The sequence below is a fragment of the Ptychodera flava genome, chromosome 13 (assembly GCF_041260155.1).
Source record: "Ptychodera flava strain L36383 chromosome 13, AS_Pfla_20210202, whole genome shotgun sequence".
NCBI lineage: Eukaryota > Metazoa > Hemichordata > Enteropneusta > Ptychoderidae > Ptychodera > Ptychodera flava.
Window position 1 is genome coordinate 8,963,353 of NC_091940.1, and position 144,179 is coordinate 9,107,531.

At 37.1% G+C, this 144,179-nt stretch overlaps 4 protein-coding genes and 1 long non-coding RNA gene across 5 annotated transcripts; 1 reads left to right on the forward strand and 4 right to left on the reverse strand.

Moving 5' to 3' along the window:
- Positions 1-2,989: 2,989 nt before the first annotated feature.
- Positions 2,990-9,897, reverse strand: LOC139146973 (fibroblast growth factor receptor 3-like). The gene is made up of 9 exons (XM_070717827.1): positions 9,880-9,897; positions 9,385-9,547; positions 6,181-6,291; positions 5,583-5,863; positions 5,061-5,143; positions 4,670-4,710; positions 4,442-4,538; positions 3,969-4,080; positions 2,990-3,774 (listed from the first exon to the last, which is right to left on the reverse strand). The coding sequence occupies exons 1-9, from the start codon at positions 9,895-9,897 to the stop codon at positions 3,709-3,711; spliced, it is 972 nt and encodes a 323-aa protein (XP_070573928.1). The 3' UTR covers positions 2,990-3,708.
- A 155-nt stretch (positions 9,898-10,052) lies between these two features.
- On the reverse strand, positions 10,053-17,458 carry LOC139147335 (uncharacterized). Its single transcript, XR_011555706.1, has 3 exons — positions 17,341-17,458; positions 16,888-17,148; positions 10,053-10,198 (listed from the first exon to the last, which is right to left on the reverse strand). It is a non-coding gene; the product is annotated as an uncharacterized lncRNA (long non-coding RNA).
- A 3,442-nt stretch (positions 17,459-20,900) lies between these two features.
- Positions 20,901-53,636, reverse strand: LOC139146975 (uncharacterized). Its single transcript, XM_070717828.1, has 8 exons — positions 53,474-53,636; positions 45,194-45,292; positions 42,743-42,862; positions 42,234-42,339; positions 41,555-41,679; positions 27,165-27,327; positions 25,435-25,563; positions 20,901-21,133 (listed from the first exon to the last, which is right to left on the reverse strand). Exons 1-8 carry the CDS (start codon positions 53,591-53,593, stop codon positions 20,901-20,903), a joined length of 1,095 nt encoding a protein of 364 aa, XP_070573929.1. The 5' UTR covers positions 53,594-53,636.
- A 9,988-nt stretch (positions 53,637-63,624) lies between these two features.
- LOC139147336 (uncharacterized) lies at positions 63,625-105,641 on the forward strand. Its single transcript, XM_070718395.1, has 23 exons — positions 63,625-63,697; positions 64,119-64,299; positions 64,680-64,738; positions 70,487-70,573; positions 72,517-72,615; positions 74,992-75,111; positions 75,484-75,589; positions 76,164-76,288; positions 76,823-76,991; positions 77,897-78,025; positions 79,529-79,706; positions 97,518-97,627; positions 98,275-98,400; positions 98,502-98,762; positions 99,412-99,560; positions 100,079-100,241; positions 100,844-100,954; positions 101,253-101,533; positions 102,196-102,278; positions 102,630-102,670; positions 102,805-102,901; positions 104,410-104,521; positions 104,668-105,641. The coding sequence occupies exons 2-23, from the start codon at positions 64,218-64,220 to the stop codon at positions 104,722-104,724; spliced, it is 2,745 nt and encodes a 914-aa protein (XP_070574496.1). The 5' UTR covers positions 63,625-63,697; positions 64,119-64,217; the 3' UTR covers positions 104,725-105,641.
- An 11,920-nt stretch (positions 105,642-117,561) lies between these two features.
- LOC139147337 (fibroblast growth factor receptor 3-like) lies at positions 117,562-120,712 on the reverse strand. The gene is made up of 6 exons (XM_070718396.1): positions 120,436-120,712; positions 119,891-119,973; positions 119,534-119,574; positions 119,302-119,398; positions 118,470-118,581; positions 117,562-118,275 (listed from the first exon to the last, which is right to left on the reverse strand). Exons 1-6 carry the CDS (start codon positions 120,577-120,579, stop codon positions 118,219-118,221), a joined length of 534 nt encoding a protein of 177 aa, XP_070574497.1. The 5' UTR covers positions 120,580-120,712; the 3' UTR covers positions 117,562-118,218.
- Between the last annotated feature and the right edge of the window lie 23,467 nt (positions 120,713-144,179).

Sequence of the window (144,179 nt, forward strand, 5' to 3'; positions counted from 1 at the left end):
AACTTGACCAAAAAAATACCATGGAAAAACATTTCAAGACTCAATGTAACATTTCCGTATTTTGCAACCAGAAATACCCGTGTTCCTCGAAGCCCTTCAAGTTTTTACGTCGGCGACATCGCTTCGTAGGCGGGGAGCGGCAGCCATTTTGTTGTTTACGTTGTTTACCAACAAACTGCTAATGTAGTTCGTTGTAACTGTTATATATTTTTCGTTTTTGTATTATATTTTTATTTTCAAACGAACCTGTTATTGGGGCAACCTGTTGGTTCGAGATTAATAAAAAAAAAAAAAAAAAAAAAAAAAAATAAAATAAAATAAAATAAAAACTCTAAAACTGATGACGTTCATCGTGCATATCTCGACGTTTACCGTAAAATATCACGGCTGATATATAAAGTTTACGTTGAACGTCACTAGGATCATAGAGAAACATAGATAGAGTGGCAACGGGTATTGTTTAAGGTGTGAAGCGGTTACGTAACCCATCCATGTTCGCCTCGCCTCAGGTTGCTCTCGCCTCTCTTTTCCGAAGAGTGCCGACCATGAATCCTTCGGTAATTTTCGGATTTTCGCCAATTGTTAAGCGAAAGTATGTTCGGCAAAGTTTGTGTTGTTGTTGTCGTGTGGTGCTCAGAAGAATTGACGTGCTGGCGAAAACGGGAGTGTTTTGAGCTTCAGGAAAATGAGTTTTACCGTTTTAAAAATTCCTCTCATATTTTTATGAATATATAATGAGTGTGTTTGAACCAAATTTGAAAGTCTTTTATCAATACTGTCTGGTTTTACTCAATGGTTTACGGTCAGTCATACCCTCTTTTAGACGTGCGTCGAGGAAGGACATGTTTATGAAACTGCTGGCGTGTTATGTTTTGATTGGCGTGAAGCAGTGTTTCTGGCCTGAGAGCTCACAAAGTAACTATGGTTGCTACGCGACTGGCAGTACGATGCCATCTCGTCGTATTTTTCGCATAATCTAGTGTAATTATCAACCACAAACAAAGCCTGAAAAAAGTTTAACACCTTTGGAGCTCATATTAATATGAAAAGCCAATAGTCTACCGAGACAACCATGGAACAAAAAAGGCATGCAAGCGTTGCGACTCTGTCTATGTTACTCTGTGCTAGGATGTAGCAATATGGGCATGGGTATATGATAAAGATGCATATCATGTGTACAAGAAATCTAATTTTGGAATTTCACTGAAAATGTACATCAACTATACATGGGAGTCTACCAGGAAACTATGAATAATTTGTTTCCAATACAAAAAAACAGGAACCTGTGTATTTATATACTCCCAATTATTAATATTAATGTACTTGATTAGACTAGGGTGATTACAAATGGATATGTGTGCAACAATTTGGATTTTAGAATTTCACTGAAATGTTCATTCACTGTACATGCAGTCTGTTGCGGAGACTATGAATAATGTTTTTCCAATACAAAACTATCTAAATCTCTGTATTTATAGACGTTTGATAATCCATTTTGAAGTACTTAGTCAGACTAGGATAGTTAGTGTTTGATATGTGTGCAAGAAATTGGATTTTGGAATTTCACTGAAATGTTGATTCACTATACATCGGAGTATATGAGAAAACTATGAATAATATTTTTACAGTGCTAAACTAAATTTGTGCTCTTAAAGGTGTTTGATAATTGATACAAATGTACTTGATTCAAATAGGGTATTTTAAAGTTCAGTTGTTAACAACAATTGTGATATTGGAATTTCACCTAAAAGTATTATTTAATTTTTCATGGTATACTAGTAGTCTACTGGTAACTGTTAAATAATTTCCCTGATAAAACTTGCCATATCCCCAATATGTAAGTAAAAGGAATTGTTCTTTACCCTCAGTGAGCTCGATTTACAATAAGACAAGCCTCAGAGTTGCCAAGTCAAGATATTTATGTGACAGATAATTATACTTTTGTTCAGATTTACAAGCAAATGACATCAGAGAATGAAATCATGCAGCGAATCATTTTTATCTCCCAGAATATTTCTGAACCGTGAAACTGCCTTTTGACGGGACGGATACTTATGAAAACAAAATGATCCCCCTCTCAGCTGTTTGAAAAATACATGACTCTCTTTGCAGTTTTCAAATTTGGGTGACCCCTTAGATTTTACCGGCAGACCCCCGGTCGTAATAGCTGAACACTCCCTTATGTCAAAGTTAGCTCTCATAGGTCTGTGCTACAGTGACACTTTAGGTTCTTTACAAAGGAAATAATGTTTGAATGACGTTTGTGTGTTCTGACTTTACTTATGGATCTATTTGGAGTTCTACTGAAACTGCTTGATGACATGGTATATGTTTGTATAGCAATGCTGCCATAGAATTTTAACATTTTTTAACGAAAATAATAAGACCTACTAAACAGGACTGCTATAGGTTCATGCAGTTATCACGTTCACAAAAGCTTTGCCATGCACTTACTGCAATGACGTTCATCTAGATTTGAAAACGTTTCAGAGACATTATTTGTTAATACTGCAGCAAGTTGTTGCAACAACACGCCGATTCGCGTTCCATCATTTTCGTTGCTGATAGCTGCTAAGCTGGTGATCTTGCAATGCACCATTACAATTGAATATGTTTTATTTCAATTTGTTATTGCGGGTGGGTTCTGTTGCCGGAATATTTCACCTGTGCATTTGCTTGTCAACACGTTTTAGCACTAATTTGGGAGAATTGGATCTTCATATTGTTCAAATTTCTCAAAAGTGTTAGGTGCCGTATAAGTGAATGTTGCAATATTACAAATTACTCATAAAACAAGTGTGTAACTTAAAAAGAAAAGCAGATTTAGCTTACATTTGCAGATTAAAAGACATTAATTCACTATCCTATTATCCACTTAGTTCCAATCGTGTTTGTCACACCCATGGTACTTTGTGACCCTCGGGTCACAAAATCAATTTCTCACATATCCAAATATCGTTGATAATGACGATATGTCTGTTTCTGTCGAATGTTTTACAGTACATGCCGATGTGCCGCCAATATTGCACGAACAAGCACACATCACCTTTAGTTGCGAATTGCGAATTGTTAAGCGGGCAGTGAAATAATGTTTTGTGACTCAATCAAATGCCGAACATGTACTGCGTATTGTTGAAAGCAACAATTTTTATTTGAAATTTAAGAACCGAGATAAAATGAAAATATTCACATCTATCATATGGGCTACTAATACAGGTCAGTTTTGAATTCGGTAAACATCTTACTTAAAATGACTTCGCCACAAATAGCAAACAGAAAACTATCAGATACATGGGATAGATATTTAGTCGTTTGTTGTTTTCATTTATATAATTCTAGAGATGTAATCAAAATGCAAGCCATGTATACCATTACGTGGTATTCCAACCAATAATGGTAGAGTATAATGCTATCCCATGAAAAAGTCTAACCCCTAATTCCAGACAATGTGTTTGACAGTTACGTAGCATAGACAAGGCATTTTATACACGGTCGGCAAAACTGATAACACTGAAAATACGAAATTATATATCCGTCGAACGACAGTTTCTTATTATGCTCGACATTTCAAGATCGTTGTAATCTTAATGTAACGGAAGTCCTCAGTAAACTGAGCGCTACTAGGTTGCACACCAACGCCTTCAGCCTTGGCACTATAGGGAACTGGTCTTAAATATTCGACTCGCTCACTCATTTGAGTATTTCAGTTCATTCACGAGATTGATCATCGGTTGTCTTGTTGTTTAGTTCTTTGAATTCTGCGGTAAAGAATCTCTGCAAAAAATGAAATTACTGAAGTTGTAATGTTATGGATATCCGGAAGTAATGTATTAAAAGATAAACAGAAATCAGTCAATACAAATAATAACAATACTACATGTTGTATTCCTATAAATTTGTACTGGAGATGTTACAAATGAAAGAAGAATGCAAAGGACAACAGGCGATGTGACATTGGGAGAACGTACTTGAGAACTATTCGCTGGTGTCCTAAACATACGATCGAAGTCAGTCATGAGTTGGTCTGGTGTTGGGCGCTCGTATCTCTCTTCATGCCAACAGCGCTGCATAATCTGGTATCTACGAGAAATGAAACATAACAGTCTGCGATAATAAAAATTCTTATGCCGTGTGTAGGCACAATGGTATAGTATTAGTGCTCTTAAATCCTTATAGGTGCTGAGAGTAGTGTTGGTGGCGGCATGGAGCTAGAGTGTGGGTGGTTGGCTTATGCTAACTACGTATTTAATGTATATTTCTATTGGTAGAAGAACTACTTTCCCCTGAGGAACAATAGTGCAGTTGTATTAGATAAAAGACAAAACCTGTCATGTTGATTACGATAAAAACCCTATCAATTGATTGACTATCAGTCTAACGACGTTGGCATCTTGGACATACCAGGCTAGAAAATCAAAGATTAGAAGCCAAGATCACTCACGCTGTAGTTGTACATCCCTCTGGTTTCACAGGTCTACCGCCTTTTTGTAAATACTCAAGTAAATCTCCTACTGGAACATTCATCAATGGAGAACCACCTTAAGACCAAAATGGAACATAAGACATTGAATCAGATGGAACTACCACACACTTGGTGCGATTGACAGTTTTAGCTTTTTCACGTACGAGGGACTACTTTCATTTGTGTATGATGAGTCTGGGAACTTACCTAGTGAACCTATTTCCCACAGTAGTATTCCATATGACCACCTGTGATATGAATAACCAGGTACAAAATTACTATGCAACAGGACATTATAGAGTGTGAGGAACGGCACCTATACAGCAATAGGAGAACACGTGATTCATATTTCAGATGAGAAGTAATACTGGAAAGTAATAATTACAGAACATTCCAATTGTGTAACAAACATTATTGGTAATTTGAAGGCAAAACCAAAAATGTTTCGGGAAGGCTCATCGATACAGACGGATGTTCATGTAATGCTATCATCTTTAGCACACTGATGTATTCAGATTCATTGTTATTGATCACAGATTATTGAACCGACATGGATGAAGCCTCATTCATGAGTTCATTATTCGGACCTTCATCTTACCTGTCTCCTTCAAGTGTAAAGGTTCCATCAACGAGAAACTCTACAGGCATCCATCGCAATGGAAATCGACAGTGTTGATTTGCCTGAGAATATATATAAATGTTACGACAGTTACTGTGGATAAAAAGTAAATGTGATGCATGTCATCCCGGGACAACCCTCTTGCCATTAGAAGGCCCCTCTAATAGTGGAATACCTTTTACAAGGCGGACAACGTTTCAATTCCTAGGTCAAAACGTGAATAAATAAAAGCAAGCATAGAAACAAGAAAGGACAATTTAAATGGCAAAAATTTCAAATCCCATCAGCAAGAGTGAAAGATTCACTTCGAAGTCTTTCATAAACGAAAGTCACAAATAATAACAAACGTTCCTGTTACACGGCTACAGGTATACATGGGGTTTTTGTCATTGCAGTCGAACATCCACATGTTAGTGCCTTTTCGAAGGACAACAACATTTTCGTTGTTAAAAGGAAGATGCACAGATGCTTTTCACGAAGCGAAATCTATCAAAAACCCACCGACAAGAGTGAATGATAGTCACTCCTAAGTCTTTCGTAAACATCTCGTCCAAGTCCAAAATCTCCGATCTTGGCTGTGAAATCGCTAGTCAGGAACACATTGCGAGCAGCGATGTCTTTGTGCATCACACCTTTCATCGACATGAATGACAGAGCATTGGCGATGTCTCTGGCAACTTTTATCAATCGTGTTTCTGTTTCTGTGCTGAGAAATGTCAGTGATTTAAGGTAGGTCTTCAGATCACCTTCGGATGCATATTCTGTCAGTATGTATTTCGAATCTTGAAGAAAGAAAGCATTTACATAACTAAATGAATTTGCTTTTATGGTAAATAACGTTGGAAATTTTTTTGTAAACCCATGTAAAATGAACAAAAGTATGAGAACTTTGAAAACAATTCCACATATAGTTATTAAGATTATAGATCTTTTCATCGGTCAAGAACGTCTCTAGAATTCAAGACAAGCTTGACTACATAACTTAGGTAGCTGTTCTATTACATCTTGTATCTTTGTCAAATTGTTAGTGTTACAAATAGTCCAAAGCTTTTATCAATACAAATACGCTATTAATTTAGCAAGAATATTATAGTCCTACCTCCACTTATTTCAATGCCAAGAAAAGAAATAATATTAGGATGGTTTGCCAATTGCACAAGACACCGTACTTCGTTGACGAAATTTTTCCGGCTTATAGCATCTGAACGAGCTGAATAGAAACAAGAATATACAGTTCAGTAGGCGTAATATACAGTTCAGTAGGCGTAAACCCTGGCTGATTAGATACTGTAGAAGAGTCAAAAAGAGGACAAGTCAAAGTGTGGGTTACGTCTGTATATTTTTCAAAGCAGGATAGGATTTGGCCGAGGGGTTTTGACTGTGATGCCGTCGCTATGTGATTGGATGCCGTACATTGTGAGTGCGAATCCGATCGGAAATCTACACTATTAGAATCCTTTCGCCTGTTATCAAAGGAAGGTTTAGTATTGCAATAACTGGTCTTCTTCATCCTTCAATGATGATACCATGTATAGTTTTATTTGAGTTCGAGATTCCTGTACCGTGTATTCTTAGTTTAGAATATTGAATTTTGTACACGCTGTTGATAAAAAAACAATCATATGATCGTGCATGAGACCATGTCTTTACTATAACAGCTCGCAAGGTTTTCTCCTGACTTGAAACACTTTTGTCCAATAGTCGACGGAAAGGGTAAGCTTACAGGAAACATCGTGGCATGAAAAAAGCTAAAACTTAATATCACCCTGAAAATTGTTAATATATTAACTACATTTACTTGTATTGTTAGGCAGAAAATGTTCTTGTAATCAGAAACTTTAATGGAGCAGAGCGAATACAAACCATTGTGTTTAATTGTAGCAAAATACAATATACCAGAATACAATCTCTCTTCACTGGATTTCTCTATTCCCCATGGAGATGCACTGAGACAACTTAACTCAACATGAGAAATCCTATTTAAGAAGTCTAATTATTTCTGACTGTGTCTTCTTGGTTGTGACTCAATAAAATCTTTATTCATTATCTATTCTGAGACCTCATGCAGGTATTCTTATTGCATATACCCTCTTCATCGAAGTCAAACCCGTCGAAGTCGATATCGTCATCAAGTCTTTTTGAAAGATTTTACGATACCAATGATATTTGTATTTTCACTGGTTGCTTACACGGTAAAGTTGAACGTAAGAGAAAACTTGCCGCTATTCACAATGATCACAAGAGATACCTTACCTGATAGAAAACTGTTGAAAAAATCTTTATAAGCATACCATTTAAAGAACAACTTTTCATGTGCCGTAGTCTTTTGCCTTAGTAGTATGAAAACAAAAGTGTAAAAGTTGAGCGAAGGAAGTTCAAAGCTCGTGTCATTCACACGTCCCAAATTTTCTATTGATAACGGCGGCAAAAGAATTTCCCGACATCGTCACAAGATCCTATAAAAATGCGTCGGTTTATCGTATACTTTATTTTCTGACAAGTCATAAGACAGTGCACGATCATCATGGTCAAGAAAAAAAGTAATTATTAAAAACATTCTCGCTGTCGGCATGACTAACTACCGTCGCAGTCAGCTAGAACTTGGTTTGCTGTATGAACTTCGCCGAGATGCAGACAACATACACGATCGAAATGCTGTAGCCGTTGTTCAAGATGGTTGCAAAGTTGAAAGTTTGAAGGTAGCACGGATACCGGGCACGGTTAATTTCGAATATCATCGATCGTGACATGTCAGTCAACAAAAACTACTACTTGAAGACAAAGAAGAAAGCATTCATCCATTCTCCAAGAGTTGGCATGGCACAGAAATGTCACGTCGGGTTTTATTTGGCAAATAATGCAGCTGTACCTCTGCCGAATCAATCAGTCCGAGGTACTTTTTTCACCGTACATATTCACTAAAACAGACCAAATCATGCCGCTGACAAAAAAAGAAACGGCCCTTTTAATGGCCACAACAGTCTCCAAAAAGAGAACTACTCATACCCAAACTTTTTTGTGTTTGTATGAGTGTAAATTGTGTTTGTTTGATCGTGATGAAATGAGCGAATCGTACTTGATCGACAAATCCAAAAACCCGACTATCCTAAATGTTCATTTCATGGTAGCCAAATCGCATCGAAATGTTTGATTCGTACTTAATCAGATGTTGAAAAATCTGCTTATTTTGACGGTAGCAAAATGACAGTAATGAAAAGACGACATTGTACTAGATCGAGACGCTAAAATATCCGACTCTTTTAATGTTCATTTAGGTAGTGAAATCCAAGTGTAGTTTTATCGCCAGGAAATGATAGAACTGTTCCCACTTTACATGTTTCAAACCCCAACAATAGTGTGCGTATGTGTGAGGTTTGATACTTCACTTTGACACTTGTTGGTGACTTTGATAAGCTGCGTAAGATTTGTGGATATCCTTGTCTCATTAAATGACAAAGACTCTATTGTTCCAGTCAAAATTCGGGTGTACCCCTGGGGGGTCTTATAAACGAACTAACAGATAATTACGTATTGATAAAATAATCCTGGGGTCTTATAAATATCGGAGGAATATATATATATATATATATATATATATATATATATATATATATATATATATATATATATATATATATATATATATATATATATATATATATATATGTAGTTGTGTAGTTTCGACTTTAAATTTCCACGCTATACAACACTGGGGAACCTGTTATATTACAAAACACGATTCTAGTTACATATTTGCGGTTCCTTAAAACAACTCCTTCGAGAGAATAACCAGTGTAAATCTGAGGACTGTTTCTGGGAAGAAAAAAGGCCAACAGGACGGCGCACGTAAAACAAAATTCAACTGATCCGTTACCTCAGTTGGTAGAGCATCCGAACTGAATTCGGGGGACGTGGGTTGAAGTCCTACATAGGCCATTTTTTCAACCCCAAAATATTTGCAGTGTAGAGACACTCAGATGTAGTTGTGTGATTTTTCTCATTAGTTTCGAATTTAAATTTCCATACTACAGAAAAACGTGGAATTTGTCATATTACAAAACACGTTTCTAGTTATATATATATATATATATATATATATATATATATATATATATATATATATATATATATATATATATATATATATATATCGATTTATCTCCACGCGTAGCTATATGACGGATATCATAAAATTTGCTCACTCCCACTCACTTTAATATCATTTACGTCTTAGGTAAGACGAAGTGCAATCCGTCTCGATGTTGTTACTGTACAACCTTCAGTAAGAGAGATATTGACTCACTTTCACAGAGAGTTTTAGCAGCAACTACTTGTTCCCTTCCATCGATGGTCAATCGAGCTTTGTAGACTCGTCCGTACTCTCCGACGCCAATCGGCTCTTCCTTTAATATCTTCAAAGCTTTCCTCTCAACATTCCACGCTGATACTGCCTTTGGTAAATGTGCCTAGTCCGGAAAGATATAGCAAACTTTGGATAAAATAGGCGTAACAAAAATAAAGTTTAAAAAATAAAACTCTAGGGAAATAAATTTACCTGTACCTTTCATAACCTATTATCTATTGTTATTGTTGCCTACTTGAAGAATAAGTAAGGCTGAAAATTGTAACAGTTTTATCATTGTTAATAGTCACCATCTACAGGAATTTGGTTAAGGATCTTTCTCGAACATGAAGAGGCTTGGAACTGTAATTCTATATACATTATATTCTTAATATGATGTGAGCCACCAAAAAAAATCGTAATCCAGAGATTTCTCTTTGAGAGCTATTGTCTTACGACAACACCCTCCAACATTTGTGCTAAATGTTAACTATTATATCACATGTAACAGAAACTAAACTGTACACGCTTTCATTCTCATGCGCGGACATTATCAAACATCACTTAATATTCACATAAAATATGCATCTACATTGATATATCATGAATTATAGTGAGCAGCTTGCCTTTAGATAATCGTCAAACTCTTGATCGTTTCCATCTACAGGTACGTAAAGTCGTTTCTTTTTTGCAACACACGCAATCAGGATTATAAGAATGACCACTGCACTCGCTAGTATGATCCATAAATAAACAGGTAAAAATATGGTTCCAGCTGTTGGTGATAAGTTTTTAAAATGAGATTAGAATATTTAGCCGATCGAACATGTCATGTTTTTTTATAAGTTGTGCAGTTGTTATTTATTACACTTAAGGATACTTTCTTCATTCGTGAATTCGTTTGCGTTTTGGCTATGATCGGGGTGCAGTGTCATAAACGTTGGCACATTGCTAGCATGTGTGGTGAATTTCTGTATAAAACCAATTGCCATGATGGAGTGAGATAATAATAATAATAATAACTTATTTTTCTAAAGCGATTTCCATCAATAAAATATCAAACCGCTTTACAATAAAATACAAGATGAAAATACAATAATAATAAAAGTACCATAAAAATGCTCTGGTTAAAATACAACAAGTACATTAAAATACTCCATTAAAAATACAAACTCTACAATGCAACATGATACGAACATCAAAACGATGACTTAATCATTATAGTACTTTCTGAAGAGATATGTTTTCAGAGATGTTTTAAAAGAGGCAACAGATGGTGACAATCTAATTTCTTTTGGTAAGGAATTCCATAAAGTGGGAGCAGCATTAGAAAAAGAACGGTAACCAAAATGTTTCTGTTCCCAGTTCACCGGCTCCAAAATTGGTGTGAACGCTGAGCGTGTAAACCGTTTAGGAACGTGAAAACTGTGATAAGATCAGAAAGATAAGCAGGTTCTTGATCATGCAAAATTTTATACACAAAAAGAAGAATTTTGAAATTAATTCTAGCATGGATAGGCAACCAGTGAAGCTCACGTCTCACTGGTGTGATGTGTTCATGTATTTTTGTGCGTGTAACTAGACGAGCAGCAGAATTTTGAAGTAACTGAAGTTTACAGAGGTATTTGTCTTCGATACCGAACAGCAAGCTGTTGCAGTAATCGAGACGTGATGTTACAAAAGCATGCACAAGTCTTTCAGTGTTTGTGCGATCTAAAACATTTCTAATACGACCAATTCTTTGTAGAGCAAACGATGCACACTGACATAATTTCAAAATTTGAGTACTCATATCTGCACAGCAATTTAAATAAACACCAAGATCACGAACATATTTAGACGTAGTAACATCAGTGGTCCCTACTTGAAGAGATGACAGATCAACTGATTTCTTAAACTTTGAACAGAAGTGGATCACTTCTGTCTTAGCATCATTCAAAACCAACCGATTTTCAGTCATCCATTGACGAATATCATCAATACAATGTTCAACTATGAATGCTGAGTCGACAGCACACTCACATATCAGATACAACTGAGTATCATCTGCAAATAACATCAAATCCAGTGCATGTTTGATTATTATGTGTTCTAATGGTGCCGCGTATAGCGTGAAAAGTATTGGGCCCAGCCCACTTCCCTGAGGGACACCACAATCAAGATCACTTGGGGTTGACAGTATACCATCAATACACACAGTCTGAGTTCTATCACATAGGTAGGACTGAAACCAAGCAAGTGCCTTGCCCTTAATGCCAAACCTGTGCTCTAAGCGATACAACAATACCTTGTGATTGATAGTGTCGAACGCAGCGGTCAAATTAAGTAGTGAAAGAATAACTTCTTTATGACTGTCAAGTGCACGTAAAATGTCATTTTGAACTCTCAGTAAGGCACTTTCTGTGCTATGATTATGTCTGTAGGCCGACTGGTATTTAGAATACAAAGAAAACTGACTAAAATACACATCAAGTTGGATTAAAACAACTCTCTCCAGAAATTTATGCTCAAATAACAGATTAGAAACAGGCCTATAATTGGATAAAACATTTGAGTCAAGGCTGGGCTTTTTCAATAAAGGGTGAACTAGAGCTTGCTTGTACATTTTAGAAACTGTACTCGAATGAAATGAGGCATTCACTATTTTGACTAAATCATGTATTACATTAGGGAGACACAGTTTCAACAGTTTAGTCGGAATAGGGTCTAGTGCACAAGACTTAGAATTCATGGCATCAATAATTTTAATAAGACTGGCTTTGTAACAGGAGTGAACTCGTTAAAAGAATACGGTAGTGACTCATTAACCTTTTCTAAGGCCAAGGACTTTGGAAATTGGTCCCTAAGCTTAGAAATTTTGTTTGAAAAGAAGTCTGAAAAGGACTGAGCCAATTGAGTTTTATCATCATGAATTGGTAAAACTGAAGCAGAGGATTTCTTTTCACCTATTAAATGGTCAACGATGCTAAATAGTTTAGTCTGTATCAGCTGTTTCAATGCGATTCCTGTGATAAGATGCAAGTGCTTCAGTACAGAGTCTGTTATAGTTCGCACGTTTTGCCGTAAAGATCAATCTGTTTACTTCAAGCGGATTTTTCCTCCATTGCCTTTCAACTTGCCGAAGATCACATTTGGCTTCACGCAAGGTCGAGATATAAGTGAGAGAAATTTTTCGTGTAAATTTTCATCTATTTTAATAGCGCCAAAACGTGCGTGGAGGGACTGTGGAACAATGTGTCCCATACCGAAATGTAATTTTTCGGATCGGCCTTCAGAGAGACAGGATGTCCATTTTTTCTAAAAAATTTCACAATATAGTATTTGGGTTTTGCGCATCTTAAAATCCATAAACTTTCGAATATTTTACAAAACATTCTACGGAATTATTTTGCGATCAATTGAATAGGTGCAACACGTCCACACTGCGCTCCACAAGTACTTACATTTTTCGCCAAAAGCAGCTTCGTATCGCGGCTCAGCACTCCATATAATCGTTATATTCCATTGACTTGTACTGAGCGTGACTTCTAATGCCAAGTAAGAAGCCCAGGAAAAATAAATTGAGCTCAAATACTGACAGTGAGACCAACCCACTGAACTCAGAACCGAAGCTTAGCTGCAAGATGGCCGCTCAAGCTGAAGCTGTGCAGGTTCCACCAATCGACGACCGCCTGACGGAAATTCTCAACACGCTTGCCGTATTTTGTAAGAAAATTGATAAAATTACATCCGTCGAAAACCGGTTAACTGAACTACAAAAGTGTGTAGAATTTATAAGTAGCAGTTTTGACACTTTCAAGAAAGAAATCGACGACATCAACGCACAGGCAGCGCAGTTAAAAACAGAAAACGAACACCTGCAAGGGCGACTAGAAGCAACTCAACGACAACTAAGCACCACGCAAGATGAATTGCATGAACTGCAATAATACACCAGACGAAACATATTAGAAATAAGTGGTATACCTCAATATGCTGGCGAAGACACCGATGACATTGTAATCAAGTTAGCACAGGCAGTCGGTGTAACTTTATCAGCAAGTGACATTGACATTGGTCATCGTCTGCCTCGCCGGCACCAGGAAACGACGACTGAGAGAATACAACCAATGCCAATTATCGTGAAGTTCATAAGAAGAACAGTGAGAAATAACATTTACCACTCCAGGAAAAACTTAAAAGATAGGTCACCAAAACAGTTGAATCTTGATAGACATGCAACAAACAGAATATACATTAATGAAAGTCTGTCCCCAGTTATGAAGCGCTTATTTCATCAAGCAAACGAACGACGCAAACTGCTCAACTGGATGTTCGTCTGGACAAACAACGGAAAGATATACACCAGAAAAGACGAAGACTCTCAACCCATCATGATCACTACAAGCAAGGCCGTTAACAGCATAGCCTGAACTGAAAATTTATCGACAATTTAATTACGAAATCACCATGGACATAATTTCTCAGCCTTCAATTCTCAAGTGTTGTTGTGATTCACTTTCCATTGAGGATTTTAATTCAGGTAATTCACTGATGTCAGCGACCATTACTGTACTTTTGCAATAGTGAAAAACTTGAAGTATGTCTTTAAACAGAAAACGTCTTCCGTCAACTTTGATTTCTCAGGGTACAATAAAGAAAGCTTTCTGACGGATTTAAGCAACACTTCCTGGCAACCGGTCTATGATAGTACTGATCCAAACAGTGTGTACAAAGTATTTTATGACATTTATTTTAATATCGTATCAAAGCATGTACCCATTAATAAGAAGTCAAAACGAAAATACACAAGAATTCATAGACCGTGGTTGTCTAGGGGACTGCTTGCATCGATCTGGACTAAACAGAAATTGTACTCGAACATGCAAAAATTTCCAAACAATGTTGACCTTAGACGTCACTATAACACGTATAGAAATGTCCTTACAAAACTCATCAGATCAGCCAAACGAAACCATTACAAAAACAAGCTTTCTTCTGTCAGTGAAAACACAAACAAAACTTGGAAAGTTATTAACGAGATTATTAACTAAAATTCTACCAAAGGAGATGTGTCTAGGAAAATTAAAGTGGATAACGATGAGCTAGTGACTGTTAGTTCTCAGATTGCCAACATTTTCTGTGAATATTTTACAAACATTGGTCCAAACCTTGCATCTAAAATACACACAACCACAAATTTCAGTCAGTATTTGCAAGGAAATCATGCTGATTCATTCTTCTTGAGACCTGTTGTCGAAGATGATATTGCCAATGAAATCAAAGGGATGGATTCAAAGAAAGCTGTCGGGTATGACATCATTCACCCTCTTTTGGTCCAACATGCTGTTGATTATATTTCCCGTCCACTTGCACATATTATTAATTTATCTTTTGTACATGGACTTTTTCCCAGTGCTCTAAAATCTGCCAGAATTACTCCTGTTTTTAAAAAGGGTTCCCCATTGAATGTCGGCAACTATAGACCTATTTCCATTCTCCCTATTTTCAGCAAGATTTTTGAAAATTTTGTCAACCAGTTGGTCTCATTCCTTGATAAATATGACATTTTGCTGAAACTCAATACGGATTCAGGAAAAAACATAACGCAAAACTTGCTTTGGCCGATCTTGTCTCGGATATAGCTGACAAACTTGATGATGGTCACACAACTCTTGGTATTTTCATTGACCTTAAAAAGGCTTTTGATACCATAGACCATAGCATCCTTTTGCAAAAACTTGAGCATTATGGGGTCAGAGGACTTCCGCTCTCATGGTTCAAGAGCTACCTTCAAAATCGTCAACATTCCGTTGTCATAGATGGGGAAACTTCACATCCTAGACAAGTACAATATGGTGTCCCGCAAGGTTCAATACTTGGCCCAACTCTTTTTCTGATCTACATTGATGACATTGACAAATCATCTAACTTCTTCAACTTCAGACTGTTTGCTGATGATACTAACTTATATAAATTCACTAAATCACAATATACTAATCTCAACTCCATTAATGCTGAATTAAACCTGGTCAATGATTGGTGCAAGAGTAATAAACTAACCATTAATGTCGACAAGACAAACTACATGATAATTAAAACGCCTCAAAGGAGAGTTACTATAGATGGACATCTGTCAATTGATAACACTCGGATAAAGGGCGTGACATGTGCAAGGTATCTTGGAATATTAATTGACTCTAATCTCTCTTGGAAATCCCATATTAGTAATGTTATAAAAATCATCACACCTAAAATTGGAATATTATCTCGCATTCGTCATTATGTCCCTAGATCCACACTAATTCTTCTCTATAATACCTTAATTCTACCTCATCTTAGCTACTGTATAGAGATCTGGGGCAATACCTACTCTTCTCACCTTGAACCTATCCATAGGTTACAAAAGAGAATTGTTCGCCTTATTGCCTTCTCCGATTTCTGCGCCCACTCTAATCCACTTTTCCATCAACTTAAAATTCTTGACAATAAGCAATCTCTGTAAATTTTTAACTTGTACTTTCGTCTTTGATCTGAAACATAATCGTTATTCCCATGACATCACTAAATTTTTTCGACCACTTGTGCATGATTATTCTACTCGTCAAGTCCTTGCTGGAAATGTTTGTATCCCAAAACATAATCTCACACTCACACAAAATCAAAATAAGTTCGCTGCTTCAAAACATTGGAACTCACTTCCCTCCTCAATTAAACAGACAACGTCAAGACAAAAATTTAAAAAGGAGTTGAAACAAAACCTCCTCGATTCTATGGTTGATTGATTTAGTTTTTCTTCCTTCGTAATTGGTCAGACTTGATTTCTTTTCAACAAGTATTTTTCAGCTATAAATGTTGTTGTACTGTTCTTTTTATTTCCTGATTTCATCCCTTTTCCTAAATTGTGATATTCTTTGTTGCTCTGTTTCCCCACCAATTCCGATATAATATTTTTTGAAGTTATTTCTGAATATATATTTAGTATCAGAGTATGCACCGATTTTGTTTTACATGTATAATATTTTTGCAACTCTAAATACCTTCATTATATAAAATTATTTATTTCATATATTTTGTTGGGGCCATGAAGGAAGATTAGTTCTGCTGAACTATATTTCATGGTCCCCACCGATTGTACATACAGTCATTTTCATGAAATGTTAAACATTTCTTATGGTGAAATAAATTATTATTATTATTATTATTATTATTATTATTATTATTATTATTATTATTATCGCATTTCGAGAGTCATGAGTCTAAAACGTTAACACATCAGGCTTCTATGCAGTAAGAATGTGAAATCGTTACCATATATGTAATTACGACTTGGAATGAGTATAAATGCTTCTTCAATGAAATGAATATGCAAATTACAGTCAAGCCGAGGAGAGAAAATTATCATATTTAAGTACGTTATAAGTTAAATGTAAGGTCGTTCGATCGGTAAAAAGTGTTCATTATAGAGCATTGTACGCAGCTTACCAGTTTCTTCCAGTCTAGCAACAACTACTGAAAAATTGCAAAAAGCTGTGTTATTTGATTGATCCGAAGCCCACATGATGATTTTATGCTTTCCAAAACTGAATCTTTCCCCCGATTCCCGATTTGATTCCAAAACAATTGGCTGACCCGAGTTGTCACTTGATGACGGGTTAATCCATTGGAATATTGTCGAGTTGTCATCAACTTTTGCTAACACTGTTTGGTCAGTTGGACAGCCAGTGAGATTTGGAGCCTGGACGTCTGTCGAGTAAAAAAACTGGATTAATAACGCCTGCCCTTTATTTCAACGTACCCAAAAATTTCATACAATCATAGAAACATGAAGAATAAGGCCTAAAAATAATGATTATAAATTCAACAATTTAGTAAACCAATTCAAAATGTGCATAAAGGAGCAATTATTTCAAATACGTTGAAACTCAAACCTCTCACCCAAGTCGCAGATGTTTCCGGTCCATCCATCTAGACAAATACAGCCTAATGATCGATCACATCTCACGGCATGCGTACAATTGCATGTGTTGTTGCAGAAATCACCAAACAGGTTTTCTGCACAGTCTATGTAGAAAATTTATGAACATAAAGTTGTTAAAATGTACAATCTCTTGTATTAATACAACATGATTAGCAGAAGATATAAATACCTAGCATAGTATAGATTTCAGTCATATTGATAAACACATATTTCAGACTCGAAGCCACATCAGCAGTACGGTTTGATATGTTTTCATGTATACTTATATATAATCTCCCGGTATTTCGAACGAGTGATGTACAATCTCTTGTATTAATACAATATGATCAGCAGAAGATATAAATACCTAGCATAGTATAGATTTCAGTCATATTGATAAACACATATTTCAGACTCGAAGCCACATATCGCAGACGAGGGTTCCCCCAACATAGCGGCAGCTACGTTGAGGGAAACGTCAGTGTTCGATGACGTCATATGAGTGAGAAATACTAGGAGATTATATATTTATCACATGCATAGACCCACTTTTTTATTCGAATAAAATTCACTTTCCCGTGCGATGTAATTTGAGCCTTTATTATGTCAGCGTGGCGGGTGAAGTAGTACGGCTCCAGCTGATTCCGTTTCACATTCGAACGCACGTTCCTCTCGATGCGTCAGAGTAGTCTCTCGCTGTCGGATTTTCCGAGCAAAACTTGAATGGATATAGCCGTTATCATCGAGCACAAGGGAAAGGAGATTGATATAGTATCTTCAGATACATTATTTTGTTTAAAGGTAAAGTAATAATGTTTGTTTAAAGGTAAAGTAATAATGTACACACAGTGCAATGCTGCAGTCGTCATTTTTACTGCTATCTAAAAATCGTGTCAGTTCCTGACTTTGGTCATAATAAATGAATAAAACCACCATTGAACTGTATCACATCGTTCTTGTTGGTCATTTATGTAACCATACTGCACCTAGGAAAATTATATTGCTCGAAACTGGCGAGGACTGGAGGAGTACGATGCCTTATGAAGATCGTACGTTCGCATATATTCTCAGCGCCTTGGACGCTATTTGAAAGTGAGAGGAAAAGTGTATCATCATTCATCGTAATTATGAATGAAACTAAAATCATAAACAACCACAGTAAGGCCAAAGTAATTAAATTCTTTGTTTTGCGTCCACTCTAAATGGAAAAAGGTACGCGTCTAAGCGGCTGAAAAACACACACAAGAAAATTAACACAATGTAATTTGCTTGCAACAAATAAAAAATTGTAACAAAATTTTAGTTCAGAAAAGCTAAGCGGTCATGTCCTAAAATTTCCTATTCAAATACACTGTGTGTGTTTTTCATGAAAACCTTAAAAACCTAGGCGGGGGGGGGGACGCAAAACAAAGAATTTAATTACTTTGGCCTAAAAAAGCGCAACAAGAAACTTTTAACATTTGTCATGTAACGTTTATTCGATCTCGATTTTACTCGTGTCTTATGAAAACACTCCATTGTGGCCGCGTCTCCTATCGAACTGTCGACGAAGTGGCGCAAGCTTCTGAAAACCGCGTTTGCCGTACGTTACTACAGTAAACATTCTCGCTTTAATACAGCCTACCGCAGAAGTTCAACAGCAATACAACACTTTGCCGATGCTAAGAATTTAACCTATCATCTGACAAGATGATGTGTTGATTTGAAACATCATATTCTTAATATATGTGTTGGATTCATGTTCGGTGATAAATTTGTCGATTTTGAGCGAAGACTCGGCTGTTTACGGCTCGTGACGAGATAGCACAGTACAGTGGTTGTAGAAAACGTAGGGAGCAGACGACAATGAACGCTCTCGTTTTCCCCAGTTGAAAAAACCAGACAAACTTTCAAAATTTTCGCTACCAAAAGCTTTGAAGTTTTTGCCTTTACCTTTACCGCATTTTTCAGTAAACTCCTTGTGCCCACTCAATTTTCATCTGATCGAGAATGCTTACAAACAGTTTCAGTAGAAGAAAAAGTGCCGACCGTATACCCCTACTTCTGATGTTAGAAGTAGGGGTATACGGAAATCCTGTAAACCGTATACCTATAGTGTGACGTCATACTATAGGGATAACTGGGTCTATGTGTGTGATAATTATAGATATTCCTTGATAACAGTTTTAAAATCTGCCAAATCATATAAGAATGGGCATTGTTCAACTTATTAACACAGTTTGTTTCTCTGAAATGATGACAATAGAAACTAAGTCTTGAGAAGAAAAAACTTGATTCATAAAACTTTCACGGAAAACTTGATTGCATAACTATACACTGTGTTGTGTTTGAAAGGTTCTTAACTTCACATTTCATCTTAGTTTCGCAGTAAGAAGAACATCGTTGTGATTTTAGACCAAACATAATCAAAATAGATACAAACATTAAACCTAAAATAATCGTATTGTCCCTTTAGAATACAAACAAAATACAAACGGATTTTAGAGAGGGAAATTAGTATTATTCAAATTAGTTTGAGTTATCAGCTAAAATGATACAAAGTAGCTAACTGCATAAGTAACAGTAGCTTCAGCAGTGTTTTCTACTCCATCTTGATTGGTAACTGAACATTGGTAAGTACCAACTCTTTCTTCATCGAAGTAAGAGATAGTCAGCTGACTAAAACATAAGAAGACGCATTTTTGACAAGTCATTGGTTGACCTCATATTATTCAAATAGTATAAAATATCTACATATGATTAGACCGGGTGATCTAAACTTGTTGAGATTATTTTAGGTAGGCTGGGAGGCCATAAGGTTGAGAATTTTTAAAATGATTTTGCTTACGTAAGTAGACGAAGATTAGATGAAACGAGACCTATAGTTCATCAAATATCAGTAAACTACAGTTATTAAAATAAACGCATGGTCTTTGTCTGGAAAAAAGCTGTGGGTTTCAAAGTGCTATGCAGAAGTATTCTTGTCCACAGGAAATGTCTCGACGATCATGCAAGTGATAACGAAAAAATGTCGTTCGTTTTATTAAATCACAAACTCTACTTCAAAATCTGCACTTTTAATTTGTTTTTCCCCGATCTTTAGGGTTAGGAAATGGTTTTCCTCCGCAAAGCATTACATGCCGAACAACAAAACTTCACATCGTTATAATTATTCGGTGCTATGGTAATATTAATGGCGAAGAGAGTGTGAACGCTGTGTTCTCGAGGTATTTACGCACCGATAGACGATAGTGCTTTGAAGAACAAGAATAGATAAGTGTTTATTTCTGTAATAGTTATCGTCTTTAAAATATTCGACACCAAAATCTCATAATTTCTTGCTAAGTCGCATTACTTACAGACATCAATTTTTGGTTTGCTTGAATTAAAAAGTAATTCTGGTTATAAAGTACCCTTAAACTTAAAGTTATGTCTTTTTAATTGTTTGCGTAGCAGTGCAAATATACCATTGATACACGCGAGTGCTGATGTAAGTGAACTAAGTGCCATAGGTAATACCGAAAAAACCATAACGTTATCCCATTCATAGGAACTCTGTTTAAAGCTGTTGTGGCTCATGCCAGAGAGTATCGTGTGCGTTAGAAAGTACTGACCTGCTATACAGTTCATAAGAGATCTGCTCCCTTCCACCGTGTAGTATTCTACTCGACGATCCGTCGAACAATGTCCAGATTGTACCGTTGGTTTTAAACGTGTAGTGGCAGGAAAGATAGAACATTTGGCCGTAGATCGGTTCAGCGCCCATAGCTGTTATCCAAATCTCTTTTAAAGCTGCAATGAAATACATGCACACTATATTATCGAGAAAGTATACATGTATTCCTCTGCTAAATTGCACTGTGGTCATTCAGTTATTATGACTAAAATATTGTTGTGAATTTATTCTCGGCTACTCTTATATTAGTACGTAACATTTGGCGATATGAACCTTTTTAAAAATGATCCAGCACTGATTACGGTATCACTGTTGTGGTGGCATTTTATTGTCTTTTCATTTCTACCGTATTTACAAAGGATATCTATGAGTGAATGTGCGTGTGTGTGTGTGTGTATTTGTGTATGTGTGTGTAAGTGTGTGTGTGTGTGTGTCTGAGAGAGAGAGACAGATAGACAGACAGAGACAGACAGAGAGTGGCAGAGAGAGAGAGTCCGTCCGTCTGTCAACTTTTTGTGCCTGTCATAACTTGAAATTTTTTCCCTGAATGAAGTACAATTTTGTATTCAACATAATCATGGAAAGATCTACGTCTGATTAGATTTTAATAATAATGTGATTCTGTATAATTGACGATCATTTGCATAATAAAGGAATATGTGCAATGGGCTATATCGCAAGAATTATTGAACCAAGTTTAATGCAGCCGTTTAGGCACTCCGATCGTTCTGTGGTCTTAGTATGTTAACATGTTGGTAACTGTTGATTACCAGATATGAACTGAAAATGCTCACGTGTTTCATACAGTTATGTGTAAATTTGAACCTTTGCCACATGTTTGCAACTTCATTGAAAGTATTATGATCAACATAATGAACAATAATCACCGCTGATTAATTCTCAAAGGTCATGAAGTATACAAATATGTAATTAGCTGAAATAAAAATATTAAAGTTCTTTGACTGCTGTCATTTATATAGCAAGTGTAATTACCGTTGGCCAAGTCCTTCAAGCCATATATGCCGAGCTGTGAAAGCTCATTAGATATGCAAATTGTAAATTAGCTGACGTGAAAATGTGAAATGACTTTCGATATTGTTTTAACCAGGTATAATCATCAATGTTGTCATGTTTTGCCAACTTTGATCAGTAAATCCCAGTATATATCCCTAATAAGCAAAGTTCATTAAATATGTAATTAGGAATTGACTTAAGTAAAAATGCTTAATGATTGTCAATAATGTTGTATCATGGTATCTGCAATATATGTAGCAAGTTTTGTCAACTTTGGTCAAGTCAATTCAGATATATATCTCTAATTAGGAAAGTTCATTAAACATGCAAATTAGGAATTTGCTGAAGAGAAAATGATTAATGACTTTCAATGATATTGTATTACAGTGTCTGAAATGTACATAGCAAGTTACATCAATTTTGATCAAGTCAATTCAGATGAATACCCTAAGTATGAAAATTCATTTAATATGCAAATTAGGAATTGGCTGAAGTAAAAATAGCGTCAATGACACTGTAGCTCCCATCCTGGACTATTTAGTGTTTGTTCTCTGGTCAGATATTTGAACATGTGTGAAAGGGATAAAGTGCATGAAGTGAAAATACTGAAATGAAATGTACTGGAGACAGTGAAATATGTTTAATGTAATTATTCAGAATATAAAATGGAAAAAATACAGAATTAGATATCGAATACTGTGATACAACCATTAACTCAACAAGTCATTTACAATGACATAGTCCCCACTTGTAATAGGAGTACTAGTCTTGATGGGGCAGGAAAATGTGGTCATTAAGAAGTATCATTTGAGTGTATATGTTGAGATCTATGGGCACATAGGTCTATGGCATTGTTCCCAATTTGAAACACATGAGGCATGTCTAAGTTACGGTTCTAAATCGGGAAAAAAGATCAGACCTCTGGCAGTATTGGCCAGCCAAGAAATACATATGCGCATTATAAATGAGGTACAAGATGTGACATCTTAAGGTCTAATATCCTATTTAAATTGGAGGGTATAGAACTTGTGGTTACTGAAATATGCATATATATGTATAATCAAGGTCAAAGGTCATCAAGGTCACATGACATTTTCAAAAAAAATTATATTCCTAATTAATCCCTATATGCCAAAAAATCAGATCTCTAGCTCTATTCGCTTGCCCAGAATTAGATGTGTACATAATTAATGAGGTAAAGCGTGTGCTGTCATAAGGTCTCCCATCCTACTAAATACAAAGGACATAGCACTTGTGGTTACTTATTTATTGACATAAACATATATTTTAGGTAAAAGGTCATCGGGGTCACATGACATTTGGTCAAAAAATTTCTCTCCTATAGTTATCCCTATATACCAAAAATCAGACATCCAGCTCTATTGGCTCGCTCAGAATGAGATATGCGCATAATTATTGAGGTACAGTATGTGGCGTCATAACGTGTCCCATCATACCAAACATGAAGGGTGTAGCACTTGTGGTTACCGAGTTATGGAAAAATATGTATATTTGAGGTCAAAGGTCACCGAGGTCACGTGACATTTTGTCAAAAAATTTGTATTGCTAAGTTATCCCTATATACCAAAAATCAGACCTCTAGCTCTATTGGCTCGCTCAAAATTAGATATGCGCATAATTAATGAGGTACAATATGTGGCGTCATAAGGTGTTTCATCATACCACACATGAAGGCTGTAGCACTTGTTGTTACTGAGTTATGGACAAATATGTATATTTGAGGTCAAAGGTCACCGAGGTCACGTGACATTTTGTCAAAAAAATTGTATTGCTAAGTTATCCCTATATACCAAAAATCAGACCTCTAGCTCTATTGGCTCGCTCAGAATGAGATATGCGCATAATTAATGAGGTACAATATGTGGCGTCATAAGCTGTCCCATCATACCATACATGAAGGCTGTAGCACTTGTGGTTACTGAGTTATGGACAAATATGTATGTTTGAGGTCAAAGGTCACCGAGGTCACGTGACATTTTGTCAAAAAAATTGTATTGCTAAGTTATCCCTATATACCAAAAATCAGACCTCTAGCTCTATAGGCTCGCTCAGAATGAGATATGCGCATAATTAATGAGGTACAATATGTGGCGTCATAAGGTGTTTCATCATACCATACATGAAGGCTGTAGCACTTGTTTTTACTGAGTTATGGACAAATATGTATATTTAAGGTCAAAGGTCACCGAGGTCACGTGACATTTTGTCAAAAAAATTGTATTGCTAAGTTATCCCTATATACCAAAAATCAGACCTCTAGCTCTATTGGCGCGCTCAAAATGAGATATGCGCATAATTAATGAGGTGCAATATGTGGCGTCATAAGCTGTCCCATCATACCATACACGAAGGCTGTAGCACTTGTGGTTACTGAGTTATGGACAAATATGTATATTTGAGGTCAAAGGTCACCGAGGTCACGTGACATTTTGTCAAAAAAATTGTATTGCTAAGTTATCACTTTGTTTAGTGTGATTAGATATTATTTTAGCTGAAAAAAGGGTCCAGGGAAAGTAAGGAAAATCCAGTATTCCACAGTGTAACAATTGGCTGAAAATATGAAATTTCTTTCAGTCTCTAGAATCCGAAACCGAATCCGAAACCGAATCCGAAACCGAGTCTAATTTCAGCATCGTCTAGCCAGAGTGTAACGTGGGGATAGCGCCCTCAAACCACAGATACCGGCTTCCCATAGACTACCATGTATCAGAAAAATTAAAACTGTGATAACTTCATTAATATGCAAGCCACGCCCACCAAAACCTTTTCAGTTCTAGCCATTTGAATTCTGAAGATGTCTACCAAATTTGACTGAAATACGTTCAGCCGTTTTTGAGAAAATGGACCAACAGACAGACAGACAGACAGACAGACAGACAGACATCGCTGCGACATATGCCCACGTGTATGAACACGTGAGCAAAAAATTAGAAGCTCAAATGCCCATTTAAGGAATTATTGTACAATAGACTATTTATCAAATTCAGTGCAAGGAATTCTGTGAGACCTGTAAGGTACGTTGGCACTAAGGTGGCTTATGCTAAGATGTGGATTGGCGTGACATACTGATTGTTTGCTTATTCGTCTATAATTGACCTTTTCTGTAATTAGGATGAACATATATCAATAATGCATGCATCGATATTGAGCGGACATCTGCGAATCATCGACTATACTTAATTTTATTATTGATGAAATTTTGATGATCATTACATTTTGATTTTAGCTAATTTCAATATTATCTGACGTTCTGCATTGTAATGATCATAACCAAGCCAAATAGGTCTGTTGTTATTATGTTTGAGTTGGCCTATGCAGCAATCCATACAGTAAAACATAAAGGTAAGGTTTTCACGGCCTTTTAGTGATCAAATGTGATTACCTATATCGCAGACAGGTCCAGTCCATCCTTTGGAGCATTTACACGCACCATTGAACCCATGGCAAGTAGCACCGTTCTGGCATATGCAGTCTTTATCACAGAAAAAACCATATTTACCCTCTGGGCAGCCTATTGGACACAATGGTCGAAAATGCAAGAGATATAGAATCTAAAAGTTACCGAATAAAAAGCATTCTTCAAAGTGGGAATATAGACTCATTCTGCCAATTTTTCATGCTCAGTGGTAGGCTGCACAACCCAAGGATAAGCTCCGTCCTGCTGCCTCTCGGTACACTGACTGGCATTATGGAGGTGTATATTTCAAAGTTTACATTTTTATCATTTCTTGTCATACAACTATTTACATACACAGTGTAGCCAATTTCAACCGTTTGGTAAGTTTCTATAATATTACGATTTTATTAACCTCATTACGTTATATGAACATTTAACTTTATCGTCATGTTGTACTTTACCATGGAGAGCGATAAATAGATAAATGTATGGTGACGTAATGTAAACATAATAAAAAGTCTTAAATTTCATCAACTACAAAGTCGATTTCGATCGTCTTTCCTCCTAGGGCAATTATTTGTACTCTAACTTTTATAAAAGCTCCTATTTATCATATGTATTGATAGCAGCTATAGCTTTCAGAATAATTGTTCCTTTGAATCTTAAAATTCTGAATTTGAACCGATGAAGATTTCGTACGGTTGCCCGCCAAGTATCTCAAGCATATCGAATATCTATGATGAAAAGAATGCATATTTAAGATCAGTAAATATACATCTATGTTCGCGAGTCACAGAGGAATTTGGCCTCAGTGTTATTAACTTGATTTCCATTTTCTTTACATAGAATTAGCTAGCTCCGCTTGAGACCGTCTATACTCGATAGAATGGCTTTGTGTGTAAAGTGATCTAAGGAAGTTATGTACAATAGGCAGACTAATTGACATGAATTAGACCGTTATAAAAGTATAGGTTAAGCCATTTCTCTAAATCACAGAGTAATATCATAGACAGAGTGGCAACACTTGCATGCCTTTTGTTCCATGGTCGTCTCTGTAGACTATTGGCTTTTCATATTAAAATGAGCTTAAAAGGTGTTAAACTTTTTGGAGGCTTGGTTTGTGGTTGATAATTACACGAGATTATGCGAAACATACGACGAGATGGCATCGTACTGCCAGTCGCATAGCAACCATAGTTACTTTGTGAGCTCTCAGGCCAGAAACACTGCCTCACGCCAATCAAAACATAACACGCCAGCAGTTTCATAAACATGTCCTTTCTTGGCGCACGTGTAAAAGACGGTATGACTGACCGTAAACCATTGAGTAAAACCAGACAGTATCGATAAAAGACTTTCAAATTTGGTTCAAACACACTCATTATATATTCATAAAAATATGAGAGGAATTTTTAAAACGGTAAAACCCACTTTCCTGAAGCTCAAAACACTTCCGTTTTTGCCAGCACATCAATTCCGATCAGCACCACACGACAACAACAACACAAGCTTTGTCGAACATACTTTCGCTGAACAATTGGTGAAAATCCGAAAATTACCGAAGGGTGCATGGTCGGCACTCTTCGGAAAAGAGAGCCAAGAGCTTCGTGAGGCGAGGCAAACATGGATTGCTTACGTAACCGCTTCACGCCTTAAACAATAGCTGTTGCCACTCTGTCTGATATTACTCTGTGTCTAAATGTTATCTAGCTCACCTCGACGAAGAGTTCTCATCTTAACTGAATTAAATAACACTTTAGGAGTAGTAACAATAAGGAACAATATAGGTGCGCTGGTTGAGTACTCCTCAATTATTAATTCCCCGATACAATTAGAGCGTACAGCCGGATTCTGGGCGAAGTGCCTTGGAAACGTGTCCTGGATAAAAATGAACATGAGTAAGCGATACAGGTTAATTTTTCTGAACACCACCGGCCGTAATGACGAAAAGTAATCTCTCACTTGTTTGTCATTTGCTTTGAGGTATGTCCCCTTCTTCTCTGATATGTTAAGTATATGGTTCTATAGTAACATACCATGGCAACTCAAATACTGTCACCAAGACTACTGGAAGAGGGATGGCGCAGGTGCTATTCAGTAAAGGCTGAATGGCCCTACTACTTCAACGTTGAGACGAACACCAGTGTCTGGACAATGCCAACAGTCTCTTACCAAGATGAGAGGTATGCTGATGTTCCAGGAAGGAAGAGCTCTGACTTGCCAGAGCCTTATCAGGAAGTGCCCCTGCTTGATCAGACTCCATCCAGTCAGCCATCAGCAGCTGCTTTGGTCCCTCAGCTTTCCAAGCCTGGCACAACCAGTGAAGCAGGTGAGAGACAATTAAGATTTCTTCTGCATGACACAGAGACGTCAGCTCGGATTGTGATTGTGCAGATGTACAAGGGAAATGTGAACGTTGGAATACGTGAATTCTTCAAGAAACCCGGCACTGGAGAACTGATACCGACAAAGAAGGGAATCAATTTGAATTTGGATCAGTGGAATCGACTGAAAAGTATTGTGCAGAGTATTGATGATGCTGCCAAGCAACTGACGTACAATTGACCTGGTACTCACAGACCCATCTTTCATCCTTTTTCAGAGCCTTCCTTCAGCGATATGCCAAATGATTTGGACAGGAAAGTGGCAAGGAGAGTGGCCAAATATGTCTACGCCAAGTTCATCCTGGACCAAGTCAATGCCATCATCAATCAAAACTGTGAGGGATGCAGGGAAGATCACCCATTTCAGAGAGACCATGAGTGCCTGTACTATTGTGATGCCCCCACAGGTCAACGGGATGCGATCATCAAATACTTTACAGATGCTGCCAAATGAGTCAACATGCTGGCTGTGCAGAAGTCTATTCTCGCCATGGCTGAACTGTGTTACATCACCCTGGATCATAATGTTCCCCTTGGATTACTCGATCTTGATGATCTCGTGGAGTTGCTGTACTATCGCTACAGTGAAGACCCTGAAGGATGTTTTGAAGATTTATTGGACACTCTGTCTATTTACGGAATGGTTTTGTGCAACGACATGTTCAAAATTTGGTTCTGCAAGCAATTAATCACTTCGATTTCCTTCACTTTATAAATGTTTTTTTTCCTTCCGACATACAAGTTTGCAAAGGACATTGAGAGACACTTGCAATAAAAAAAGGTGTTGTGTTTCATGTTTTTTGCCTTGTTAAATTTTGTTAACTTTGAGAAAATAAAATTTACTGTTATTGTTTAAAATGAAAACCGATAACTTGTCTGTCTATACTCTTTCATGTCTGTTTTTTTCTGGCGATAATCGATAAAGTAGTTGGAGCCGACAAACAACCAACAAACACGTGTATTGGCAATTTAAGTCTCATTAAGTCTCATTAATCCTGCGAGAAGAAAACGTGATTTTCATTCCAGAACATTCTGTGTTCCATCTTTCTGTTGAAAATGTTCCATATTCTAGAATAACCCGAAATTCAGTAGGTTTCGTCGTCATTTCCGCATTTATTTGGCAATATTTTGTGGCCGCCACTTTGTTGAGAATTCCATGGTTTTTTGAATAATGGGCGATGTTTGCAAATATACGTGCATTCATTTTGCTTCAACAAGCAACCTGTAAAGAATATTTTGCGATCAGGGTCACAGCGGAAATTCTATGATAATGTATTTGAAATAAATTTTCCCATGGTTGAACAGAATTTTAATTTAATCTATAGGTAACATTTTGTATTTGTGATAGGTGTTCGTAATGGGGCAACCTCTTGATTTTCGGGGCACTCGATTTATAGCGACCGGTGTGTTTATTACTTTGAGACAGAAATCGGTGCTATATATTTGAAATTGTGCCCGGCGCGCAATCGACATTGGCATTGGCAAAATAGACCTCAAAGCGTAACCGTACAAAACCAAACTTAAGTTTAAGATGTCAAATGTTCTTGAAAATTACATCCGTAAAGTCGAATTCTGTTGTTAGGATTGTAATATCAAGCCATACTCTCTACATATTTACAATCGTGGCAACAGTACGTAGCTGTTGACTTTATTTGATCGTTATGCGATCGGGTAGGCTACAACAAGCTTTTTTGAGTCAAGTCCCGGTGAGTACCGGCGAATTCTACGGGGGACCACTGCAGTATGAAGCAAAACCAAAGACTAAATGTCAAAGATTATTGAAAATAAAATAAGCAATTTCTGTCCCTCTTGTTTCAATTCCAATAAAAACTGCATTTGAAAGTTATATAAGATCACGGCGACTACCACCGTTACTTTCCTTACCTGGCCATATTCGAAATACGACGACAGTGTACAACCCCTAACTAAGCGTATGGCATCGGCAAGCTCTTTGTTGCAGCATGAATGTACAAAATTTAAAAGCGAATCGAAAGCAGAGACATTAAAAACTAATGAATATTACACAAGTGAAGTCGAACTCTAGCTTTTTTCAAGTTGATATCATTGGTATTTGTAGGAAATTTACAATCGCGGCGACTATATCAGCTGTGGCCTTGTGTCACCCACGGGCGCCATCTTTGAAATTAGATGGCTACCAAAACAGACAGCGAGGGCAAATTCTGTGCCGTACCATGATCACGAAACATAATATTTGAGATCAAAATGTCAAAAACTAATGCTTACAACATCTTTAAAACTCAACACACTTGCTCAATTTGTTGTAGGAAATTACGTTTTTGAACAATTTACGATTACGGCAACCGGCTATGTGCTTGCATTGATCATGCACCGTTTGCCCTGTAAGTGACATTTGCGAACTGCCGGCTCGCCCGTTCACTCAATCCGACTTAGACTTTTTATATAAACGGAATGCTATTATGATTTTAGAAAAAAAAGAGCTATACTTATAAGGATTTTTTCTGTGAATGTAGTGAGTATGGTGGAATCAAATTTATAGCATTACAGTAAGGTCTACAAATAAATGTTTCCATCTCGCTGACCACGGGTACGTGTGGCCGTGTTCAACGGGAGAGATGACACAATGTACTGGTTGGCCAGCCAGCTTCCCGTATGCTGACAGATTTTCCGTTGTCGGCCAAGAATTTTAAAATGTGCAGTAGTATGATTTTTACTGTCTGTTATGCAAGAGTACATATTTCTAATGCTAAAAAATGATAAATAGTATATTTTCAATAATATATTTACGGAACTTTGCTCTGTCTCAAAGTTTGACGAGCCTCGTGCATTGTCTATGGGCTGAAAAGCAGCCATACGGGAGGTTTGATAGGTAGTTTGTATTTCGTTCCTTCAATAATGTTACCACTCTGTAACACACATGCTTTGTGAGCTAGCGAAGTATGATTGTTTTATGAATGAGTATGATTGAATGCCCCTCCCGTCCCCTCCCATCCCCCCTTATGCCCATCATCCTTGAGAAAAAAAACACAAAGACGCACATGCTTTGTATTTTCAATTGAACAAGTTTGAAAATTTATTGAACACCAACAGGAAAGCCAACACAAGAACTAGCTACAATTTAATGAATATGATTTCTAGGTCAAACGAGTCTGTAAAAAGTTAACATTCTAAACGTCAAAATCAATACGGTCAATTTTTCAATGAAATCATTCACGAGAAAGTCATTCAAAGTCAAGTCCTTGGTAAACTGCTTCACAATGTTCGACATGGACCATACCCGGCAACGATGTAGCAGATAGTAAAGGACGTATTGTCCACACACTGAAGAAAGAGGTCCCTGGAGCCTTTGTCTGTTATGTATCCAGTCGAGAGTGTTTCTGTTCAGGAATGCCTTAAAAGGTGTCGTGTTGGGTGGACGTCCGTACGAATCAAAATATTCACTGTGGTTGCTATCGGCAAAGTAGAAAGCCACCCAGTGTTTCCCTGGTTGGGTACTTGGGTCCATATTGGCCACAAAGGCAGCAGGATAGGACTTTAGTCTGGTCTTAGGCAATCAGTCTGATGGTTTCACCCCGCCAAAAGATGATGCAGTGTATTGGTCTGTACTCAAGTTCTCTTTCAAATTTAACATGTCCATCTTTCACTGGAGTCGAGGAATCAACTTCAGTAATCAAAGAGGACATTGCGGTCTCTGTTGATTACAATGATGTTATCCAGTTCGCATACACGAGAAAACTCACAGTATTTTGCAGGGCTTGTCTGAACTGCAGTTCGATGCCCAGGTTGCCTTCTTTGACCAGGTTCAAATGTCCTCCGTCGGCAGACAAGTCCAGTGTGAGATCAAGCGATTGATGTTGATTCCTTCATCCCTGCCTATTTTATTAGTCCCAGTAAACAGAGAATAGTAGGCCATGATGAATTCATTGACCACCAGCTTTGGTGAAGTCCAGTTTCAGGGGTTTGCTCGGAACTTGTTTTCCACTGACATTAAGGACCAGCGACATCATGCCGTAATGTTTGAAGTTGGAAGGATTCTTTACTGTTGGAAGTGGTGGCCGACTGGTTTTGTGTGAGGTCTAGCAGCTAGGCGATGTTGCCGTGAGTGTGTGGGGGTTCGAATCTTGTTTGGGTTATAGTAAAAATTTATGTTTCTTGTATGAACCGTTGAAGGCACCGTTGTCCACCAGACTCAAGACCACACGTTTAGGTAGCTGTCCCAGAAAGATGTCGTCTTTGTTGAAAGACATGGTGCCTCCAGGAATAGACAGAACCTTCATCACACAACGATGAATGGGATACTTGGACGGTCCCTACTTTAAAGCTTCTGAATGGCCCAGCTGTACCGATGGACTGAGTTTTATTTTCCTGACCAGTAGTGTGGCTTCGGTGACTACAGCTTTGAAGCCTGGATTTTCTGCAGAGCTCACAAGGGAGAAGGCATTCTTGCTTCTATTGAGTTTCAGATGTAATTCGACACCATTCATTAGATACTTCGGCTGAAAAAAGAGATCCGAATGGATTGGTCCTACCATATCGAAAACTTGACTGCCACATGTGAAGGAATATCGGTTTTTCAGTCCCTTGTTCACTTCTCCACCTTCTTTAGTGGGGTCCACTTCACCCATTTTCAAGTGATAGTCCTTGAAGAATAGGGCTGAACCGATATGGGTGTCTTTGGCCTCTTCACCATAATTCAACAAGGTCTCCAACATCGCTCGGTAGGGGTAAGTAGGGAAAGGGTTGATATCATTTTGCCATTGAGGTGCACATCCACCTGGCTGAACAGTGAATGGAGCCACAAGTTGACGGGACCCACTGCTGCATCTGCACTGAGGTTAGTAGCATCAACTTTTGTAATCTTGGCCTTGATCGGAAGGAGTGTTGAGGACAGATCGATGAAGTCTTCCCCTGGACCTGAAATCACGAATTCGATGAGTCTCAATTCCATAATGTGGGTCAGGGGATGCACTTCTTCCCATTGTCCCTCTTCGACACTGGTCTGTGTTGGAGGAACTGTGAACAAGTCAAGTTCACTCTTGGTACACTTGCAGGAGTGTTCATGAAGAAATGCTGTGTTAGTCAAAAATGTAAGGAGATCTTCTCTTTCGCTTGGCTTTGGAGGAAATGACTCTTTGTTTCGGAGCTTTACATTTTATACCACTGCCAGGGGGAACTGAGTATCTGGAACCCCTGCCTGTCATCAACTGTTTCCCAGCTTCCACCAACCATCGTTTTGTTGAGTGCTTGATGTTACGTCCACTTAGTGCATCACCTGCAATGTTGAGTCCCGTTTTCAACATCTGTCTCCCTAAGACTTTGGAACCTTGTTTGAGCAGTGGTGTGGCTGCACGGAAGAGACCTCCCAAAATACCGCCCAAGCCATATCTTTTCTGCATGGCTGCCACCTGGAACGATGCTCCATTTCCCACCTGATCCGAATAAAACTTCTTGTATGTGGCTGGGTTGCTTTCATAGAGTTTACGTCTATACAGCATGGTTCAAGCTACAATAGTGTAGAGCGTTGTTTTCTGAAGGCTAGTGTCACGATCACCTTGAAATGTCAGTTTCTGACCCACGTCATCTCTTATGTAGACTTCTACCGTATCAAATCCGTGGTTTCTCAGGGGAAGAAAGTATGGAGTGTGGAAGGTGCGTTTGATCATCTGTCCATGGATGTCTTCTACATTTTCTATTCTCAACAGGGGTGCAAAGGTATCTCCCACCAACTGGTCGTCCACTAGGTCGCAATACACATAAAAAGAAGAGAGGTTTCAAACACTGAACATGAAAGGTGCATCGTTCTTCTGCCTCAAGATGGTATTGGGATAAAATCCCATGATTTCAGCCAGACCTAGTAGAAAGTAGAGGCTGGTACCCTCATTCACATCAGCGGTTACTTTCTTAGACACCGGGTCGAAAGTCAACTGGATGTTGTCGGGTAAACCTTGCTCTCTCAGAGTGGTTAGTATACTTCCGAAATCATCGAAGTAACCTGCAGCTATTTTGACAAGTGTTCTTCTATGGTCTTGAATTTTGTACACCAGCACGTTTCTGCCCTCCACCATGTTTTACAAAGAGAAAGGGTAATGTTTGTTCATCAATGCCATTTCCCAGTTGCCCTGCAGAGAAATATGTTTGGGTAATTTGGCAGTGTAGCCTGTCACTGCATTTTCTTGTAAAACGTCCATATATCCATTGCTTGGTAGCGTCATGAAAAATGAATGTTCAGCCATGATGGAAGTGGGGTCAGACTGTGACTCTCCGAACAGAGTCATCCCTCTTATAGCTTTGTCAGATCCCTGACCCAACTATTGAATTTGGATGGCCAACCATACCAATTGACCAGATATTCAGTCTTGCCCTTTCTCTTCCTTGTTTTGAGTATTTTTTCCACTCTGAAGACGTCATCCTCTTTCTTGATGACATTTTGAAATTCTTGTTCATAGAAAGTACCTTCTAATTCCTCATCATCAAAATCGTTCAGCTTGTAAAGAGGTGGTCGATTGGATATCCTTTTCGACACAGTGAAGATTTCTTCTGTCCAATTTGGCAGGTAACCCTTCTTGAGTATACGTTTAGTTTTGCTGATTCTCACTTGTTCTCCCAGTGTGTGTTGTTGCAAGATTGCATTAGCTGAGGAAGAACCGATAGGTAGCTTAGTGTGTTGTTTCTGGTAAAGTACTTCCACATTTTAGTTTTCAGGTACGATTGAAACACTCAACCACAGAAGCTTTCATTTCATTTCCGGCGGTGAAAAATTGACTGTCTTCACTCTCCAGAATTTCCTGAAATAGGTGCTTCACGAATTCTTTCCCTTGATCCATTTACAGTTTTTTTCTGGTTTTCGTCAAGTCTTTAGAATGTGTTGAAACGCTGCCACCAAAGCGGCCCCTCGTTTGTCTGTCAAGGGAATGGCCCAGGCATACTTGAATAAAATGTCAATGAAAGTGAGGATGTATCCGAACCCTGAATTATATTTTGCTAGTGAACTGAAGTCAGCAAGATCGGCTTGCCACTGTTGATCCATTCCACCGACAATTACTCTAGCCCTTGGAAACTTCCACCTCACTGGTTTGTGTAATGTGTAAGTGTTCTGATGTTGCATACATTCTCTCACTTTCTGATGGGTGGTCCTAAATCCCTTCTCTTTTGCAGCACTGTAAACAGCATCGATTCCTCCAAAACTTGCGGAATGACTTGGATCGTAATACACCTGGCTGAGGTGCTGATCCAAGTCCATCAATTTGGTCACAGGTTTCATGTTTGATGACTTTGGATCCAGAACAGCAAGCACAGAGGCACACTACGGCCCAAAAGTATGCCTCAGTGTACGGTATTCCTCGAAGCATAATTTCTTTGGAACAGCGCTTTCAGCCGGTCGCTGTTGACAACGGCGAATATTGTATCAATTTATTTTCAATAGATTATCGATCGAAAATCTACCGCTCGTGCCGGGCGCTCGTGTATTGAGGTCACGTCATAAACATTTCCACAATAACCCGTATATTGACTTATACACTTAAACATCAAGGTATCCGTTGGCTTCCTGTACTGAAAGTAAATCGACAACACTTCTTTTAGTTTTGGTGATACTTTTATGTACATTTAAGCACATTTTGGCGCACTTTGGCAAAGTTAGGCGCCATTGTGAACGGGGAACTACACGTGAGTGAGCGAGACAACAATGTATCAATTTCGGACAAAAGAATATCAATCAATAACGTTCACTGCACGATTACAGTGGAGACCCTGCGTTCGTTTGCCTCCGTTCTGTGTTATTTTTTCAGTTTACTGGAATTTTCATAGTTGATATTTGCCAAAAATTTGGTATAAATTACAACAACCTGACTGGTATTTGGTCTGTACAATTTAAGAGAAGCTAACCGATTAAAATGCGTCAATACAAGACCCTGATTCTGCACATGCAAACGCCGTAAGATCGCCATTTTGTTGAGGGCAGGAGCAAGAATTCAGCGATCGGAAAAATAAAATGCATCTAAAACAAATATAAATCAAAGACACACCGTGCCACTTTTCACTATCATTGGTTCAGAATTGAGAAATTTGAACGAGCGAGATTTGTACGGTCTGTTCAGTACATTAAACGCCATTGTTGTCTATGGGAAATCGAGCTGATTAGACACATCGTAAAATGAAAAATACTTTTGAAATAACCGTTCGTTTAACTTTTCATTTCGCTATTATTTTTTATAATATTTGGTATGACACATATCATGAAGGGTAACTAAAACTCTATGGTTTTATATTTTGAGTTTCCCTCTTATTTTTATGAAATAACAAAAGTTGAAGATCGTTTTGCTGTTGACTGTATTTTTACTTAATTTCGCATATGGCTGTTATCGCTTACGTATTTTGGAATTCCCATGTGAAATCCTTCCAAAAATATTATAATTGTAAGGGCAGCATATACGGGAAATAGGACCTGGTACTCTTTCATTAATATTTGGCTGTGCAGCAAGGAAATACGGCGAAATTTTCAACATGACGCGGGAGGTGAAATTCACTCTCTGAACGCGCACTCCACGTATGTGTGGCGAATATTCAGGACGGTATTAGCATACAAAATGGAGCGCCTTTGGGCCGTAGTGGCACCTCATCCGTTTGAGGACATCGCCAAGGGATAGAGAAGGTGGACAACACTCCGTGACAGAGGTCTTATTTGGAATGAATATCATCAAATTGTAGAGTGACACTGCATGAAAACCCAATAATTTAGATAAATTCACATTAATGAGTTGCCTGTATTATAGTATAATACACGTGAATTCACATGAATCCACATGAATACAGGCTTGCTGAATACAAAAAAAGGATTCTTGACTGTATTCATCTGTATATGCACTCTTCAGCTAAAATACAGGCAATAATCCATGTTAATACAGTAAGTATTATAGGGTTTTTATGCAGTGTGATGTTTTAAAAGTTGAGCCAATTCCCTGTTATGGATCGTCGATGCCGTGGTCTTGCAGCAGTTGAAATGAGAGGATATATCTCCCTCCTTATCTTTATCTTTTTAGCAGATGATTGTCCAGAAAATACTCTATGATCACCTTCTCAATCATCACCTCTTGGATGAAACAATCCTTTTGATTTTCGCTGAGACTGAATCCAGTTCCATCTTTCCTTATTGCAAATCAGATCTTGTGGTACATTCATGTCAGACAGCACTTGGGAAAATTGTTGCCACCCTCTTGGAGTGAAAGTTTTCCTCCGACGTAAGGTGTCCTTGATGAGGTCTACCATATGAGTTCCAGGTAAGGGATTGCCATCGTACATTAATTTCCCTTTCTCATTCCAATCCACGGAGTCATGCTGTTTGTGCTTTTCGTCGGAGGGACTTTGGCACACTTTCCGTAACATCCTGCTCCACACTATCCGACGGCTTTGGCTTGTCAGTGACTTCCTCTTCTCTGCCCTTATCTAAAGGAGACCCTGAAGAAGACACAGCTGTAGTGGTACCCGTTGAAGTTTCAGAGGGGACGATGCTGATTTTAACAGGTTCCTTCCTTTTATCAATGTAAGCCCTGTACTGCTAAAGAGTCTGTTGGTACACTTTTGCCTTTTCATCATCGGTGATGTCTGTTCTTTCCAAGATTTTTGCATCTCCCTATCCAGAGAGGACACCATCTTCGTCATGGGGTTTGTTGTTTGATTCTGCTGTAGTTGTATAGTAATTCCTGTGGCACAATGCCATCTTCTTTGCATGTTCCATGAGCATAGTGACAATTCACTTAAAAAGGAGACTTCCAAACACAGACAGCACAGGCCCTAGGACGGCTGAGAGAAATCCACCCTTTTGCACAAGTATCTTCTTCTTCTTTGATGTTGAAACCTTTTTATTTGACAGTGTGCGAAGATGATGTTTGCATTTTGCTCAATTTCTTCTTTTGAGCAGATGACAGTGGAACACTCCCCCGAAGACTGTTCAGACAACATTCACAGAGGTAATGGATTAAGTTGTTACTTGCTCCCTAAATGATCCCCCTCTGTTGCTTTCAATTACCCTTGGCTAACACAGAGAGAAAATGAGCAGGTTTTCTCATCCACTGAGACATAATGAAATGATGGCATTTCATCTCATCATGTCTATTTTATGTTTTCCTGACACAAACAAAGGCAGTCTCTCCTGGAAAGATGTTCGTGCGCAGGCGAAGGACTTCTGGCGTGTTGGGTTTCAGGTCAATGAGGAGATAACCATAGGGTTCACGGGAGGTATCGGTGAAAGCTTCTTGGATGAAACAGGTGTGTCCTGGGTACATCTGTTTGGCTACGTGAGTGATTTGTGATCCATCTCTTGGATTTTTAAACAAGACTACCGGTAGATAATGTGAATTCAGACTCATGGTTTGAGTCTCTCTGCCTTGATGAAACAGATTTTGTAAGATAAGCATGACAGAGAGATTACTATGATGAGAACCTTTGATGAACAGATTGGTAATTCTCTTGTCATTTCCAATTTCTGTCATCAGGTCATCAATAATCAATAAGTTAGATTGGTGAGGGGAAACATACTGTCCAACTCTTCGGGAATGCCTTCAACAAAAATGAATGCTAGGGATAAGGGCAGCCAGTTCTGTATAGGCAGGTTAGTATTCTCCATAGCACCAGACAATACGCTCAGGAGATGGAAAAATCATAGTTTCCCATTCCTTCAGCAGTCGTTTGACGAATTCGGTTTTACCTGACTGTGTGGGTCCACATATGAGAGCAGTAAATGGATGTTGTAGTCTTGCATCCATGATTGACTTGATTGATGTTGTTCAGACAGTAGACGAACGATTCGAATCAACTGGCACATCAATTGATGAGTGTCAGATTGTCTGGCCAGTTTCAAAAATCTCTGTCTTTCAACTTTGTCTTCAATATTATGCACTTGTGTGAGATGATTTGCTAGTCTTACAAGTTGTTTTTCATGACAACCAGGGTAAGGACAGTTATTTCTTACGAGTGGCATGGTATACCAAGTTGGCCAACTTAATCTTCACCGTGATGGGACTTTTTGGTTGATTTCCTTTCAGTCAATCTCTCCACTAAGATCAATGCTTTCCTTTTGAAAAACTTATCATAGATGATGTATGGCAGCACACACAAATACAGGAAGAACATAGGATTGGAGAAATGTCGATTAGTGATGATCAGCTTCAAGAGTGTTTGCAGAATGAGACCCATCACGTCAAATGAGCCTTACTCTAAAATGGTACTAGCTTGTACAAGAAAGGATGTTCTATTTCTTGACAGAGGGAGGAAAAAATAAGGCCCGAGGGGCTTAGGGGCCTTCAAAGGGTCAAGAGGGGTGGAGGGAGTCCATAAACAGGGAAAGTGTGATCTCATTCATCGACAAGTTTATCAATATAAACATTCTCATCTAGGGTGAATTCTTCATAGGACTGTAGTACACGTTCAATTTCGCCCAACACTCTGTCAACAGTCAGTTCTTGAACAGGGGAAAAAGGTAACCAGATTTGATAGGGACGGACTTTCAAGTGTAATGCGTACTCTGTCCCTGGGAGAGATGCCATGGGTGAGTTGGCTAATAATACTCTCAAACACATCTTGTAGTACTAACATTACTTGTATGAAACCACTCACCGGTTGGATATCATTGAATCGTATCTCGTAGTCATGAGCTGTAGCAATGAATTTCTTCCCTTGTCGTTCCACGTGTGTTACGGGTGGTAACATAATTGAAGGAACGAAATACAAACCAACAATCAAATCTCCCGTATGGCTGCTTTTGAGCCCATAGACAATGCACGAGGCTCATCAAACTTTGAGACAGGGCAAAGCTCCGTAAATATATTATTGGAAATATACTTTTTTTCCTTTTTTGGCATAACAGACCATAAAAATCATACTAATGCACGTTTTAAAATTCTTGGCCGACAACGGAAAATTTGTCAGCATACAGGAAGCTGGCTGGCTAACCGGTACATCGTGTCACCTCTCCCGTTGAACATGGCCACACGTACCCATCAGCGAGATGGAAACATTTATTTGTAGACCTTACTGTACTGCTTTAAATTTGATTTTACCGTACTCACACAATTCACAGAAAAAATCCTTATAAGTATTGCTGTTTTTTTTTTCTAAAATCATAATAGCATTCAGTTTATATAAAGGTTTAAGTCGGATCGAGTGAACAGGCGAGCGGGCAGTTTGCTATATGTCACTTACAAAGCGGTGTGCATGATGAATGCAAGCACATAGCCGGTTGCCGTAATCGTAAATTGTTCAAAAACATAATTTACTACAACAAATTGAGCAAGCGTGGTGAGTTGTAAAGATGTTGTAAGCATTAGTTTTTGACATTTTGATCTCAAATATTATGTTTCATGATCGTGGTACAGCATATAATTTGCCCTCGCTGTCTGTTTTGGTAGCCACCTAATTTCAAAGATGGCGCCCGTAGATGACACATGACAAATTATGCTCAACCATGGGAAAATTTATTTCAAATACATTATCATAGAATTTCCGCTGTGACCCTGATGGCAAAATATTCCTTACAGGTTGCTTGTTGAAGCAAAATTAATTCACGTATGTTTGCAAACACCGCCCATTATTCAAAAATTATGGAGTTCTCAACAAAATGGTGGCCGCAAAATATTGCCAAATAAATACGGAAATGACGACGAAACCTACTGAATTTCAGGTTATTCTAGAATATGGAACATTTTCAACAGAAAGATAGAACACAGAATGTTCTGGAATTAAAATCACGTTTTCTTCTCGCAGGATTAATGAGACTTAATGAGACTTAAATTGCCAATACGCATGTTTGTTCCTTGTTTGTCGGCTCCAACTATTTTATCGATTATCGCCAGAAAAAACAGACGTGGTTCACGGACTCGTATGATTCTGTAATACTTTGGCCCACTGTCTTCATCTGATGGCAAATCTTCTGACGACTGGTCATCAGTTGACCCCCCTCCAATCTGACATGTTGGATGTGATGAGGGTGAAGAACTTTGTGTGGAAGGCTAATGGTTATTTGAAAGGAAGGCCTGTTATTTAGTATTAAATTCTTGGGTATTCATGGGGACAGAAGAATTTGATGAACGCTGAGTATCATGAATATTTGATGGGAAATGAGGAATGTAGGAGTGTAGAAGGTCTTTTCTTCCAGTAGTCTTGGTGGCAGTATTGGAGTTGCCATTGTTATGAATGGTTGGGTTGTTGTTGTTGTTTTTATTGTTGAGGTTGGGACTTCTAGAGCAAGACTGGCCCTTAGATGGCCCTTTCAGAACTTATATACCCTCATTTTTGTATATATTAATCAACTGACCAATCAGGAAAGCACATTGCTATCCCAGTATCCCTTGTGGCATTTAAATGGACCAATGGGAGAGGCTGGTTAATTTCATTTCACATGCTAGGGGGGGGGTTCAGGGTCACTACCTCATTATGTCTATTTTCACTTAGTTACAGGGTCCTTTAGGGGTCATGACCCTAAAGTGGTCTATAACGTCCCCTTTACTACTCACAAACTGGCGACGATTGGCGAACTCATTATTATGTTTAGATCCATATAGCAAAGTATTATTACACAGTATTTCAAAATCATATCCAATCAATACTTTTGTAAGAGTTTTGCAAAGAACAAAACTTACTTTTGGTCATGCAAAGAATAATTTTCGCATAAACAGACGCAAAATATCATGAGATCAAAAGGATAAAAAGTCTCTTTTGAGGTTGCAAAATCAACTCAAAATGTTGCATACCCTTCCTTTGTAGAAATTGATTTTGGGTTTAGGAATTGGGGGTCCGTCTAGTTGGTCGAATGTGAATGGTACATCACAAAAGGTTGCGAAGGGATCAAATAAATCCATGAAGATGACAATGCCACCTATACAATGAAAAGGTATGTGAAAAGGATTATTTGTGAAGAAACATTACAGTTATTGGCAATCGAGGTAGCGGAAGGGATATCACCAAAGGAGAAACTTTGAAGGCTGATTTACAGCGAGATAGCAGCTACAAAAGGTTTACGGAGGAAATACATATTCTGACTCTACTGTCTCTGCCATCACCAGTAGTGCAATCCCAAAAGCGGAAATGTTCATTAATAAACCACACCTGTCAGTAAACTTCATTGATTTTACTGGCGACATTGTACTAGGATGAAAATTGCATCACTGACAATACAGAAGCAACTGGTGCAAATAACGATTACACCGTAATACATCCTCTAAATTTAATAGAATAGACGAGACCACTTATATTTCATGTCCTGTTGGAAGTTGGTAGCCAGGAATATATTTCGATTAATGTTTGGTTGTCTCGATTAGCATAAACTATCCAAAGAAACTAAAAAACCCTGAAAGCCTCGTATTTTTATTATTGATGTAAGATCGCAGCCAATGATATAAGTATTCGATATTATATTTAACAGTAACTTACACCGGCCGTTGTCAGTATCTATTTCCAGGATACAAGTGAGATATTCAAAATCGGATGTTGACATTTCGTGTTTGCCAAAAAACATATCGATCAAGAGATAATTGTACTGCAAAAAAGTATTGAAAGTCATAATAATATACATTATTTACTATCTTTCCATCTGATTCATATCATGTTTCTCTCGAGTATAAGAATTAATCAAAGCATTTTTAGTATGTTTATACCTTTTACACGTTACAACTTATAATTTTAGTTCATTTTTTATTGTACAGCGGGTAATGATACATACTGTTATACTTATGAAAATAAGGCATGGTTGCGTCGAAGAGCATTACTTTATTTGCTACTGCTGAAATGAATTCAATGTAGTCAAGCAAACACGGGGATATTGTGTTCCATGGATGATTAAGTAAATTTATCTTAATATAAATGGAACATAGTTTTTGTGTAAGAAAGTAATATAATTCTTCTCTTTGGTTACAGACATGTATTTCCAAACAACCACTTACCCCGTAAATGTTTCGACCCTTGTAAACTGGAGTTTCACACGTTAAGTTGTAAAATGGTGGCCAATCTATTTCGTCTTGTAGAGTCACTGTCAAAGTCGCCTCGTATTCTAGTAAACGTTCCTATTACAGACATTGCCATAATGACAAGATTAGATGAGGAATTTTCATTATACCTTTGGTGCTTGGTGTCCTCTAGGTCATTGGAAACGTTAGACCAGGAGGTGTAACATTAAATTAAAGTGCTTGTATAAGGGCCTATATTAGGAGAACAACATGACTCTGTTTATATAGTTGCTGAAAGTGGTAGCTCAGATTCGCTTGTTTTCAATTAACACTGCTACGTATTGATTCTCACATCCAATACGTGTTTCATCTTTCATTAAAGAAATCAAACACCGTTTTTAGTTCAAAAAGTGCGCATACTTTTGTTCTATTCAAAACTGCGTACTTTCAGTTTTTCACTTAAACGAAAGCATGCAAAATAATGACACTGGGTGTAGCTAATTTTCATTCTTATGAATCTTTCAATCATTTACCAGAACTATATGACCGAATACTTTTCCCAAACACTAAGACGTTGCAGGTAATTAAAATTGGAAAAAAACCCCGCTAAAATCGAATCATAAACCCGAGACTTTCTATATACGTATGTGTAGACAAAGTGTATATACTGCACTCATGTATCCACCAACCCACACAGTCACATACATGTAGTACACAGGGAAGTGCGTCAACTGCTCACATCGACTGAAAGTACTGTGTGCGTTTCAAGCTTGTAAACTGCAAGCTAGGTATTTGGAAGCAAGCGAAGAAGTCTTTTGGTAAATTTGGATATTTTTCGCGAAATTATTAACGATAGAAGCAAATTTATTATTTGACAAAATACGCTTTTCTCAGAGAGGTCATGTATCAAGCAATAAATATCAAAGCGTGGCGTTTAGTATAGTTCTGTGTATGCGTCAAATCTGCGGCATATGAATATTCCTTGATACGCTAAGTCGTCACCACATTGTCGTTGCAATGATGCTGCCCACCATCATTGCAACCATTCGTGAAAGAAGCAACTACCTTGCAAGAAATGGTTTAGGGCATTTTATTTTTGATGGATAATATTCGCTGCCTCTCGTAATGCTTATTTGTCTTGAGCTTGGACTGAAGCATTTTTTTGCAAATCAGTGTCTAGTTGATTGAAAATGCACATTGGCGCGGAAAATGGTTGATGCAATCTAATCCTAAACCTAGCCTAACTCAACCTGATCACTTAAATAATGGCAATGGACATTATTTTCCACAATACCACTTTTGTCATTATTTTCAAAACAAACTCTTTATTTTCATTGACTCGCCCACACTTCATTTCATAAGCATTCAGACAGACAAGTATTTAATAACAGCAAAGAGAATTTGTATCAATAAATATTTTAAGACAGGTAAATTAATTAGAGTTTCTTATCGGACTAAATAATGTCTTGTTGCAATAACATGCATTGCCCAGGCTTCAGTATTTTAGTTCTTTCATAGAGAGTAGAGAAAAACCTTTTTTCGAAGGTCTATGGTTCTTTGAATAAATACAATGTCTGGCAATGTATCATCAAAATTTCAACATCATAAAAAAGTTCTATACTTGCACCAAGATAAAAAAACGCAACATTTGTTTGAAGCAATCACGATGATTTGTGCCAAGGGTTACCCTACTTTTACAAAATACCCTGCAGTGATGTTAAAGACATGCTGCTCTCAGTGCAAGTGTAAAGAAGCGCAATATTTAAGTTGTAAAAAGGTGTATCATAATAAATCATGAAAACGTAGCATCGAAATTTTAGTTCTGATACCCGTTTAAACCTCGGACAAAGTTTATTACAGCCGTAAATGTATACATGTACAGGACCAGTTAGCGAATTCGTATACAAGATCGATATTTTTAATTCCTCACCGAATACGATTAAAAGAAACTGCTTGCAGGTACCAGTTCACAAACGCTTTGAGAGACTACATTTTACAAGAGCAACTTACTCAGTCGTAATCCTAAAAAATTATCTTATGCTTTGATAATCAAATTATATACATCAGAGACAATTTCGTGACTGGTAAAACCTTGTTACGTGAGCACTTCACTCTAAAGTAACTCAATTCTCAAATTTCTCTTGTATGTGGTGTGCATATTTTTAGCGCATACTTTGCTGATTCCTACACAAGAAAACAAGGCTGGGTTGGACCGACTTGCATCACCTTTTTTTGCCTTCGTCATGACACAAATTTGCAGATAAAAGTACATATGGAGGTGATAGAGTGAGTGTGATTTGAGAAACAACGGCGCCAACGGTTACTGCGACCACTATATGCAAATTGATCGTTCAATACAAATCAACGATTGCTCATACTTTCAAGTATATGTGTGTCATTTCGTATGTGCGAAAAGTGCATCAGCTGACATATCATTCAGCTACTTACCGTAAATGAAATGTACAGGTTGTAATAAGCGTCGATATCATAATCCAAAAAGCCACGTGTAACCACAACGCCATTAGGCGTTATACTGAACCTGTCATCCTAAGGAAAAACATTAATTACATTAAGGTTGAAAGATTGAAAGATGTTGTCGATGATGAAGTTCAAAATTTTAATGATTTCGGAAAAGAATTGCATTAGAGGGAATACTATTGGACGATAGTGTGTTAGCAGAGCTGATACCTATAAACCCAAGAAGGAGCTTGTAATAAAGCCGTGATCTAAACTAGCCAACCATTTCATTATTTTGTTTCTTTGTATATGGCCTTCATATTAACTGAGAAGGAATGTTGGAAAAATGGTTTACAAGCATGCATGTTCATCTTTGACAGTTATGTTACTATTCGTTTGATTTGAGAGCTAAAAAGAACGGCAACCAAGCCAATTATACCATAGAAGACTCAGGCTCCTTGTTAGTTTGTTTGTTTATGCGTGTTTGTTTATTTGTTACGTATGATTATTTCCATATACACTAAAGAACCAATAAAGAGTTGTATTTGTGTTCATATTTCTCAATAAAAGAACTTTTTCTGATTCTGTAAGGCCCGCAACCAACAAAGACAAAATAAAAAAAACAATATGTTTTATTCCTGGGACCGTGCAGCTGTTACTGTTCTTCCATACTTTATTGTTTTATTTCATATTAAAATTTTGGACAATTCTAGAGTGCACGACCTAACTTATTTGTCCTTCTGTACTGCGGCATTTTGTAATATGACGCATTTGTAACAACTTACGCAAAATGTAATAAGGCTATCAGCATTTTGTAATAAAATATTGTTTTGTAACATTAGTTAACGCATTTTGTAATAATTATAAACATCCGCTGATATTGAGAAAACAAACTGAGAAAGTTTTAGTAGGTTTTACATACAGTACTGCACATACAGTACTGCACTTTGAAAAGACAATATACTGCAGAACGTTCTGCATTTTTTCTCTTCAATGTTACTGTTGGTGGATGAAAAGAGGATTTCTTGGAGATGACATGCTGACATGCAGAGCTCAGATCATGACAAAAGACAGCGACATCATTAACATTGACAGTGTTGTGTTCTAAGACCTATTTTATTATACTAATGATGTACATGCCACAAAACCAACCTTATCCAGAAATGGTTCCCTATTGATATTTTGAGGGTTTTGGTCTGATTTTTAGGGCGTTGCTACATTATTTTTACTGTTTTTAGTAAAGAAAAACAATAAATATTGCTTTTGGTTACAATAAAATTGTGTATTCTTATGTTTTTGTATGTATATTGGATGAAGTTTGCAAAACTCTAATAATCAAATTCTGAGTTTTGCAAAATGATTGTAATGTTAATGTACACTGTGATTTGAACGAAGCTTTTATAGGGTTCATAAAAATGATGTTACAAACATTTTCCTGGAACCATCAGTTGTAGACAACAGAATCTAATATACATTTAGACATAAATGAGATGGGAAGTGAAAAATTCTTTAGAATGTCGTCAGAAAGAGAAGCAATATGTGAACATCATTGTAAATTTAGAATACTGGTGGCCATTTTGAATATTTAATGAGGTCATGTGACCAGTATTTGCATATTTTGGGGGCAATTGTAATACTACAGTTCCAGAAATATCTCGTAATTGTGGACAAAGTTTGAAAAATTCAATAGTTAGATGTTATAAAATAGGATACCTTGACCTGTCTGACCCCTATTCAAGGGCGTTGTGTGTAATTCTTCACTTATGAGTGAAGACAAGAAAATCTGTGCAAAGTTTATCATAATATATAAAGTTTACATCAAAGTCCATGGTCATGGGACTATAAAATGTGATTAAGCATTGGGATATGATACAACATCGATTATCTTTTACTGGAAAATTGGAAAACATGTAAAAATAATGATAAATTTATATTGTTGGCGGCCATTTTGAATACCTCATTGGGTCACATGACCAGTATTAGCATATTTTAGGGACAAGTGTGTTATTGTCATTCAAAATATACATACTTACTGTGGGAAAAAATTCATAATAATAACGTACGAAAGGTTGCAGTATTCTTAGCAACTTCTATACGTATGATATGTGTTTCTTTAAAGTTGATTGCCGATAATTTACGGTAATAAGATGGGAGGGGCACGTTAATATGTCACTGCTAACAGCTGATATTTATCAAAATATACTGAAATAAACACTGACGTGAAGCAGTCAATTGAAATACTGAATGATAATTTATTTTAATCATCCCATAGACAAGGACAAAATAAAGTTCTATCGACAGACCAGCCACTTTTCCTTGTATGTAAAAGGTGACAATTCTTATATACTGAGCCATGGTTTTGTTTTCTCAGATCTATTTCTTTCCCGTTGTGTTCCTCCTTTGAATCTACGCTATCGCGCAATGGTAAAATTTGTCTACCCAACGAGCTAGGATAAGCTGCCCTGCAATACTATGATTAAGCTAAATTTGATTCGCTATCCTACTGGTTATACCTGCCAAATATCTGCCATTATCATTAAATGATAACAGCCATAGAATGATAGACAGACAGACAGATAGATAGATAGATAGATAGATAGACAGGCATACTCAGGCACTCTTTCCTCCCTCCCTCCCCCCTCCCTTCCTTCCTCCCTACCCACATAGATGCATGTATCCATACATCCATACATCCATCCATACATCCATCCATCCATACATACATACATACATACATACATACATACATACATACATACATACACACATACATACATACATAGATTGTAAAGCGCCTTGATCACATGTACTTGTCGATATGTGCGCTATATAAGTACCCAATATTATTGTACTTGGGCCTCAGCCCAAGTACATTTGTTTTCATTCCGTGGGAAAAAACTCTGTAAGGTATAACCATTTCTGGCTGAGACCGGGGAGGGCAAAATGTCTTGGCTTCATCTTTCTTGGCATAATAAATGGCGTTATGATGTTAACTGAATGGAAGTGCTGCTCTCAGCCAGTCTTGAATAAGTGAGATGTGAATATTAATGCTTCTCTATCTGAGTTTTTGCCGCAAAATCGTCTGAATATAATCAAAATGGGCATCGAAATGCAACAATTAACGCACCCTCCGTTTCCTAGGCGATGGCACGACCCTTGCTACACCCACTGGACGAGCCAAAGTGGGAGGGGTAATTTCAGTTTGGTCGAACAAGAGGGCTCGAGACCAGAATTTAACATTAAACTTGAAACATGTTTAATCGCTGATAAGACGTGGACTAGAGTTAATCAAAGTAAAAGTTTGAAAAGGAAAGGTTTTATATCCCGGACACAATGAAAAACATTACGACTGGAAACTGTACCCCTAGTTGAGAATAGTAATGCCCACAGCGATGGAGAACACTTATCCTTGAGCTGAGAAAACCAGACCATCATTTCGAAATAGAGCTGCAGATTCGAGAAGCTCGTTCAAAATAGCTAGGTACACCCCATAAAGGGGTGGTTTTGAGTTTTGAGGGCAAATTTCGCCTCCTTCATATAGAAATCGTACGTTTGTTTTTCCAGGAGAACACACCATTTGACACAAAATTTGCATGTAAAGGGGTCGCCAGTAAGCACGTGGTCAAATCTGGCATAAGAAACAATGTGAAATATTGGGTAAAGCCAGTCCAAAATAAACTGATTTGAACTTTTGCGTTTTGTAATTTATACCACTGCAGTAACATTACCTTTTTTTGACAACATCACACAATGTAATACGTTTTGAAACTGAATACTCCGACGTATTCTGTGTCTCCTTTGCTAAAAAATACGGTATGCCGATTACCATGTAAAGAGATGATGACGTCAAGACAGATTTGTAGTGCGTTTGGTCCTGGATGGTGCACGAAGTTTTGTCAAGGTAGCTTGTGTATTTATTTCCTAAATGGGAGAGATTAGGGTCAATCTAAACGCAGGCCGAAGAATGTTATGATACTCTAAGCGAGCTCTAACGCGAATGGTTGGATAATTTGGAGGATGTCTAGAATGATATCGTCTCATTAAGATTATTTGGCGGTCAGTATTGAATTTCAACTGCGTCACAAGTTTGCGAAATGAGTATTCCGTCGAACGGTCAACGAACGATATTTTAGAAATCTGGAGACATGGCACATCGCATTTTTATTTTAGTATTTTATATTTTACAAAAGATTTAAGAATCAATGATTTTGTCGAAAATTCTGAAAAAAATATAGGAAGATTTGATCGCGAACACATTTTCACTTGGGGTCAACTAGCCCTGCGTACGATGCTGTGTGTTCTGCTACAGCTAATCGCCCCGCTCACCACAGCCCTGCAAAGACCCGTACGTAGGGTCGGTGACTTCAAATCCATTTTGGGACTTGACGTAAAAAGCCAAATTACTGCCGAAATTCAGCGTTCTTGGGCCCAAGTCGTATCCCAGCCTACCTCAGCTATTCGATCGCTTCCAAAAATGACAGTCTTTTATTCACTTCTCGTAAATAACCGTCGATGTCGGCAACTCTCTCGCTAGCCCTGCGTACAATGCTGTGTGTTAGCTGACTCAAAACTCAAAAATGTCGGATATGAACCTGAGAATCGATGCAATTTTGTCAAACTTCGGCGAAATTTCAGCCTATAGACAAAATTTCATCTAGGTAAGGTAAATATTTACTGAAATTTGATCGACAAATAATCCTGAGCTTGAACGTGACAGCTCGACGCCTTCTCCAGGAAGTCAAGCATCCAGCGGCCTATACACAGTTGCCCATATGGCCAGGTTTATGAGATTGTTTTCAAGCGACGGCGGCAGACCGTACGGGGCTCTGGATATGAACCTACCGCCGGTGTAGCTGTAATAACTGTTGCGTTGTTTTTAGTGCCCACGGACAAAGTCCTGGGGGAGTTATAGGTTTGGTCATGTCAGTCCGTCCGTCCGTCCGTTCACGCAGATATCTCAGACATGCCCTGGTCAATTTCTTTCAAACTTTGCACAAAAATAGCACCCAACCCCATACAGATGCACGTCGATTTGTTTTACAATGCGATCGAATTTGGCCGTGTTAGAGGACTTTTTAGTTTACACCTCCATAGACTCCCATGTATAAGGCAGTTCTCCATAGACTCCCATGTATAAGGCCAAGAAAAATAAAAATTTAGTTTCTCATCGTATTCATATTGCCTAAAGGATGCAGTGACACAGTTTTTTGTCCCCACGGATAAAGTCCAGGGGGCTTATAGATTGGGTCATATCCGTCCGTGAGTCCATCAGTGAGTCCATCGGTTCACGCAGATATCTCAGACATTTTGACAAAATATCATGTGACCTTGGTGACCTTTGACCTCAATATACATTATTGTCCATATCTCAGTAACCACAAGTGCTAAACCTTTCATATTTGGTATGATGGGACGCCTTATGACGCCACATATTGTACGCCATTAATTATGCGCATATCTTATTTTGAGCGAGCCAATAGAGCTAGAGGTCTGATTTTTGGTATATAGGGATAAGTTAACAATATATTTTGTTTGACAAAACGTCACGTGACCTCAATGACCTTTGACCTCAAATATACATATTTGTCCACAACTCTGTAACCACAAGTGCTACACCCTTCATATTTGGTATGATAGGACACCTTATGACACCATATATTGTACCTCATTAATTATGCGCATATCTTATTTTGAGCGAGCCAATAGAGCTAGAGGTCTGATTTTTGGTATATAGGAATAACTTAGCAATACAATTATTATGACAAAACGTTACATGACCTCAATGACCTTTGACGTCAAATATATATATTTGTCCACAACTCAGTAACCACAAGTGCTACATCCTTCATATTTGGTATGATAAGACACCTTATGACACCACATATTGTACCTCATTAATTATGCGCATAATTAATTTTGAGCGAGCCAATAGAGCTAGAGGTCTGATTTTTGGTATATATGAATAACTTAGCAATACAATTATTTTGACAAAATGTCACGTGACCTCAATGACCTTTGACCTCAAATATATATATTTGTCCACAACTCAGTAACCACAAGTGCTACACCCTTCATATTTGGTATGATGGGACACCTTATGACACCACATATTGTACCTCATTAATTATGCGCATATCTAATTCTGAGCAAGCCAGTAGAGCTAGAGGTCTGATTTTTGGTATATATGAATAACTTAGCAATACAATTATTTTGACAAAATGTCACGTGACCTCAATGACCTTTGACCTCAAATATATATATTTGTCCACAACTCAGTAACCACAAGTGCTACAACCTTCATATTTGGTATGATGGGACACCTTATGACACCACATATTGTACCTCATTAATTATGCGCATATCTAATTCTGAGCAAGCCAATAGAGCTGGATGTCCGATTTTTGGTATGTAGGGATAACTATAGGGTAGAAATCTAAATATGCCCATCTAAATATTAGACATCTACCATCGAGAACAAAAGAAATTTGCTGTAATTTGAATACTTAAGGAGTTTAAGCAATTTCCACTTAAATAAAGAACCCCTGCCTCAAACTCCACAAAAGTTGCTAGACATATTTTGCCGTTGTCATACCATTGCTTCATTTAATAACCAGTTAATCAAATGCCTAATTGACAGTAGGAAATTCAAGACCATATTTGAATAGTAGTATATATTGTCCTCAAAATTACTATATCACGGCCCAAGTACTCATTGCCTTCAGCAATACTGCCTTGTTATTATTATTATTACATACATACATATATACATACTCAACAGGTCAGATATACTTCCGCTTTAGTAGCTAAACAAGTCAAATCATTAAATCATCAGATTATTCTCACAATTTAGTTTAGGTTAGTTTAGTTTAGTTTAGTTAAGTTTAGTTTAGTTTAGTTTAGTTTAGTTTAGTTTAGTTTAGTTTAGTTAAGTTTTAGTTTTGTTCACTTTAGATAACTTCAGTATACTTAAGGTTATTTCGAAAATAACGCAATGTATAGCGTATAACGTATAATGTATAACGACACATACATGTAGTCATTAGGGCGCGTTCAGCGCGTCGGGCGATGCGTTGCACTAATGTCTGAGTGCTTACTTTGCGGTATTTTCGTAATAATTACTATCATACATCTCCTTTTTATCAAGAATATATGCACCCGTCGTTTCGGATGCATTATTCCATACACTTTAGAGGCATATTCTGCATCGCTTTCTTAACTGCGAGCGGGTTTAGGGTAAGCGCCATCTATGTTTACATCGCGCGTTCATCCAACATTCGATGTACGAGCCGAGCAGCGATGTCGAGCCATATTTGAACAGTGCCGTCTTTGTGAACTTTCGTTATTACCTCATAATATTTTTCAACTTCAAACAGTCGTAATACATTTACTTCTGTTTCTATTACATAAGGTATTTTCAAAGTACAGTATGGAGTTTCAGTATGGAGCCATTCAATGATGGAATGTTTATCATCAAATATGAAAGTAAAGTGGTTATTGCATGCCCGTTACGTGCCCGTTTTTACGGAAGCTCGATTCTCTTGTTTGCGAAGGCAGATGTATAATAATTTATTTTATGTTATTATATTTTATTTTATCTGAGTATCTACCTGTTGATTGCTGGTTGTCTGCAATACATCAGAAATAATGTCGTTATCCTCTATTTAATAAATCAACTGACTCTGTATACCAATGATTCTCTCAAATATATGATAATAAACTAGTCAAAATCTAGTAGTTACCTGCCTCAGATGATCAGTTGGTAAAAACACTGATTGACAGCTATCTAAAATTAAGTCTTTCTAATTTGAAATGGAAGTCAGTGAGCGATCAATTTTTGTAATACTTTGTAATACCATTCCAAAGTAAATAAAATATCTGTTAATACTTTAAAACAGGAATTTTTCTGTAAATTGTTACAAAATGTGTTAATTGTTATTACAAAGTGCGAATTATTACAAAATGCTGATACCCTTGCTACAAAACGCGTAGACTGGTTTATTACAAAATACTGCAGACGTTATTACAAAATGCGTCAGTTATTACAAAATGCTGATACCCCTTATTACATTTTGCGGAAGTTATTACAAAACACGTCAGTATTACAAAATGCCGCAGAACAGCTTCACTTATTCTTTAAGTCTGTCCACATATACTAAAACATGTTATGTTTCTTATTCCGTATATCTGTCATGGTAACTCTGATGTCAACATTGGCGGCATTCAAAACGCCTTACGCATTGCCCAGACACTAATTCATTTTCGTATGCTTACCTTGTTCCCTGACAAAATCTGGAACGAATGTAAGTTGCTTCCCAAAGTCTCTTGAAAATTGAACACTTCCACGTCACGCCTTGAGTTCTGTGAGAAAGACGGAAACCGTCGGTAACCCATCGCTCATTCAATTATCTGCCTATTGTGAACAACTTTTGTCCTTGCCACTTGATAACAGGCATAAATTTAAGTTAACAAGTGCAACCTCTTCATGGTCGAACGATTGACGGTATAGTAATATGCAAATGATATATACTGTGTATTAACGTTTGAGATAAACCACGTACTATATAGCCTTCGTGACCTTTCGTGTCAAATTCAACAAAGGCGATGATTAAACACCACAACAACATTAACTCATCAAGTTAAGCAGCAAATATATCAATAGGGAAGTATGCTGCCAACCAGTCATTGATATAGTCTCACTTCCTGTGTTGTTTCATAGCTCAAATACAATGTAATATCCTACATCAACTGAAAATCTTCGTCATGTCACATACGTTAATTTCTGATAGTTATATCTACTTACCTTTCCTCCGATTCTAAGACCCCCTTTTCAGAACCAAAGATGACGAAAAAGATATGGGGGTCTAATAAACGGATGTCACCGCGAAATCGAACGTCGAAGTTAATTTATACTAATTTATGCAATGTTATGCAAATTTTTATGCCAATGATTTTTTGATTCACGCTACAGACAACTCATACTTTGTGATATCGACTCATGGCCATGCTGTGTAGATACTGGCAGTCGAATCTGTACAAGTATAAATTAATGGAGATCCATAAGTCTTGAAATATAACGTATTTGCCATACCTTCTTTTACTAAACAATACGATAGCAATAAATCTTTGTATTTCGTGAATAGATAATCACCACGAAACTTTGTACGACAATACGTTCCTCAGCAGCAGCTAGCTCCCCCCATAGCATGCATAGCATGGCCACAAAGGTCAGACAATGAGTGAAGGGAAAGTCCCTGAAGTTCCGCTGGCTGTGATTGGTCAATTTACGCAATAGGTCAAAGGTGTCAGTGCATGAGGTCAAGGTAAAATTCTGTTCAGTGGGATGGTGTCCGTCCGCCCGATGTTTTCTATGTACGATTTTCATTTACTGTACTCCTTAAAATAAACAATCAATTACACGTCGTGAGTTTTATTATTTTGCTCCTAGTTTCAAAAAGTCTAACCGTATCTCGAAACGAAATGTGATCTTACGAACAGGCAGGCTCGAACAGGTAAAGTGTTGAGGCATCGGCTGGCCGAGACGAAAGATTGCTGCGCCAATGTGCTTTATATTTGATGTGTTGAATTTTTGGCAATACACCCTGAAGTTTTTTTATTACTTGTATCGATGACCGAAATGTCTCCTGATGTGGAATTCAATCATCTATGATCAACAGTTCGGAATATGGTACGATCATGCACGTTTTTGATCTAACTTATGAAGTTGGGTACTTTTCCCTCGCAAAACTTCGAAAGCGTGCATAATCTTGAAAATCTGTTACACTATCGTTCTACTCATTGCTGGGACTAGTTCAGGAAAGGACACACACAAATGCCGTTCAAACAATAAATACCTTCATTACATGAGAAAAACTACAAAATTGATGAAACATAAACGGAAGAAATTCAAAGAATTTTCAGTTCATGCGCGGAAGAAACTTTGGATATCGCGTTTCGTTTGTCAACACAATAATTGCCCTCTTCATCTAAGTCAAACCAGTCGAAGTCGATATCGTCGTCATTAAGTCTTTTTGAAAGATTTTACGATGCCAATGATAGGCCTATTTCTATTTTCACTGGTTGCTTATACGGTAAAGTTGAACGTAAGAGAAAACTTGCAGCGCTTCACAATGATCACAAAAGAAAGCTTACGTGATAGAAATCTGTTGAAAAAATCTTTTTATACTTTAATGCTAAATTTGAACGTAAGAGAAAACGTGCAGCTATTCACAATGATCACAAAAGATACCTTACCTGATAGAAAACTGTTGAAAAAATCTTTATAAGCACACCATTTAAAGAGCAACTTTTTCATGTGCCGTAGTCTTTTGCCTCAGTAGTATGAAAACAAAAGTGTAAAAGTTGAGCGAAGCAAGTTCAAAGCTCGTGTCATTCACACGTCCCAAATTTTCTATTGATAACGGCAACAAAAGGGTTTCCCGACATCGTCACAAGATCCTCTAAAAATGCGTCGATTTATCGTAGACTTTATGAGCCGGAAAGTCATAAGACAGTGCACGGTCGTAATGGGCAAGAAAAAAAGTAATTATTAAAATCATTCTCGCTGTCGGCATGCCTAACTACCGTCGCAATCAGCTAGAACTTGGTTTGCCGTATGAACTTCGCCGAGATGCAGACAACATACATGATCGAAATGCTGTAGCCGTTGTTCAAGATGGTTGCAAAGTTGAAAGTTTGAAGCGAGATGCAGCACTCATACCGGGCACGGTTACTTTCGAATATCATCGATCGTGACGTGTCAGTCAACAAAAAATACTACTTGAAGGCAAAGAAGAAAGCATTCATCCATTCTCCAAGAGTTGGTATGGCAGAGAAATGTCACGTCGGTGTTTTGGCAAATAATGCGGCTGTACCTCTGCTAAAGCAACCAGTCCGAGGTACTGTTTTCACCGTACATATTCACTAAAACAGATCAAATCATGCCGCTGAACAAAAAAATGAAACGGCCCTTTTAAGGGCCACAACAGTCTCAAAAAGAGAACTACTGATACCCAAACTTTTTGTGTTTGTATGAGTGTAAATTGTGTTTATTTGATCGTGATGAAATGAGCGAATCGTACTTGATCGACAAAGTCCGAAAACCTACTATCCTAAATGTTCATTTCATGGTAGCCAAATTGCATCGAAATGTTCGATTCGTACATAATCAGATGTTGAAAAATCTGCTTATTTTGATGGTAGCAAAATGACAGTAACGAAAAGACGACATTGTACTAGATCGAGACGCTAAAAATCCAACTCTTTTATATTGTTCATTTACGGTAGGTAGTGAAATCCAAGTGTAGTTTTATCGCCAGGAAATGATAGCACTGTTCCCGATTGACATGTTCCAAATCCTAACAATAGTGTGCGTGTGTGTGTGTGAGGTTTGATACTTCACTTTGACACTTGTTTGTGACTTTGATAAGCAGGGTAGGTGTTGTGGATATCCTGGTCTCGTTACATGACAGTGGCTCTATTGTTCCAGTCAAAATTCGGGTGTACCCCCCTGGGGGGTCTTATAAACGAACTAACAGCTAATTACTAATTGATAAAATAATCCTGGGGGGTCTTATAAACGGGCGGGGTCTTAGAATCGGAGGAATACGGTAAATAAAGAGATCGAACTAAGCCTTCAGCTGAATAATAGAAAGATTGATAACAGGCGTAAATTTAAGTTAACAAGTTAGATGTGACGACAAAAGTGCAACCTCTTCACTGTCGAAAGGTTTACTGTATAGTAATATGCAAATGATAGATACTGTGTATTAACGTTTGAGATAAACCATGTACTATATAGCCTTCGTGACCTTTCGTGTCAAAATCAACAAAGGCGATGATTAAACATCACAACAACATTAACTCGTCAAGTTAAGCAGCAAATATATCAATAGGGAAGTGTGCTGCCAACCAGTCATTGATATAGTCTCACTTCCTGTGTTGTTCCATAGCTCAAATACAGTGTAATATCGTACATCAACTGAAAATCTTCGTCATGTCACCTACGTTTATTTCTGATAGATATTTCTACTTACACAAAGAGATCAAATTTAGCTTTCAGCTGAATAATGAATAGAATGATACAACGGTTTTTGAAATAATATATTGAAAACCAAACCATAAAGCCCTCTGAAAATTAGAGTTATAGATACAGGATGTATCAATTAAAGTTTTTGTCACCTAAAAATGACAATGTTTCCATACTAACAATAGATAGAAATCTGCAGTTGCGTTCTCAAAGGCATTACGAAATAGTGAATTATGATTCTATTCACAGAAACTGTGCCTAACTTGATTAAGCTATTTCTGTTATCGCTTTCAAATACAATCTGACATTTCGCAACCCAATTTCACCATTGTTAGCATGGATACAAACACATTCATTTCCACGCCACTTCCATCCTTTTCTGTGGTTGAAGAGACATGAATAGCTCTGGCATTACTTACTTCTGATATGCTGACTGTGTAGTTAAGATTAGCATCGTGTTCCACTGGCATTGACGAGGCTTTCATTGTGAAACATACACGAATAAGACAATTAACATAAGAGAGAGAGAGAGAGAGAGAGAGAGAGAGAGAGAGAGAGAGAGAGAGAGAGAGAGATGGTTATTTCTTTGCCAGTCTATCGAGAATTACACATTTGGACAACAATGTGATAGGACACTTTGTTAAGCAGCTGGGCTTCAAAATTGCCCATGTGATCGTGTCACAAGGAGGTTTTAAAAGCTTTTCTCTGAACACCAAATATCGTACGTGCAAAGCCGAGCCTTGCGCTACTTGAGGTTCAGTGGAATCGCTTGTGGTAACCATATATCTGTGAGCAAAAAGACCAACTTTCGGCTTCACATATATTTTTTACCCAAACAGAATATACTGTTAAGACCGAGTAAGCACAACAATAGTCTGTCTTTGTAACACTCTTCTTGTCTGACGGTCTTCATAGCGGACTTTCAATAAACGCAAATACTTCGAATGGACTTCTTTCGAATCTTAAATACGGATAGGAAAGCATACCATCCCCTTGTCACCACGAGACACACTGTCCAGTTTCAAACAGAAGAAAAAAAATGTTTGCTCTATTGGACTTCCTCCAACTTTAAAATGAGAACCAGAATCGCATGCTATCCACATTGTACAACACGACACTCTGAAATAAGTGCATAGTATGTGACCAGGATCAAACTGATTAAAGAATTCCAGTAATATCTAACCTTAGTTTGTGCATGATAAATATATGATAGAGAGACATGGCCATCTCTCTTACAAACTGTTAAATCAAGGTTACACCAAAGCAAGACTTGTCTCTACATTCAAACGCTTTTTGGCAGGTATCGCAAGCTGGTAGACAAATACAATATCTCTCTTCGACAAATGATCACTGATGGCATCGGTGACATTGGGCCTTAGTTAGTGACCACTACCTATCTGACTTATAGATTGATATATGGCGGGTACCATATGTGGGGCAGGATGCGCTTATTATTTTCGAATCACCTGACATCACTTTTTGGTCTTCTGGCCAGAGGTCCATATATCTTTCTTTCATGAATATGACTTTGTTTGTGAACCGTCTATTTACTGTCTGTTCTATGCTGTTTTGTGTCTATGTTTACAACTATTGTCTTACGAATTCTGACCTACTGTCATTGGATTATGGATTGGTATGATTGCGATTATTATGCAAGGGCCAACATAATGGCTGAATGGAATTGATATTTGTTCATTCTTTTCAATGGTGCCTTTTCTGCGCTTACATATTTGAAGTCACTTTACGCCGCTGATATAAATATGTACTGCAACCGGATAGGCTAAATGAATGAAATTAGTAAAATGAGCATTTAAATTCGAGTGATATTGGCTAGTCATATTGGGACTTGTATGTATGGTGTGTTTGAAATGTTGCCAAGTGCGAAAAGAAAGTATCATGACCCCCAACATGTTCTCATACACACAGAATCCAACAACGGGAAGTCATGCCGATATTGATTACTCGACAAAATGTGTGCACATGTTTATACATGATTGCACCATTTCTATTTGTGAATATGTAGTTCCATTTAGAGTAATAATTACCTCAAAATTAGTCTTCTAACCTCTACTTGATATGGACCAACAGAACTTATGTCCTTTTCCGTTTTACCATGCATTCTTTACCATGTTACCGTACATTATTATTGTTTTTTTAACTGACTTATCGAATATTATTCATAAAAGACAAGCCAGCAGGGTGATAGAAGGCTCTGCGAAGATGTCGAAAATATCCATTCCCCATAACCTAAGTTCACTAAAATACGCAATGGATTTTTTTAGACTTCATATGGCCTAGACTGATGCACCAAATCGAGTTAATGTAAGATGTAGCACCGTTAAATGTTCGCAAAGTCAGAATTTGAATTAACAGAGTCGACGTATTTGCAAGTTACAGTGTGAAAACGAACGTAAGTTTTTTAAAATATCCGTCGCTTTCAAATTTTATGAGTAACCTGGCGTAACCTGGAACCCTAATGTAATATTTGCGTTAGTACTTACTGCATATATTAAGTATATGTAACTTTTTCACTTGCTACCCTCGAGAACGAACTGATGGCAAATACAGCACCAATCCCATACAGATACCGCAAATATAGCACTGACGTTTTCATTTGTTAGGGTTCTGTTCTTCCAGAAATACTTCTTTCTTTCACTTAAGTATATGCATGCAATCTCAACAATGTGACACTTTATTGCACCAATTGAATTGAGTGAAACGGACGATGAAAGTTTTGCATTATAAGTGAATCTTAAATCTATGAGCATATTGATATTTCAGAAAGCATTTGCATCAACGAAATCATAATAGGTAAGGTAACAAGACAGGCCTACTTGTTTACTGTAAGCCCAATTAGAATTACAGATAGATTTGAATTCCTTGATATTAGAATAGCCTCTATAGATATTGCTGAGGAAACCAACGGCTCTTTCCGCTTTCGTCTGTTGACGATGTACAATTGTTAAGGGTATTTCATTTGGGAATTTTACCTCAAAGTGACTTACACCGGCCATTGTCTGTGTCTACTTCCTAGATTAGATCTAGCAATGCAGAAGCAGGTACACTCTGTTGTCTAGTGTCACCATTTAATATAGATATCGACTGAAAACCGCCCTGGGAAAGAAAACAATGAAAGTCAGTAATATTGGTCATCAGCCTACTTTCCTTCGTCAGATTACTTGCGTTAAAAATGAACATCAGAAACATGTTTTAAAAAAATGAAATTTCATGAATATTAAATACTTTTATATTTATGTACGTAAAACAGTAAAATATACTTGGTGTTCAAAGTTTCAATAAAAACAATAGATTCAAATATATTTACATCATTTACAAGTTTTCCCTATTGACTTTTTAAAAACTACCACTAATTAATTACTTGGCATTATATGCAATTTTATTTGGGCAAAAGGTACCTATGGTTTGACCCATCATTGAAAACTATCGGTGGGAAGGGTTGATAAAAGAATATGACAAAATTAAGGGTGGAAAATCACAGTTGCAAAAAGCCACACTTATAACGATTACACCGACATTTGTATTTTCCATGTACTATTTTCGTCACATCGCCGCGTAAAAATAGCTAGCAGCCGGAGACAGCCTCATTCGGTTCATTTATACGCATGCGCCACTGCAGTGCGACGCGGAAAAAATGACCTCGCATTTGTTGTCATTGCAATCCAACCATGCGTCATGGTAAGTCACGGCCCTGTTTCAATATTTTCTTTGCAAACGCAAAACTTTCAAAATTACAAAGAATGATTTTATAATTTCGCCTTATCAAGGGCCAGCGAGGCCTGTGACAAAGAAGGGTAAGAGAATTTTCCTAAAAATACTTTTATCACAAAAATGCAACTACTATGAACAGTGGACTCTCACTTTCAATCGAAATCATAGTTTCAAACCTACTTGTGGGCTCAACCCTATTTTAATATTATCATTGAGCAAGTATGAACAATTCACCCAGTTACTATTATACTTAAGAACAAGAGGCGCCATTATATTCAAAGGTAAATAATCTATTATTATCATTATCATCATCATTATCATGATAATTCTTATTATTACCGAAATGATATGACAATTTCCCTAGGTATATCAAAATTTCATCAACTCTATCTTTCCTATTTACACGTCTTTGGCAAGCTTATCCATTTTAGCTAAGATTTTATTGCAAAATAGATGGGACTTGAACAAGGATCTGATATTTTAAGGCATCAGAGTTATTCGCTTTGACTGGTATATATTTCTAGGTGGTCCAGGGAGCTTTTGACCGTTCCATATGAACGATTGGGTAAATTTGTTTCTCTGTACTAATAGGAACACAATTTTGGTTTTAAGAAGTAATCAGCAAATAACAAAAAAAATACTCACAGTATTGTCCCTGGGACTAGCTTCATAAACTGGAGTTTCACATCTTGAGTTGTAAAATGGTGGCCAACTGATCTCGTCCAGAACAGTCACTGCCAGCGTCGTCTCATTTTCCCATGACTTTACCTGTTACAGACATTGACAAAACAAGGTAACAACATTCAGAATTCTTGCTTGTATACCTTTTGGTATTTGGGGTCATAAAGTTTGGTATACCCTTTGAAATAGGAAACAAATTGCTTTCATAAGTTTGTATATACATGTGAGCCCTTTGTAGCAAAATTACAAAAATCAGGAACATCATTGTGATCTCTCTTAACAGGAAGCAATGTATGTATGTATGTATGTATGTATGTATGTATGTTTGTATGTATGTATGTATGTATGTATAGATGGATGGATGGATGGATGTATGTATGTATGTATGTATGTATGTATGTATGTATGTATGTATGTATGTATGTATGTATGTATGTATGTATGCATTCATACATGTATGCATGCATGAATGTTTGTATGTATGCATGTATGCATGCATGCATGTGTTCATGCATGTATGTGCAAATGTATGTACGAACGTGTGTACGTATGATGTATGTGCGTATATATAAGTTATACATAGATGAATGAATGAATACACTATGTGTGTGCGTGTAGTTTATGTGTATGTATTGGTATCGTACATGAGTGTGGCCAATGTAAGTGTGTGTATATATATATATATATATATATATATATATATATATATATATATATATATATATATATATATATATATATATATATATATATATATATATATATATATATATATATATATATATATATATATTTATTATAAAACAAATTACTTCAAGTACAAAGTAATGGTATCTGTTTTCTAAGTTTTCATGCATTCTGCAAGTATCAGACAGATGAAATGAAAGTAATACTAGCTCAACACTCTTATATATGTATGATCGGGACGTGCCATTCTATTTGTAGGTGGTGTTTAAATCTTTTCTAATAATCTCTACCTTCAAGAACAGTGCTTTTTATATCATTGGTATCGAAAAACAAAGTTATAAAGCGAGAATAGCATTTTTGCATCAACGATGCCTGAGACCTTTCAATGGATTTGTTGATTCCCAACAGTGCTGGCCACCACTTGACTTGGTCACAGCTTGGCATGGTATTATACCGTGACATCTCTATGGTACCTATATGCAACAGTAGTTTCTGCTGGGTGTTGGAAACCTTGGCTGAAATTCTGGTTTATTGACTTTGCGAAAATTGAACGGTGCTACATCTTACTCTAAATCGATTTGGTGCATCAGTCGAGGCCATATGTCACGTGAAAAACATCCATTGCGTATTTTAGTGAATTTAGGTTATGGGGTATGGACACTTTCGACATCTTTGCAGAGCCTTCTATCACCCTGCTGGCTTGCCTTTGATGAAATGGCAAAATTTCCTCCATCTTCGTCTATTATTATAATGAGCATTCAATATCACCCATATATTCAACAAATAACCTAATCGCTTCCTGGCCGCTTTGTCAGGTATGACCCAAAGATATGCGGTTTTCCATTGTAGTTTGCTTTTTCATAAATATAATGCAATGGGTTAAACCCTGAATTCGAATAGAACACAGTACGAACAAAACCACATGCACAAACGCGCATGGAAATACGTATATTTCCAGTAGTGTTGGTACACATTAGTTTGCAGCCATTTGATATCTTAGGTGGCATGAGCGTAGCAAGTGTGTGGAACACCGCCGCACGCCCTCTTTTATTCAAAAATAGAATCATTACACTGCAAGACAACAACATGCCACGATAAGTCGGTTACAACAAAAAATATTGTACGGTAACATATTAAAGAATGCATGGTAAAATGGACAAGGACGTAAACACTGTTTGGTCCATATCAAGTAGAGGTTAGAAGACTAATTTTGAGTTAATTATTACTCTAAATGGAACTACTTGTTCACAAATAGAAGTGGTGCCACAATGTATACGCATGTGCACACACATTTTGCCTCAATTATGACCGAGTAATCATAATCGGCATGACTTCCCGTTGTTGGATTCTGTGTTTCTGAGAACATGTTCGGGGTAATTATACTTTCATTTCGCATGTTACAATATTCCAACAAACACCATACATACGAATTTAAAAGCTCCTTTTACTAAATTCATTGATCGAGCCTTTCCGGTTGCGGTACATATTTATGTTAGCGGCGTAAAGCGCTCTCAAATATTTAAGTGAGAGGCACTATTGAAAAGAATGAAAAAAATATCAATTACATTCAGCCATTATAGTGACACTTGCATATTTATCATGCATAAAGGTTTTATATTACTGGAATTCATTATTTCTGTTTGCTCCTGGTCATAAATATGCACTTATTTAAGTGTGTTGTGTTATACAATGCGGATAGCATGTTATTTTGGCTTTCATTTTTAAGTGGGAGGAAGTCCTACAAAGCTAACAGTTTTTACTGAAACTGGTCATAGAGTATGCCATTGTTTTCAGTGTGTCACGTGGTGACAAGGGGATGGTATGCTGTTCCTATCCGTATTTAAAATTCGCAAGAAGTCCATTTGAAGCATTCACGTTTATTGAAAGTGCGCTATGAAGACCATCAGTCAAGAAGAGTGTTACAAGGACAGGCGATTTTTGTGTTTACTCAGTCTTATCAGAATATTCTGTTTAGGTAAGTTTGTGTAAAGCCGAAAGCTGATCTTTGCTCATAGCTGTATGATATTCAGGAGAGATTTCTCTGAAAGTCAAGTAGCGCAAGGCTCTGCTTTGCTCGTATGATATTGTGGTGTTCAGAGAAAAGCTTTCAAAACCTCCTTGTGACACGATCACACTTGCAAATTTGCAGCGCAGCTGCTTAACACATTGTGCTGACACTTTGTTGTCCAAATTTGTAATTCTTGATAGACTGGCAAAGGAATAACCAATATCTCTCTGTCTGTCTGTCTGTCTGTCTGTCTGTCTGTCTGTCTGTCTGTCTGTCCTTCCCTCTCTGTCTCTCTCTGTCTCTCTGTGATGTTAATTGTTTGATTTGTGCGTATTTTACAATGAAAGCCTCGTCAATGCCAGTGGAACACGATGCTAATCTTAACTTCACTGTCAGCATATCAGAAGTAAGTAATGACAGAGCTATTCATGTCTCTTCAACCACATAAAATTGTGGAAGTAGCGTTCAAATAAATGTGTTTGTATCGATGGTCCTAACTGGTGAAATTTGATCGCGCAATGTCGGATGGAAGCGACAGTAGAAATATTTTGATCAAGTCAGGCACAATTTCTGTGTATAGAATCATAGTTCATTATTTCGAAATGTCTTTAAGAACGCAACTGCAGATTTCTAATATATATATATATATATATATATATATATATATATATATATATATATATTATATATATATATATGTAATGTCTTTTCTTCAGTAGTTCTTGAGCTCTAGGCCATCGGCCCAGCATACTTACTTAACATAGGAAGCAGAAATATACAATAATTGACAGGAAATGATATTTACAAATAATAATAATAATAATAATTATATTTAATTCTTAAAAACGCACTCCTTAAACGTCTCAGAGCGCTGAACACAAGTGTCTTAAAGATCTAAAAAAACAGCTAAAAAACTAAAAAAAACTACAATTACGAGTAAAACTTAGTAAAAAGGTGTGTCTTCAAAAAACGTTTAAAAGAAGTTACATTTCTGGCACAACGAATTTCTGAAGGCAGTGCATTCAACAGCAAAGGAGCACGTACCGAAAATGCTCTCTGACCGTAGGAATTATAAAGGAGAAGGAGTTACACGCAATTTCTCAGAAGACCTCAGATTTCTTGTCGGTATATACAGATCAATCAAATCGGTCATATAAAGCGTTGCATCACTCTAACAAGTTTAAAAGTAGTCAATAAAATTTTGAAATGTATACGAGCTTTCACAGGTAACCAGTGTAAATCAATGAAAACAGGAGTGATGTGGTCATATTTGCGTGTACAGTGACGAGACGTGCTGCTGCATTCTGTACAGACTGCAGACGGGTCAGTTGGTTAGTAAAGGAAATACCACGAGTTGGATGACCGAAACTGTACGGTTTCCATTGTAAACCCACAACAACGAGTGGTATTTCCGACTTATACCACGAAATATAACGAATTTGATATAAAATTGATCCTTATCAATGCTAGTACTGAACGGCCATGAAGTAAACGATGATCGATACCTATTTACATATAATTCAGCAGTGGTTTGACGAAAAACCATCTGCGTTGCACGCAATGTTTTACAGTGATGCAAAGTGACGCGGTTTTCTTTTTTCCTTTTTTTCTTTAACAATGCAGGTCTGGCACTATTGATGCAACAGTTATTGTCTTTTATCACTAGCTGCATAATACTTCGTTTTCTGTTTAGCATTTTTGGACATGCAAACAGGGATATCAAGGATAGCTGTACATATTACTATGTAACTCAATAAAAATGCCATGACGCGCAGGTTGTGAAATGACGCACGCGGTGACCAAAAACGGTATTTTTTAGCGTAATGGACAACAGTGATACTAAAAAGTTTAGTGATCTATTGGAAACTTGTTTCATCCTCAGACAACGACCACGACCTTCGAAGCACTCGAGACTTGGCATACTGTAGCAGTGCTAAAAATAGGCCATTGACTTTCTGTAGGGAGGCGGCATATTGCCCGATACATTATGATCAAAATGCAATGAAAATGCGTTTTCATTGACCATCACTTCCAATGCCTGTCATTCAATTACGTCAGTTCAGATATTGGACATTGCACGCCAAATACTTACTGAATTTTATGTCCCGGTCTTTGGTAGTCCGTGTGGGCTACCATTTCATTGATTTTGGTAGCCCCAGGGAAAAGATGGTAGTCTGTGGACGCGGGACTACCGCTAATTTCGAGCCCTGTCAATACAGAAAGGTTCAAAAACAGTGACCATGACAATGTGATAGCTTGAATGTTACATTATATAAAAGTGCAATTGCCCAACTTTTTGGTGTATTGTATGAGTTATTTGGGTGTGTGATGATATATATGCAAATTAGTAAACAGCCACACTTTTATTCATATGTAAATTAGTAAACCAACACTTCTATTCAGAAAAGTGTTGGGTTTACTATTTACATATGAATAAAAGTGTGGCTGTTTACTGATTTGCATGAGAACAAAAGGACTGCAGTTGGTTTTCTCAATTATATGCACGTCCAGGACAAAGAGTCACATGGCCATTCGTGGTATAATTTGAAATGCCATAGAACAGACCTTACAATAGTCGAGTTTAGAGGTAACCAATGTATAGATGAGTTTTTCAGTAGTGGGTTGTCGAGTAATTTACGAATTTTACCGATTCTTGATAAAGAGAAATATGCATTCCTACAAAGCTGACTGATATGTTCACACATGAAACCATCCCTGTTGAGAATAACACCAAGACTCCGTACGAAAGGAGAGGGAGTGATATTAAGTTCACCAATCCTGAGGCTATTCAGTTCTGCCATGTCGTGTTTCAAGCATGATGAAAAATGAATAACTTCAATCTTATTATCGTTCAGCACCAGTATGTTACTACAGACACTCAGAATAATATACAAAATTGACAGGAAAGTATTTACAAACACTCAGAATAATTGGTTATGATTTATCTCCATTCTAATTTTCATAGGGCGAAAAGTGAAAGCTGCTAGACGTTGCATTATATTTGACTCATCAGATGTCATCAAAGAAATAAATTTTCTTTCTGTTTGTGGAGTGAAATAACGAGGAATATACTTCATCCTCAAATTATCAAAAAAAGTACAAAGTAAAACAAAATAATATTCATTTTCGACTTCATTTCTATCACATAGAAAACATACTCTTTCATTTGCATCATTTTTCAATTTTCTGTCAGTCTCAATACGTATATAGTGTGAATTTATAGAAATTATAATACACTAGAAGAACATCTCAATCAAGCTAACATAGACATGTGTACATTAATTTTCACGACGTAAGGATACTTTTCTGGTGTATGTGAACACATAAGTTCTCGATAACAAGGTTTATCAAGGCTAGAAATTTCACTATAACTCTTCAAATTCTCTACAAAAGTACACATGAAGCTGTTCTTATCGGGAACTTCTTGTTGCTCCGACACTTCTTGCAAATTACAGATATACAGTAAATTTTTGACTCGGTGTATCGACGTGGGTATCGACCTTACATCGGATTTATCAATGTCTTAGATCATTTCGTAACACTTCCTTGGATAACGATTTTCTGGCATTTTTAAACGTTTACACCGATATTTTACACATTTTGGCTGTATGCAAGTAAACTGGAAATCTGCCACACTCGCCCACACTGCAACATTTGGGGTATTACTTGAAACACCCAGAAACCCGTACATGCCAAATACTGGATTCTTTCAAGATAATCATATTTTGTATATCCCCATACTTGTGAGCCGTAGATCAGTATTCACCGTTAAATCAAAATCTTGAAAAAAGTATCAAATGCAAAACGACCTGTCCTTTCTTGCCTGTTGTGCAAGAGTTTTTGTAGACATTGGCCACTGCAACCTACAGGAAAACAGAACACCCAAATACTATTAATTCGATACGTCAACGTTTTCTCCGTAAAGAACGTTTTTTTCTGTTTTTGCAAGATATCCTCTAGCTTTAAATACAACTACTTTGTTAGTTTACCGTTATTTTGAATTTTATACAACAGAAATGCAAACAATTCAAAAGGTGCTGCTAGCCAATTACAGTGTCAGAAAAAGTACACTGCGGTCTGCGAATAATGAGCATAATATTTCAGTTAAAGCAGGGTAAAGCTGTAAACCACGCTTACCACTATTCTGTACATCATGTGTCAATTCATTTCTGAAAAAGGAAAACAGAAATGGGCCGAGCATACATCCCTGTCTAACTCCGACACGGAAGTTGAAATACTCCGTAAAATAAAAATTGATTCTCACTCAAGATTTAACATTATTATACATGGAATTCAAAATTTTAAACATTTTCCCATTGATACCACCTTTCATAAGTATGAACCAAAGTCTTTGACGTTCAACAGTGTCAAATGCTTTTGCAAAATCAACAAAGGAACAATAAAAACTACCATATTTCCTGTAGATAAATAGTTTTGAATGATTGACTACAGAAAAAAATGTTACCTGCTGTTAAATACCAATGTCGAAAACCTACTCGCGTTTCGTCGATTTTATCAAGTGCATCAGGGCAAAATGTACGACGATTATTCAAAATCGAGTTGAAAATCTTGCTAAAAACACTCAATAAAGGAATCCCTCTGTAATTGTCGGTAGAGTTAAATGAACCACTTTATGAAGAGGTACAATTATTGTCTTAGGCTATATTTTTGGGAATATACCAACATCAAATGGTCTGTTGAAAAGGATATTCAAATCTGGTGTCAGAATGATTTGTGGATTTAAAAAATTCTCCCAACCACAAATCAGGATCAGCTGATTCGCAATTTTTCAATTTTTGAAAGGGAAAAGTCATCGCTAAAGGGACAAAGACACTACTTATATTGTTTGATATGTTGAAAGATACTGGATGAATTGTTGACCATGCATATATTCGACCCCGGTTTTAGACACGATAAATGAAACCATCGTGAGAATGAATTAATGGTCATGACCAGTATCTCGTATCTTTGTCCCTTTTACAGATACATTACTTTGAAAATAATTTTTGAAATAATCATAAAACACATCAGGGTGGATGTCGTTTTTAACTCGACGCACAGCCATAGAGCGCCTTACGGAAGTCCAAAACTGTTTCGAATCTGTGAAAGCAAGAGCGGACAATTTTGCCTTTTGTTCATTTAAAAATTAACGTCTTTTGTTTCGACAGACATTTCTACATTCATTTCTGGCATCTTTGTATAATTTCAACCCTGTTTCGCCTCTGCTATTTTTAAATTTTCTCAAAAAACAATATTTCATTTTCTTTAACGAAATACACTCTTTGTTTGCCAAACCAAATAGGCTGCTTGCTATGATTTGGCCTGGTCAGCGAAATTTTCTTTACCATGTTACAGTGTTCAGCAGCGTACATAAAGGCACTGCCAAGTCAATCAATAAAATTCGCTGCACTAAAATCAGGCACTGGAATAACATCTTCAAGGCCATTATTTGCTATAAATAGCTGAAAAGAGTCAGAAAAATCAGCATCTCTTTCAGAAACCCATGAACATTTACTTAAAATTTGATTACACATGTGACCTCTACTGATAACAGTTTGTTTCACTGACACATGGAAATGTATTGTCAGTATTGAAACTTTGCCATTATTAACTGACAAAAACTTCAATTTATACATCCTGTATCTAATACTCTAATTTTCAAAGGGCTGTATGGTGTGGTTTTCGATATGCTTATTTTAAAGGCCCTTGTATCATTCTAGCCATTGTTCAGCTGAAAGCAAAATTTGATCTCTTTGTGTAAGTAGGAATAACTATCAGCATTCAAATAAATGTGAGTGTGACATGAAGATTTTCAGGTGATGTAAGATATTACAACCATATATGTATAAGTTAGTGTTGTTGTGATACTTAATCATCGCCTTTGAAATATTACTTCCTTCATTTGACACGAAAGTCAGTAAGGTTATATAGTACTCGGTTTCTCTCAAACGCTAATACACATTATAGTATAGATCATTTTCATATTACTATACCGTAAATTGTTCAAATATGAAGAAGTTGCAATTTTGGCATCACAACTAACTTGTTAAATTAAATTTGTACCAGTTATCAAGTGGCAAGGATAAAAATTGTACACAATAGGCAGATAATTGAATGAGCGATGAGTTACAGACAGTCTCCGTCTTTCTTACAGAACTCAAGGCGTGACGCGGAAGTGTTCAATTTTCAGGAGACTTTGGGAAGCAACGTACATTCGTTCCAGATTTTGTCAGGGAACAAGGTAAGCATACGAAAATGAATTAGTTTCTGGGCAATGCGTAAGACGTTTTGAATGTCGCCAATGTTGACACCAGAGTTCTCATGACAGATGTACGGAATCAGGAACATAACATGTTTTAGTATATGTGGACAGACTTAAAGAATAAGTGAAGCACAAGCAAGTTAGGTCGTGCACTCTAAAAGAGTTCAAAATTTTGGTATGAAATGTAAAAAAATGAAGTATGGAAGACCAGTAAAAGCTGCACGGCTCCAGGAAAAACATATTGTTTTTCTTGTTTTGTTTTTTGTTTTGTTTTTTGTTGGCCGCAGGCCGCTAGAATTAGTCAAAGTTTTAAAGGACCACATTTTACCGAGGAAATTTGAGTATAGCTTCTGTTAAGTAATTATAAAATTATGCCGTATCAGGAACGTACATTTCAGACAGATTAATCAACAAAACAAACGTTGGCAATTAATATGAATGTTTCAATGATATACATAAACATACTTGGAAATTCTTAGAAAGTGTCAGTATTCAGAGAGTAGTGGCCACACACGAGTACTTACTCTTCATTGCAAAGGCGGGATACAGATTATTTCACATGTGGGATTGTATTAGTAACCTTTTTAAAGTATCATTTATTGACTATATTTGTAAACAAACAAACAAACAAACGAACAAACAAGCAAACAAACACCGCTCCTTATTGACAAATATGACCACAAATACAATTCCTTATTGGGTCGTTTATTGTAATCCTATATGGAAATAATCACACGTAACAAATAAACAAACACGCACAAACAAACAAACGAAGAAGGAGCTTGAGTCTCCTAAGGTATTATTGGCTGGGTTGCCGTTCTTTTTGGCTATCGAATGAAATGAAGAGTAACGAAACTGTCAAAGATGAACATTCATGCTTGTAAAACAGGTTTACGAACATTCCACTGCAGGTTGGCTAGTTTGGGTTACGGCTTTATGACAAGCTTCTTTATGTTTTTATAAGTATCAGCTCGGCTAAAACACTATTGCCCAATAGTATGCCCTCTAATGCAATAGCGTTGATCGCGATTTAAGGTTTGTTATTAAATATAGCTGCACGCGCGTGCGACTTCCGACAAAGTTGACTGAAATTTGGACAAATTTCGTTGTTGTATGCGCGGCTGTTGTTGCATCTTGAATTCTAAACCATAAATTAATACGATTTAGTTTGACTTTTTGTAGCCATTGTAACACTAGCAGATTTTATTTTCGTCATTTATGCTGAAAATGCTGACAAATATTTATTTATTAATGAGAGACAAAGTTACGTCCGTCCTTTTGCGATCAGCGCTATGGTTTTCAGAAATCATTCAAATTTTGTACAACATCTTTTAATCTAACAACCTTAAGTATAGGATAAAGCCCGAGTACGAGGGCTCTTCTGGTATATAAAGTCCAACCCAACGATAAAATGTCGAGGCCGCAGGCCGAGACATTTTATCATAGGGTTGGACTTTATATATCAGAAGAGCCCGAGTACAAGGGTTTTATCCGACTTAAAAACTATCGCCCCTAACTGATATATTTTCGTTTTCAATGTGTTTACGTCAACCGTCCCCCTTGTCAATGTAACATGTTTAGGATATGAATTAAAACTTTTATTTGTGAAATATCCTTCCAATGTAATGGAACATCCTATAAATTCCCTAGGGCACATTATATAAATACCCTAGGGCACAGCAGATTTTGTGTTGCAGCTGGTTTCCGCTATGTTACCAAATTTGAATATGAAAACGTACCAGATGTCCACAGAATATGACATGTTCACTTTTGATTGGACAGTTCTTTACTACGGCGCTGTCATTCGTTTCTGGAATTTGGTGACCAAGGCTTTACGAGTAAATAAAACACCCTGAATCGAGCACTCTGATTGGTCAATCAACAGTAGATAGTTTTTAATGTGCGATAATGTCTTTTCTTAGGATAACAGGTTCAATATAACGTACGATGGCATTCTGGTCACGCGTGGCTTTTTGGATTATGATATCGACGCTTATTACAAGCTGCACATTTCATTCACGGTAAGCAGCTGAATAATATGCTAGCTGATGCACTTTTTGCACCTACGGAGAGACACACATAAGCATGAAGGTATGAACAATCTTTGATTTGTATGGAACGACTATCTTGCATGTAGTGTTTGCAGAAACCATTGGCGCCGCTATTTCTCAAATCACACTGTATAACCTCCTTGGTGTACTTGTACCCGCAAATTTGTGCCATGAAGAAGTAAAAAATTTTATGCCAGTCGGTAGATCGAGCCCAATCCCTTTGATATATTTCATTTTGTTTGGATCAACAAAGTATGCGCTATAAATTTGCAAACCTCATGAGCGAAATTTGAGAATTGAGAAGAGTAAAGTATCAACGTAATACTTGTACTAGTCACGAAATTGCCCCTGATTGTAAATGTTTTGATTATCAAAGCATAAAATTAACTTATAGGATTACGAATGAGTAAGCTGCTCTTGTAAAATGTGGTCTCTCAAAACGTTTGCGAACCGGTACCTGCAAGCAGTTTCTTTTTATCGTGTTCGGTAAGGAATTATAAATATAGATCCTTGTATACGATTTCGCTAACTGGTTCTAATAAATAATGTCCGAGATTTAAACGGGTATCAGAATTAAAATTTCGATGTCATTGTTTCATGATCTATATAATGGTATACCTTTTTATAACTTGGATATAATAGCACTTCTTTATAATTGTATTGAGAGTAGCATATCTTTAACATGACTGCAGGGTACTTTGCATAAGAACGGTAATCCATGACTCAAATCATAATGGTTGCTTCACCAAATGTTGCGTGTTTTCATCTCGGGGCAGGTATAGATACTTCTTGATCAAGTTAAAATGCTATCCTACGATACGTCGGCAGAAATTAGTATGCAAAGAACTAAAATGCCACCGAAGTCTTGGCCGGGCACGTTATAACATTAAGGCATAATTTATATAACAATATGGCGATGATATGTGCGTCGGATAAGGATCTATGATGAATTTACCCGCTTTAAAGTATTTATTGGCACAAATCCTCTTTGCAGGTGTTAGATCATCGACAGTCTGAATGCCTATGAAATGACGTGTGGGCGGGTCAATGAAAATAAAGAGTTAGTGATGACAATGACGCCAAAAAGTAGAATTTGCAGAAAATAATGCCCATTTGCAATGATTTAAGTGGTCATGTTGACTTAGGCTAGGGTTAGAATTATATTGCTTCAAACATTTTTCTAGCCAATGTGCATTTTCAATCAACCAGAAACTGATTTTGCAAAAACATGTTTCAGTCCAAGCTCAAGACAAATAAGCATCACGACAGGTAGCGAACATGATCTATCAAAGGTTAAATGTCAAAACAATTTTCTTTGGGAGTAACTTCTTTCGTCGAAGGAAATTACTGGTTGCCACCATCATTGCAATTACAATGTAGTGATGACTTAGCGTACCATGGAATATTCATATGCCGCAGATTTGACGCATGCACAGAATTACACTAAACCGCCGCAGATTCGACGCATACACATAATTGCACTGAACGCTACGCTTTGATATTCATTGGTTTATACACAACCTCTCTGAGAAAATAAGCGTATTTGTTTTTCAAATAAGAAATTCGCTTCAATCGTTATTAATTTCTCGAAAAATATCCAAATTTACCCATAGACGTTTGCACTTGCTTCCAAATACCTCGCTTGCAGTTTGCAAGCTCCAGACGCACACGTGTGTGCTCGTTCCATCAATGTATGAGTAGTCTATGCACTCCTTCACTTCGCTGTGCATATATGTGTGTGAGTGCGTAGGTTAGTGGATACACGAACACATATTTTCAGTGTACGCACACGTATAAAACGCAAAGACTCAGGTTTATGGTTCCATTTTAGCATTTTTTCCAAATTTTGATTCCCTGAAACGTCTTTCTTTGGGGGAAAAGTATTTGGTCATATAGTTGTGGTAAATGCCAGAACGATTCATAAGAATGAAAAGTAGCTACGCAATGTGTCATTATTTTGTACGCTTTCGTTTCAGTGAAAAACTAAGAATACTAATTTTTGAATAGAACAAAAGTATGCGCACGTTTTGAGCCAAAATAGGTGTTTGATTTCTTCAATGACACAGCGAATGAAAATTGAAACACGTATTGGATGTGAGAATCAATACATGGTAGTGTTAATTGAAAACAAGCGCCAATGAACCTGAGCTGCTACTTTAACCAACTATTTAAGCAGCGTCATAATGTTCTCCTAATATAGGCCCTTATACACGCACTTTGATTTATGTTTCACCCCAACGTGGTTTATTAACGTGTAACGTTCCCAATGACAGGACACCAAGTACCAAAAGGTATAATAAAAAAATTCCTCATCTAATCTTATCATTTTGGCAATGTCTGTAACAGGAACGTTTACTGGAATACGAGGCGATTTTGACAGTGACTGTACAAGATGAAAACGATTGGCCACCCTTTTACAACTTAACGTGTGAAACTCCAGTTTACAAGGACCGATACTTTTACAGGGTAAGTGGTTGTTTTGAAATACGTTTCTATAACCAAAGAGATTAATTACATTACTTTCTTACACAAAACTTTGTTCCAATTATACAAAGATACATTTACTCAATCATCCATGAAACACAGTTTACCCATGTTTCCTAGACTACATTGAATTTCAGCAGTGTCAAATAGTGTAAATGCTGTGCATGCAAGCTCTGTGTTTAAGCTATTTCTTATGGTCAATAAACATTGAACTCAAAAATGACAAACGTTTAGAAGGTTTTAACATACTTAACATACGGTTGATTAATTCTTATACTCGAAAGAAATATGACATGAACCAGGAGGAACTGTGGTAAAAATGTAATTATTTTGGCTTTCAATATATTTTTGCAGCACAATGATCTCTTATTCGATATAATTATTGGCAATCACACAATGGCTGCATCGGATTATAAATTTCCAGCGATTATCCTTGAAGCAGACACTGACAATGGCCGGTGTAAGTTACTCTTAATAAAATTTCGAATACATATATCATTGACATCAATCTTACATCAATAATAAAAATTAGAGACTTTTGGGGATTTTGTTTTTTAATTCTTTGAATATTTTATGCTGCTGAGACAACAAAATATCAATCGAACTATGTTCCTAGCCACCATTGCCAACAGGACATGAAACATAAATGGTCTCGTTTGTTCTATTGAATTCAGAGGGTAAATTAAGGTGTAATCATCATTGATAAAAGTGGCCTCTGTATTGCGGGACATGAAATTTTTACCCGAGCATAAAATTTGCTCTCCAACAATGTCGTTAATGAAAATATTCAAATTTACCGGTGGCTGTGGTTTATTAATGGAATTTTTCGCATTTGAGATTGCATTGCTTGTGATTTCAGAGACAGTAGAGTAAGAAAATGCATTTCCTCCGTAAACCTTTTGCAGTTGCTATCTCGCTGTAAATCAGCCTTCAAAAATTCCCTTTTGATGATATCACTTCCGCAACCTCGATTGCCCAAAGTTGTAATGTTTCTTTACAAATAAGCCTTTTCGCATATCTTTTTCATTGTGTAGGTGGCATTGACTTCTTCTTGGATTTATTTGACCCCTTCACATTCCTTTGCGGTTTACCTTGCACATTCATCCAACTAGGCGGACCAAAAATTCCGAAGCCTAAAATGAAGTTTTACAACGGAAGGGTATGTAACATTTTGAGTTGATTTCGCAACATCAAAAGTGCCTTTTTATCATGTTGATCTTACGATATTTTCAGTCTATTTTATGGAAAAAATATTCTTTGCATGACCAAAAGTAAGTTTCGTTCTATGTAGAACTCTTACAATTAAAAGTATTAATGAGATATCATTTAGAAAATCTATATAATAAATAGGTACGTGGGTCTAATTAAGGTAATTATAATGACTATAACAATCATATATTTGTGAATAAAAATACTGGAGTTAAATCTATTTATATATACTAAAAATAAGGCTATTGATTCAAAAGATGACACCTGAGATCGCTGACATTATTCTGACTTTTTTCAGTGTCCATTCAGCCCTTTTCAGAGCCCGTATCTTGTTATAGAACCATACACGTAACATGTCAAGGGAGAAATGGTGCATACGTCAAAGCAAATAACAAACAAGTTAAAGTTACTCTTCTTATCATCGTCGCCGGAAGTGTTCAAAAATAATAAAATGTATCGCTCACTCATGTTCATTTTAATCCAGAACACGTTTCCCGGGCACTTCTCCCAGAATTCGGCGGTACGCTCTGATTGTATTGGGGAATTATTAGTTGAGGGGTATCCAACAAGCGCTCCTATATCGATGCTTGTGTCTGCTGCAACTTTAAATGAAGTATTGATTAAAACAGTTACGACGAGAACTGTTAATCGAGGTGAGCAAGATAATATTTACCGAAATGGCTTCGTCTGTACTTTTATAACGGTCTAATTCATGTCAATTGCTTTACCTATTATACATAACTGCCTTACATCACTTTACACACAAAGCCATTCGAACGATAATAGGTGATCTTCAGGGGAACTTGGCAATTATATGTAAAGAGAATGGAAATCAAGTTAGTAGTACAAGGCCAAATTTATCTGTGACTCGCCGACATAGATGTATATTTATTGATCTTAAATATTTTGTATACTTTTTTATCATTGATACTCGATAAGCTTAAAGATACTTCCTTGGCAACCGTACGAAATCTTCATAGGCTCAAAATCACAATTTTGAGATTCAAAGCAACAATTATTATGAATGCTATAGTGCTATCAATACATAAAATACATAGGAGCTTTAATAAAAGTTCGAGCACAAATGATTGCCCTAAGAGGAAAGGCGATTGTCGTTGACTTTTTATGGTTGATGAAAATTATGACTTTTATTATGTTTATATCATTTTAACATACATTTATTTGTCTTTTTACTTCTCGCTTCCCATGTTAAAGTACAACATAACAATAAAAATAGATTTTCATGAAATATAATGAGATAAATAAAATTGTTATTAGATAGAAAACATCAAATTCTTGAAATTTGGTATACCGTGTATGTAAATAAGTTCATGAAAAGAGCCTGATGAAATGTAAACTTTTAAATATCAAGATTAATAAAACACCTCGACTCCGTAATGCCAGTTTTTATACCGATAGGCAGCAGTGAAGAGTTGTGCGGCCTATCACGGAGCATTAAACATTGGCAGAATGAGTCTATATTCTCACTTTGAAAATGTTTTAATTGGTAACTTTTAGATTCTATATCGCTTCCATTTTCGACCATTGTGTCCAATAGGCTGCCCGGAAGGTAAATATGGGTTTTTCTGTGATAAAGACTGCATGTGTCAGAACGGTGCTACTTGTCATGGGTTCAATGGTGCGTGTAAATGCTCTAAGGGATGGACAGGACCTGCCTGCGATATAGGTAATTGCATTTAATCACTAAAAGGCCGTGAAAACCTGTTTTGTGCCTCACTGTATGGATTACTGCATAGGCCAACAAAGGCCTGGCTATGAATACTACAAGTTCAAAACTTCATATAATATTGAAATGAGCTAAAAATCAATATATAATGATAATAAACCTTACATCAGTAATAAAACTATAGTGAGTATGGTCGATGATTTGCAGAGGTCAGCTAAAACTCGACGTTTGAATCAATATATATATATATATATATATATATATATATATATATATATATATATATATGTGTGTGTGTGTGTGTGTGTGTGTGTGTGTGTGTGTGTGTGTGTCCCTATTACAGAAAAAGTCATTAATACACGATTAAGCAAATAATCAGTATGTCACGGCCATCCACATCTCAGCATATAAGCCACTTAAGTGCTAACGTACATTACAGGTCTCACAAAATTCCTTGCATTCCTTGAATTTAATAGCCTACCGTACCATACTTCATTAAGGTCGAACGCACCTCGGGGACAGACATTCGGACTCTCAAACTTTTAAAATTCTCTTCTGATATACCACATATGGGGGTTCATTTTAAAGCTCTTGGTGAAAGAAAACTTTTCACCGGCTTAGTTTTTCGAAATTCGAAAATTTTTTATTATTCTCCATAGAGTTACCACAGGGATGGCGGCCATTTTGAATTTCTAATATGGGTAAATCTTGGGTAATTTGTTTCTCTAGTACCAAAATTTGCACGGTGACCCCTTATTTTTATTCTTGATTTTGAAAGAGAATGGTTGAAATATTCATTAAGGAAAGTTAGAGCAAAAGTTTAAGTCTTTCACTTTCGAGGTGCATAATACCTTAAATGGGCAGTTGAGCTTCTAATTTGTAATCAACAATTACCAATATTTTAATATAGCAAGACCATAAAACAGTTGGAGTTCCTAGATGGTTGCATTAAACTTGGTTCAATAATTCTTGTGATAAAGCCCAATGCACAAATTTATTAATTATGCAAATCATCGTCAATTATACAAAATAACATTAGTGAAATCTAATCAGACGTAACTCTAGCAATGATTATGTTAAATACAAAATTATACTTCCTTTAGGGAAACAGTTTTTAAGTTGAGACAGACACAAAAACTTGACGGACGGACTGAGTAACTCTGACGGACTCTCTCTCTCTCTCTCTCTCTCTCTCTCTCTCTCTCTCTCTCTCTCTCTCACACACACACACACACTCATTCACTCTGAGATGTCCCTTCGAAAATGCGGAAGAAGTGAAAAGAAAAACAAAATGTCACCACCACAGTGCTACCTCATTCAGTGCTACAGTATTATTTTTTTAAAAGGGTCATATCGCCAAATGTTACGTACTGATGTAAGAGTAGTCGAGAATAAATGCAGACAAATTCTTTAGTCTTATAACTAAATAAACCATAGTGCAATTTAGCAGAGGAATACATGTACACTTTCGCAATAATACAATGTGCATGTATTTCATTGCAGCTTTAAAAGAGATTTGGATAACATCAATAGGCACTGAGACGATCTACGACAAAATGTTCTATCTTTCCTGCCACTACACGTTTAAAGCAAACGATACAATCTGGACATTTTTCGATGGATCGTCGAGTAGAATACTACACGTAGGAAGGCAGCAGATCTCTTATGAACTGCATAGCAGGTCAGTAATGTGTGCAATGAGCCACGACAGTTTTCAACAGAGTTGTTATGAATGGGATTATGTCATGGTTTTTTAAATATTACCCATGCCCATCCCCAACCCTAAGTTCACTTACATAAGCACTCGCGTGTATCAATGGTATATTTGCATTGCTATGCAAACAACGACAAATTATGCCGTAACTTTAAGTTTATGAGCACGTTTTAACCAGAACTACTTTTAAATTTAAGCAAACCAAACATTAATGTCTGTAAGCAATGCGACTTAGCAAGAAAAAGTAAGGTTTTGCATCGAAGATTTCACAGACGATAACTTTAACAGACAATAACGATTAACTATGCTTGTTTGTCGAAGCGATATCGTCTATATCTGTGCGCAAACACCTCGAAAACAACGCACTTGCACTCCGTCGCCATTAGCATTGCCATAGCACCCAATGATTATGAGGTTATGCAGCATATCATGTTTGTGGAAGAATACACTTTGTCAACATTAAAGAACGGGCAAAAGCAAATTAAAATATTGCAGATACAATAAATAGAATTTGCGATTTCATAAATGAAAAGAAAGACATTTTTCGTTATCAGTTGCATGATAGACATTTTCTTTGTACAAGAATACTTCCGGACAGCACTTGAAACCCGCAGATTTTTCCTATATAATATACATAGGAAGACAAAGATCATGCATTTATTTCAATACTTGCAGTTAAAATATTTGATGAAATAACATAAAGTACGTCTAATTAAAAAACATACTTCTGAATGTAAGCATATACGAACCCTTTTCGCATCGTATTATAGTCGTAGGATTTTATTCCTTTCCAGGATAAGATAAGAATTTTTACACATTTTATCCATTTTAGCTACAGAGGGGGAAAATCCCCCTCCCTGTAACTAAAATGGATTGCGCAAGCAAGCATGAGCAGTGGTGAGTCATAGCCAGCATATTGCGCAAGTCCCCTTCGGAATGTGGATGACCTATTTATGAACTCAGTGGGGGAATTCCCTATCAGGTATTGCAACACCGAAGATTTCACATTACAATGTTACAGCGTTCTCCTATCGGGACCATTTGTCCTCATTTTCTCGTACAGAGTTACGGCTGGCTGCGATGTAAGTATAAAATTCTGGCCTTCCGTTCCGAAGGCGACAGGGAACGTCTTCTGGCTGTGATGTAAGTATATAGATGTGAATTTTTATCCGTACGGAGTCCCCCTCGGAACGCTACGGAGTCGTCGTTAGCGTTAGTATTTTCCCCTATGGAGTCTGTTGTGCAATACCGTTCCGGTAGGGCTTTCGCAATACCTTCAAGTGTTGCTTAGCAGCCCCTACGGAGTCTGTGATGTCATGACGGAGGTCTGAAAAATTTCTACGAATTTTTTTCTGAAGTCGGGAGTTAACTTTCTCACGAGATAGATAAAATTTTAGAAATTTCCTCTGAACTTAAAATGTGCCGGAAGACCATAAGTTCAAAGAAAATGAGACGTTTCAGATGAATAACACTGATATCTAAAGTGTTCACACTTTTATCTTTACGTACAAATGTAGTTCCAGAGTCATTCTCTACCCTATTCCCGCCAACAATACACTCGATATTTATATCATTACGGTCTTTATCGATATTTATAATAATATCACAAGATGTTCTGTTATCTGTTTTCATAGCATAAAATCCAACTAAATCATCAAACTCGTCTCCTGTAGCTAACGTTATACATCTAATGAGGATTGTACCATGCTGAAGTATTTTCATATTGTCTGACATGTGTTTTTTTGATGACTGTAAAGTTAATACAACTGACTCATCTCCGTCACTCTTCAGACCAAGTTTCCGCAAAGTTGTGTCTCAAAATAGTCTTACTGAACCCCCGCTAGCAGAATATGAGCAAAAAATTTCACCAGAATTGTTCCACCTTTGCAGTGTACTAGACTTCATAATTACAGTATTAGGACTAATCTTGCGATGAAATGGTAAACCGAGTAATATGGTGTATGGATTCTTAGGCGTAAGCCAATGACGAAAATCTCGCAACTTATATTTATTAACATTACTGTCAAAATAAAACACACTTGGAGTCCCCGGCTGTTCACTCACCCCACCTGCAATTTCACTATCCAATATTTCTACGATGTTACGCGGCACATTATACAGTCCTAATTTCTGACTAGACCCATCCCAATTGGAGTAGGATCATTTGCAGCCTTTGTAGCGTCTATACTTTCATCTACATCTTTCAGTTTGGAAAAGTTTAGAGCGTCCTCTGAGGCAGCGGCTAAAACAAAATATTTCTCCCTTACTTTATATCGAAGGACGTAATCTTTATTATGGTTACCTGAGATCTTAGTATTATTGTTAACTTTAACATCACGAAGATCTTCGAGCCCAAGATTTAGTCCATAATTTACACTTAGACCAATTTTACCAGGGTTTTACATGATTCTCACGGTATGGTAGTATATACAGTGTAAAATTAAATAATACCTTGTAATAATATATAACACGGAAATGATCATTTGGATTGAAAGCAAAACGGGTAAACCCGTTACTGTTAATTTTAACCCTTGCATTGACATATCACAGTTTACTATAATAAGACTGCTAGAGTGTGGACCATATAATTCATTGCATAACATAACATCGGTGAATAATGTAATGAAATATCAAGAAGGCAACGACCCAAAAAGTAAGACGACAAAATCAATACGTCCGGGTAACCACAATATTGATACCCTCAATAAAGCGATTGGGATGCAGCTGAAAATCAATTTCGAAAAAATCTGCCTACAAGCCACGTTTACTAACACTAAGCTAGCGGATTTCTTAACAGTCACTAAATACATAGTTCATTCAGACGTTGTTGATGTTACTGGAAATTACGTTACAAGCGGCTCGGGTGAATACATACAGGCGAAAACATCAGACTGTTTACAAATACTTCCTATCAGGGATACAAAAGAAATAAGTGAAAAGGTTATCTATGACTTTAAAAGTGGTGACTCTACTATTACCATGCCATTGAGAAAGGGCTCAGAATACATGAGTTCAATGCGTATTTGGATAACAGATCAGGATGGAAAGGAAGTCGATTTCAATAACAGGCCAACTAGCTTTTGTATCTAATTGCTGTAGCTATAGCGCCTATTGGTGTAGCACCCTTTCGGTGTAGCATAAACCATCCCACGACCAATCCCCCAGCGATATAGATCATTTCATATTTTTTTGCTCGGGACTTGGCTGATAATAATCTGAGAATTGAACTGGCCCTGACGCAGAGTTGGCTTGTCCTTCAGAATGTGCTGCCGCTTCTTCCAGGATTTCTGCATCTGTATCTCTTAATTCAGCCGCAGCATGCATATCTTTAGCCTGACTTTCTCTTCCCAATCAGCCTGGAGTAATCTCTTTTCTGACCAGACATTGCGGTCATGTTCAAATTTTTCTAATGCTTTATCATGTCTAATTTTTTCTTCCATCAGAGCCCCCCCCTTCCCGCTAAGCTTTCGGCCGATAATATTTCCTCCTGTGAATGCTGCTGCATTTAATAGAGCACCGAGAACTGTCATTCCTATTGCTGCAGCCATAGCTAACTGTATATACTACTAAGTATAATCTTCGGTAGGAATATTATTATTATTTTTCGACTGTCTGTCTCTATACATTACAAAGTATAAGGTTCTGCAGGAATAATATTTTCCTGTTCAAGGAAATCTTTTGTGGCAACCGCAGCAGCAGTCGCTCCACCTAATTTTGTCCATCGAGTGAGATTTGGACGGCTTGGATCGCCCATATCCATTTTCAGAAATTTGCTGGAGATCATTAGATATCCCATCGTAAGTCCAGCGATTACAATACCATCATACATTGTGTTTACAACTGCTTTTAGTATCATGATGCTGACACGTATATAAAATAGAAAAATAAAATAATTTCCCTATCGGAAGGCTCTGAAAGTCTATTAATCCATGTCATACAATGTAGAGGGACCTGGTTGGGAAACTTCCTTTCCGCTACGGGCTCTGTACGCTCGCTTTCTGAAGCGGCTCATGCGTAGGCATGTACCGAAGGGGACTCGGTCGCGTAAGAGGACAAGTATGCCGAGCCTGCCCTACAATATACTCCTAGTGCAGTTCATGAAACCCCTATAACACCTAAAACGAGATAACAATTATTATACCATCTGTCACACTGTTGTGGCGTCGTGTGGTAATCTGCCACAGTCTGCCTCAGTCATACTGTCATTAGTCACTCCTATCGATTGACGCTGCACTATAGCTTGACGCTTTTCCATTCTGCTAATTTCTTCCCTGCAGCAACTCTCCCTGGATGCTTTGTCGGTAACGTAATTTTCTCTATGTTGCGCTGCGGCGTAGTCATCGGAGTCGTTTCTCCGATTTGCTGAGTCGATGTTGGAACCGTTTGGGGTGCTTGCAAAGTTGAATCCATTTATTTTGGGTATTGTATTAAACCTGATTTTTTAAAAAATGTACATGTTTACCAGTAATTAAACCGGTAGAAGCTAGAGCACGTATGGGGCCCCACGTGTAGGCTATCCGTCCTGATAATCGTTTTATTTCACTGTTTAGAATAAAACTCTTTTTAAGATCAGTGGCATAGTTTCTCGGTCATCGATTGGAACTACATGACTTATTGCACGGGCTCCTAGATCTATGAAACTTTGAGTGATGGTATCACTTATAAGAGAACCGTATTTCGCTTCATATACATTTTGAAGGCTTTAATTACCGTATCATCATTCCACCTTTCCACGTCTCCAACTGAAATCTCCTTGCCAAAAAATAACTTTGACCACCTGCAATGACACAGAGTATTTTTCACGCTTCGTCTCTATTATGGATCGGGCGTCTGACGCCGCTACGGTCGGTGCCCCTTCGGAACCGTTCTGATAGGGCGCTGTCACTGTCTAATTTGCTGCTGCCGATGACTTTATTAAATTCTCCATTGTTTGCAGTATGTTATCTATTCTTAGTAAAAAATAAAAAAATTGGGAAGTATAATCAAATCTATGTAATATATTATCTATTCTTAATAAAAAATAAAAAATTCATTTAAACCTGAATCCAAAATATAGTATTAACATAGTCTGGAATATGACGACCGTTCCGAAGGTAAAATACGGAATATGAAAATTCTCCTCCATTAAAATCTATCTGTATATAGAAACACATATAATCATGAGTACACATGCATTCCCGGTTGCTTTTCAACTGAATAAAACCGCCGGACATATACTGACAGTACAGCATGCTGATATTCCTCCCAAACCGAATGACATAAAACCTATTCTCATGGACTTAGAAATACATGTAACGCCGACAGATAAATTTACTTTTCATCCGCGGAATATATTCAAAGATAACGTAATCACTCATCGATCAGCGAAAGAAGGTAATGTCTGGTTTGGCGGCCCGCACATGAAATACTGGGACCAGCAATTAAATTTTGCCATATGGTGCAGCACTACTGGTTATGGTATCATTCGCCCATCTCTTGGATAACAAATTTCCGCCGCAAATACGTTCATTCTGTCGTTTTCATGTATATTTTACAGTACGTCAGATTCTTCATGAAATGGAGGTTGCACTTCCAGACGATACTAGAGGTGTCTTCAAAGCCTGCAACAATCCGTACAATCTGGTGAAATATGAACTTCTCTGTACAGAATTTGGAAATATAAGTCCCACGAAGTCCGACTTTTGATATCGCCAAGGCCAAAACTCAGGTCTAGGCCATGGCTATGAATATTACACTAATTGTGGGCCCGTTCTACAGCCTGCAGCTGTATACAATGGTCACGACTTTTTCCTCTCCGCCGACGGAGGCGTTTATTACAAACATACAATTTTTGGAAAGAAAAAACATGTACTGCCCGACAAAGACCGACCACACTATTATTTCTTCCGAAATGATGGATCGGAGGGGCAATACAATAGTTTCATTCCTCTGAAGGGAGACATGGGACTAACAAAGGCCGGTCTCGCCCGCCTCAATAAAAACCTTGAAGCCTACGTATATTGCATACTTGGCGTACAAGCGAATATTCGTAGTACCATAGTTGGCCATACTGGCAGCGCAGAGCAAGTCATTAAAGAATTTGGCGTTCTCCTCGAAGATGAAGTTTGTAATACTGACAAAGTAATCAGTTCTCACTATACCAAGACACAATAATGAATACTGGTGTAAAACTTGATATGGCCATCTCGCCCAATTTACTTCTCTTGCCGTCTAAAATGGTCATTCTTTCAGGCCCGGCAATCACAGGTTATAATAATGAATTGCAATACGCAACAGAATCTATGATCTTCGGGGTAAATGGAGATGTAAACATGGAAATTAAAGAAAGTGCTAAACATGATATGGATGGGGATGAGGATGCTGTGAAGTGGCAGGGTGACCATCCCAGAGCGTCCCGAAGAGGGCCGCCTCATTACGACACGGTTCGGTTCCCGAAGGCCCTATCGGAACAGAAGGCAGCAGATACAGTCACTACTGTCGCAGACACTGGCACGGATCCCATACACAAATTCAGCAAAATTGGTTTGTTATCTTTAGCCATATTCATTACATTTATGTACAGTATATAGATCCGAAGGAAATGTACGCGACCCCACCATTCAACATGATTGTAACTGGGCCGACAAATTCTGGCAAAACCGAGTATGTAATGAATCTCCTCACTGGTACGTACCTAGGAAAATTTGAATACGTAGTATTCATTTGTCCAACATTCATGAACAATAAAACGTATAATAAAAAATTCATTTTCACGGACTATAATGTATTTGTGTTTCCAGTCGGACTCGATGCTGTGGATGATACACTAGCCTTCGTACATAAAGAATGGGCTGGCACTAACACTCTAATAATCTTCGATGACTGCGCCTCGTCCAAAGATATGAAGAAGCGCAGTGACGTTTTAGTCAAACTTGGTTTCAGCGCAAGACTCGACGGATTATCTGTCTGGGTTATGACCCAACAATATACCAGTATCAGTAAACCATTCAGGGAAAACATACAGATGTTAGTACTTTTTTACACACCAAGCAAGACAGACAACAAGACTATTACAAAAGAATATGGAATGGAGGTGTCAGAACGGGAGGTGTTGGACCTAGTCAAACAATTGAAAAATACACCATTCAGTAAACTAGTATTTCATTACGTTACCCGTATGATATACAATTTTAGTATAATATAGCTAATCATGGCTTCGCCCGAAGGTACTCTAAGAGAACTATATTACAACCCAAGAACTGGTCTTGGAGGTGTACAAAAATTATATGAGGCAGCAGTGCCAGCGGACTAAAAGTAACCAAGAAAGAGGTGCAGGACTGGTTGCAAACTCAGCTAACTTATAATCTTCATAAACCGGTACCTCGTACTCGTGGTGCTACGGGTGGGAGGCGCGTCTTTGTATCATCGATAGACGTCCAGTGGGAGACGGATCTTGTAGAGATGTCCGTCTCGTTCACAAAAGAGAATAAGGGCATTCCATACATGCTGACAGTAATCGATGTGCTCAGTAAATATGCATGGGCCAGGCCCTTACAGTCAAAGACGGCAGATGATACTCTGAAGGCGCTACAAGACGTAATTAAGAAAAGTGGGAGGCAACCTGACAAACTTCAGACAAATGAGGGGCGGGAATTTACAACCAAAAAATGCAGAAGTGGTTGGAGGAGTCCGGCATTCACTGGTTTCACACGTTTAGTGATAAAAAAGCTAGTGTTGTGGAACAATTTAATCATATATTGAAGACCATAATGTGGAAATACTTCACGTATAAACAGACACGTGAATGGCTCTCTATTCTACCACAACTTCTCGAGAATTACAACAACACTGTACACGGAAGTATCAAAATGAAACCGTCGACGTAACAGAGGACAACGATTGGCGGGCATTTTATGCACTTTACGGTCCTGAGTTGTTGTTCACTTATTGCATCCTTGCGGGATGTAAGTGGATGAGGCGGTACTCCAGATCCTCCGGAGGTACATATTAAGTTTGCAAGATCTTCAAAATGACTTCTCATGTTGCCATGGTCCGTTCTTTCGAGTCTTACTTGTTCAGCTTCATCGATAAGTTCTGGTTGAAGTATAATGTACACAACTGACATGAGCCATAGACAAGTAACTCCAAAGTCTTGCCTCTTCATCATGTCAAGTGCCTGTAAGTCAAACGGAGCATTATAAGCACACACAGATTCACAAGCATGAAGAAGTTTGTGGAGGTTCTTGAGCTAGGTTGTTCTAGTTGTTCTAGTTGTTCTTGACCAGGTGGATAGTAAGCTTTTTCAAGTTCCTCCTCTTCAACATCATCTATCAAAAATCCCTGGCTGCCACCGCTCCATGCAATTCCAAAATCAAAAGCCCGTGGAAAATCTACCAGCCCAACTGTCTCGGTATCAATTATTGCATTAAGTATATTCTTAAGAAGGGTAGACGTAAGTGGCTGACTAATTACGAAACATGAAAGTCTGTAGTCTTTACAAATTTCTAAAAAAGTGGATCGGAACTTATCATGTATCTCTTCCAATTCTTTTAGGCAGACTCGGTTATTTCGTACAGTCTGGCTTGACTCAACACATTCCGCTTGCAATATTCCCAAGATGTATCTTTGAATATGATGATGAAACTGTGTAAATCGCCGAATGCCTTTGAAACAATCTTTTTTTCTTCCAACTCGATGGCAACACCTCTAATTCGAGAAAAAGTTAGATGTTGAATTATACTTGAGTTACAAATGGTGTAGTTAGCCTTCCTAGTGGCCGCACATTGTAAACTAAGAGTATGTTCTATAAACTTATTCTGAAAATCGGCACTCTCCACTTTCCCATTATAAAAGTCAGCAATTGTGTTAGGAAAAGTGGCGACAAATGCTGGTATGTGAGTCGCCGCCAAATTTATTGCATCGTAACTCTTTCCACTTCCAGTTGGACCATTTATGAATAGGTATGACATTTAAGTGATATATATATCATAGAAATTTTTTTTAAAAATTATTTTCGTAAAGATATATTACGATAAGACAATGGCAATAATTTTTATTTCAGATGCAATAAAAATACTGGAAAGTGGAGAAAACTTTTAAATTAGTGAGGGAGGTAAATTAGTATTTGGTGAATATGTAGATCCTATTATATATGTTGTTAATCTAGAAGTGGTTTTCCCAATCGGGCCTAAATATGGTTCAAAAGATCCTGCTACATGCGATGAAATGTGTTTGTTGGCGACCGAGTCTTCAACTGTTTACCGATTTAATAGTATCCTTCACCTTAGGTGAAAGTTTCGATGCAAGCACGGCTAAAAGCTATGCTGCAAGCCTGGCCGCTCACGCCAAGAATAATTTATTATTTTACAATCCTTCTAAAGTGTATCAGAAGCGAGGGAGCGACACACAGACAAAGTATTTTAAATTTCGGTTTAAAAGAGGAAATCATAATGACAATTTCGATACATGCATTGATATAGCTAAAGAAATCGACTGCAGTTTTAAAGCAGTGAGCCGAATACCAGTCAGGGAAAATCCTGCTATTATACCATGTAATATCCAAAGGGGTAGTAAGATAGAATTGTCGGCATTTAAACCGCGCTTATTTAAGCGTACTACTCTTTATTTCACTATAGAGAGGTTATTTTGTGTCACGCCTTATAAACCAGAAATTCAAGACGAGGAAGAACTTGTCGACTTAGAAAGATTAGGCGAGATATATAAACAAATAAATGCCGACAAAAATATTATAGTGGATTTTGATATTCTAGCATAAATATTTTGATAATCTCGCATAAATATTTTCTTTTTCAAAAATTTCTATGATATATATAGGATAGTACGATGAAGCCAGTCGTGAATGAATATAAGATAAGTCGGCTAGCCGATATACATAAACTCGATTCAAATAGGAACCTAGACACTCATAACTACTCATACACCATGACTCACACAGATATAACAGATTCTTCAGGCCAAGGATTTGCTCTAGAAAATCCGTTCGGCGAAAGACAGAGGGTAAATTTCAATGATCTTAGAGACGAATTAATAAATAAATGGGAGGAAATGGTGACGCCGAACCTTCAGTTTATTGCAAGGAGACTTACTGTCCATTACCACATAAAAAAGCGTCGCTTTATAAAAGCATTCGACGAGTCAGTTTAACGAAAAGAATTTCCTGAAGTCAAGTGAGTCGAGGACATCGCCATGATCGACATTGATGGTATGGTACTCCCCGTTTGTCGCCAATTACTGCTGGGATGGTATTCCATTTCCTACGCCTGCTGATCTGACCATGTATAAGCGCTTCGAGCAGCAAAATCCAGGGGTCAGACTACAAATATTTCAGATCTACGAAAATGATCCCGACCCAACTGTCTTGTATAGTGGTCGTTCCGATAGGGGGACAGGAGCACAGATAGCGAATATCTTACTGATAGTCATTGAAGACGGCTCACGCGATAGCCACTATGTACCAATTACTAAATTAAATTGCTTTCTTAATTCTAACAGTAATCGTAAGAATAAGCACAGGCAGAAGTGTATTTGTATGGTTTGTAAGCGAGGTTTTGCGTCAACAGAAGAATTGGAAATACATCAGGTGTATTGTGGGACAGACACTGCTCAGCCAGTTCTTCCACAGGAAGTGTGTCAATTCGAAGGCCACAGGAAAAAGGTTCCTTGTCCCTACATCGTGTATGCAGATACTGAGACAATTATTGAGAAGGACACTGGCCTGCACATTCCAATTTGTCTTTCGTATGTTATGATTGAATGATGGCCATGAGGCAGTAAGCCGAAAATTTACCATAAAAGAACATTCTTGGGCCTCTCCTGTGTTACAGAATTTCTAAAGGATATGAAGAAAATGGCTGAGAATTAATCGAAATCGTATTATTGGAAAGTCGTGCCGATGAAAGATCCTGCCATATACGGCCTTGACGGATGTGGTCCAGACTGTATTGCATGTGGGGACCCTGCCGCACACCGGGTAGGAGCAAAGGATAAAACTACTTTTTATTGTGAAGGGTTCCGCCCGTCGAAAACCATTCCAATCTACTTTCACAACCTCAAGGGGTACGATGGTTCTTTTATTTTGAATAAGTTACATGAAATATATGGGGGTACCGGACCAGAGACCGAAATCATAGCTAAGACGGGCAATGGTGGAATTTTGTGTTTTAAGAAAAAATTTATCTTTAGTGCCTCAATTGTTGTCGATGGGGAGTGGCCGAATAAGGAAAAGGAGACAGTGAAACATTTCTTTTATATAAAGTTTATGGACAGTGCTCAGTTGATGTCTGGGTCGCTTGCGAAGTTGGCAAAGACTGTGCCGGGGGATTGATGGACGGCAGTACCACTTTCCTACCCACACATTCAGCGGGCGAAAGGCTTCTTCCCGTACGGATATTTAGACTCGGTTGACAGACTAGAAGAGGAGGAGCTCCCACCGAGACACAAATTTCATAGCGAACTGACGGAAGAGGGGATTTCGGAGTCCGATCACGAACATGCATTGTGAGTATGGGATGAAGTTGGCTGCCAGACGATTAAAGATTATATGGAATTCTATTGCGAGACGGACGTTCTCCTTCTTGTGAATATATTCGAAAATTTCCATGACACATGTTTAGAAGCATATAAGTAAAACCCAGCTCACTATATGTCAGCGCCTGGCTTGACATGGGATGCTATGTTACTTTACACGGGTAATAAGTTTAAGCTCATTCAGGACGAAGAGCAGATGACTTTCATACAGAGAGGAATTCAAGGTGGTATCAGTCAGTGTAATATTCATTATTTACAGACAAATCATCCAGCTTACGCGACAGACGAGATAAGTGGGAATTACGATCCGGAGAAGCCGCTGTCAGAATAAAATATCTCGATGCTAATAACCTCTATGGATGGGCAATGAATCAACCAATGCCAATAGGGGGACTTCATTGGATGACGAGGGAAGAGTGGTTCTGTCGAATGGCTGACTTGGATTGTAATAGTTTCTCACCCTGTTTTCTAGAAGTAGACTTAGAATACCCTACCAAATTACATGAAGAACATTCCAATCTACCTCTAGCTCCGCATCACTATGAATTTCCGAGGCAGGGCAGTCGACTGATTACAAGTCTAATGGACAGAGAGAGATACGTCTTACATTACAGGTTACTCGAGTTCTATCTTCAGATGGGAATGCGGCTGAAAAAATACATCGGGCGCTCGCATTTGAAGAGGCTGTGTGTCTCAAACAATATATAGACTTTAACACTAAAATGAGGGCAAAGGGAAAGACAGATTTTGAAACAAATTTCTATAAGCTGATGAATAATGCAATGTTCGGTAAGACAACAGAAGACTTTCGAAAGTACAGAGACTTTAAATTTGTGGCGGGTCACAGTAGTACCGATAGTGGTCGTAAAAAATTCAGAAGTATAATCCAAAGATGAAACATATAACTCTCATAACTAGTGAAGAGGATGGCGATTCCTGCGACAGAGCCCTACTGGAACTGAAAAGGGACAAATATGAATCTAAAAAGCCAGTTTTCATTGGTGCGTCAGTACTCAAACTTTCTAAGCTGCTTATGTATGAGACGCATTGCAATTACTTTCGAAAGCGGTTCCCGGGAATACGATTAGCCTACATAGATACTGATAGTTTTATTTTAAGTGCACCTCTTCCTTCTCCTGATATAACTTTCGATGACACTGTCCGGAAAGATGTAGAACAGAATGGTAAGAAGTCGATATATGATACTAGTGGTATGAAAGACGGGATGGGAGTTCCAAAGATTAATAAAAAAGTGATAGGTAAATTTAAAGATGAATTGAATGGAGTACCTATTCTTGAATTTGTCTGCATTCGTTCGACAGTATATGCTTTTCGGACTCCAACTTCGGAGACGAAAAAAAATAAAGGGATGAAAAATGTTTGTGTTCGTAACCATTTGAACTTTTTAGACTATAAGGATCTGTTTGAATCTGGTGCTTTCCAAAGGAAGGAGACCAAGCGGGCACAACTTGTACAGTTTGTAAGGAAAAAAAACAGTGAAATCCGTAGTGAAAAACGTAGTAGCGTTATGATGGCACCAAATGATATCAAATATGTACATTTATACAATCCAGACACCGGCGAATGGCTGGCAGAAGCATGGCCAATAGGACGGAGTTAACTTTCATTTCCATTCAAATAGTAGAGACTTTAATCTATATTCTCAACAGAGACCTGAGCATCACTGATAACATAAACATGAACAAAATTATTATCATCGTGAGCGTCGGCACCCTTCACTGATGTATCCATTTTTATTATTTCAAGTTGTATACCATCTTTTGTGTTCATAACTTTTAAACCATTTCCATGAAATTGAATATCATTAAAGCTACGCAGATCAATAAACAGACAAAATTTACTCTTCAAATAATGGACTTCATCCATGTCAATTTCACACCAATTTTTAGCTTCAGCAAAATACCATCGTGTTTCTTTCCAAAATTGTCTTGGTAACATCTTCAGAGCGTATATTTTGTTCGCAATACCCTCAATCATTACTGACACAGATTCAATAGATGGATTTATGAAAAGTTCGCTATTCAGTTCTGACTGATTCTGATTTTTAGTGAATAGTATCAGGACACCTCTCATGCTACGATGTGGTACATTAATATTTTCATTGATAACCGTGGTTGATTCTTTGAGTGGGATTGTTCTAAAATAATGTAAATGCTCGTAGAGAAAACTTTTTCCACTGTTGTAATACCCAGCAGTATCTCTCGCGAGGGTGAGATCCGTGATCGATTCATATTTCATTCGAATGTTTTTCAATTTATAATTGGTATGGGTGTAGTAAGATGATTACTAACAAGTAATTGGGTGGCAGGTGCAAGCGTAATTTCCCATTTGATATGACTCCCTAACGCTGATGGATATACAACCCCATGGCCTGTTATGAGGGGATGGGATAATCGAATAGCATATTTTGTTTTATATGTGTCGAAAAGTAAATAATCGTCGGCGACAGCAGCATCTGCATCGGCCGCACCACTTCTGAATTTTCTTAGATTTTTGTTCTGAATTCCGTAAAGCGTCATGTTTGCTCTCTCCTTTTTATGTTTGAAGAGATCGCGTAACATTCAATAAGGTTATATTTATTCAAATTGAGAAGTACCTGCCCCTCAAATGTGAGGACCATATTTTTTGCAACATTTTGTACTACTCGGTTATCTTCATGTCCTGTTACTTCGAGATCTAAAAACCAAATTGAAAGTATCTGGAACTAGGACTACTCCGCTTTCTAACTTTGGACACCATATGATAAGTGTCTGGCCTGGATCTGCCTCACTTGGATTATGAGCAACCACATGATGGGTCCTTTCTGACATCATTCCCTGTGGTATTCGGTTGCTGAAATTAGGTAATAATGATCTATCGTATCCCATTTTCGTGTAATGTATATAGTAACTCAGAAGAAAAAAATTACAGTTAAAAAGAAAATAAATCACATCTTTCCACTTCGTGTATTGTATATAGTAACGTAGAAGAAAAAATCAAAATAAATCACACATTAACATAAATATTTCCATCTGACTGAAAGATAAATCGATTACCTGTGTCACGAATCAATCGAAGAACCCAATATTCTTGGAGTGGTGAGTTTCCTGGTCGTCATCAGCCTCCTGAAAGACGTTTATGAATTCTAGTCGCTTAAAGAAGTTAGTCTTTTGACATTCCTTAATGAAAGCTAATATGTTATGATATAGATTATCATCTTTGAGTCTAACACCTGGATTTGCTCGAAGGATATGCCTATTTACCTGCCTAAGTTTACACCTTTCCAATTCGACAGAGAAACCAAACAGGTCTTTATTTTTAGAAAGAAACTTTTGTAATATTCTTTTCACCAAACATGCGGGGTCATAAATCAATACATAATTTTATTTATTATGACTAATATTAAACCAGTTAAAAATATCCATAGCTGTTCTCCAACAAATCCAACCACCGATCCTGCTGTTTTTAATAGAAAACTGACAAGGGAGCCGATTAAACCTGGTATTGCAGCAGCACTTTTTGCCGCCAATGTTTTTAATCATTCACCAAATTGCTTTACAATTTCTTTCGCTTTTGTGTATACTTAGGACGGGCCTGAGCCATTGTTTGCTCCAGAGCCGCCAGTTCCAGCTGACGTTCTCATTTAGTCACAGCCAGAGGAATTGTTGATATTGTCATTCCAAGGGCAGTCAGTATTGCAGTGATTGTAATACCATTCCGTTTAAACAACTCTGTCAGCTTCAGCCTGAGTGACAATTCTGGATCGGAAATTACATCACGAAGAGACCTAGTCGGTGCCAGACTTTCACGTGCCTCACTGATCTTATCATGTTCGTATTCAATTCGATCAACAATTTTAGCTTCTCTTGTTATGAGTTCAGCTAGTAGTTTTTTGGCCTTTTCTTTTGCTTGGGTGTGTGTTTCAGGAATTTTCTTTAACTGTTTTTAAACTTCTCTTTTCTCTAGCCTTATTTTAACTCTTTCATTGTTAAGCTCGCCAAGACGCATATTTGCAATCCTTACTTCATCATCAATAGCTCTATATTCAGGGTTTAGATTGTTCCATTTATCTATTTTATTTTCAAAAGCTTGTATTTTATATGCATTACCGCTAGCATCTTGCCCTAAGAATGTCAGTTCATCTTTGTATATACCCATGTCTTCTGGTGTCATCTTCTCAGCCGGTATCATTCATGTTCAGAATGCAATGTACGACTCACATATTCGGGCTCTGCGCTAGAGAGACCCTCTAATAATCTTTTAAATTCACTTCCTCCTCTTAGTCTTTTTAATGTGGAGAGCTTATAAAATCCACCTCCTCTATCTTTTGCCAGTTTGAGGTTTTCATAATACAGATCTTTACCCCTAAGTTCAGATTTTGCAATAAATGCGTCTCGTGCATTAGGGGAAGGCTGCATTAACTTGCATGGTACCTCAAACCCGAGTCCTTGCCTGACCAACTCAGGTGACAAACAGAAGATTTTTAATCCCCAAGGTGTGAATGTTTCATTGTTATGTTTATCTTATCCAGCTGGTGCCATTGTAGTGCCATTGTAGGTAAGGCAGGTCTGTGAAATTGATCCTCTAGGGAAGTCGGGTATTCCTAAGTTAATGGAGCTTTCCCGTAATGGTATCCTTATCAGTAATATTATTGTAGTCTAAGAATTGTTCAGCAATTTGATTTGTAATTTCTACCCTACTCTTAGTCGTAGGGTCCCCCTGCGGGCTGTCGCGTGAGCTAGCCTGGAAAGGATCGGCTTCTGCAACGGCATTATTGTTAAAGCTTGTTTCAGCAGTAGCATCAACATCATCAGCATCCGCATCAGTGTCATGTAAAGTTGGGAGTTCAAAATCTTCTCCTCCTGTTGCCATATTGTCTCCTTATATTACTTCAATTATTTTTTTAAACACTTACATATACGGTAAAAACAAAAAGCACGTGTCAGTTGTTGAAAGTGTTGAACAATTGGCCGACTATATTGAAAGAACTAGCATTGCATATCGCCGCAGTTATAAATTGATTGGACGAATTGATATGGCTCTTAATGTGACTAAGGGAATTCTTGTAAGTTCAGCCATTATAGCAGCCATTCCAACAGTACCAGTACTGTTAGCCTTAACTCCTATACCAGGTGTTGTTATTCATGTAATACAAGGAAAAACAGGAGTATCAAATAGACGTTAGAAATATAAACGTTATTACGTTCAATATAAACAGTTGCTTACACAAATACAAGAAAAAGGTGCATCTATAAAGAAAGAAGAGGATAAAGAGACCCTTTCGGAATGCACCTCAGCCCTTATTCAGAGCATACTTCATCAGGCACTAGAAATTCAAAAACAGGAAGGATTAAGTCCGCCGCTCGATTGTTACATGAGACATTACGGATTAAATGGTTAGGAAAGTTAACTCCCGAGTTCAGAAAAAACTTCATAGAAATTTTTCATGAAAGCTGCAGAATATCAGACCTCCGTCATGACATCACAGACTCCGTAGGGGCTGCTAAGCAACACTCGAAGGTATTGCAAAAGCCCTACCAGAACAGTTTTGTGCAACAGACTCCATAGGGGAAAATACTAACGCTAATGACGACTCCGTAGCATTCCAAAGGGGGACTCCGTACGGATAAAAATTAACATCTATATACTTACATCACAGCCAGAAAGACGTTCCCTGTCGCCTTTGGAACGGAAGGCCAGAATTTTTATACTTACATCGCAGCCAGCCGTAACTCTGTAGGAGAAAATGAGGACAAATGGTCCCAATAGGAGAACGCTTTGTAATTTGAAACCTTCGGTGTTGCAATACCTGATAGGGAATTCCCCTATTGAGTTCATAAATAGGTCATCCACATTCCGAAGGGGACTTGCGCAATATGCTCATGCTTGCTTGCACAATCCATTTTAGTTACAGCGAGGGGGATTTTGCCCCTCTGTAGCTAAAATGGATAAAATATGTAAAAATTCTTATCTTATCCTGGAAAGGAATAAAATCCTACTACTTATTATTAAAGATATTTCTCCACAAACAGTGCAAAAATGCAGAAATAAGTGGCTTTTTACTTTCTTGTATTGATAGCAAAATCTCAAAATAAACTATCTCAACCTGATGATCCAATAACTTAACTAACAATCCCTACAAGTTTAGATCATCCGGCCGAATCAAGGCATCAATTTGCAGATGTTTGATATTAGAATAATATGACGTCAACCAAGGACTTGTCATAAAAAAATCTTCTTTTCATATTTCAGTCAGCTGACAATCTCTGACTTTGATGGAAAGCGAGCTGGAACTTACCAGTGTTCAGTTACAGATCAAAATGGAGAAGAATACACTGCTGAAACTACTGTTACTTATGCAGGTAACTACTTTATATCATTATAGCTGATAACTCAACCTAATCGCATCGATGCCATTGACGTAATTGTATAACACTAGTTTCCCTCCCTAAGCTTTGTCTTTGTATTCTAAAGGGACAATAAGTTAAACGTTTGAAGTAAACTATTTTGATATTTTTAGTTCTAAAATCACAATTATATAGTTTTATTCTTATTACTGCGAAACTAAGATGACATATGAAGTTAAGAACCTTTCAAACAAAACACAGTGTATACATACACAATGACGTTTCTTTCTGAAAAATAAATTCTTCTCAAGAATCAGTTTCTATTGTCATTATTTGAAACACACTAAACTTTATTAATAAGTTGAACTATGTCCACTGTGACATGATTTGACAGACTTAAAAACTGTTATCAAGATATATATATATATATATATATATATATATATATATATATATATATATATATATATACATGAAAATATATACATGAAAATGTATCAAACCGTACAGGTGATGTGGCTTCAAGTCTAAAATAATATGTGTTTATCAATAAAACTGAAATCTATACTATGCTAGATATCTATATCTGCTGCTGATCGTACTATATAAATACAATAGCTGGTACATTTTAACAACTTTATGTTTATAATTTTTTTCCATAGATTGTGCAGAAGACTTGTTTGGTGATTTCTGCAACAACACGTGCAATTGTACGCATGCCGTGAGATGTGATCGATCATTTGGTTGCATTTGTCTAGATGGATGGACCGGGAAGATATGCGACTTGGGTGAGAGGCCGTATTCTTGATATTTCTATGATGCTATGAAAATTTTGGGTATTTTGAAATAAAGGGTAGGCGTGACTTAATCCAGTTTTTTAACTCAACAGACGTCCAGGCTCCAAATCTCACTGGCTGTCCGACTGACAAAACCGTGTTAGCAGACGTTGATGACAACTCGGCAATAGTCCAATGGATTAACCCGTCATCAAGTGACAACTCGGGTCAGCCAATTGTTTTGGAATCAAATCGGGAATCTGGCGGGAGATTTGCCATTGGAAAGCATGACGTCATCATGTGGGCTTCGGATCAGTCAAATAACACAGCTTTTTGCAATTTTTCAGTAATTGTTGCTAGAATGGAAGAAACTGGTAAGTTGCGTATAATGCTCTATAATGAAGCTCAACACTTTTTACCGATCGAACGTCCTTACATTTAACTTACAACGTACATAAATATGATAATTTTCTCTCCTCGGCTTGACTGCAATCGTATTTTCATTTCATTGAAGAAGCATTTATACTTATCCAAAAGTCTTAATTATGGTAACGATTTCACATTAATATTGCAAAGAAGCTCGGTTCGTTGTAGACTAATGACTCTTGAAATGCGACCGCAAAATTATTCGGTATTATATTTTTCATAAAATTCGAAAGTTACGGATTATCAGAGCGCAAACGGAAATACTACATTGTGAAGTGTTTTTAGAAAAAAAATGATTCTGTCACTCTGAAGGCCAATGCGAAAAATTACATTTCTCCTGGAGAGACATTATTCTTAGTCTTTTGACGCCATGAAAATAGATGAAAAATTTTACACGAAACAATTCTCTAGACTGTCTTTAATATTGGTGATGACACTGCACCCCGATCATACAGTAATAACCAAAACGCAAACGAATTCACGAATGAAGAAAGTATCCTTAAGTGCAATAAATAACAACTGCACAACTAATAACAAATATGACATGTTCGATCAGCTAAATATTCTAACCTCATTTTACAAACTTATTACCGACAGCTGGAACCATATTTTTACCAGTTTATTTATGGGTCATACTAGCGAGTGCCGTATTCATTCTTATAATCTTGATTGCGTATGTTGCAAAACAGAAACGACCCTACGTACCTGTAGACGGAAACGATCAAGATTTTGACGATTATCTAAAGGCAAGCTGTTCACTATAATTCATGATATATCAATTTAGATGCATATTTTATGTGAATACTAAGTAATGTTTGATAATGTCCGCGCATGAGAATGAAAGCGTGTATAGTTTAGTTTCTGTTACACGTGATATAATAGTTAACATTTAGCACAAATGTTAGAGGGTGTTGTCGTAAGATAATAACTCTGAGAAATCTCTGGATAACGATTTTCTATTGGTGGCTCACATCATATTAAGAATATAATGTATACAGAATTAAAGTTCCAAGCTTATTCATGTTTGAGAAAGATCCTTAATCAAATTTCGTTTAGATGGTGACTATTAACAATGATTAAACTGTTACAATTTTCAGTCTTGCTTATTCTTTAATGTAAATTTGCAAGTAGGGAACAATAACAATAGATAATAGGTTATGAAAGGCACAGACAAATTGATTTCCCTTGAGTTTTATTTTTTTAACTTTAAATTATTTTTGTTACACGTATTTTACCCAAAGTTTGCTATATATTTGCGGACTAGGTACATTTACCAATGGCAGTATTAGCGTGGAATGTTAAGAGGAAAGCTTTGAAGATATCAAAGGAAGAGCCGATTGGCGTCGGAGAGTACGGACGAGTCTACAAAGCTCGACTGACCATCGATGGAAGGGAACAAGTAGTTGCAGCTAAAACTCTTTGTGAAAGTGAGTCAACATTTCTCTCAACCTAGAGTGTGCAGTAACCACATCGAGACATAAAGACATAGTCAGAAATAATTAAGTTTAAGAATATATGTGTCGAGAAGAATTGTCTTTATTACTGTCGACGCAAACAAGTAAGATTGGCGAGACAGTTCTTCAACTCAGGCGAAACCCTTTTGAGCTGTTAAAGTAAAGACATGGTCATGTACGATCATATGATTATTTTTTCATCAACAGCGTATACGACATTCAATATTCTAAACTAAGAATAAACGGTACAGGAATCTCGAACTCAAATAATAATATCCGTGCTATCATCATAGATGGATGGTGGAGTAAACTTATCGTGATTATCTCTCTGATTCTAATACTGTAGATTTTCGATCGGATTCGCACTCGCGTTATACGGCACCCAGTCACCTAGCGAAGGTATCACAGTCAAAAAGCGTTCGGCCAAATCCCAGTCTTCTTTGAATAATATAGTCAGACGTAACCCACTCTTTCATGTGTTTTAAACTAGATTTCGTGTATATTGTATTCTTATCTAATCACCCAGATTTTGCTTGATCGTGCCTACTGAACTTTATTTTTTCGTTTCTATTCAGCTCGATCAGATGCTATAAGCCGGAAAAATTTCGTCAACGAAGTACGGTGTCTAGTGGAATTGGAAAATCATCCTAATATTATTTCTTTTCTTGGCATCGAAACCAGTGGAGGTAGGACTATAATATTCTAAAAAGCTTTATACTATTACTAGCACTAGCAATTTGACAAACATATATAGTGTAATAGAACACCTACATAGGTTATGTAGTCAAGTTTTGTCGTGAGAAATAAAGGTGTTCTTTACCAATATGAAGATCTATAATCTTAATCACTAGACATAAAGTGAATCACCTGTGTAATTCGATTCAAGTTCTCATAATTTGCTTTGTATGACTAAATCCCTTCCAATGTTATTTACCATAAAGACAAAATTATTTTTTACTTATGTAAATGCTTTCTTTCTTCAAGATTCGAAATACATACTGACAGAATATGCATCCGAAGGTGATCTGAAGTCTTACCTTAAATCACTGACATTTCTCAGCACGGAAACTGAAACGCGATTGATAAAAGTTGCCAGAGACATCGCCAATGCTCTGTCATTCATGTCGATGAAAGGTGTGATGCACAAAGACATCGCTGCTCGCAATGTGCTCCTGACCAACGATTTAACAGCCAAGATCGGAGATTTTGGACTTGGACGAGATGTTAACGAAAGACTTGGGAGTGACTATCATTCACTCTTGTGGGTGGGTTTTTGATAGATTTCGCTTCGTAAAAAAGCCTTTGAGGAAAATGTTGCCGTCCTTTAAAAAGGTACTCACATACGGATGTCCGACTGCAATGACCAAAAGCTCATGTATACATTCAACTTGTAACACGAATGTTTGTTATTATTCGTGACTTTCGAGTTTCGTTTATGAAAGACTTCGAAGTGAATCATTCGCGCACACGGGCGGGATTTCATATGTTTTCTCTTTAAATTGTTCTTTGTTGTTTCTTTGTTTACTTTTATTTATTTATTTTTATTTATTTATTTATTTAATTTTTGACCTGGGAATTGAAATACTGTCCGCCTTGTAAAAGGTTTCGCTTTATTGAATGGGCCCTCTGATGGCAAGAGGTTTGTCCAGGGATGATACGCGTCACATTAATTTTACTTTTTGTCCACAGTAACTGTCGTTATATATATATATATATATATATATATATATATATATATATATATATATATATATATATATATATATAATATAATATATATATATATATATATATATATATATATATATATCACATAGATATATATATATATAACACGATATATATAACACGATATATATATATATTATATATATATATATATATATATATATAATATATATATATATATATATATATATATTCTCAGGCAAATCAACACTGTCGATTCCCATTGCGATGGATGCCTCTAGAGTTTCTCGTTGATGGAAGCTTCACACTTGAAGGAGACAGGTAAGATTAAAGTCCGAAATATGAACACATGAATGAGGCTTAATCTATGTCATTTCAATAATCTGTGATCAATAACAATGAATCTGATTACATCAATGTGCTCAACATGATAGCATTACATGAACATCCGTCTGTATCGATGAGCCTTCCCGAAACATTTTTGGTTTCGTCTTCAAATTACTAATAGTGTTTGTTACACAATTGGAATGTTCTGTTGTCATTATTTTTCTAGGATTACTTCTAATCTGAAATATAGATCAAGTGTTCTCCTATTGCTGTATACGTGTCGTTCCTTACACTCTATAATGTCCTGTTACGTAGTAATTTTGTACCTGGTTATTCATATCACAGGTGGTCATACGGAATACTACTTTGGGAAATAGGTTCACTAGGTAAGTGCTGAGACTCACATACAAATTAAAGTAGACCCGCGTACGTGAAACAGCAAAAACTTTCCATCACCCTACGTTTGCGGTAGTTATATCAGATTCAACAGTCTTACGTGGCATTTTGGTCTTTTGACTAGGCGGTTCTCCATTGATGGATGTCCGAGTTGAAGATTTAATTGAGTATTTACAAAAAGGATGTAGACCTATGAAACCAGAAGGATGTACACCTACAGCGTAAGTAATCGTGTCTTCTAATATTCGTTTCTGTGGCCTAGTATATCCATAGGGCTATGTTTAGCTTCATGATATATCCAAGTTACCGATATTCTTTGGACTGATAGTAAATCAACAGATAGAGTTTTCTTGTAATTTTATCCTCATCACCATGACAGTTATTATCTTTTATCAAACAGAACCTGAGGGGAAAGTAGTTATTTAATATGATTTTACCAAAAAGGAACGAAACTGATTGCATACTATTAATCACTCATTAATCATCATAATAGTTTAAATCGTCTTCTATGTGGTGATGTTCTATGGATTAATATTGTTCTGCCATCCATCAGCTACGAAAGCAATGTACGTTACATATTAAAGAAGACATTAGGAAATTGAGAAGTTTACAATACTAATTTGGAAAATTTCTTTTCAAAGAAAATAAAGATGTTGCCAGCTCTGCAGTTTTAGGTGATCTTGGCTGGATGGATATTCACAATTTGCTTCACAGATCACGTGTAAATTACCTAGATAGATTATAAAAAATGAACAGTTATAGGTGGACCAAAGTAGCCTTCATTGCATTTAATAAATCTTATCAAAGTAATGTCAAGTTGGTGACGAAATTGACCAGAGTATGTACAAGATATTCTCATTGACGACAGATTAGATCATCTCTATATACCAGACCCTCAAATATATACAAGATGGCTGAGTAGATTAAGAATTATGAATAACCATGATGTTTTGGTTTAGTTTAAACAAACCACTGAAATATGAAATCTTTGCATTTCTATTCCCGGGTCAAAAAAGATAATACACGAGAAAGTTATGTGAATGACCTTGAAGACCATTATGGCATTTCTGTATTTTATAAAATTAGAACAAACTCTATTGATCTCGAGGGATATAAACTCTACTGGGCAAATTATAAAGGCAATAGAAAATGAAAACTCTAGTGTGACGAAATAAAAGATACCTACCACTTCCTTTTTTACATGTAATTACTTCACTGAACACCTGCATTTAAATGAGGTACTTTCAGAATCTGGTAATATTAATGTTCTAAATAAGTTGCACTCTTGGAGCTTGAACTTTAGGTACAACATTTTAATAAGCGAGACGACCTTGTGGAAGATAGATGACAAAATGTTACAAAAATTGACCAAGACATACATAAAAACTCTCTGGAAAATGAGGAACACGGCTCTTAAAGACTCAAAACTTATTTGTGTTTAATGATGGACGTTTTTCCTTCAGTGTTTTCTTGTATGTGTGGGTCTTTTGTACGTATGACACGGTTTCTTTTCCGCAGTTTTTGCTTTTGTTTTTCAAACCGTTTCAAAGGTAAAGAAACAAATGCACAATGATTCTTCTGCCAACATTAGAAACGTAGATAGCATAAGCCGACCGCCCACTCTTTCAGCACCTATAATGATTTAAGATCATTAATACTGTACCAGTTGTGCCTAGATTCATCAAAAGAATGTTGATTATCGTTGACTTTGACGTTTTATTTCTCGTAGATACCAGATTATGCAGCGTTGTTGGCGTGAAGAGAGATACGAGCGCCCGACACCAGACCAACTCCTGGCTGACTTCGATTGTATGTTACGGATGCCAGCAAATAGTTCTCAAGTACGTTTTTCCTGTTGTCCTATACATTCCTTTTCATTTGTAACATGTAAACAAATTATGGAATTACAACATGTGGTGGTTATCTTTCAATGCATTACTTCCAGATATCCTTAACATTACAACTTCAGTAATTTCATCTTTTGCAGAGATTCTTTACCGCAGAATTCAAAGGAAGAAATAACAAGACAACCGATAATCAATAGCGTGAACAATGTTCCCTATGTTGCTGAAGGCGTTGTGTGCAACCTTAGCACTCAGCTTACAAAAGGGTTTTAGCAGTGTTATCATTTTTGCCGACTGTGTATAAAATGCTGTCTATGTTATGTGACTGTCAAGCACATTGTCTGGAATGGGGATATTTTTTCAAGTGATAGCATCATACCGTTGAGTTGTTGGTTTGAATGGCGCTGCATTTCGATTATATCTCTAGAATTATAGCCATAGAAAACGAAATAAACGTTGACTCAGTATGTACTATATGTATATGATAGTTTTCTGTCTGCCGTTTTCTTGACGAAGTCCTTTTAAGTAAGATATTTACCGAATTAAATTTGAATTTTACTTCTGTACTTAAATTTCAGATTAAGATTGTTGCTTTCAACAATACTCAATACTTTGATATTGATTTGATTTTGTATGGGTGTATGTTCGGCATTTGATTGTTTCGCTGCCCGCTTATCAAGTCGCAATTTGCCACTAAAAGTGATGTATGCTTAATTTTGCAATATCATCATCATGTACCGTAAAACACTTGACAGACACATCGTCATGAAGAACAATATCTGCTTATATCAGGAGTTGATTTTGTGACCCGTGGATCACAAAGTACAATGGTCGTGATAAACAGTTACTCTGATGAAAGTTTCGAGAATGGAAGAATAAAGCCACCCGCAATAACCAGCTATAATAACAGTGGAAATGACGGGACGCGAACTGGCGCGTTGTTGCGTCACGTCGCAGAATTAACAAATAATGTCTCTGAGACTGTGTTCAAATCTAGAAGAACGTCATTTTACTTAGAGTGTCAAAGTATTTGCAAACGTGATACTTCATGAACCTATATGAGTCCTGTTGAGTAGGTCTTGTTATTTTAGTAAATAAAAATGTTAAAACGATATAATACCATTACCATAAAATTACATTTACCACGTCATCAAGTGCGTTGGGCTGTGAGTGGTATAGAATGCAGCAGTTTTAGTAGAACTGCAAAAGAGATCCATGCATAAAGTCTGAATAAAACGTTTTTTAAACATTATTCACTTTGTAAAGAACCGAAAGTGTCACTGTAGCAAAGACCTACGATATCTAAATAAAAAATCATATCATAAATAATGGATGACATGCGTGATTTGGAAGACGAAATGTGTTATAAAAGATAAGGGGTGTAGAAACGTGATGCGGTGTCTCGTGACACAAGAGTAAACAACATAGCGGTCGATATGGGGGTGTGAACTGATTAGATGAGTAATAACCAGAAATGTGACAGGTGCCTCAGTCACAAAGTAGTGGCAACTTTAGGACATCGTGTTCCTTAAAGTCTCAACTTTTCATTTCAGTTATCCATGCCTTCGAACTTAAAGAACCTCTAAATAAAAGGACAAAGGTATTCTAGACCATCGGTATTTGACTCAAGGATAGAAAGCGATGGTTGCCAGTTTCGCATCCAAAATGCTGGCAACCTGTCAGTGAACTTGTATATGTTCCAAGGATATTTCATGGTCCGTTACGACTGAAGTTTGGTAAGAGTCAGCCCGCAAGTTTATCGTCACATATTCATTTTTCTCTGGCATGTATGCTAGCCTACTTTAGTCTATACTTAATGCTGAAAATTTGTTTAGAAAATGAAATTCTGCCTGGCTTACGTGTTGAACTTTTACCAGCGCTACATGCATTTTGTGCATCAGCGAGGCAGTGTGGCATTGGAATTGTACTACTCTTGCTAGATTGTCTTTGTAAAATGGTGCACAACTCCATAATCTACAATTATAGGTATCTAAGGACAAACCGCTCAGATATTTTGAAATAAAGGTCAATTCACAATTATGGGGTCTCTATTGCGGTTAGCTCTTTTATGAATATTAACGTTACTGCGGCCGCAGATAGCAACATGCTAGAATGACAACTAAATGATGTTCAGCAACATTGTAAGGTATTGCCTGGAAACAAAAGAAGGTACCAACCGTAGTAACGTATGGCGACAGAGTATCTTAATGGCGACGTGTTTCTTAACAGGGAAAACTGACCAATTTCAAGAGCAGGCAAGAGGACTGAATGTCAATCAATTATTATGCTAAACGGTACAGGATATACACCAACAGAAGTGACGTCATCATATACACGTGCGCACACATGTTTTTGCGATTGTCATAGGCTCATCATCATCCTAGGTAAATGGATTAGTTGGTGTTAGGTTTTCGGTACGAAAACATTGTTATACTTGTTATACTTAGATTTTGTATGTTACAATAATCTAAAACCACCACTCTATGCTCTTAATAGCCCCATTGTGAATATCTAATCATACGTTCGTAAATGAGTTTTTATTACTTACTTCATTGATTAAGAATTTTCGGGAATTCTTGTTTTAGTTTCCAAGTGTAAAGCGCCTTTGAATATTTAGCAAAATAAAGTGGCTATCGATAAGACTGAAAAATATTGTATGGAACACAAACGTTCCACTGACTTGTGTACGGTCACTATGGGTAGGAGTTAAAGACAACCAGAAATTCCCGTTTCTGTTTGCATCTGGTATGCACTCAGGGAGCTGTAATTATTTACAGTCTGGGGGTAGGAAGAATCGTATAGGGTCATTCAAAAGAATGAAAGCTAGAAGGGAGTTGCTCAAAATGTTGTGATAAAGAAGGGGGGATTACTCAATTTTTGGTGCCAAACGAAGCGAAACGGGGACACCCCATCTCGTTCTCTCTTCATTTGAATGTTCTAACAGTTTTTCTCAGTAAAAATAAAAATTGCAAGCACCTTTCAGACAGCACGGGACTGCACCCTTGCACATATCAATTTCTAAAAATTTCCACGCAAGAAAGGGGGCAGCCCTTCTGACACTTTCCTCACAGCCTCCGGCTTGTTCTCCCCATTTACTTTCAAATTCTGCTCTGTCAGATATCCAAGTGAATACACTGTCATGATACCCATCCAAATTAAACAATATTATATGGTTGAATACTGTTTTTTTTTCGTGAGCTTTTATATCTGTATTTTGTTGCGACTTTGAATTTCTTTTGTTTGTTTCACCTTTTTTAAAGTCTTATGAGATGACCAACGATAATCTAGAGGGTACAGGAGGATTCAAAAGGTCTTTACTAGTGCTGTATTTTTGTATATTGATTTTAACTTTTCTAGAGGGGTTCAGTCAAAATTTCTGCGGTAAAGAGGGGGGTTACTCAAATTCATCATGGTTCGCAGGCGGAGTTACGCGAAATTTCAGAGTCTCCGATAAGATTCCTCCGACCCTCCCCCCACGCCGTAAATAATGACGGCTCCCTTATTTTAGGTGCGCAGTGCGGATGGTAAACTCGTTTAAATTTTGCAGAAGTCAACCGAAGCACACTCTTTACGTAACAAACATTATGAGGACAGTCGGAATGCCTTTTGTATTTATTCTTTCTTATGAGAGAATTCATTGAAGGCAAGTATTTGTGCAGCGTGCCTTGTCACTGACAATAGCTCCATGTTAATCACCAGGCGTGTTAAGCGTGTTATTCTACTTAAGTGTCAGCTATGCTAAAAGAATGTAAACGGTGTTCAAATTTGTGTTGTAACCACGGGGATTTATTCAGGGACAATAAACACTAATATGTTAAAAACCAATAAGTTTCGTTGTCTACCAATTTTTTTGTCTGCCTTTCTGTTACCTGTATGTTCTGCTCGCTTGACGCGCGCGCGCGTTTGTAAGTGGGTGCGTAGCAAGATGCACTCACTTTCAGTGAACTCTTGCTTCCGCGCGTTACCTGAATATTTTGCAGGATTATCGAGTCTGACATCTACTTCGTCTTCCTCTCCCACTGAAAGAATAACTACTTTTCTGCCACTGACTCATTTGCAGAGCTATAGTCTTCAACTGAGCGCAGTCCAATAAGAGGACTGCACTCGCGCACCACTGGTGTGCACTCTGAGACTAGCTTTTTACTGTTTACTTTGAACTATATGTATAAATTTTACCACAGAATTGAATATTACTATACCATAGGTACAGTATTGTAAACAGCATACTTTAATTAAAACTAACTGTATAATGTAAAGAAAGGGGAGCAATAGCTATAAAAGAGCCACCAAATGAGACGATTTGATCACCTAAAGCTTCAGAATCGACAAGAACTCATAATACTGTAAATTACCATTGAATTGCCTCTTACCTTATGCTACATAAATAATGACCGTAAGAAATGTGTCACTTATTGACGCCACTCGGACACATAGAGTAGGGCGTTATCCAACCTAAACATCACGGTGCCCACTCACCCTTTTTAAATGACATTCTAGAAAGAGATCCACTTGTTCTTGTGATACCAATATTGGTATGTGTTACGACATAAGAACGTAATCAAATGAATGTTCGAATATTTTGTGGCGTCCTGATATACGGCTGCGCGGGCGAAAATGATTGTATCGTTTCACGCAAACAGATCATTACATTTACCTAGTGGACTCTCATAGACAAATGTGTATCATGTTTCGGTTTGAATCGAATCTATTTCATTTGTAAAGTTCTATGACGACAGACAAATAATAATAAAAGCTGCAATCACACACATACATTGTCAATTGAAAATACTTGACGAAATCATGCGTACAACTACTATTCAGCTACACACAATTCCAAGCGCGAAAAAAAACCCTTTATCACCGTCTAAAATAAGAAGTCCTGTGACACGAGAGTGACACGAAATTAAAATGTGATCGCACTCCACGAGGGCAATAGGCTTCGCGAACTAGCAGCTAGAGGGCGCCCTTTGTAGAAGCTTCAGTCTCTATGCCTAATTCTGATACGTCTTGGGAGTAAAGTTCACAATGATTTGCCAGAGCTAGCGATCTCAGTGGATGCGTAACACTGTACCATGTTTTGTGCCTATTTACTTTTTGTTAATTGATCCCTCTTGTGCAGTATATACTATTTTAAGTGATGATTGGTTTTCGAACACTTGATCATGTTCTTCTGTCGCAATTCAGATGGTATTTAATACGGTGTTTTCAATAGGTTTCGAACTCATAACATACGGATTCTGGTCACGTAGCGGAAAAGCAAAAGACAGAACCACTCGGCTAAATATCCACTCCCAAACAGCGGTTCAATAACCGGGCTAAGTTGTTACATTTCTCTAACTACGACCCCTCCACACTCCACACTCACCCTTGTACACTCATTATCACAATCGCACACAAACTCTATCGAAGCAATGAATACATCACACGTTCCCGTTTTGAGAACATTGCCTTCTACAGGGTCAGATTGTAACGTCATCAACAAATACATCATACGCTACTAACCGTCGAGCTTAACTAGAGTTTTGCCTTTCCTTTGGCCCCACACCTCTATTGACCCTATTGTATTAGGCAGGTATGTTGCACATCTGCAAAATCGTCTTAGGATCACATATCTTAACACTGTCCGTATTTTGCAGAATGTGGTTTCTCAAACCGTATTTTGCAGAATGTGGTTTCTCAAACCCCCTTACAAACTATTGTCTTACTTTCCACGTTGATTAAAAGGGATAGCGAGATTTAAGGGTGTCTCAGTATGTCGTAAACTCCCCGTCACCCCAGATATCCTGCCGGCCATTGGTTTCAACACAACTTTACTGATACTGATGATTTTAGTGTCGTTTTCTTATATTTAATGATATGAAACGCATCAGCATTCCAGCAAAGTTTGGTGTTTATGCTTTGCCGGGTCGGTCTGATGGACTAGAGGTGTTCACACCATATAAACTTTGGCATTATTTTATACCGGGTTGGACGGGACTAGATGGGTCCATGGTTACACGCTAAAATTGGTTTTCTGGTTCTCCTTATAATCATGTATAGATATTTTTGTTAATGTTAATTTATTTGATAATTGTGTTGATCATGGATGTCACATTCTTAGTACACCTGTAGTCCGATCAGACAGATGACACCATCATTGAGTTAGCATGAAGATAAAGAAACGGAATCGATATAAATCGAGACGGAAGCCACGCAGTGACTGGCAAACGCTAAATAATCTAGACCGTTTCTAGACCGTAATCACCGTTTAACACATCACCGACCTGGGACTTGCAGTCCGTTAAAAAGAATCGTCTGATTATTTTCCGATAAAGGGGAGGGCCATTGCTTTTTTCCATGGAGGATCTTAACGTGCTAATTTAGAAAGTTTAGAACGATGCTTAGATCTGGAGATGACACAGATATCATTAAAGATTAGTTAATTTGTTTTTCTAGTAGCAAATTTGCACGGCGACCTCCCAGATTTTATTCTTGATTTTGAAAGAATATAGTTGAAAGGTCACTTCAGGAACATTGGTCGCGGTCTTTTAGAAATCATTTTTACTCCAAACTTGACAGAGCCGGTTGCTTATAGTCGATGTTTCAGGAATTTTTAGCAATATTTTCATGACATGTGTACGCATCAGTTACAGCGCCCTCTCTCAAAGACAAAATAACTGTATAACTGTAATTCCGTATTCCATCCTGTATTTACTCACACCTGTAATTTTTTCGTACCAGTTATTTTCATTTTATTCCTATATTATCTTAATTTCACGCCTAGATTTTTTTATTTATGTGACCTTTGAACCTACAACTACAGATATTTCAACCCAAAACATGCGCCACTCAAATACGCTTCGAATCGACAGTTTTTATTCGAAAATCGGAAATTTGCTCAAAAAGTGGTGATGAAGACAATCAATATATGAAGTATAACCTATTTATGCAGCACAATGCAATGCAATTAAATGCTCTCGCTTGCCGTTTTCTAACATCTGGATGAAAAGATACTTGTGAATATAGTAGGTAAATCGGCACCATTCCTGTGTTGAGGGGCTGATGCCTTGAGAATCAACAATAAACTTATCCCCACACGGTGATCAAAATCTGCCAACAATTTGCATGATCAGGATAATAATAATAATAAAAATACTTCTTATCAGCGCATTATACATAAAGTCTCTATGCGCTTCACAAAACAGGTAAAGTACACATACATTAAACTTTAACAAACAGTTCGCATTAAGAATCGGTAAAAAGAAAAGTTTTAAGCTGTGATTTAAAAGATCCAACTGATACAGCTGATCTAATTTTAAAAGGAATAGAATTCCATAATTTTGGACCTGCCACAGAGAAAGCCCGTTCACCATAAGTAGAGGTTGCAAAACGCGGAACAGTCAATGTAGCATTGTGGTTGGATCGCAAAATTCGTGACACCTTTTTCAAAGACAGAAGTTCAGTGATATACGATGGACATATATTGTTTAAAGCCTTGTAGACAGTAAGTAAAATTTTATAGTCAATGCGCTTCTTCACAGGCAACCAGTGGAGATCTCGTAATACAGGAGAGATATGATCATATTTCCTGCTCCTGATGACAAGTCTAGCGGCTGTATTCTGGACTCGTTGTAGTTTTTGCAACTCTTTGATTGGAAGCCCATACAGAACAGCATTGCAGTAGTCCAATCTAGATGTAATGAACGCGTGGACGAGTTTTTCAGTGCTGGCATTGTCCAAGTATCGCCGAATTTGGCCAATTTTTCTGATTGCGAGAGATGCTGTTTTGCAGATGTAGTTTACATGGTTTGTCATTTTAAGTCCTGAATCAAGCATGACACCGAGGTCACGTGTAACTGATGATGCACTTACAGAGCTTTCACCAATGTTGATACATGGTATCGGAATTGTTTTGCTGAAGCGTGACGAAAAATGGATGATCTCAGTCTTGTTATCGTTCAGTTTAAGCTTATTGGATGTATACCATACCCGCATTTCCTCAATACACGCTTCGATACTTGAAATTGTTGTTGCATGTTGTGATCGTTTCATAATCATATACACTTGGGAGTCATCCGCATACATCATACAGTTGATATTATGCTTGAAAATCAAGGGCTCTAAAGGTGATATGTAGATATTAAAGAGAATCGGCCCAAGCACTGATCCCTGCGGAACTCCAAATTCCAAAGTGTGACTGGTTGATTGGGCCCCTTCAATAAGTACATGGTGAACTCGGTTCTCTAAGTATGATTTAAACCACGAAAGAGCCAGGCCAGTTATACCGAAACGATACTGCAATCTGTTAAGTAAAATTTGATGATCTATGGTATCAAATGCCGCAGATAGGTCTAGAAGGATAAGGATGACTTCTTGCTGTCCATCGATAGCTCGAAGTATGTCGTTGTAAACACGAACAATTGCCGTTTCAGTACTATGGTGTTGACGATATGCAGATTGCATCTTTGTATACAGATTGTTGTCTTTCAGATGTCGATACTTGTATGGGACGGTCAAATACGAAGCATGTCAGTCGGAATTTTTCAATAGCATGCATGTTTATGGTTGATAAACATGTCAATCACATACACATGGTCTACATTCAAGAACGAAGAAAAATTACATAGGAGAAATTATTTTGAAAATTATTGGTACATTTTACGGCTTTTTGTCGAGTTGCTCTGCTACTTATTTCTTGCTCAATAAATTTTCAAGTAACATAATTTATTGATCCATTCACCGGACTGTGTCGTCTTTTTGTGCTTCATGTGGCTTAGAGAAGACTTCTATTTTCCGTAGGTAAAATGACATCCCCTCCAACTTTGGCTGACTCTGTTTTTGGTGGCTGGTTCTGCTTTTGTGTTTCGGATTGTGCATCTGTTTTAATTCTCCTTTTGTCCGTTTAGAATAATTCCAGTGTGCACGACCAAATGTAGTCGTGGTTCATTTATCGATAATGTCTGTCCACCAGTACGCTAACTACGCTATGATGCTTTTTTTCCACGAATCTATTTTGGTTACTCGGAAGTATTAATTGACGGCATTCCAAACATCTGCGACTTTGTGAAAACACTCAAGTCATTTTTCACATATTTACCTTGTTTCCTGCCAGAATCTGAAATGAATATGCATCGATTCCCAAAGTGTCCTGGAAATTAAACGCTTTTTCTCCAGGCCTTGAACTCTACAAGACAGACAAGAAAAATCCCGTCATCCATCATATTTTTAATTATCTGTCTATTTCAAACGCTTTAGACCTAACACAAGTTATTCAACGGGATAAAAGTCCAAAAAAACGACTTCTTTATTGTAGAATATTTGTCAGTTTTGTAATATGCAAAGGTTATCGACCTTGAATTAGTGCTAGAGAGATACCACATACGACATAACCTACCTGACATTTCATGACGATCATTAAAACATACGAGCAAAGGAAACACGCTAAGTCAGCATACATAGGCAATAAATATATCCATAGGGAAGTTTGACTGTGCGACAAACGCAGGTCATTGGTATCATCTCACTTTATTCGTTTTCATGTCTCACTGCATACACCATCGGAACCCGATAGAATTCTTCATAAGCATTCACGTATATTTAATATACAAGTGACTATTTCTTTTTCGAAAGAGGATCGCGTTTAGCCTTCGTATGAGCAATATGTAGTGGGTTTGAACAGTACACGCCCTTTAAAATAACTATATCGAAAACTAGACGATTAAATTCGTTGAAATTTCGGGATCTACAGGTACAGTAAGGTTATACGGAAGCTTTTCATGAAATAAGCTCATTATTTTAAAATATATTAAAATCAAACCCTTGGAAAATAGGAACCCAGGACTGCGTTCTCAAAATAGTAAAGAGAAGCCATGCCTGATTTCTCAGGCAATAACTGTCATCACTTCCACACAGAGCATTTGGTAATCTAACCTCCCGAAACAAAACTAACCTTTGTGGGCGTGGGTCAGATAGATATAAATTCTACGCCACTTAAACCTACCTCTATAGGTGAGGACAGACGTAACATAGATTTGAACATCGTTTACATTCTATTTGAGTCAAGCTGAATAACATTCTGAATGACCTTTGGCATGGCACCATTATTAGTGACAAGGCACGCTTTACACGTACTTGCCTCTAATGAGTGATCTGATAAGAAAGAATAAACACAAAAGGCAATCCGACCGTCTTCATAATGTTCGTTACGTCAAAGTGTGAGGTTCGGTTGACTTCTGCCAAATTTAAACGAGGCTAGCATCCGCAGTGTGCAACTAAATATAAAAGAGCCGTCATTATTAACGGCGTGGGGATAGTCGGAGGAATTTCATGAAAAACTCTGAAATTTGAGTAACCTCCTCTCCAACGCAAAAAATTTGACTGACACCCCCTCCCCACTTAGGTTAAATACCTCTACACAAAAATACAGCTATAGTAAAGAGAAAGATAGATAGAGTGGCAACGGGTATTGTTTAAGGCGTGAATCGGTTACGTAACCCATCCATGTTCGCCTCGCCCAAGGTTGCTCTCGCCTCTCTTTTCCGAACAGTGCCGACCATGAATCCTTCGGTAGTTTTCGGATTTTCGCCAATTGCTAAGCGAAAGTATGTTCGGCAAAGTTTGTGTTGTTGTTGTCGTGTGGTGCTGAGCAGAATTGACGTGCTGGCGAAAACGGGAGTGTTTGAGCTTCAGGAAAACGAGTTTACCGTTTTAAAAATTCCTCTCATATTTTTATGAATATATAATGAGTGTGTTTGAACCAAATTTGAAAGTCTTTTATCGATACTGTCTGGTTTTACTCAATGGTTTACGGTCAGTCGTACCCTGTTTTACACGTGCGTCAAGGAAAGACATGTTTATGAAACTGCTGGCGTGTTATGTTTTGATTGGCGTGAAGCAGTGTTTCTGGCCTGAGAGCTCACAAAGTAAACTATGGTTGCTACGCGACTGGCAGTACGATGCCATCTCGTCGTATTTTTCGCATAATCTCGTGTAATCATCAACCACAAACAAAGCCTCCAAAAAGTTTAACACCTTTGGAGCTCATTTTAATATGAAAAGCCAATAGTCTACCGAGACGACCATGGAACAAAAGGCATGCAAGTGTTGCTACTCTGTCTATTTTACTCTGTGGCTATAGTAAAGACATTTCAAATCCTTCTGTACCTGGCTAGATTATCATCGGTTATCACATGACGGTTGAAAAAGATGAGACAAACGAACAGAAATTCAAAGTCGCGACAAAATGTAGATATAAAAGCTCACGCTATGAACAGTATACAGCCATACAGTATTGTTTACTTTGGATGGAAAGCATGGCAGTGTTTTCACTTGGATATCAGACATGGCAGAATATAAAAGTATAGGGGGAGAGCACGCCGGAGGCTAAGGGGAGAAGTGTAAGAGGGGGTATCGGTTGTCCCCTCTCTTGCGTATAAATTTTTAGAAATTGATATGTGCAATGGTTTAGTCTCGTGCAATTTAAGATGTGTTTTCAATTTTTATTTTTACTAAGTAAAACTATTAGAACACCAAGAAGGGGGAGAGCACGAGAGGGATAGGGTCCTCTCGCATCGAAAATTTTGAGAAATAGATGTGTGAAATGGTGCAATCTGAGAGGTGTTTCAAGTCATTTTGAACCCAAAATTGAGTGACCCTTTCTTCACGCCACATTTTAAGCAACCCCTTCTAGCTTTCAATTTTTGGGTGACCCCCCCTCAGATTCCTCCGACCCATCCCCAGGCCGTAAATAATGACGGCTCCCTGTGTGCATTACGTGTGACCAAATGCAAACAGAAAAGGGAATTTCCAGTTGTCTTTCACCTTTACCCATAGGGACCGTACACAAGTAAGTGGGATGTTTGTGTTCGATACAATATTTTTCAGTCTTTTCGATAGCCACTTTATTTTGTTAAATATTCAAAGGCGCTTTACACTTGGAAAAAAACAACAATTCCCGAAAATGCTTAATCAATGAAGTAAGTAATAAGAACTCATTTACCAACGTGGAATTGGATATTCACAGTGGGGTCTTTTAAGAGCACAGAGTGGTGATTTTAGATTATACATACAATATCTAAGTATAACGAGCCTATAACAATATTTCCAAAGGAAAACCTAAGACCAACTAATCCATGTACACAGGATGTAAGCCGATAATAATCGCCACAGCATGTGTGCGCATGTGTATATGATGACGTCATGCACTTCTGTTGGTGTAGATCCTGTTCCGTTTAGCAGAATAATTGATTGCAATTATTCAGTCCTCTTACCTTCGCTTGAAATTGTCAGTTTTTCCAGTTAAGAAAACATCGCCTTTAAGATACTCTGTCGCCATGAGTTACCAGGGTTAGCATCTTCATTTGTTTCGAGGCAATACCTTGCTATGTTACTGAACGTAATTTTGTTGTCATTTCAGCATGCTGCTATCTGCGGCCGCAGTAACGTTAATGTTCATGGAAGACCTAACAGCGATAGAGACCCCATAAACCTTCCAGGAAGTGAATTGACCTTTACTTCAAAATATCTGAGCGGTTTGTACTTAGATAAAGGAGCTGTTAACCATGTAGATAAAGGAGTTGTTAACCATTTTACAAAGACAATGTAGCAAATGTAGTACAATTCCAATGTCACATGGCCTCGATCATACACAAAAAGAACACCTATGTAGCGATGGTAAAGTTCAAAACCTCAACCGACCAGACTACAATTTTCTAAACAAATTTCAAACATTGAATGGAGACTAATGTAGGCTAGCACAGAGAAAATTGAACATGTGACGATAAACTTGCACGCCGACACTTGACAAACTTCAGTTGTAACGGACCATGGAGTATCCTTAGGAGATTCAAATCCCCGGACAGGTTGTCGGTATTTTGGATGCGACACTGCCAATTATCGCTTTCTATCCTTGAGTAAAATACCGATGGTCTAGAATACCCTTGTGTCACGCACACCTCATCAATATTTTACATTCCTTATCTTTTACACAGCATTTCGTCTTCCATATAACGCATGCTATCCATTATTTATGCCAAAGTAAGATCTCATAGGTCTGTGCTACAGTGACACTTTTTGAATAACGTTTTATTGAGACTTTATGCATTGATCTCTTTTGCAGTTCTACTGAAACTGCTGTACTTAACTTTATGCCACTCACAACCCAACCCACTTGATGACATTGTAAATGTAATTTTATGACAACGGTAATGTTATCATTTCAACATTTTCATTTTCTAAATCAAATCAATATCAAAGTACTGAGTATTTTGAAAGCAACAATATAATTTTGAAATTTAAGAACCGAGGCAAAAATGAAATTATTCACATCTATCACATTAGCTACTAATACTGGTCAGTTTTGCATTCTGTATGAATTTCCAACTAGTAATGGTAAAGTATGATGCTATCTCTTGAAAAAGTCCCCCCACCCCATTTCCAGACAATGTGTTTGACAGTCACGTATCATAAACAAAGCATTTTATACACAGTTGGCAAAACTGATAACACTGATAAATACGAAATTATATTTCCGTAGAACGACAGTTTCTGATTAGTGCTCGGCATTTCAAGACCGTTGTAATCTTAATGTAACACGAGTCCTCAGTAAGCTGAGCGCTACTAGGTTGCACACCAACGCCTTCAGCCATTTGCATTATAGGGAACTGGTCTTAAATATTCGACTCGCTCACTCATTTGAGTATTTCAGTTTATTCACGCTATTGATCATCGGTTGTCTTGTTGTTTAGTTCTTTGAATTCTGCGGTAAAGAATCTCTGCAAAAAATGAAATTACTGAAGTTGTAATGTTATTGATATCCGGAAGCAATGCATCAAAAGATACACAGAAATCAGCCAATACAAATAATAACAATACTACATGTTGTATTCCTATAAATATGTACTGGAGATATTACAAATGAAAGAAGAATGCAAAGAACAACAGGCGATGTGAAATTGGTAGAACGTACTTGAGAACTATTTGCTGGTATCCTGAACATACGATCGAAGTCAGTCATGAGTTGGTCTGATGTTGGACGCTCGTACCTGTCTTCATGCCAACAGCGCTGCATGATCTGGTATCTACGAGAAATGAAACATAATAGTCTACGACAATTAACATTCTTATTCCATGTGTAGGCACACCTGTTAGGGCTCTTAAGGTAGTATGCACTTCGGAAGTGAAATACTTAAACTTTTGCTCTAACTTTCCTGAAAGAATCTTTCAATCATTCTCTTTCAAATTCAAAAATAAAAATAGGGGGTCACCATGCAAATTTTGGTACTAGAGAAACAAATTACCCAAGATTTACCAATATATGAAATTCAAAATGGCCGCCATCCCTGTGTTAACTCTATGGAGAAAAATAAAACATTTCGAATCTCGAAAAACTAAGCCTATGGAAAGTTTTCTTTCACCTAGAGCTTTAAAATGAACACCCACATGTGGTATATCAGAAGAGAATTGTAAAAGTTTGAGAGTCCGAATATCTGTCCCCGAGGTGCGTTCTACCTTAAATCCTTATGGGTATTGAGAGTAGTGTTTGTGACGGCATGGAGCTAGAGAGTGGGTGGTTAGCTTATGCTATCTACGTATTTTATCTATATCTCTCTTAGTAGAAGAACTACTTTCCCCTGAGAAACAATAGTGAAGTTGGATTTGATAAAAGATAAAACCTGTCATGGTGATAAAGATAAAATCACAAGGAAACCCTGTCTGTTGATTGACTATCAGTCCCACGACTTTGGCAACTTGGACATACTAGGTTACAGAATCAGAGATTAGAAGACAAGATCACTCACGCTGTAGTTGTACATCCTTCTGGTTTCACAGGTCTACCGCCTTTTTGTAAATACTCAATTAAATCTTCCACTGGAACATCCATCAAAGGAGAACCACCTAGTCAAAAGACCAAAATGCACCGTGAGACATTGAGTCGGATAGAACTACCGCAAACTTGGTGTGATGGAAAGTTTTTGCTGTTTCACGTACGAGGGACTACTTTCATTTGTAATGATGAGTCTCAGCACTTACCTAGTGAACCTATTTCCCACAGTAGTATTCCATATGACCACCTGTGATATGAATAACCGGACACAAAATTACTATGTAACAGGATATTATAGAGTGTAAGGAATGACACGTATACAGCAATAGGAGAACACTTTATTCATATTTCTGATGAGAAGTAATCCTGCAAAGTAGTAATTACAGAACATTCCAATTGTGTAACAAACACTATTGGTAATTTGAAGGCGAAACCAAAAGTGTTTCGGGAAGGCTCATCGATACAGACGGATGTTCATGTATTCATTGTTATTTATCACAGATTATTGAAATTACAGGGATTAAGCCTCATTTATGTGTTTATTTTTCGGACCTTAATCTTACCTGTCTCCTTCAAGTGTAAAGGTTCCATCAACGAGAAACTCTACAGGCATCCATCGCAATGGGAATCGACAGTGTTGATTTGCCTGAAAATATATATATAAATGGTACGAGAGTTACTGTGGATAAAAAGTAAATGTGATACGTGTCATTCCGGGAAACCGTCTTGCCATCAAAAGGTCCCTATAATAGTGGAATACCTTTTACAAGGCGGACAAAATTTCAATTCTTGGGTCAAAAATTAAATAAATACATAAAACAAAATAAATAAATAAAAGCAAAAAAAGAAACAAGGAAGGACAATTTAAAGAGCAAAAACTTCAAATCCCAATAGCAAGAGTGAATGTATCACTTCGAAGTCTTTCATGATCGAAAGTCACGAAATACAACAGGGAGTCTTGTTACACGGTTGAATGTATACATGAGGTTTTGTTCATCACATTCGACTTCCACATGTGAGTACCTTTTCAAATGATGACAACATTTTCCTTGTTTAAAGGAAGACGCACAAATGATTTTTCACGAAGCTAAATCTGTCAAAAACCCACCCACAAGAGTGAATGATAGTCACTCCCAAGTCTTTCGTAAACATCTCGTCCAAGTCCAAAATCTCCGATCTTGGCTGTGAAATCGCTAGTCAGGAACACATTGCGAGCAGCGATGTCTTTGTGCATCACACCTTTTATCGCCATGAAAGACAGAGCATTGGCGATGTCTCTGGCAACTTTTATCAATCGGGTTTCAGTTTCTGAGCTGACAAATGTCAGTGATTTAAGGTAGGTCTTCAGATCACCTTCGGATGCGTATTCTGTCAGTATGTATTTCGAATCTTGAAGAAAGAAAGCATTTACAAAAGTAAATGAATTTGCTTTTATGGTAAATAACACTATAATTGTTTTGTAAACCAAGGTAAAAAAACACAAGTATGAGAACTTTGAAAACAATTCCTCATATAGTTATTAATATTATAGATCTTTTCATCAGTCAAGAATGACTCTATTATTCAAGACAAGCTTGATTACATAACTTAGGTAGCTGTTCTATTACATCTTGTATCTTTGTCTTTGTTGGTGTTACGAATAGTCCAAAGCTTTTATCAATACAAATACGCCATTACTTTAGCAAGAATATTACAGTCCTACCTCCACTGATTTCAATGCCAAGAAAAGAAATAATATTAGGATGGTTTGCCAATTCCACTAGACACCGTACCTCGTTGACGAAATTATTCCGGCTTATAGCATCTGAACGAGCTGAATAGAAACAAGAATATACAGTTCAGTAGGCGTAAACCCTGGCTGATTAGATGAGAATACTGTAGAAAAAGTCAAATGGAAGACAAGTCAAAGTGTGGGTTACATCTGTCTATTTTTCAAAGAAGGATAGGATTTGGTCGAGCGGTTTTGACTGTGATGCCTTCGCTATGTGATTGGATGCCGTACATTGTGAGTGCGAATCCGATCAGAAATCAACAGTATTAAAATCCTCCCGCCTGTTATTGCAATAACTGATCTTCTTCACCCTTCAATGATGATACCATGTACATTTTTATTTGAGTTCGAGATTCCTGTACCGTCTATTCTTTTTTTAGAAAATTGAATTTCGTACACTCTGTTGATGAAAAAACAATCATATTATCGTGTATGAGACCATGTCTTTACAATAACAACTCGCAAGGTTTTCGCCTGAGTTGAGACACTTTTGCCCAATAGTCGACGAAAAGAGTAAGTTTACAGGAGACATCGTAACATGAAAAGGGCTAAAATCAACATTTAATCAGAAATATTGAAAATCTTTAAAAAGATATTTAAAAAGCTTATTACTTGTAATACATTAACTACATTTTCTTGCATTGTTAGGCAGAAAATGTTATTGTTATCACAAACTTTAATGGAGCAGAGTGAGTACAAACCGTTGTGTTTAATTGTAGCCAAATACAATGTACCAGAATACAATCTCTCTTCACTGGATTTCTCTATTTCCAATCGAGATGCACTGAGACAAACTTAAACCTAATTATTTTAAACTTAATTATTTCTGACTATGTCTTTATGTCTCGATGTGGTTACTGCACAATCTAGGTTGAGAGAAATGTTGACTCACTTTCACAAAGAGTTTTAGCTGCAACTACTTGTTCCCTTCCATCGATGGTCAATCGAGCTTTGTAGACTCGTCCGTACTCTCCGACGCCAATCGGCTCCTCCTTTAATATCTTCAAAGCTTTCCTCTCAACATTCCACGCTGATACTGCTATTGGTAAATGTACCTAGTCCGCAAAGATATAGCAAACTTTGGGTAAAATGCGTGTAACAAAAATAAAGTAAACAAAACATAACTCAAGGGAAATCAATTGTAATTGTTCGCTACCTGGGAATTTATATCAGAGAACAATGAAAATTGCAAAAGTTTTATCGTTGTTAATAGTTCCCATCTAAAGGTGTTGGATTAAGGATCTTTCTAAAACATGAAGAGGGTTGGTACTTTAATCCCATTTAATCCCATTATATTCTTAATATTGTGTGATCCATGAATAGAATATCGTAATCCAGAGATTTCTCTTTAAGGTGAAGTACTACGAATTACGTCAAAATTAGGTTGTGGTGTCATTTTCTTGTACAAATATTCTCTGAAGTTGTGCAAGTGCAAAAATGAAATAAAAAATTGGGGTCACCACGCTCGTTTCCATGGAAACGGACGTTAAAATGGCGTCGTTAGAAATAAATAAAAATGATATAATTCACTTAAACTAAAGAAAGCAACTATAAAACGCTTATCAAATGAGTTAATTTTAATAAATACCAAGACTTAAGATCCATATCTATCGAATGTATAGTTTTCATGATGTTTGTAAAGAAATTGTAACATAAGTATCGATTACAAAATGACGATATCGAAATTATCTCACTACATAATTTTCGAACTTTCTTCCTGTCGCTTTGAATGGTGTCATTTTGACAAAACTTGGCGAATAAAATCCTGACATAATACCATGTAGTTTACACTTTTAATAAAAGGGTGTTACAACGCTACTTTTTACAATACCTCCAGGTAAATGGGAGAGAAATGTTAATTTTTCGCTCATATTGAATAAAAACCAGCTTCCTAGGGGGTCAAAATATGACAAGGTTGTAGGTCACATGTATTTCTAAGAAACTGGGTCAAACAATTAGGTAAAAGCGCAATTTCAACGATGAAAGGTGATGTTAAATACATGCGCTACAAAATAACAATTTTTGCGGCAGGCTAGAGTGAACGCGTAGAGTTGGCGTTGGCGCACACGTTCACGTGCAAAAATCCGTTTGGCAACGCGTTACGTGACCAGTTCGGGTGGCACGCACAAGGAATGATTCTGCTAGGCTTGAGTTCCCGTAGTCTGTTTCCGAATCACAGAGACAGCTGAATGCTCACCCGGTATGCCGCGAGTCGACGAAGAAATTTCGCATAAAAATAACGAAAATACATGAATATCTTTGAGGATATCACTCTCATATATCAAACTAACAACGTGCATGAATGATTCACAGTTTATATAATGTTTTGATACCTAAAGATGAGAATAATTTTCACGTTTACAAATTACGTGAAAACAGCAGTCTCCACGTAAATACGCGACGCAGGCTCCGTGTACGTGGAGAACGTACGCACAAGTCGATGACATCATCGCAGAAATTCGTGTTGTTACGCGCCCTTGTTCACGTAAAACGTCTAGCCAAATCTGTCTAATATCAAACATCACTTCATATTCACATAAAATGTGCATTTACATTGATTTATCATAGTAACTTGCCTTTAGATAATCATCAAACTCTTGATCGTTTCCATCTACAGGTACGTAAGGTCGTTTCTGTTTTGCAACATACGCAATCAGGATTATAAGAATGAATACGGCACTCGCAAGTATCACCCATAAATAAACTGGTAAAAATATGGTTTCAGCTGTCGGTAATAAGGTTTTAAAATGAGGTTAGAATATTTGGCCGAGCCAACATTTTTCGATTACTTGTTTAGTTGTTATTTATTACACGTCAAAATACTTTCTTCATAGCGTTTTAGCTATTACAGTATGATCGGGGTTGGTACATTTCTGGCGTCTGATATTCAATTTCTGTACAAAAACAATTGCCAATACTGGAGTGACATATAAGGGAGAGAATCGTTTCGTGTAAATTTTTAATCTATTTTGATAGTGCCAAAACGTGCATGGAGGGACCGTGGAACAATGCGTCTCATAGAGGTCATGTAATTTGTCGGATGGGCCTTCAGAGTGACAGAATATTCATTTTTTTCTAAAAACATTTCACAATATATATATATATATATATATATATATATATATATATATATAAATTAACTGAATGCACGGCTATTTTGAAATATGTTGTAATTGCCCTAATGTTTCTCACTGGTTTATGTCCAGTTTTCCGATTGGCTGATGTACTTATATTCTGATGAGATTCAAGCTTTATTTTGAGTTGTACCATTTTGTGAAGGTATATCACTAAAGGGAAGTTGTATTTAATCAGTAGGGAGATGCTTAATTTTGTTAGTGATCAACATTAGTTTGTAGGTGGAGATAGAGGCACGTACAAATACTGTATGCTTTGATAATCTACGGTTGAATTTAAAATGTCATTTAAAAAAGGCCTAACACAGTAAGGACTTTGACACCTGTACCAGAATTTGGAATGTGCCAGAGCAAATATGGCGTCCAGTGATTGCACTTGAGCAGCGATACTAACTACTTATTCTTACTGCCTCATGCAATTAATTTTCTAAGTATCTTTCTCCGTTATTCATATTTAAAAGACATTCTGTGTGTGTGTCTCTAGATTAGTTGAGCAAATATTAATGTGATTGAGGGTGGGAGAAAGTTTTACTGGTAAGATCGATTGCTACGGCCACGGAAGTATAATACTTCCATGCTGCAGCTGTATACAGCTGTACTGCGCGAGGGCGCCCTCAAGGAATCCATCAAATTTTGTTATGGAAAGTTTTACTTGTTGGTGTACAAGTCTAATTAGTACGCATAACACCAAAATTAAAATATCAAAAACTATAGAAGCTGATAAAAAGGATCTTCAGACTGATTAAATAACGGTTGTCAGAAGGTTTGACAAACTTTACAAATATGAATAAGGGAGCCTTCAGTAATTACGGGGGACTGGGTCGGGGGAATGGGAGGGGGAGGATCACTTTTTAGAAAACAATTCAAGGGGGAGGGTAACTTTTTACGAACCTATCTTGGGGGAGGGTCACTTTTGACAGAAGCTGATTTTATGGCCAAAAATGTGATTGTCCATGTGATATTTCCTGAATAGCAAAACACCAACAAAATACATGCAAATTATTGACCGCTGAAAAAAAATCATTCATAGTTTCATCATAGACCACAATTCATAGTGAATCGACATTTCAGTTAAATTCCAAAATCAAATTTGTTACACAACCATAGACTTGTAACCGCTCTAGTCTAATCAAGAACAATAATCTTAATAATCAAGCATACATATATGCACAGATTAATCTAATTTTGTACTAAAAAAAATCATTCATAGTTCCATCATAGACCGCAATGCATAGTGAATCGACATTTCAGTGAAATTCCAAAATCAAATTTCTTGCACAACCATTGACTTGTAACCACTCTAGTCTAATCAAGAAAATTAATATCAATAATCAAGAGTACACAAATGCAAAGATTTACCTATTTTAATATTGGAAAAACTATTCATAATTTCATCATAGATACCATGGATAGTGGTGGACGCATAATTTCCCCGGCCCAACCTCCCTTTAATTACTGAAAGCTCCCTAAGTTATTAAAGTTAAGTTACTTTTTTCAATATTACAACATATATATATATATATATATATATATATATATATATATATATATATATATATATATATATATATATATATATATATATATATATATATATATATAATTACGACTTTGGAATGAGTATAAATGCTTCTTCAATGAAATGAATATGCAATTTGCGGTCAAGTCGAGGAGAGAAAATTATCATAGTTAAATGCGTTATAAGTGAAATATAAGGTCGTTCGACCAGTAAAAAGAATTAATTATAGAGCATTGTACGCAGCTTACCAGTTTCTTTCAGTCTAGCAACAATTACTGAAAAATTGCAGAAAGCTGTGTTATTTGATTGATCCGAAGCCCACATGATGATGTCATGCTTTCCAATACTGAATATCTCCCCCGATTCCCGGTTTGATTCCAAAACAATTGGCTTGCCCGAGTTGTCACTTGATGACGGGTTAATCCATTGGACTATTGCTAAGTTGTCATCGACGTTTGCTAAGACGGTTTGGTCAGTCGGACAGTCAGTGAGATTTGGTGCTTGGACGTCTGTCGGGTAAAATATTAGATTGAGTCCCGCTTGCTCTCTATTTCAAGGTACCCAAAAATGTTCATAGCATCATACAAACATGAATAATACAGCCTAAAAACAATAATTATAAAACCAACAGTTTAATTAACAAATTCAGAGTGTGTAAAAAAGATCAATTATTTCAAATGCGTTGAAATTCAAACGTCTCACCAAAGTCGCACTTGTTTCCGGTCCATCCATCTTGACAAATGCAGCCAAATGATCGATCACATCTCACGGCATGTGTGCAATTGCATGTGTTGTTGCAGAAATCACCAAAGAGGTTTTCTGCACAATCTATGAAGAAAATTTATGAACATAAAGTTGTTAAAATGTACAATCTCTTGCATTAATACAATATGATCAGCAGAAGATATAAATACCTAGCATAGTATAGATTTAAGTAATATTGATAAACACATATTTCAGACTTGAAGCCAATTAGCTGTACGGTTTTATATGATTCATGTATACTTACAGATATTCCTTAAAAACAGTTTTTAAATCTACTGAATCATGTGAGAATGAACACCGTTTAACTTAATAACACAGTTTGTGTGTTTGAAGCGATGACAATAGAAACTAATTATTGAGAAGAATTTATTTTTCAGGCAAAAAGTGATTGCATAATTATACACTGTGTTGTGTTTGAAAGGTTCTTTATTTCATATTTCATCTCAGTTTCGCAGTAAGAAGAACAAAATGATGTGATTGTAATTTTGGAACAAAAATAATCAAAACAGTTTCAAATATTTAACCTATTCTCCCTTAAAGAATACCAACCAATACAAACAGATTTTAGACAGGGAAATTAGTGTTATTCAACTACATCAATTATGTGTTTGCGATTAGGTTGAGTTATCAGCTAAAATTATACAAAGTAGCTATAGGCCTACCTGCATACGTAACAGTAGTTTCAGCAGTGTACTGTACTCCATCTTGATCGGTAACTGAACATTGATAAGTACCAACCCTTTCTCCATCGAAGTGAGTGATTGTCAGCCGACTAATACATAAGAAGACGCATTTTTGTCTAGTCATTGTTGACCTCATATCATTCAAAGAGTATAAAACATCTATATATGATTAGACCGGGTGATCTAAACTTGTTTGGATTATTTTAGGTAGGCTGGGATGCATAGGTTTGAGATTTTTATCTAATGATTTTGCTATCCTTACAAGAATATAAGCCACTTACTTCCGCATTTTTGTTGTGTTCATGACGAACATCTCTTATAACACATTATATTATAGCTTTGTCAATACCAGTGAATTTTGTGACGTCATATCCTCACATTATTACTGATGATTTATTCTATCATACAGCATTGCAGCGAGCATAACAATGCAAGTTTATTTTTGAACGAAAAATGGACTGCGCATTTAAAAGGAGGGGAAATATCGGATAAACCATGTAATACATAAAACTATAAATCTTGACAATGGTTCACAATATTGATAATAATGTCTTACTGTACGATTTATATTACATTTTTTGAGTCCTCACGCACGCACTTGCCGTCTGTCTGGCTGGCGCTCAGCATACAGTCCCCGTCCGATACGCTGGTTGTACTACTACGTTTGTTTACAACATGGTTCGCTTCGTTGCTGTATAGGTGAAACAGAATCAGTACGTTTGCAAACTCTACAGCTCAGACGATACTGGGTTTGACACATGGCATATTATGTATGTCAGTGGCCATGTAAACGATGAAAGCGTGAAAGGCTACTGAAACCAGCCGTAAACGGGCCAACAACGGCAGCTCGCTGTCATCAACCTTGACCGGAAGTGTCTATGGAAATTACTACGGAGCCATTCAAAGTCTCGGTCCGAGTTCAGCTACTACCAACAATCATGACGACCGTGGACTCTCCGTTGGTCTAACATCTCGGCCACCTAATTCTGATGCACTGACTGTAATCGGAGACAAGTTTCATTCATCGTTTTTTCCTCCATGTCTGTGATTTTACCTTGCTTTGTTCTCGATATCGCGACGGTACAGTATGTTTGTCAACTGTACCTTTCAAGCACCCGTTTACGTCAAGTTCTGTCGTTCGCCGAAATAAAATAGCTCTTCTCAAGGAGTCATCGAAAATTAAATTTATAGACACAATTATAATTGAAATATAAACACTTGAATAACAATGTTGAACTCTGTTGATATCGTTTGCAATGAATGCTGTACTACAAGGGACATAATAATGATCGTATTGATCAGCTGATACCATGGCATGCAGCTCGCTGATCATACTGATGTCGATGTTTTCTTCATCTCTGGCATTTCACCGTGTCTACTTTTTGAATGGCATGATATTTAAAGGTGATGTTTCAAGTTTGATATAGACGGTAGGGATGCAATTACTTTTCATTTCCTTCGAAAATACATCGTTTTTCAATTCAAAATGACCGTGAAAGTGCTGGTAATTTTTTGTGCTGAACGTGCGTGTTCAGTGCAGTGCAGTGTGGAGTGCATGTGATGTGTACAGAGTCAGGGCCGATCATGCTGGACGTCACGCTCACTGGCTTCGAACTCAGTTATAATTTCCTCTTTTATTCGTTTTCTACAACTACAAATTCACTGGCATTGCCAAAACTATAAAATAATAGCAATAATGCATCCCCTCCCGGCCCATAATGGACTCAAGCAAACTTTGCACTCCATAATGTACTCGGCTTCGCCTCGTACATTATGTCGTGCAAAGTTTGCTTTCGTCCATTATGAGTCTGGAGGGGGTGCATTATTGCTTAAATATAAAAAGGGTTTTATAAGCTTGTTTATCAAGTATAAAAGTAGACTGAGGGAAAGCTGCGGGTTTCAAAGTACTATGCAGAAGTATTCTTGTACACAGGAAATGTCTCAACGGTCATCGAACTGATAACGGAAGAATGTCTGTCGTAGTTTCGTTTCATTAAATAACTAACGACACTTCACAATCTGCATTTTAATTTAATTTTAATTTAATTTTTTAATTGTCTTTGCCTGATCTGTAAGGCTGAGAATTGGTTTCCTTCGTACAGCATTACATGTCGCACAACAAAACTTCACAACGTTATAATTATTCGGTGCTATGGCAATACTTATGGCGAAGAGAGTGTGAACGCGGTGTTCACGAGGTATTTGCACGCCGATAGACGATAGTGCTTTGAAGAACAAGCATAGTTAGGGACGATTTCAGAATTTACTTCCAGGGGAGGGTGGAGGATTTTCTATTTTCTGGGTGATTTTTTTCCACGGCCCCCCCCCCCCCAGTAGATTATAGAAAAAATCTATGGCCCCCTCATCTTTCGTGTTTTTTTTCCATGGCCCCCCCCCTAATATATACATGCATGCTTATACACTATAGACATATCCAGTCTAACAAGTTGCAGGAACTGTAGTGGACATTTAATCGATGATATAACAAATCATTTCAGGGTTATGTGACTATAAAAAGAATGATTTGCAGGGACTGCAAGTGGCACACTTTTGGAAAGGGTAGCAATAAACATATCTGGTTGTAAATTTCTGAAGAAAAGTTAATTACTAAATATGAATACGTTTTTCGTATGTCTCACTGATACATATGATGCACACAAAGACAAGCAAAGATGTCAGTTAGAAATGGTGAACAGGAAATCAGAGGAGCAGATAATTGGCAAAGTGATATATATCTAGAAGTTTAATTGTACATCATTTGCAGATATCCAGATATTTCTGGAAAGTAAGATGTACATGTACATGCACAAGTTAAGCATACATTTTCATTTGATGATGCTGAATGCAGACTCACGGTGAAAGTTTTAAACATTATGAATTAAAATTGGTGAAAGCCAACTTGTTTTTAATTTTCTCTTTTTTTCTAATTTGGTTGTCATAAAACCAAGTAGCTGCCACGGAAAGCAACAATGCTGAGGAATATTTTATATCATTTCTTGGACAAAACACCTTATCAAAAACATGAATTCACATGTTATTCTGCTCATTCCATTAACAATCCAATGTTCATATTAAAATGCAGATAACCCTGTGTAAGTCAAAGTTCACATTTTGTCAGCAGTATTTTTCAAAATTGACAGAGCATTCATATTTCAAATTTTTTTAACAAACTTTAATCTTAAAATAGTCATGATGCGCATGTTTTCAGATGACATGAAAAAATACATGTTATTTTTTTTTTTGCCTTTTCTGCCAGCCGCCACTGAGAAATCTTTGATTATACATATCAGAATGAATGGGACACAAAAGTATTAGCATCAATACACAATGTGTAAGCCTATCCATATTTCTCCTAGCCTCATACACACTGAGATCACTTCTTGGACTACAGCAAATTTCTTGTGTACACAATATTTCAACAATCCGACACCATAGCATTGATGCAGTGCCACATGATCTTCTGGATGCACATACAGGATTATTGGAAAATCAACCCTTTTGTAAATTTTTCACCATATATTTTTGACAGTAATACATAATATTTTTATTTTCAACATTAAAAAATTATTCGCTGAAAAGCAACTTGAAGATGAGACGGCCATAAATTTATTTTCAAAAAAGTTTATAGTAGATGTAAGCACTGTAAAAAGTTATGTAGAACATTTAAAAAATTTAGAAAGGATAAAATTGATGAGAATGAAACATAGAAAAAGGAGCAGAAAAGAAGAGAGGATAAAAAATACGAGGACTATGACTGGTTAAAGTTGCTCTTGAGTGGGAACCTTCAAAATTTAAACGTAAAAGAATTAGATAAATACCTTGATAAACATAAATTACCAAAACAAAAAAAATTGAAAGCTGAAAAAGTTCAAAATTATAACCGCACATATACATGCACAACCTTCATTCAATTTAAGAAAACTGTCAGGGAAAGATACTGTAACAACTTATGTCACAGATGAGTCAGAGTCTATAGCAGTGACTCTGAATTGGAAATCTCTGTCAATGGAGTCATTGAGAGTGATGATGATGGTGTTGGTTCTGAATATAATAGTGACACAGACACTGAACTGACGAAATCCCAGAGAACCAACGTGACCATGTTACTTTAAGAAGTGGCAGAGTAGCAAGTCGTTTTGTTTTGAATTAAGGTGGAGCTGCATGTTGCCAACACAGTTTTTTTCAAAGCAATATTTCTCATCAAAGATGACAAGGAAACCCCCTCATACCATATATTTTCAAAAAGCAGAGACTCTAAAGTTTAGTATGGTAGCAGTAGTTACCCAAAGGATGAAGTGGGTGGTGTATATTTGGGGTAAAAAACCTCAATTTTGTATTAATGATAAAAATTAATTTAAGTCAAAAACTAGACAGTATTTTCTGAAATGTAATATTTCACTTGAAAGGAGAGTATATGTAGAATAAAACGACTATTTATTTGGCATTATCCGTCCTCATTTTAAAATTGTAGGGGTTTAAAGACTGACACTCTAATAATTGATTAAAATCATGATCAGCAAAATTAAAATGCCTCTTATTCAAAATGCCTCTTTTTAAAAATGTAAGAGCTTTATTGCCAAACAAAACAATTGATAGTCGTTTTGTTATATAGCATTTAAAAAACATAATGTGAAATTTCAGAAAATTTGACCCAGTCGGAGTGGAGTTATATTCTTCGGAAATTTTGAAATTGGGAGGCAAAAGAAGCCAAGAAATCGGGTGATTTGCATACATTTGCACAAATTAACACTTCTTTATCATGCAACTTTACACTGCTTTACAAGCTACAAGGTAACCTCACCTGATGATGCTGAATATTGCTGTAATTTTTAGCATTTGTTCAATGTTCATCTCTGTGTATCAGCATTTGTTTGTTATTCTATCACTACATAGAACACCAGATGCTGTATTTAGCAACATACACCAGTGTGAACATAAATGACCATTGTTATTGTTGATAAATGAATTCTAGCCTGGACTTGATTCGAGATCTCTTTTCAACAAAAACAACCCGACTGTTTACTGTATGGTTTGTGTTGACATGCTAAATACTGGACATTTCATGACGCTTCAGGGAGGAGAACAAGATACTGCAGTAGATGCATAAAACAAACCACTGTGAATATTACCGAATTTGGACGCTAAAGGAGTTTAACTAAACACGCTGAGTTTATCTGTCACCCAGGTAGCATCTATGGTTCTCTTTTGTAGAGATCAGAAATTCTGGGCAAATATTGAATTGATGATTTTTTTCCTTGGCCCCCCCTAAAAGATTGTGGTATTTTTGTCTGCCCCCCCCTAAATTTTCTTGGGAAAAATGGGTGGCCCCCCCTGAAAATCCTCCACCCCCCCCTGGAAGTAAATTCTGAATCGTCCGTTAAGTCTTTATGTCTGTGATAGTTAACGTCTTTGAAATATTCGATACCAAAATTTCATAATTTCTTGTTAAGTCGCATTGCTTACAGACATCAATTTTTGGTTTGCTTGAATTAAAAAGTAATTCTGGTCACAAAGTACCCTTGACCTTAAAGTTATGACGTCTTTTAGTTGTTTGCGTAGCAGTTCAAATATACCATTGATACACGCGAGTGCTGATGTAAGTGAACTGAGTGCCATAGGTACCGGCAAAAACCACAACGTTATCGCATTCATAGGAAACCTGTTTAAAGCTGTCGTGGCTCATGCCAGACAGTAGCGTGTGTGTAAGAATGAACTGACCTGCTATGCAGTTCATGAGAGATCTGCTCCCTTCCACCGAGTAGTATTCTGCTCGACAATCCGTCGAAAAATGTCCAGATTGTACCGTTTGCTTTAAACGTGTAGTGGCAGGAAATATAGAACATTTGGTCGTAGATTGCCTCAGTGCCGATAGATGTCATCCAAATCTCTTTTAAAGCTGCAATGAAATACATTGACAAAGTATTCCTTTGTTAAATTTTACTGTAGTCATTCAGTTGTTCTAACTAAATAATTGTTGTTAATTTATTCTATGCTATTTTGGCAATATGAACATTTTTAAAAATGATCCAGCACCGATTACGGTATCACTGTTGTGGTTGCATTTTGTTGTCTTTTCATTTCTTCCTTCTTTGCAAAGGAATTATATGAGTCAATGTGTATGTGTGTATGTGTGTGTGTGTGTGTGTGTGTGAGAGAGAGAGAGAGGGACAGAGAGAGACAATCAAAGAGAGAGGGGCAGAGAGAGTCCGTCCGTCCGTCCGTCGAGTTTTTCAGTCTGTCATAACTTAAAAACCTTTTCCCTGAATGAAGTACAATTTTGTATTTAACATAATCATGAAAATATCTACGTCTGGTTAGATTTTAGTAATGTGATTCTGCATAATTGATGATCATTTGCATAATGAAGGAATATGTAATTGGGCTATATCACAATTATGAACCAAGTTTAAATCAACAGTGTAGGCACTCCGATCGTTCTGTAGTTTTACCATGTAAAAAAGTTGGTAAGTGTTTATTACAAATTATAAGCTCCAATGCCAATTTAATGAATTATTATACAAAAGGCCATCTATCAATTTCAGTACAAGGAATTTGTGAGACCTGTAAGGTACGTTAGCACTCAGGTGGCTTATGCTAAGATGTGGACGGCTCGTGACATACTGACTGGTTGCTTATTCGTGTATGAATTACTTTTTCTGTAATTTTTAGTATGTACATATATCAATACTGCATGCATCGATATTGAGCGGACATCTGCGAATCATCGACCATTAGTTGTATTACTGACGAACGTTTGATGATCATTACATTTAGATTTTAGCTAATTTCAGTATTATATGACGTTTTGCATTGTAATGATCATAACAAAGCCAGATACGTCTTTTGTTATTATGTCTGAGTTGGCCTCTGCAGTAATCCATACAGTAAAACATAAAGTTAAGGTTTACACGGCCTTTCAGTGATAAAATGTGATTACCTATATCGCAGGCAGGTCCAGTCCATCCTTTAGAGCATTTACATGCACCATTAAACCCATGGCAAGTAGCACCGTTCTGGCATATGCAGTTTTTATCACAGAAAAAACCATATTTACCCTCGGGGCAGCCTATTGGACGCAATGGTGGAATATCCAAGAGGTATAGAAATTAAAAAAACGATTTCAAAGTGAGAATATAGACTCATTCTGTGAATGTTCGATGCTAATGGTAGGCTGCACAACCTTGGGATAAGCTCCCTCCTGCTGCCTCTCGGTACATAGACTGGTATTACGTAAGCGTATATTTCAAAGTTTACATTTTATAAGTCTCTTGTCATACACCTATTTATATACAGTGTAGCCAATGCCAACCGTTTTGTAAGTTTTATCAGTAATTACGATTTTAATAATCTCATTACGTTTCATGAAAAAAATAATTTTATTGTGATGTTGTACTTTAACATGGAGAGCGATCAATAAAAGACAAATGGATTCTTAAATAATATTAACATAATAAAAAGTCAACATAATAAAAAGTCGTAAATTTCATCAACTACGAAGTCGACGTCGATCATCTTTCCTCCAAGGACAGTCATTTGTTCTCGAACTTTTATAAAAGCTCCAATTTATCATATGTATTGATAGCAGCTATAGCTTTCATAATAATTGTTGCCTTGAATCTTAAAATTGTGAATTTGAACCGATGAAGATTTCGTACGGTTGCCAGCCAAATATCATAAGCTTGTCGAATATCTGTGATGAAAAGAATGCATAATTTAGATCAGTAAATATACATCTATGTTCGCGAGTCAAAGAGAAATTTGGCCTCAGTGTTATAAACTTGATTTCCATTCTCTTTAGGCCTATATACATAGGCCTACATCGTCTATAATCGTTAGAATGGTTTTGTGTTCAAAGTGATGTCAGGAAGTTATGTATAATTGGCATGAATTAGACCGTTATAAAAGTATAGGCGAAGTCGTTTCGGTAAATGTTATCTAGCTCACCTCTACTGACAGTTTTCATCTTTACTGTTTTAATAAATACTTCATTTGAAGGAGCAGTAGCCACAAGCAACGATATAGGTGCGCTGCTTGAATATCCCTCAATTAATAATTCCCCGATACAATCAGAGCGTACCGCTGGATTCTGGGAGAAGTGCCTGGGAAACGTGTCCTGGATCAAAATGAACATGAGTAAACAATTAGAGGTTTACACAATATCGCCTGTTCCTGTGTCGTATCAGCATCCGTGTCATTTATGCTGCGTTCGTCTCGTGTCTGACGCAGCACAAATGACACGAATGCTGATAAGACACAAGGAACAGGCGATATTTGGTAATAACCGATTTATCATATACCCATGCCCATAATTTTACTAATAGAACGAAAAACCTTAAATTTTGAGGCTTTACTTTATTACGCCTTGCGCATAAATATCAGAATGTTTATGTGAACGGGCTTTATTCATAAAGTATACGGCAAAGCTGTCAACATCACGCGCGACATCGCTGCAAGTCGTCCATATCTTATTGTAACACACCTCATCCGCATTCTGTGTCCTAATTCGCCAATTGATAGTCACGTGGGATGTGTTCTTTTTATGCTGATCCACGTAAACGACGTCATCAGGCATCATTTGTCGGAACTGTTGCCTGCCAGGCATCAGTTCCGAAAAATGATGCCCGCTGACGTCAAAAAAACATTGGCGCATGCGCAAACTGAAATGTAAACAAAGATGCCGTCTGCGGACGAGCGAAACGATAGTTGAGAAATTTCTCGGTTTATCCTACTTTCTGAAGAAGAACTGAATGCTCTGGTTTCAAACAAGCACTCGAAACGAACGAAGACGATAATCAAAGGTGCATTGAACGTTTTGCAGAAGTATTGCGACCCTGTCGGCAAAAACTTTTTCTTGCTGAACCACTCCAACATATTAGGCCTACATCATATAGCTTACATGAGACAACTTTTGTGTATGGTACGTTCTTATGTATGACTACGGATGAGGTGTGTTACAAAACACATATTGACTGGCCATTAGGGCAACAGCATACGTCTTTAACCCCTCGGGCCTGTGAGTCACCCCCAAAAACAGACTGTTTCCCTCGGCCTACGGCCTCGGGAAACAGTCTGTTTTTGGGGGTGACTCACAGTCCCTCGGGGTACAGACGTATGCTGTTGCCCTCATGGCCAGTCAATATGTGTATAATGAAACCCAAGAAGAAAGACACCGGGATACAAATATCGTCATACAGAAGGAACTTTTTGAGGCACAATACGCTATTACAATTGTAACCGATCAAAAAATGTGCTTAGCTTTAAATCTATCCAGATTTCGATCGTCGTACGGCACGGAGCTCGCGCGGAGAGGGGACGTCATTTTGTTAGTTTACCCTGAGAGTTGCCATGCCAACAGTCGTCCCGCTCGCGACATCGCTGTCACGCCACACGCTCACTACCAGTTAACATGTTCGGGGTAGACCGTGGACAGTGCCGGCGCCGTGCGAACGGTAGAATGTTTGCTAGAACTTGACTAAATAAATACCGTGGGAAAACATTTCAAGACTCAATGTGTTATTTCAATATTTTGCAACCAGAAATACCCGTGTTCCTCGAAGCCCTTCAACTTTTTACGTCGGCGACATCGCTTCGCAGGCTGGGAGCGGTAGCCAATTTGTTGTTTACGTTGTTTACCAACAAACTGCTAATGTAGTTCAGGAAAACTAAAAAAACTGATGACGTTCATCTTGCTTATCTTGACGTTTATGGCTGATAGTTTACGGTAAACGTCACTAGGATGTAGCAATAGGCTATGGGCATGGGTTTATGATAATAGGCCCACAGGTTATTTTTTCTAAACACTGCCGGCGGCAATAATGCTTGTGAGGAAAAGATTAATCTCTAACTTGTTTATTATTTGCTTTGAGGTATGCCCCCTTCTTCTCTGATATATTAAATATATGGTTCTATAATGACATACCGTCTCGGAAAAGGGGTGAATGGACACTGAAAAACAGTTAGAGTAATGAAGGCAAATAGACCTTTGTTAGATGTCATCTTTTGATTCAAAAGTTCTATTTTTAGTCTAAATAAATTAATTTAACTCATAGCATTTTTATTCACAAACATGCGAAGATAGTTATACTCATTATTATATTTAGACCCTTGTAGCAAATTTTTATTACACAGCATCTCTCAATATATTATGCCATTAATACTTTTGTAAGAGTTTTGCAAAGAACGAAACTTACTTTTGGTAATGCCAAAAATAATTTTTAGCATAAATTATACTAAAAATATCATGATATCAACATGATAAAAGTAACTTTTGATTTTGCAAAATCAACTTAAAATGTTACATACTCTTCCGTTGTAGAACTTGACTTCAGGTTTAGGAATTTTTGGTCCGTCTAGTTGCTCAAATGTGCATAGTAAACCGCAAAGGAATGTGAAGGGGTCAAATAAATCTATGAAGAAGTCAATTCCACCTAAACAATTAAAAAAATATGTGAAAAGGATTATTTGTAAAAATACAGCTATGGGTAATTGAGGTTGCGAAAGTGATATAACCAAAGAAGAAATTTTAGAGGCTAATTTAAAGCAGGATAGCAAATACAAAAGGTTTATTGAGGACATCTCTGTTGTCTCTGACATCACCAGCAATGCAATCTCAAATGCAGGAAAATTCCATTATTAAAACCACACCCGTCAGGAAATTTGTTTAATTTTACTGTCGACGTTGTGGAAAGCTAACGACACGATTGGAACTAATTTGGGATGATTGGATTTTCATAATCTTTAAATTTCTCAAAAGTTTTAGGTGCCAGATAATTTAATGCTGCAATAATACAAATTACTAAATAAAAACAAGTGTGTAATTTAAAAAGAAAAGCAGATGAGATCACATTTGTAGATTAAATCAACATTACTCCACCATCCAATTATCCCAAAATAGTTCCAATCGTTTTAAATATTGTACTAGGGTGAAAATTGCATCACTGACAATACAGAGACAACTGATGTCAATAATGATTACACCGTAATACACCCTCTGAATTCAATAGAACAGACGAGACCTCTTATGTTTCATGTCCTGTTGGCAATGGTGGCCAGGAACATATTGCGATTGATATTTGGTTGCCTCGAGTAGCATAAACTAACCAAAGAAACAAAAAACAAAAGCCTCTGATATTATTATTGATGTAAGATGCTGACAATGTTATAAGTATGTGATATTTTATAAAAGTTACTTACACCGGCCATTGTCAGTGTCTACTTCGAGGATAATAGCTAGAAATTCAAAATCCGACGTAGCCATTCTGTGATTGCCAATAAATATATCGAACAAGAGATAATTGTACTGCAAAAAATAATGAAAGCCAAAATAATATACATTATTTACCATCGTTCCCCCGGTTCATGCCATATTTCTTTCGAGTATGAGAATTAATCAACAGCATGTTTAGTATATTAAAACCTTTTACACGTTAAAACTGATCATCTTTAGCTCATTTTTTATTGTACAGCGGGTAATGATACTTACTATTATAGTTATGAACATAAGACATGGTTAAGCCGAACAGCTTGCATGCACAGTGTTTACATTATTTGCCACCGCTGAAATGAGTTCAATGTTGTCCAATGAGTAAATTTATCTTTACATATAATTGGAACAGAGACTTTGTGTAAAATGTAATATTCATCTGTTTGGTTACAGAAACTTATTTCAAACACAATAGGGAAAAAAGTGCGTGATTACTAGAGCGAGAAACTGACACTTTCTCGCAATCAGTGAGAATCTGTTCTTATTCTCACCGCTGTCGGTGAGAAAATTTTAATCTCCACTGGAGATTGGTGAGAAATGCACTCCTTGGCGAGAATCAAGTGTGAGAACAAATTCTCACCGGTGAGAATGGAAATTCTCACTAAGTACAGCGAGAATTGAAATTCACTGGCGAGAATCATCAAGACTCGCCGTTCATTGGCGAGAATCATAAAGACTCCGAACGGCGAGTCTTGATGATTCTCGCCAGTGAATTTCAATTCTCGCTGTACTTAGTGAGAATTTCCATTCTCACCGGTGAGAATTTGTTCTCACACTTGATTCTCCCCAAGGAGTGCATTTCTCACCAATCTCCAGTGGAGATCAAAATTTTCTCACTGACAGCGGTGAGAATAAGAACATTCTCACCGATTGCGAGAAAGCGTCAGTTTCTCGCTCTAGTCACGCACTTTTTCCCTACAGTGAAACCATCCACTTACCCTGTAAAAGTGTCGACCTTTGTAAACTGGAGTTTCACACGTTAAGTTGTAAAAGGGTGGCCAATCGTTTTCATCTTGTAGAGTCACTGTCAAAGTCGCCTCGTATTCCAGTAAACGTTCCTATTGCCAATATGACAAAGTTAAATGAGAAATTTTCATTGCACCTGTTGGTACTTGGTGTCCCGTCGGTCATTAGAAACGTTAGACTAGGAGGTGAAACACTAAATCAAAGTGCTTGTATAAGGGCCTATATTAGGAGAACACTATGACTCTGTTTATATAGTTGCTAAAAAGTAGCAGCTCAGTTTCAGTGGCGCTTGTTTTGAATTAACATTGTCTCGTAAAAGATTGATTCTCACACCAATTAAGTGTTTCATTTTTCATTGGCTTTATCATTGAAGAAATCAAACATTTGTTTTTTGCACAAAAAATGGCCATATATTTCCAAATGCGTATTTTCAATTTTTCACTGAAAACAAACAAGCAAAACAATGACACGCGGTGTAGCTACTTTTAATTCTTATGAATTTTTCAGGCTTTTACAACAACTATATGACCAAATATTTTTCTCCAAAAGAAAGACGTTTCGGGATTTCAAAATTTGGAAAAAATGCTAAAATGTAACCATAAACCCAAGTCTTTATGGTTAATTTGTAAGTACACACCGCTACGCAGAATATGGCGTTCAAGGAATTTTATTATTCACAGTCAAGAAAGACTGAACCTGGATCAGGAGCTTGAAACAAGGCTGAGGTCGAGTGCCATGTGCAATAAAGATGGGTAGCTAGATAACGGGTACTAAGATGTCTACGTCAGCAATGCAAAGTGACTTCCGGACAGGTTTGTTCTGCAGGCGGCCTAGCTCCGTGGACTTACAAACTAGATTTGTGTTAACACATAATTCCTTATATAGTATGTATACACTAAACGTATATACTGTACTCGTGTATACACCAACCTACACACTAACATCAATACACAGCAAAGTGCATAGATTACTCATACATTGATTGAACGTGCACAAACGTGTGCGTCTCGAGCTTTCAAATGCAAGCGAGGTATTGGGAAGCAAGTGTAAAAAAGTCTATCGGTAAATTTGGATATTTTTGGAGAACTTATTAACGATAGAAGCGAATTTGTTATTTGAAAAATATCACGCTTATTTTCTGGGAAAGGCCGTGTATCAAAAAATAAACATCAAAGCGTAGCGTTTAGTATAATTCTGTGTCAAAACTGCGGCATATGAATATTCAATATTACGCTTTGAAAAAGGTGTACAATAGTAAATCATGAAAACGTAGCATCGAAATTTTAGCTCTGGTACGCATTTAAACCTCGGAACAAGTTTATCACAATCGTGAATGTATACATGTACAGGACCAGTTATCAATATCCGATACAAGATCTATATTTTTAATTCCCTACCGAATACTATTGAAATAAAGTGCTTCCAGGTACAGACGCTTCACTAACGCTTTGGGAGACCAAACTTTACAAGAGCAGCTTACTTAGTCGTAATCCTATAAATTTATCTTATGGTTTGATAATCAAAATATTTTGTGACTGGTAAAATATTTTAAGTGGATACTTTACTCTAGAGTAACTCAATTCTTAAATTTCGCTCATATGAGGTGTGCATATTTATAGCGCATACTTTGTTGATTCACACACAAGATATTATATCAACGAGACTCGGCATGACCGACTTGCTTAAACCGTTTTTTCTTCGTCATAATACAATATTGCGGGTACATGTACACCAAGGAAGTGATAGAATGTGATTTGAGAAATAGCGGCTTCAACGGTTTGTGCGACCAATATATGCAAACTGATTGATTCGATACAAATCAAAGATTGTTATTACCTTCATGTATATGTGTGTCTTTTCGTAGGTGCAAAAAGTGCATCAGCTAACATATTATTAAGGTACTTACCGTGAATGATATGTGAAGCTTGTAAAAAGCGTCGATATCATAATCCAAAAAGCCAACTGTAACCAGAACGCCATCGGGTGTTATATTGAACCTGTCTTCCTAAGAAAAGACATTGATGAACATTAAGGTTTAAAGATTTAAAGATGTTTTTGATGATGTAGAACAAAATTTTGATGATTTCGGAAAAAAATTGCATTAGAGGGAATGCAATTGGGCGATAGTGTGTTATGGCCGTCTTATTAACTGCGGAGGATTGTTGGAAAACGTGCTTTACAAGCATGCATGTTCATCTTTGACAGTTACGTTACTATTCATTTAGAGCTAAAAAGAACGGCCACCCAGCATTACAACAGGGGAGACTAGGGCTCCTTGTTTGTTTGTTTGTTTGTTTATGCATGTTTGTTTAGTTTTACGCATGATTATTTCCATATACAATAAAGAACCAATGAAGAGTGGTATTTGTGTTCGTATTTGTCAATAAAGAACGGTGTTTGTTTGTTTGTCCGTTTGTTTACAAATTTAGTCAATAATTAAATATTCAAAAAGTTTCGAATACAATTCCACATGTGAAATCAACCATACCCAGCCTTTGCCATGAGGAGTAAGCAATCATGTGTGTCCACCGCGCTCTCTGGATTCTCACCCTTTCTAAGAATTTCCAAGCGTATTTATGCTATATGATTGAAATCACATATGTATTTATTCATCAATTCACTGTTCCTGATATGGCATAATTTTATAGTTACTTTATAGTAGCCGTACTCAAACAAAAAGCAAGACAAACAACAAATGCAAAACAAGAAAAACAATGATTTTTCATTGAACCGTGCAGCTGTTACTGTTCTTCCATACTTCATTGTTTTATTTCATATCAAAATTTTGTACAATTTTAGAGTGCACGATCTAACTTACTTGTGCTTCACTTTAAGTCTGTCCACATACACTAAAACATGTATTGTTCTTAATCCGGATATCTGTCATGGTAACTCTGATGTCAACATTGGTGACATTTAAAACGTCTTAGGCATTGCCCAGAGAATAATCCATTTTCGTATAACACGATGGGAACTAATTTGGGATAATTGGATTCATTATTTTCAAATTTCTAAAAAGTGTTAGGCGCCGTAAAGCATAAAAAGAAGTGTGTAACGTACAAAGAAAAGCAGATGAGATTACAATTGTAGATGCAATCGACATTACTTTACCATCCAATTATCCCGAATTAGTTCCAATCGTGTTGCATGTTTACCTTGTTCCCTGACAAAATCTGGAACGAATATACGTTGCTTCCCAAAGTCTCTTGAAAATTGAACACTTCCACGTCACGCCTTGAGTTCTGTAAGAATGGAGGGAACCCTCTGTAACCCATCGCTCATACAATTATCTGCCTATTTTGTACAATTGTTATCCTGAACACTTGATAACAGGCGTAAAGTTAAATTAACAAGTTAGTTGTGACGACAAAAGTGCAACCTCTTCATGGTTGAACGATTTACGGTATAATAATATGTAAATGATATCTACTGTGTATTAACGTTTTGAAGAAATCATATACTATATAATCTTTGTGACCTTTCGTATCAAATTCAGCAAAGGCGATGATTAAACATCACAACATCACTAACTCGTCAAGCTAAGCAGCAAATATATATCAATGGGAAGTGTGCTGCCAACCGGTCATTGATATAGTCTCACTTCCTGTGTTGTTCTATAGCTCAAATACAGTGTAATATTTTACATCAACTGAAAATCGTCGTCATGTCACACACTTTTATTTGATTTCTGATAGTTATTTCTACTTTCACAAAGACACCAGACTTCGCCTTCAGCTGAATAATGGATAGAATGATACAACGGTTTTTAAAATAATGATATTGAAAACCAAACCATAAAGCCCTCTGATAATTAGCTAAAAATGACAAAGTTTCCTTTCCGACAAAAGATAAAAATCTGCAGTTGCGTTCTCAAAGGCATTTCAACATAGTGAATTATGATTTCATACACAGAAACTATGCCTTACTTGATTTAACTATTTCTGTTATCGCTTTTAACTACAATTTGACCATTTTCAGAATGGATACAAACATTTATTTCCACGCCACTTCCACCTTTTTTCTGTGGTTGAAGAGACATGAATAGCTCTGGCATTACTTACTTCTGATATGCTGACAGTGAAGTTAAGATTAGCATCGTGTTCCACTGGCATTGACGAGGCTTTCATTGTAAAATACGCACAAATAAGACAATTAACATAAGAGAGAGAGAGAGAGAGAGAGAGAGAGAGAGAGAGAGAGAGAGAGAGAGAGAGAGAGAGAGAGAGAGAGAGAGAGAGATTTACAAATTTGGACAACAACGTGTAAGCACAATTTGTTAAGCAGCTGGGCTGCAAAATTGTCAGTGTGATCGTGTCACAAGGAGGTTTTCAAAGCTTTTCTCTGTACACAAAAATATCGTACGTGCATAGCCGAGCGTTGCGGTACTTGAGCTTCAGTGAAATCTCGCGTAATAACCATATATCTATGAGCAAAGATCAGCTTTCGGCTTCACATTTATTACTTAGGGAGCATTCGTTTTTTACGGGGAGGGGAGGGTCGATGGAATTTGAGCGACAAATGAAATGTAAAAAGTGACCCCCCTCCAAATCAAATTTCTAAAATTTGACCCCCCCCCCTCAATTCATCAATTGTACAATGTGACATCCCCAATGAAAAAAAAAATCATCAGATTTGATTCATTAACCCTTCGCACCCTGTGGCCCCGGGCTGAAAAAGTGTCCTCACATACTAGAGAATCAACATTTTTGGTGAAATTCCAAAATCAAATTTTTTGCACACACATGAACTTG

What these genes read in the sequence shown, in the direction of transcription:
- LOC139146973 (XM_070717827.1), bottom strand. An exon ending in TGGCATTGAAATAAGTGGAG is followed by an intron (nt 5,864 to 6,180) that starts GTAGGACTATAA and finishes TCTTTCTTCAAG; the next exon opens with ATTCGAAATACATACTGACA. An exon ending in GAGGGATGTACAACTACAGC is followed by an intron (nt 4,081 to 4,441) that starts GTGAGTGATCTT and finishes CATTTCTCGTAG; the next exon opens with ATACCAGATTATGCAGCGCT.
- LOC139146975 (XM_070717828.1), bottom strand. Translation starts at nt 53,593, where the DNA reads ATGGGTTACCGACGGTTTCCGTCTTTCTCACAGAACTCAAGGCGTGAC. An exon ending in AGATTTTGTCAGGGAACAAG is followed by an intron (nt 45,293 to 53,473) that starts GTAAGCATACGA and finishes GTTTTTCCTTAG; the next exon opens with GATGACAGGTTCAGTATAAC. An exon ending in GATGAGAACTCTTCGTCGAG is followed by an intron (nt 25,564 to 27,164) that starts GTGAGCTAGATA and finishes TGTGTCCAATAG; the next exon opens with GCTGCCCAGAGGGTAAATAT.
- LOC139147336 (XM_070718395.1), top strand. Translation starts at nt 64,218, where the DNA reads ATGAAGACCATCAGTCAAGAAGAGTGTTACAAGGACAGGCGATTTTTG. An exon ending in AGGACCTGCCTGCGATATAG is followed by an intron (nt 78,026 to 79,528) that starts GTAATTGCATTT and finishes ATTTCATTGCAG; the next exon opens with CTTTAAAAGAGATTTGGATA. An exon ending in ATTTTGACGATTATCTAAAG is followed by an intron (nt 99,561 to 100,078) that starts GCAAGCTGTTCA and finishes TTTGCGGACTAG; the next exon opens with GTACATTTACCAATGGCAGT.
- LOC139147337 (XM_070718396.1), bottom strand. Translation starts at nt 120,579, where the DNA reads ATGGCGATAAAAGGTGTGATGCACAAAGACATCGCTGCTCGCAATGTG. An exon ending in GTGGGAAATAGGTTCACTAG is followed by an intron (nt 119,399 to 119,533) that starts GTAAGTGCTGAG and finishes TCTTTTGACTAG; the next exon opens with GTGGTTCTCCTTTGATGGAT. An exon ending in GAAGGATGTACAACTACAGC is followed by an intron (nt 118,582 to 119,301) that starts GTGAGTGATCTT and finishes CATTTCTCGTAG; the next exon opens with ATACCAGATCATGCAGCGCT.